This window comes from Melanostigma gelatinosum, assembly GCF_949748355.1.
Source record: "Melanostigma gelatinosum genome assembly, chromosome: 1".
In the NCBI taxonomy this organism is placed as follows: Eukaryota; Metazoa; Chordata; class Actinopteri; order Perciformes; family Zoarcidae; genus Melanostigma; species Melanostigma gelatinosum.
In genome coordinates, this window is record NC_136634.1 from 14396381 (window position 1) to 14511959 (window position 115579).

At 43.2% G+C, this 115579-nt stretch overlaps 13 protein-coding genes across 24 annotated transcripts in view; 8 read left to right on the forward strand and 5 right to left on the reverse strand.

The window, feature by feature from the left end:
- LOC306781931 (ELKS/Rab6-interacting/CAST family member 1-like) overlaps nucleotides 1-20653 on the reverse strand; it is a 21739-nt gene extending 1086 nt beyond the window's left edge. Inside the window, exons 1-20 of one of the 2 annotated variants that reach the window (XM_079275053.1) lie at nucleotides 20513-20653; nucleotides 15694-16457; nucleotides 15360-15548; nucleotides 12411-12702; nucleotides 11920-12047; nucleotides 11720-11794; nucleotides 11464-11619; nucleotides 11132-11299; nucleotides 10757-10924; nucleotides 10503-10640; nucleotides 10239-10379; nucleotides 9883-10023; nucleotides 9518-9711; nucleotides 8108-8237; nucleotides 7840-7971; nucleotides 6736-6896; nucleotides 6377-6524; nucleotides 5552-5647; nucleotides 4411-4596; nucleotides 1-1734 (exon numbers count right to left, since the gene is read on the reverse strand). The exon at nucleotides 1-1734 is cut by the window's left edge and continues 1086 nt beyond it. In XM_079275053.1, coding sequence (XP_079131179.1) covers nucleotides 1597-1734; nucleotides 4411-4596; nucleotides 5552-5647; nucleotides 6377-6524; nucleotides 6736-6896; nucleotides 7840-7971; nucleotides 8108-8237; nucleotides 9518-9711; nucleotides 9883-10023; nucleotides 10239-10379; nucleotides 10503-10640; nucleotides 10757-10924; nucleotides 11132-11299; nucleotides 11464-11619; nucleotides 11720-11794; nucleotides 11920-12047; nucleotides 12411-12702; nucleotides 15360-15548; nucleotides 15694-16236 — 3324 coding nt within the window. In that variant the 5' untranslated portion in view covers nucleotides 16237-16457; nucleotides 20513-20653 and the 3' untranslated portion in view covers nucleotides 1-1596. Of the gene's footprint in view, nucleotides 1735-4410; nucleotides 4597-5551; nucleotides 5648-6376; nucleotides 6525-6735; nucleotides 6897-7839; nucleotides 7972-8101; nucleotides 8238-9517; nucleotides 9712-9882; nucleotides 10024-10238; nucleotides 10380-10502; nucleotides 10641-10756; nucleotides 10925-11131; nucleotides 11300-11463; nucleotides 11620-11719; nucleotides 11795-11919; nucleotides 12048-12410; nucleotides 12703-15359; nucleotides 15549-15693; nucleotides 16458-20512 lie in introns of both variants that reach the window. The other variant, XM_079275052.1, reaches the window with a different exon arrangement.
- Nucleotides 20654-22378: 1725 nt separating this feature from the next.
- Nucleotides 22379-42421, forward strand: LOC306778716 (serine/threonine-protein kinase WNK1-like). Of its 2 annotated transcripts, XM_079270364.1 has the most exons (28): nucleotides 22379-22432; nucleotides 24212-25458; nucleotides 28632-28804; nucleotides 28919-29139; nucleotides 30743-30900; nucleotides 31963-32051; nucleotides 32147-32366; nucleotides 32457-32558; nucleotides 32756-33134; nucleotides 33263-33420; nucleotides 33641-33724; nucleotides 34088-34123; nucleotides 34502-34615; nucleotides 36168-36244; nucleotides 36319-36481; nucleotides 36569-36685; nucleotides 36995-37108; nucleotides 37194-37242; nucleotides 37353-37490; nucleotides 37843-38816; nucleotides 38915-38989; nucleotides 39098-39208; nucleotides 39319-39640; nucleotides 40188-40365; nucleotides 40477-40670; nucleotides 40822-40998; nucleotides 41086-41309; nucleotides 41467-42421. In XM_079270364.1, exons 2-28 carry the CDS (start codon nucleotides 24676-24678, stop codon nucleotides 41833-41835), a joined length of 5799 nt encoding a protein of 1932 aa, XP_079126490.1. In that variant the 5' UTR covers nucleotides 22379-22432; nucleotides 24212-24675; the 3' UTR covers nucleotides 41836-42421. The 2 variants fall into 2 exon arrangements, with proteins under 2 accessions (XP_079126490.1, XP_079126491.1); XM_079270365.1 differs by lacking the exon at nucleotides 34088-34123.
- A 4155-nt stretch (nucleotides 42422-46576) lies between these two features.
- Nucleotides 46577-50149, reverse strand: rad52 (RAD52 homolog, DNA repair protein). Its single transcript, XM_079270790.1, has 11 exons — nucleotides 50050-50149; nucleotides 49767-49844; nucleotides 49003-49104; nucleotides 48723-48816; nucleotides 48559-48626; nucleotides 48325-48443; nucleotides 48133-48208; nucleotides 47809-48038; nucleotides 47350-47540; nucleotides 46857-47090; nucleotides 46577-46779 (listed from the first exon to the last, which is right to left on the reverse strand). Exons 2-11 carry the CDS (start codon nucleotides 49818-49820, stop codon nucleotides 46718-46720), a joined length of 1230 nt encoding a protein of 409 aa, XP_079126916.1. The 5' UTR covers nucleotides 49821-49844; nucleotides 50050-50149; the 3' UTR covers nucleotides 46577-46717.
- Nucleotides 50150-55273: 5124 nt separating this feature from the next.
- On the forward strand, nucleotides 55274-63292 carry prr5a (proline rich 5a (renal)). The gene is made up of 11 exons (XM_079278492.1): nucleotides 55274-55440; nucleotides 56719-56849; nucleotides 59096-59221; nucleotides 59318-59398; nucleotides 59949-59997; nucleotides 60122-60179; nucleotides 60288-60379; nucleotides 60486-60626; nucleotides 60765-60900; nucleotides 60990-61268; nucleotides 61351-63292. Exons 2-11 carry the CDS (start codon nucleotides 56719-56721, stop codon nucleotides 61638-61640), a joined length of 1383 nt encoding a protein of 460 aa, XP_079134618.1. The 5' UTR covers nucleotides 55274-55440; the 3' UTR covers nucleotides 61641-63292.
- Nucleotides 63293-63986: 694 nt separating this feature from the next.
- On the forward strand, nucleotides 63987-64787 carry LOC306785786 (transmembrane protein 60-like). Its single transcript, XM_079280275.1, has 2 exons — nucleotides 63987-64138; nucleotides 64309-64787. Exon 2 carries the CDS (start codon nucleotides 64370-64372, stop codon nucleotides 64772-64774), a length of 405 nt encoding a protein of 134 aa, XP_079136401.1. The 5' UTR covers nucleotides 63987-64138; nucleotides 64309-64369; the 3' UTR covers nucleotides 64775-64787.
- Nucleotides 64788-66267: 1480 nt separating this feature from the next.
- Nucleotides 66268-75323, reverse strand: LOC306785779 (lysine-specific demethylase RSBN1L-like; the record flags this gene model as incomplete). Its single annotated transcript, XM_079280264.1, has 8 exons — nucleotides 66268-67945; nucleotides 68431-68542; nucleotides 68654-68821; nucleotides 69013-69155; nucleotides 69254-69391; nucleotides 73374-74053; nucleotides 74454-74582; nucleotides 74837-75323. The coding sequence occupies 8 exons, from the start codon at nucleotides 75321-75323 to the stop codon at nucleotides 66290-66292; spliced, it is 3513 nt and encodes a 1170-aa protein (XP_079136390.1). The 3' UTR covers nucleotides 66268-66289.
- A 4958-nt stretch (nucleotides 75324-80281) lies between these two features.
- On the forward strand, nucleotides 80282-82395 carry LOC306784267 (uncharacterized protein; the record flags this gene model as incomplete). Its single annotated transcript, XM_079278164.1, has 2 exons — nucleotides 80282-81788; nucleotides 82361-82395. The coding sequence occupies 2 exons, from the start codon at nucleotides 80282-80284 to the stop codon at nucleotides 82393-82395; spliced, it is 1542 nt and encodes a 513-aa protein (XP_079134290.1).
- Nucleotides 82396-82948: 553 nt separating this feature from the next.
- On the forward strand, nucleotides 82949-86604 carry LOC306784348 (uncharacterized protein; the record flags this gene model as incomplete). Its single annotated transcript, XM_079278280.1, has 2 exons — nucleotides 82949-83813; nucleotides 84938-86604. The coding sequence occupies 2 exons, from the start codon at nucleotides 82949-82951 to the stop codon at nucleotides 85642-85644; spliced, it is 1572 nt and encodes a 523-aa protein (XP_079134406.1). The 3' UTR covers nucleotides 85645-86604.
- An 809-nt stretch (nucleotides 86605-87413) lies between these two features.
- Nucleotides 87414-90266, forward strand: fam185a (family with sequence similarity 185 member A). The gene is made up of 8 exons (XM_079277592.1): nucleotides 87414-87965; nucleotides 88093-88202; nucleotides 88285-88377; nucleotides 88520-88658; nucleotides 89440-89481; nucleotides 89573-89668; nucleotides 89760-89894; nucleotides 90027-90266. The coding sequence occupies exons 1-8, from the start codon at nucleotides 87530-87532 to the stop codon at nucleotides 90137-90139; spliced, it is 1164 nt and encodes a 387-aa protein (XP_079133718.1). The 5' UTR covers nucleotides 87414-87529; the 3' UTR covers nucleotides 90140-90266.
- Nucleotides 90267-91457: 1191 nt separating this feature from the next.
- fbxl13 (F-box and leucine-rich repeat protein 13) lies at nucleotides 91458-100359 on the reverse strand (the record flags this gene model as incomplete). Its single annotated transcript, XM_079278301.1, is given in 19 exon segments — nucleotides 91458-91641; nucleotides 91725-91888; nucleotides 91971-92105; nucleotides 92375-92455; nucleotides 92551-92674; nucleotides 92855-92974; nucleotides 93055-93130; nucleotides 93133-93207; nucleotides 93294-93341; nucleotides 93344-93410; nucleotides 93609-93707; nucleotides 94128-94257; nucleotides 94722-94822; nucleotides 95174-95226; nucleotides 98689-98707; nucleotides 98711-98824; nucleotides 98923-99018; nucleotides 99710-99796; nucleotides 100252-100359. Coding segments are annotated over 19 exon segments (1866 nt in total). The 5' UTR covers nucleotides 100345-100359.
- LOC306782440 (leucine-rich repeat-containing protein 17-like) lies at nucleotides 94052-98567 on the forward strand. 6 transcript variants are annotated; one of them, XM_079275793.1, is made up of 7 exons: nucleotides 94052-94182; nucleotides 95590-95752; nucleotides 95825-96301; nucleotides 96409-96632; nucleotides 97292-97447; nucleotides 97898-98039; nucleotides 98124-98567. In XM_079275793.1, the coding sequence occupies exons 2-7, from the start codon at nucleotides 95628-95630 to the stop codon at nucleotides 98404-98406; spliced, it is 1407 nt and encodes a 468-aa protein (XP_079131919.1). In that variant the 5' UTR covers nucleotides 94052-94182; nucleotides 95590-95627; the 3' UTR covers nucleotides 98407-98567. The 6 variants fall into 6 exon arrangements, with proteins under 6 accessions (XP_079131919.1, XP_079131916.1, XP_079131921.1 ...); XM_079275790.1 differs by having other exon boundaries at nucleotides 94054-94187; XM_079275795.1 differs by having other exon boundaries at nucleotides 94085-94182; nucleotides 95476-95752.
- Nucleotides 100360-105442: 5083 nt separating the features above from the next.
- LOC306776051 (uncharacterized protein) lies at nucleotides 105443-108725 on the reverse strand. The gene is made up of 2 exons (XM_079266636.1): nucleotides 108327-108725; nucleotides 105443-106982 (listed from the first exon to the last, which is right to left on the reverse strand). The coding sequence occupies exons 1-2, from the start codon at nucleotides 108529-108531 to the stop codon at nucleotides 105808-105810; spliced, it is 1380 nt and encodes a 459-aa protein (XP_079122762.1). The 5' UTR covers nucleotides 108532-108725; the 3' UTR covers nucleotides 105443-105807.
- A 1457-nt stretch (nucleotides 108726-110182) lies between these two features.
- On the forward strand, nucleotides 110183-114114 carry LOC306784629 (armadillo repeat-containing protein 10-like). 5 transcript variants are annotated; one of them, XR_013772372.1, is made up of 6 exons: nucleotides 110183-110867; nucleotides 111162-111307; nucleotides 111524-111658; nucleotides 111753-111929; nucleotides 112127-112185; nucleotides 112258-114114. XR_013772372.1 is itself a non-coding variant. In XM_079278664.1 (5 exons), the coding sequence occupies exons 1-5, from the start codon at nucleotides 110606-110608 to the stop codon at nucleotides 112133-112135; spliced, it is 729 nt and encodes a 242-aa protein (XP_079134790.1). In that variant the 5' UTR covers nucleotides 110183-110605; the 3' UTR covers nucleotides 112136-114114. The 5 variants fall into 5 exon arrangements, 2 of the variants coding, with proteins under 2 accessions (XP_079134790.1, XP_079134789.1); XR_013772373.1 differs by having other exon boundaries at nucleotides 113216-114114; XR_013772371.1 differs by having other exon boundaries at nucleotides 111753-112185; nucleotides 113216-114114.
- The last annotated feature ends 1465 nt before the right edge of the window (nucleotides 114115-115579 follow it).

Here is a 115579-nt window from a genome sequence, read left to right on the forward strand (position 1 = left end):
GTGTTAAATATCACGTTATTTACAAACTGATCTAAAAAGTCAAAATCTGCTGAAAAGTGACTTGTTTCCTGTAAATGTAGATGCACTTAGTAATTAAAAACCTCAGCCCTGAAGATTTAAAAAAAAAAAATACAATAAAGGGAGGCATCACTTGCATTGGTAAGTGATCGGAAAAACACAAGAAACGGAAGCGCCGCTTGTATTCTCCAGTGATTCAGTCGACAAACTAAAGATCAGGTGGGCTTTCAGTAACATCTACAGAAACTTTGGACGAGACTGAGTGATCAGTGGATCTTACATCATGCCGTAGCACCAATATAACAGAGGAACAAAAATATCCCTGCATTAGGTCCAGTACTGATCTCTGTTCATGCTCCAAGGCCACTAGAACGTTCTCAAAAGAAACATTGCATACCTCATAAACAAGTGGACGTCGTGTGCAAAACCATCTAAAACTGAATCTCAGTGAATAAAAGTATTTTTTTTTAAGTTTCCTCTCTCTCGCTCTCTCTCTCATTTGTATTTGAGAACATTAAGTAAATTAAACCTTTGAGGCGTGTCAAAGATCCCCCTCTCATGCCAGTGACCCAGCCACAGACGACACAGGAAAACGTACCTACATCTTAATCCTCGCTACAATGACAGACCCACGGATCCACGCCGGGAGTAGAAACATTTGGAGAGTATGCTGCATTTATATTTGGTTAAAATGTGGCATTTCCTAAGTGTGCAGATGTTCGGCCACCGGTAGCTGTATTTCTAACTGGCGAGTCCAACCTACTAGTTGGGGAACACCGACTACAATACAAAATAAGCTTCTACATGGCTCCGTTATTTACCCACCGAACTGAGCTCCTCTCGGCTCCCTTCTAGATGTAGCAGCTCCCTAGTTCTCCAAGACAAAAAGTGCTTTCCTGCCCCATGTGAGGAATACATTTATTCCTTTTTACTTGAAAGATATGCAAGGAGAACCGAAGGGGTAAAAGACTGAGATAGTTGCGGGTGAGGTAACTGTGCTTGATCTAGCAGTTCCTGCTGTGAATGAACACGTCTAGGGAGAGGAAGGTTGGCAGTATACTCCAAGACTTTGTGCAGAAGTTTGCTTCTTTCATCTCATATCCTTTGTTTCCCAACGCACCTGTCCCAGACTTACAGGTATTTTATGATACTACAAGCAAAAATCGAATTCCGGGGAGTTCACAAACGCTTACGGGCGAGCTGTTAACTTTTCACGAGCCTCCAGTATTGCTGTCGCATGCCTGATAATGTGATTAGGTGTGTACTTTAGTTCTTCTCTTCCCACTGCGACTCCGCCATCTGCCACAGCTGTCATTAAAATAAAGAGACAGCAAGTGTATAACCTGATATTTGCTCAAAGTGCCATCCTTGAAAGCATTTCGACAGACTTTTGTGAACATCCCTCATTCGATTTTATAGCGAGACACTTGAGACAGGAAAGCACATGGGAGTCGTGAAAGCATGTCCCAGGTTGGAAGAGGGGAGCGAAGAAGAACGGCTCAGCGGGGTGCGACAAGGCCCAAGTTTGCTCTCATCCAGCCAGGAGCCTCATTGAGTGGAGGTGGGAGCACAGAGTTGTCAGCATGACTCCTCCAGGGCATTGACAACCTGCTCCAGGATGTCGGGGCAGTAGTCTGCGATCTGCTGGAGCACAGAGTTGGCGTACTCCTGCAGCTCTCCGCTCTCCTTCTCACACACCTCCAGCTCTCTCTCCAACTGGAGACAAAAAGCAAGAATTAGTTTATTTTACCAGACTTCCAATCAACAAAACTGCATTTTCACCCCAAAAAAATACATATTTAGAGATGATAGACGCTTAAAAAGGAAAATGACATGCAATTGGAATCTAGTGATGATGAGGAAATTCTCCATTTATTCAATCTCCCTTAAAATGCCCTATCCGGGATAGGTCAGGGACGAAGGTACTGCATCACCATGCAAATGAAAAAACAGCATTGGAGCCTGATTTGACTCCCAAATTCACAGTTTTTAAATACAAAGATTCAACAACTTAATCAAAGTTATTTCATCAGCAATGACGAAAAATAGAAATTATCTTTCTGATGATCTCTAACGTGCATCCACTTTCAAATCAAGCTTTCAAAAACAAAACGGGTCTCCTGTGCCTTTGATTGATACGTTCTCCCTGCTGTACTTTCTTTTGCCTTTCTTTTGCCTCGACTTCGCAATTATAATTTGGAACTTAGAAATGCAAGGCAGTCATTCTTCTCTGACATCATAACCAAAAACAAGAACAATACACGCGCCTTATTTGCTACCGTCGACAGGCTAACAAACCCTCCAGTGTCGGTAGCTGCTGAGCTCCAATCCACCTGGGCATGCAATCAATTTGCCTCCTTTTTTTACTGACAAAATTCAGAAAATTAGACAAGCAGTCAGTGCCTCCACATCAACCACAGGATATGTGTTGTCCCGATCTAACATCCATTCAAATATCATGACACAATTTCATTCAATCGACCGTAGAAGCCGAGAAGACATTATACAACATCTGAAGTCATCCTCCTGCTGCTTGGATATTCTACCAACACACTTTTTCAAAAATATTTCAAACTGCATGACCACTGATCTCTTACATATTGTAAACACATCCCTTCTCTCAGGTGTCTTCCCACAAGCCCTAAAAACTGCAGTTATTAAACCACTCCTAAAGAAGGTTAGTTTAGACTCCGCAACGATGAAAAATTATAGGCCAATATCAAACCTCCCATTTTTAAGTAAAATAATTGAAAAAGCGGTTTTCCAACAGCTGACCAACTTCTTGGCCGTAAATAACTGCTTTGATGTTTTCCAGTCAGGCCTTCGACAGCACCACAGCACTGAAACTGCTCTTGTTAAGGTTTTCAACGACATCCACTTAAACATAGACAATGGCAGAAGTTCAGTCTTAGTCTTACTAGATCTCAGTGCTGTATTCGACACGGTCGACCATGCCATACTCCTAGAAAGACTACAAATCTGGGTGGGACTCTCTGGCACAGCACTTAACTGGTTTGAATCCTACTTGAAGGGCCGGGAATACTTTGCGTCTGTAGCTGATTACACATCAGAGCTGACTAAAATGACGTGGTGTTCCCCAAGGTTCAATACTGGGGCCTCTTCTGTTCAACATCTACATGCTTCCACTAGCTCAGATTATGGAAAACAACAAAGTGTGTTATCATAATTATGCAGACGACACACAAATCTACATAACTATGTCACCAGGGGACTATAATCCCATACAAGGGCTGGGTAACTGCATTGAACAAATCAACAACTGGATGTGCCAGAATTGTCTTCAATTAAACAAAGATAAAACAGAAGGAATTGTTTTTGGTACCAAGGATGAACAATTGAAAATCACCGCTCAGCTTCAGTCACTGATGTTAAAACCCACAAACCAAGCCAGAAATCTAGTTGTAGTTATGGATTCAGACCTCAACCTGAACAGCCATATCAAGACAATTACAAAATCAGCCTACTATCACCTGAAGAATATATCAAGGATTAGAGGACTTATGTCTCAACAGGATTTGGAAAAACTTGTCCACGCATTTATCTTCAGCAGACTGGACTACTGTAACGGTGTGTTTACAGGTCTCTGTAAAAAGTCTGTCAGAAAGCTGCAGCTGATTCAGAACGCTGCAGCTCGAGTCCTCACTAAGACCAGGAGGGTGGACCACATCACTCCAGTTCTGAGGTCTTTGCACTGGCTTCCTGTCCAACAAAGAATTGACTTTAAAATCCTGCTGTTGGTTTACAAAGCACTGAATGGTTTAGGGCCAAAATACATCTCCCATCTGCTGCTACCTTATGAACCATCCCGACCCCTCAGGTCGTCTGGGACCGGTCTACTTTCTGTTCCCAGAGTCAGAACTAAACATGGAGAAGCAGCGTTCAGTTTTTCTGGTCCACATATCTGGAACAAAGTCCCAGAAAGCTGCAGGTCTGCTGAGACCCTCAGCTCATTTAAATCAAGATTGAAGACCTTTCTGTTTGCTGCTGCCTTTAATTGAACCACATTCAATTAATATATTCATCAATTTCCTGCATTTCTGCATTTTACTACTGCATTTTATTTCTTACACTGTTTCTTTAATTGTTTTTAAATCTCCTTTTCTTTTGCCTTATGTTTTGATGCTTTTAATGGTTTTATGTGAAGCACTTTGAATTACCTTGTTGTTGAAATGTGCTATACAAATAGCCTTGCCTTGCCTAGATTACATTCATTTCAATTCTGATTAATTCAGAAACAAACCAAATGCTCGATTTAGAAATGTATACGTTGTATTTATGCCAATACACCAGTCATTTCTACTCCCCAAAAGTTCCAAACTGGTGGTCACAAATTACAACGTAGATATGAATTACGGACAGTTCCTCCTCTACCTGTTCCACACTCATCTTCTGGAGCTCCTCCTCCCAGTCTTCGGGGTCGCTGTGGTGGTAGTGAGAGGGCGGCGTGAGCTGGCTGAGGATGCTGGGGTCGCGGTCATGGCAGAGGTCTGTCAGGTGGGCGATGTAGAGCTTGAGTTTACTGCGGTTCTGGGACAGGGCTAGAAGAGGGGGTATCATCTGCAGGGGGGGGGGGGCATAGGGACGAGAGTGAGAGGCAGTTGAGGGAAAGAGACGAAACAAGGGGATGAAAACATATTACTACACATAAGTGTTATGCTCTCGTTGAATTGATTGAACATAATGAAAGACTGAAGCACAAGACCCCACTGGCATGAAAACAAAACATCATCATCATCTGCATGCATGCTTATACAAAGCCATCACCATCTCACATCAGAGCAGGGTGCATTATTCTATGGATTGTTATTGCAAAGTGTCTTACAAAGCTACGGATTACGTGGCGGTTTAAAAACGTTAACGCCCGTTGGTGTGGGTCAAAGTGTGAGGAGCTTATCATCAGTGACATGCAAAGCCAAGATTCTTCAGTTTGAGGCAATGAAACTGAGCCAGGATCAAACACATCTCATCCTCTTCGCTCGTGCATGCAAACACGCACAAACAGGCATCGCTGAACCCGAACCCATGAGCCAATAAGAAGCAATAAATGAAGAGCAGCGTGTAAGGCACGGGATGAGTGGCAAGACGTACACTCACGAAAAAAAAACAAGCAATGATGACCATCAACAAGAACCACAATGAACGGAAGACAAGTGAACATGCCACAGAGCCAAAATGAGGAAAGGTGAGACAGGTCTGGCTTTTCTTTTCATACAAGCTCACCCTTCTGAACAAAGTGTCTGAGAGAGAGAGAGAGAGCGAGAGAGAGAGAGAGGGAGAGGGGGGGAGGGGGGGGGGAGGGGAGGGCAAAAGGTCGGCTAAGCCCAAATACCCTCCTCATCATCCTGTTATCCTCAAGGTAAGCCAACCGCAGCATTACAAAGGAACATTTGGTTAGTGTGAGTAAAGAGAGAAACCTTCTCTACAACAGACATTAAACTGTTAATTCATCAATTGTGGAGAAGCTGTTCAGGGTGAACTGGAAAGATGACTGGCTGGTGGATGGGTAAGCTACCTGATCAGGAGAGGGTTTGTGATTGGTCTGGTCAGGAGCGGTCTTCAGATGGTCATCCTCATAGTTGTCTGCCATCAGTTTCATTCTGTTCTGAGTCTGTGAATCAAACATGGTACGAATAAATACACAAGCAGTCCTGGCCATTGCTTATAATTACATTTCATTCAGAAGCATTATTACTGAGGTTTGTGAGCGTGCGAGTCCAGCAATACCAACAACTGTTAGACAAAAGGCCTTTTTTCAATTTAGACTCGTGGTATAAAAGCACAGGTGTTTCTATTCAAGGGTCCCAGTAAGACATTACAGTGTGACAGAGAGCCGGCATGCACAACACCAGCACCCTGAAACTGAAGCAGCTAAACAGAGTTGAGCTATTTATCATTCAATTTAATATGAACAGCCGAGCTTTTCAGACTGTGAAACATCAATGCACCCGAAGTCCCGAAATCACAGCAGAAGCCGGCAGAACTACAATGTTCTAAGCATGAGGAAACATGTTTGAAGCTACAAATAGATGCCCCCGGTTGTTCAAATGAACTTGAATGTTTCTCCTCTGTTGACTTCCCAAACATTTTCAAATCTGGTATGTGTACGGAATTGAGAAAAAATAGTTTATGGTATCTTCTGAAGTGTGCCTGATGATTACACAAACTATTGTTCCTGAAAAAGCTGGTGTCCAATCTTTCCATTTCTTTTGGACGCCGAGTCTCTGTGTTTCATTCCCTACTGGTGAAGTGTAGGAAAGATAATCCGGGAAAAGAACATGAATGCGTTTTCAATCCCGCCGAGGCTCCCCTCCATGGATACCGGCAGCCCCCTCCTCACCTGCTGTTTGAGCTGTTGCACCAATCTGTCCTTCTCCCTTTTCAGCAGAGCCACCTCATCCTGAGTCTTCTTCTTCTTAGAGGAGGACAACTCCAGCAGGGCAATGTTAGCGTCCTTCTCGCTGATTGCAGCCAGCAGTGCCTCCTGCCTGTTAGGTGGAGATGAAATAACATGGCATTTAACCACACACGTAAATAGCTCAATTATCATTTATTATTTATTGCAGAAAATCATCCTGCCAGCTGGGGAAGGCCAGAATCAGATGGCATTTTACAAGATGAAGGCAGCAATCGATACTCCAGAGTCTACTCCACCCTACGGTGTGTGTGTGTGTGTGTGTGTGTGATACTGTGTCTTACTTCATCTCCAGCACCTCCTCCAAGTGTTTCCTGCGCTCAGCTCGCAGCGTTGAGAGGTGTGCCTCTTTCTCACCCAGAGAGTGCTGGGTGGAGGCCAGCTTGGCCCTCATGGACTCCAGCTCCTGCTTCACTTTCTCCATGGCCCCCAGCAGCTCCTCCATCTGGGAACACACACACACACACACACGATTCAATCATGAATAGAGTTAAACTGATTACCTACATCCAGCAGGGAAAGCAAAGTGCTTTTTCCAAGAAAATAAACTGGGTGTGCTCTAATTAGAGGCAGGGGCAGCAGACTTCATGTGGGCGTTTGGGAAGGACGAGGGATCAACTAGCACAGACACCATTAAACTACAGCACAACATTTCATTTACCCGTTATTCATTCAAAAGGGCACAAGAGTACCATTGTTATCAGTCGATGCTTCAATTACAACGGACTGAATGAAAGAGAAAATAATGAATTCCCATGTGATCAATTCTATTGGCTACTTGATGTTCGAGCCAACCAATTAATCAGCATTGCTGTGTTTCATAAGCAAACAGCAGGTAAACAAAATAACTACACAAGCTGGGAACAGCAACACCTTACAAAATAATGCAATCAAACATCAAACTCCCCAGAAATGATCAAACTTCCCAAACGCATGTATTGCAGGGTCGTTTGTGTCATTGCGTGAATTGTAGCGGTGTTGCCGTTATTGTGTCCACCACTGAAAGTGTTGTTGCTCCCTGATGGGACGGTCACGCATTCTGGGCTCATACCTTAGACCACTGAAAGTGGGCGAGGTGGGACTCATGCATTGGTTTGAGTGAGTGCTTCTGAGAGGCGGTGTGTAGCGGAGAGAAAACAAGAGAAAACGACAAAGCAAAAGATAAAAGGAAAGAGATGGAGACGGCGGCCATAGGAGGCGAGGGAGGTGAAGAGAGGACGAGAAACACCAACAATGACAGCAAAAAGATGAGGGAGAAAGAATCTCAGTATATGAAGGAGTTTCTTTTATTTGTATATACGGTAGAGCTTAGCATTTAGATAATGCATGTACTGTACGTGTGATCCCTTGGATTGATTAATATTGTTTGTTTAGGAGCACTTGCGTACCCGTTTCTCCTGGAGTGACCTGGCAGACTCTTCCTGTGCCAGCACCATCTCTCGCTCCGCAGTGATCTGAACGCTCTCCCTCAGCGCCTCCTCCAGCTCCTCTATGCGCTCAGACTTCTGACGCAGAGTGTCCTACACAGCAGGAGTAGAAAGAGGTCACATTGTGGCTTGTCGGGCGCTGAACTAGTAAGCCAGTGCCAGCAAATGTGAACTTTTGCTCGAATGAAAGGTTCATAAGAGCGAACCACATCCACACACACACCGTCACCTGATGGGAGCTCTCAGACATGTTGTCCTCCCTCTTCCTGGCCTCATCCACGAGTAGAGCGTTCCTACTCTTCTCCACCTGCTCCTTGTGCTTCAGAGACGCCACCTTCTTCGACTGGTCCTTCATCTGCCTGGATCGACACAATGGGATACGTGGAAGAAGAAATGTTACGTACGCGTTAGACTACGGTCCCACGTTACATGTAAAAGGTTATTTATCAGTCAAAATGAAAAGAGATGGAAATATTGTGGGAAAAGTGCAAATAAGTTGTGTTTAGTACAGTTATGCACCAAATAGGAATGTTGATAAGTCAGTCGTGATTTTAGGCAAGTGGAAGATAATAGTGTCAGGTAGCACATCAAATGACTCTTCAAATCAAAGGCGGACAAAAAGAGATGTGATCTGATGAAAAACAACTCCCTTTGTGAAATAGTAAAATAACATTTACAACCATAGCTTTGGCAAGATTTTAGACAGTCGGGGTGAAATACATTAAGAGGGCGAAAGAGGAAAAATGTGCAGGAACAAAAAGTAAGAGGAAAGACAAGGTTAAATATGTCAGCTGCTTGCAGCACCACATGAAGAGGTAGAGAGGTGGAGAGAAACGTGAGAAGAGAACTTAAAGAAAAAGGATGCCGGGGTCGAAGAAGAGAGGAAAAAAGAGCAAATACTAACCTGGAGGACAAACTGGTGGGGTGACAGATTTCCGGTGTAAAGACAAGAAAGCAGTAAAGAGAAAAAAAGACCAGGAAGATGAGTCAATATGAAGAGGAAGAGAAAGGAGGGGGGGGGGGGTGCTCATACACATCATAGGATTATATGGCGACTCTGGTGTCATAAGATCTCATGGTTCACCACATACACATCGACAAAAATTGCAGCAAGATGGACTGCCTATGCAAACAGCTGTGCCTACCAGCTTTATAGCAAGTCCACTCATAACAGTCCCCACATCCGCACAAGCAACACGGCTAAGAAACGAAAATGGCAAATGGCCAAATTACAATTAAAATACGCCATTTAATGTGATGAGGGCAACAATCTCCAGAGTGACATGATGTCATTTGAATGAGTCACTCAGTCATGAGTCCAAGCTAGCAGGAAGCACAATGTAGCCGCTTCACACCACAACAAACAGCACACAAAAGACTCAATCATTCAAAACTTCTGTAACAAAGTCACAAAAATAAATCTGTACACTGCAAACATGTATGACTTATTCCTGGACTAACAACCAAAAAAAACTCAGCTGCACACATAATCCTTAACCACTGTTTGGTGACACGGGCAAAGCTTGAACACGTGGTGCCGAGTCAACGTCCACGTCTCTCGAGTTCACCTACTTGAACACTCGTCCTTACAGAAGAAAAGATGCGTGAGAGTAACTGAAACGTGCGTGTTTCCACCCACCTCTCCAGCTCACTGATCTTTTTGTCCTTGTCATTCTTCTCGTTCTCCATTTCCCGAAGGATCTCCAGCAGGCGGTCCACCTCAGCCTGGGCCTTCCCAGAATCCTCTTTGTGGCGGGCCACTTCCTGTTCGAGGTTCTTAATGCGCTCGGCCACCTCGGTGTTGGCCTGAGCTTCCAGGGCTGCGTTTTGAGCCTGGCAAAAGGACGGGATGCCAGTTAAAAGCTGCTGTATTTACAACAGTTTCCGCAGGTAGGGGGTTCGATTACAGACTATATCGCAATCGTAGGAAGAAAACATTTAGTGGGGTCATGTAGAGCTCAGCCAGCACATGACCTGCCTGATTTCTTTATTTCAGGATCTCACCCTCTTAAGCTGATTCTCCACTTTGAGGCACTCCTCCCTCTTTTGCTCCCAGGCGATCTCCATACTCTTGAGTTTGGAGTCCTTCTTCAAGCCAGAGGAGGCCAGGGATGATGCATGCTCCTTCAGGTCCAACAAAGACGTCTGCACAAACAAACACACACAAAAACAGGAGCATAGATTAACCTTTTCCAGCTGATCAAACTCTAAGAGCATGGGAATGAGGAGACTGAAAACACATTGGATCTAATACAGGCATCCATGACTCATAGCAAAGTAAGTAAGAAAAAAAGAGACAGTAATGTTTCTCTGTATTAATAGAAACACAGTAAACAAGTGCCTGCGCTTGTGTTCCTCACCTCTCTGTCTGACAGGTCTCCCTGCAGTAGGCTCAGTCTCTCCTTCAACTCCTTCAGTTCCTTCTTGTTGCAGTCAATCTCCTCCGTCTTCTCCCGGTCGTCTCTGTCTCGCTGCTCTTTTAGACGCTCGATAATGCGCTCCTAGCAGGAGGCGAAGACAACGATCACACGTGCATAACCAATCAACACGCACACGCCGCAACAAATGAACATACACGCGATTTGTGGTGAGAAGTAACTTGGCGTGTGGAGACATAAACTCACCTTTTCCGCAAGAGACTCCTCCAGTGTGGTGAGAGCAGTGTCAGTGTTGGAGGTGTCTGCCTGCAAAGACTTCACTCTCTCCTTCAGACTGCTCATCTGCTTCTCCTTGTCCCTCAGCTGCTCCTGCAGGTTCTCAATCTGCAGCGCAAACACAAGCAACCATCGGCCACAGGACACGCAGTGCAGCATCACGAACGCATGCGGTCGCTTCAGACAAACACAAGCTCTTTCAAACTGCTCTTTGTCCAAATCACCTTCTTCTGCAGCACATTGACTTTGCGCTCCTTGACGTCCAGCATGTCCTTGAGGTCGTGGATCTCCCCGTTGAGTGTGCCCTTCTCTTCCGACATTTCTTGTATCTGCTTGCTCTTCTTATTCAGAGTTGACTCCTTCTCTTCTAAGCGCAGGCGCAAGGCGTCCACCTGGTCAGGGAAAGGTGGACAACAGTTCACCGACCGTCACTGTGCCATGCTCACAAAACCAAAGAAACCAGTCAAACGTATGGGAACTTCTGCGCTTGTGTTTGCAGTATTACCAGTCAGAAGTAGGAGGAACAAGTCTTTTCGTCTTGTTTTACACCTATTCCAAAGTCAGCTGGGCACGAGTGTATAGAAGTGCATCTGCTGTACCTCTGTCTGTAAGATGGCAGCTCGCTGCTCCTTGGCAGTGAGGGACTCCTTGAGGACTTCAATGTGCTGCTTGCTGTCGGAGAACTGGTTGGTGAGCGTCTCCAGCTTGGTCTGCAAACCAAGCAGCTCAGTGTCCTTCCTGGAAAGGTCTTGCTTCACCTGCTCTATCTGAAAAAAAAAAGAAGATAGATGGCCATGGGGGAAAGAAAGAGGGAGGGATGGAAATTAAACTTTCAAGATGGACCCCTGCCGAGGAAAAGCATCTGATCATGAGAAGTCTTAGTCCTGCTTTACGACAACAGTTCAGTCAAACTGAACTACATCTCCCAGACCTTGTTCTTCATGAATTTCATGTGGCTGCGGTAGACCTCCATCTGCTTCATCTCCTCCTGCCGCTCCTCACAGCTCAGAAGTCCATTGGATTTCATCATGAGCAGCTCCTCCTCCATGTCTCTCAGGCCCCGCTCCATTGAATTGATTTTCGCATCCTGGGGTTGATGGAGAGGAGTTCACGCGCACAGATCGAACACGTGTGACCAAACGTAACACAAGACATACTCGTGTGCACTTCTCTTTTCAAATCCTCACCTTCATGTCGATGACAGTCTGTAGAGCCTTGGTCTTTGTGGACTCGGGGGTTCCCTCGTAGCGACGGTGCAGCTCCTTTTGGGTCAGATGAAGAAGAACATGTTGCATGTATGTGTAAAACATCTATGGGCGGTTTCATATATCGGAGCATAAATGAGAGAAAACAACATAACTAGACCAATTCAATGAGACATGATTACCTCTCTTAGTGCATTAATCTCTCTCTCTCTCTGGTCCAGTAAACTCTCAAGGTGGTGCCTGTGCATCTCTGCATCAGCCAGTCTCCTGGTCCGCTCCTGGTCCTCCTCTGATGCCTTGGCAGATTGCCCTGAGAAGGCGGGAAGACGTTTATTTCGTAACAGCCAACCTGAGCGGCATAAGCCACAAGGTTAACCTGCAGAGGGCAACACAGCAGCTGACACCTTCTGCTTCAAACTAAAGCTCATCTGTTCAGCAGGGAAGGACATCTAAGAGCACAGGATCTCAGCTTTAAGTGATAGCCTGAGACGAAAACCTTCTGGGGCACAACATGTTTGTGGAGAAACATATCGACGTAGTATTTTAAAGAGTTTGCTGCTTTTCCTGTTGACTTAAATACCGTTTTGTTCAATAATCGGAATCTATTGGCCAACAGAAGAACTGCTTGGTAGCACAGTTCTGCATTGGCTTCAACACCGAGGCACAAACCCACCTTTGCTCTGCAGCATCTCCAGAAGTTTCTTGATGGACTCGTCTCTGGCTCCCAGGGTTTGCTTCTGTGTGTCGATCCTTAGCTCCATCTCCTCCAGGGTCTTCCTAAGGAGGAAGAGCTCTTTGGCCTGCCTCTCGTGCTCTGCGTGTAGTCGCCGGTAGTTCTCCTCGGTGGGTTCAGACGCGAGGGCCAGGTCCCGGCCTTGGAGGGCGGGGTCTTGCTGAAGCAGCTGGTTCAGGTCCCGCTGGATCCTCATCTCATCCTGAAGAGCCTGAACAGTCATCTGGAGATGCTAGAAACAAAACGGCGCACATGCATCCGTTAACGTTTATCTGGTCTTCTGTCTGTTTGTTAGACTCTATTACAGAATGACTCACAAAAGGGCATATGAGGTGACGGAATCTAATTGATGAATTCAATAACACAGGGGCTGCTCCAATCCCACTCTATGGGAATGGATCCTGGCAGAATATTGTGTTGCTGCATGTTAAAAATCTGCCTCTAATCATGACTGAAAATGCAGCAGTGCCCTGACAGACGCACCCCCAACAGTTGGGCTTTGTGGACAGTGTTACGTTTCATGGCCAGAGAAATGCAAGTGGTGAAACACAATCAGCCCAGTATAGTATTGCATTGTTTGTGGCATCTGACGCCACGGACACTTGGCAGAGCTGCTGTGAGACAGTGACACGAGGCTGTCTTACACTCTGGTCTGAACCAGCTGTGAGCGTTTTCAGACGACAGAACAAAGAGAGAAGTCAGTGTCTGCCTTCGTTTCTCTCCGTCCTCCTCCGGCCCCCTCCCTTTGTCATTCTCTCCTCCTCCCTCCACCGGCACTCACTATTCTCCTCCTCACACTCTTCATCTACCTCGCCCTATTCTCTTCCCTCCAATACTCTCACCTCTCCTCTCACTAACCCTCCCTTTCCATCACCCTCTCCACCCCGTGACTAAGGCTGACTCACTGCTGTGACTGCACCGCCCCCCCCCACACACACACACACACGCACAGAAACACACCTTCTCCCTTCCTCGGGTCCCATATTCTCACTCTCTCTGCCTGAGGAGAGACAACAGCCCGGTGTTTGAGAGAGCACAAAGAGTACGAGATGTGAAGCACCAACAAAAAGGATCCAAACACGTAAGTCATGACTCATAAGGACACAGAGAGCACAGAGAGCCACACCTCTGCTACAGATCATCCAAAGCACGAGGCAAATTGTAATCAAGCCAAAATGTTAAAGGTGCTCAGTGTGAGATACATACTTGTTGTGATTCTCTCCCTCTTATCTGCTCCCCATACATTATACTACTGTATAACAACATACATTTGAAATTTAACCATGTGCCAAAGAGTATTAAGCAGGACAAAACGGATGATTATTAGGCAAGTACCTGACGTAATTGTTTTGAATTATATTTTAAATGGGAAACATCTCTCACTATTATAGACTAGATAATAGCAGTCACTCATCAGAGAATGAGGGCCATAAATGCTTTGTAGTAGGGATGTTGGAAAAGCCGGGACCAGCACACATACGGCATAGCGAGCACACAATCAGAAATGACACACAAACATATAATTGCAGACCTATCCACGGACAGTTGGACCTCCAATCAATGAGCGCATGCAGCTAAACTGAAGCTGTAATTAGCCAAATGCCTTTCGTGTGTGTGTGTGTGTGTGTGTGTGTGTGTGTGTGTGTGTGTGTGCTTTCCGCTGCATGTGTGCCCGCGTGGGAGGTGGAGGCTGACATATGAAAGCAGACCTCTTTAAATTACAGCACCCACTGATTAGTCCTGCGCTACTCAGGCATTACTGGGAATTAGTCCACAGTGTGACTCTGTGACTTAGCAGGAGCGAAAACAGCAAATTATACACATCTGCCAAGTCATTAAGAATCACAGAGAAACAAAGATGATTTCTCTTTAATAATGAGACTTCATTTGCACAACTCCCAAAACACACTGTAGGGTTTAAAAACAGACCGTGTCTATATCTAATTACTTATTGTTATTAAACATGTGTGCACACAGTGTACATGTGAGCAGGCTGACACAGACTGCTGGACAAGGACTTTATATTTTGCAAAGCCAGTGTCTCCGTTCTTTAGATTCAGAGGAGGAAAACAAGTGAACATTGACACAGACGCATATTCAAATGCTGGGTTTCCACACCTGAAATCAGAAATAAAGCCATTTGGATGAATGGCAACACACATACAACAATACGTCCAGTAAGATAAGAGATAAGATATACTTAAAAGCGCTAAAAATTTGTTCTGAAGTTTTGGTATGGATTTCCTTTGATAGACAAATATACAACATATTTATCTGTTTTTTGATCATTTCAACTAAAGGGTACTACTTTACATGTGCCCAAAACCTACGAGAAATCAAAAGAGAACAATAATAACTAAATGTTCTTGAACGCCACACAATCAAAATACGAAATCAAAAGTGCTATTTACAACAGCTCGTTTATTACTGCTACCGGTGACAATATTCTGGAGTTGGTTTCTTATTTTCTGCAGTGGTTTAACGACGATACATATACACAGTTTTAGATTTGCTCGTTCTCCACGTTTTCACCCTGTAACTTCTCAAACGTATAGAAATGCTAACGCAGCCATTAGACTTGCAGCCTCTTTCATGTATTAAGCACGAGCATATAGCTGCATATAAGAGTGTTAACTAGATGTTAGAAACCGGCTTCTAGCCTACGCAGACAGAGAAAAACGAGAGAAACACACACACACACACACACACACACTCTTACTAAAGCTGACACACTGGATGAAATGCATTTTTTCCAGTCAAACATGTCTGAGCCAAGCTGGTTGATGACTCTATTTAGATTGACAATAATGACTTGATGATATCAGAAACTGGAATTTTTAGGGAAAACATCTATTCTTTCTATTTAAATAAATAGAAGAGGCCACTCACCTGTGCTTCATCTTGAATCACGCGGTATTGCTCCTTCCAGACAGTGATCTTGGAAACCTCATCTTTCCTGAGGGCGCGCTCCTTTTTTAACTCTGGGCTCCAGAAGGTCTTGATAGAATTCATGGAGGAGCTGAGTTTGCTCTCCTTAACTTCCACCTCTCGCCGCAGCATCTCATTCTCACGCAGAATCTGAGACAGCAGGGTAAAGAAATACCACATAAATACTGTACATGTTGTCCGTTGAACCTAGCAAGTCAACCTCTTATCAAACAATTCTCAAATCCTTGATCGAGAACATCTGCAAACATGGAGAGAAAACAAACAAACTAAATACCTCTTTCAGTTGGGCCTGCAGGTCCAGGATGGTGTTATCTCTGGCCTGCCTGAGAGAGTGGGGCACAGTGGAGGCCATGTGGTGGTCCCCAAAAGCTAGAGCATCGCCTGCCATCATGACTGCTTGCAGCACAGAATTGCCAGGCACTGAGGTGGAGATGTTGGGGGTGCTAGCGGCCACAACTCCACTGCTACTGCCCCTGGACCCGTACGTCACCCTCTGTCTCCCCATGGTCGTCATCGTCCCACCGCTTTTGGGAATGTGGTCACCTGCCAAGGTGTCATTGTCGCTCAGGTACATTGGTCCCGAGGTGGCATACGCCGCGTTGAGGGACTGGATGTTCTCCATGGAAAGGGTTTTGCCTCCTCCTCCGCCAGGACCTCCTCCGTTGCCTCCGGTGCTGTTGGTGCGCCGGTGTCCCATTCGAGGAGAGCGGGGGAGGTGAGGAGAACGGCCCGATCCCTGAGTGCCGGGAGCGCCTCCATCTCTACCTCCACTATGGTTGGCATCCCCTCGGCCAACAGAGCGGGCACTACCGTACATCTTCTGCTAAATGGAAGAATGGAGCCGACAGCAAAACTGAAGTGTGACTTAGAGTATCTGTATATATTCTTGGTAAATGTGCTGCTGTGTGACTATGTGGTGGTGGTCCTGCTTCAACTGGAGACGGTGGGCACAATGTTCATGATAACGTAGAGGTCTAATGCTCTCCACTTTCAGGGACGGACGACGCTGACGGACTTTCCTCTTAATTATACACCGATCTGCAAAGAAAACACAGTTGTTCCCTATAAATTGGCTGGCGATAGCATACATAAAGCATCCGTTATAAGTTAATAATAAGACCAAATGTTTGTAAATTTGACAAAGAAGTATCAACGCCAGCTGAGTCAGCATCAAAGGCACCCTATATTCTAACACCCAGTCTACGATCCTCTCTGGGAGTCATTAAAGGGGTCTCTATCCAAATATATATACATGTATGGAGATGTGTACAGATGTGTACAGATGTATGTTTGGAGCCACTGATTTAAGTTGAATGCTATATCGCTATTATATCACACTCAGTCAGCCTTGGCGGACAATTTGAGTCAAACAGCTGGTAATATACAACATTACGAGACTCCAGGAGGCTTTGTGTACGGAAGGATATCTGATTATTCTAGTTCATGGTCCGTTTCATATTTAGTTTTTCACTGAGTCTCCTCCACAGTGTAACAGAGTAACGTCTGCGTGGCCTTGTAGCAGCTAACGTTACCTTAACAAACCGGCTAACTGTACAGGCTGACATATATACCTTCAACTACGAGTTATCCCTTCAATCGTTGTCGTTTGTTTGACACGTACAATTAGTTCCTATATATGTTGTCTGCGAAGCTCCAACTGTTTCCCGTATGTGCTGACGCGATGGATTAAAACTACCGTTAGCAGGGGAGGGAACTGGGGATTGTCCATGGTGGACATTGTGAGGGGAAAATATCTTCCTGCTCGTAAAACTAAATGCAAATAGAAACAATAGTCCGTCAAATACATGTCAAACCGCATTGGATACGGTGTGACGAGAGACAGCGAGATCCTTCTTGTGGCACTGGCACCTATGCGTCACTCAGCGTCAGTCTGTGGCACGCAGCGTCACACAGCGTCCCTCTCTGTCTCTCAGCGTCCCTCTCTGTCACTCAGCGTCCCTCTCTGTCACTCAGCGTCCCTCTCTGTCAGTTCAGCGGAAAGATTCAGCTGTGGCACGCGAGCATAGTTCGGCAATTGTCAAGAAGCTGCGGAGCTGAGGGGGCGGAGCCACATTTCCTGAGACATTTCCTGAGAACACCCGTTGTTGTTACGACAGATCAGCTTCCATAAATCATTTTTATGATTTTAGTTGAGTCACAGGAGCCCCCTGTTCTCTGTATGCATCCTTAGAGTAAGTACGTTGTACTTTTTTGTTTCTCATTCATTTTATTTCAGTATGATTTAGCTGGTTTTGCAACAAAATGGAACATAATACACTTTCTAAATTATTACTTTTATAGTCACTTACAACAATCGGCTACAATAATGAAAATAAATCATCCGTTTTAGAATAATTTAAAAGTATATATTAAAATGAAGACATAAAATGTCCAATCCAAAAATACATGTTTGAAAATATCTTCACTCTTCCTCTGCTTATATGTATATGTATGTCAGTAGGACATATGTTAACTGTTAACAGTTTACAGCATACTTAAATAAATATAAATAAATACAAAACACACGCACACTTTGTACACACACTGCAGCAATTATTTTGCAGGAATATGAGCATATTTTCCCCCTCTGGCAAAATACAACACGTCTCATGCCTTATTTTATTTTACCAGTTGGTGGCGGTAATGCGCCAATTCGTTTGCCAACCGCCAGTACACCAAAAGGGAGGAGAAGAAGAAGCTTTCCCGTGCCTGTGTTGTTGTGCTCATGAGCGACAGCGCTACGTACCCCGTTGTAATAATACTATGAGTGAGGAGCGGAGGACCCAGTCCTGCTGCCAGGACGGAGTCATCAGGGTAGTGTAAAAAAAGTATTTCAATCTGCGCAGGAAGACAGAGGGTTACGCAGAGTGACAGAGCGTGAAGCAGTGTGACGGAGCTTGAAGCAAGGTGACGGAGCGGGACGCAGGGTGACGGGTGACGGAGCGGGACGCAGGGTGACGGAGCGGGACGCAGGGTGACGGGTGACGGAGCGGGACGCAGGGTGACGGAGCGGAACGCAGGGTGACGGGTGACGGAGCGGGACGCAGGGTGACAGATATTTGATGTTGATGGTTAATTTGCAACCAAGTTGTATACATCATGTATTTACTTGTTATTTGTATGTAATAGAAAAGTGAGCATGTGTACTTCATGAAGCAATAAATAATGACAATTGAAAAATATAGAGAGATGTTTGGTTCATTCTTTTCAAACACTAAGCCTAATTTACTTGAGTCATTGATTTAATTGTCACACTTAAATCCTGAATTGACTGGTGAAACAGAAGAAGTTAAAGGCCAAGATGAGAAGATATAATGTTGGTCAAATACTGTGGTCCAAATTCAATTTATTCAGTTGTATTGGCATTGAGATATAGAAAGTTTGACTCTAGAATATTCAAACAATTCCGAATCTCACAAGACAAGAGCAAAAACAAGATGAATGTGTTCTCCTTTCTTCGTTGCTGTCATGTTAACTGTCTTGTGACCGCTAAGATTGATCTCTGGAGCTGTAGGTGGAGGCAGACTGTCAGAAGTCTTACTATTTTGAAAATGTATCACTGATTGTGTTACTATGGTAACTGAAGCAAGGTCCACTGGAGGCTGTTTAATAATAGAGTGCAGTGATGAGATTAACGTGTTATACATTCATAATATCAGCAATTTCCTGCCACGTTTTTAATATTTTGTGATCCTATATTGAACGTAATTTTCTTTTCTTTCTCGGAACTGAATCACGCCGCTCGTAGATGAAAAGCAATACGTGTTTGGGATCGTGTTATAAAACGTGTTAAAGGGAACGATCTACGTGGATAACCTGTGGATACGTATAGTAGGTCGAAGTAATCAGCATACTTTTAGGAGAAAGGAAGTTGATTGACTGACTTGTACGAAGGAAATGGATCAATAAAACACGTATTGCTTCTTCTTCTCCTCCCTTTTGGTGTACTGGCGGTTGGCAAACGAATTGGCGCATTACCGCCACCAACTGGTAAAATAAAATAAGGCATGAGACGTGTTGTATTTTGCCAGAGGGGGAAAATATGCTCATATTCCTGCAAAATAATTGCTGCAGTGTGTGTACAAAGTGTGCGTGTGTTTTGTATTTATTTATATTTATTTAAGTATGCTGTAAACTGTTAACAGTTAACATATGTCCTACTGACATACATATACATATAAGCAGAGGAAGAGTGAAGATATTTTCAAACATGTATTTTTGGATTGGACATTTTATGTCTTCATTTTAATATATACTTTTAAATGATTCTAAAACGGATGATTTATTTTCATTATTGTAGCCGATTGTTGTAAGTGACTATAAAAGTAATAATTTAGAAAGTGTATTATGTTCCATTTTGTTGCAAAACCAGCTAAATCATACTGAAATAAAATGAATGAGAAACAAAAAAGTACAACGTACTTACTCTAAGGATGCATACAGAGAACAGGGGGCTCCTGTGACTCAACTAAAATCATAAAAATGATTTATGGAAGCTGATCTGTCGTAACAACAACGGGTGTTCTCAGGAAATGTCTCAGGAAATGTGGCTCCGCCCCCTCAGCTCCGCAGCTTCTTGACAATTGCCGAACTATGCTCGCGTGCCACAGCTGAATCTTTCCGCTGAACTGACAGAGAGGGACGCTGAGTGACAGAGACGGACGCTGAGTGACAGAGACGGACGCTGAGTGACAGAGACGGACGCTGAGTGACGCTGCGTGCCACAGACTGACGCGTGCCACAAGAAGGATCTCGGCCCTGCTGGGTGTGACACGCTGGATTAAATTAAAGCGTTTTGCACAATCCTACCGACGCGGTACAGGTCTACACCCACATCACACCGTGTTCGACTCAAACTTAACGGAACGGCTTTTCATTTTAAACTGCGATTTTCTTCAATCATAGCGTAACATACCGAGCTGCGAGTCTCGTTAGTATGAAGGAAATATATAGACTATAAAATGCACATACGTTTATCGTTAGCTTGCCCGTAACATAGGCTAGTCCATCCGATCTATGTGGTCAACCCGGGACCTCTATTTGCTCCTCGCTAACACAATAGCCCGTGATGAAAACCTCCCCAAACAAACTACCTCTCTCGTGGTCCGGTGGAGCTCAAATCGGTGTCAATACTGAATCCTCAGTCAGTCAGAAAAGCGGCAGAACAAACCCGTCATTTTATGTTAATCACTCGATTGATGTCTATCTGATTTTCCCATCTTCTTTGCCAGCAGTACGAGCGGCTCTGGAGAGCCAGGGCGCCTCAGTGACGTCAAGCCTTATGTGCGCGTTCACGACCGTCTCCCCTCGCCACGCTTGAATTTTAAAGGCGCGGTCACGAGGTGCATGGTGGGTGAACGTAGAGAGCAGCAGAGAGCAGACCTGTCGATATATACTGTAGCTCTGCATGGATGTGATGAGACACCTCTAGAGTGTTTTAATTCAGTGAACAGGCAGCGATATAAATGTAGTTTACCACTATTTGGAATATCTATATCGGATATTAAAAATAAGATAAGATCAGATAATCCTTTATTCGTCCCGCAGTGGGAACATTTACAGGATTACAGCAGCATAGTGGATAGTGCAAACAAGAGACATAGTAAAAACAAGATCAAAACAAGTGCTATAAATAAGTAAATGAGTAATAAACAGTAAAGAATATTAAATAAGTAAAAAATCCACCATAACTAAAATATTATAAATACAGACAGAATAATTGTTAGAATTGTTACAATACAATATTAATTAGACATTGTGCACAGCAGTGAGCTTTTCATTTGTGTGAAATCACTTAAAAAGAGATACATTATGGCATCTTTGGTCAACAAATACCAACAGGGGGCAGTGCTTACTTTGAGGAAAATTGTATTTCCGAAATGGTTGCTACAAAAAAACATAATGGTCTGTCTGATTGTTTTTTCCCCCACAAAAATCTGAAAAACAAATTCGAGAAATATGTATGTATAACAGTATGCTTATGTAGTATATTAGCCATTCATCATGACATAATAAAATGTCTTGTTTTTTTCCCAGTCAATTGTAATCCGAAAGAAAATTGAACACAAGCAGCAAATGTCTGGGCTTACAAACGTCCTGGTCTGTGTTTTAATATTCATATAATTTATTAACAGGGTTTCAGCTAATAATGTTGTGATCAAAGTAATACGTTTTGTCAAAAACTTGATTCATTAAAATAAGTTACTGTTTTCTCATTTTCACAGCAGAAGTGTTAAACTGTATAAATGGAAGGTGCATTCAAACATAGTAAATAAATACAATACAATAAAACATAATAATATATTGAATAAAACAATAGATTGGTGTTATTTTCAAATGATATGACAACATTTAATTGTATTATGTTGCTGGAAGTAAATGTTTTTTTTAGGGTTAGGGTTATTATTTTTAGGGTTAAGGCATTTTTAAATGATAAAAAAAACATTAAGCGTCTTTATATTCAAAATAACAATTAACAATTAAAATGAACAATGTTGAAATATTTTGTGGTGGGTAGTTTGATTCCAATTTATATCTTAAATGAACACATCCCAAAATGATTTTAATTAATTCATATAAAATAATTGTGAATATGCGTCATGAACTGTAGAATCAGTGTATTGACTTGCGGTTTGATTTCACATAGCTCTTGATTTTAAGTATACATAGCTCTTGAATTTAAGTATGCATAGCTCCATCGTCATAAGGAAGTCAACTACAGAAGCGATACCATGAAGGAGCTTCAGCGTGTGTGTTATGGTTATGAGGTCATTAGTCACCGGCGCAGGCGCTTTCGGAAAAACCCGTTTCTTCGTCAATATGTAGCAACTGCGCCGCTTGAAAGTGAGCACACGAATCTCAACTTTTACATTCACTAAAGAGTAATTTATCTGCCTGACATTTAAGGATAGTGTACACGTGTTCTCCTTTATATATGTGAAGATGGATTAACGCTGTGAGGACGGTTTCATCGCCGATGACCATCAGTTGCGTGTTGTGGATCCGATATTGAGGTAGGTCGCTGTCTGCCCCCCGGCATAGCTAGCTCGTGAAGGGCTAACAGCTATGTTGCTAACTGTTAGCACAGCCAGACAAGCCAACGTACATCAGTGAGCACAACGTTATAAAAGAGGGCACAAATGTCACAAAGAAGGTGTACCACACGGCTTCAAATATTCGCCGTGAACCAGATAATAAGAGTATCATTTATAAAGTGCCTAATAACAACAAACGAAGCGCTGGCGTTATTAACGCGTCGGATAACATTACATTGAATGGAGACAACCAGGAGGTGAGTCTAGCTTGTTAGGCCATCAGCAAGGCCAGCTAGCTAGCTGGGTAGCTAGCTTCGCTGGGTAGCTAACGCTAGCTAGCTAGCTGGGTAATAGTGGCGCTATTTGTCAAAGCCTAGATAGATTTCCAACCGGCGTCACACATATTCGGTGTGCTAGCACGGCTCGTAATGTTTTTCATACGGGGGGAAACTAGGCCTGTAAACGGCACACTTGTAAATATAGAGTAAACGTTAATTGCTAACAGTTACAACGAACTTGCGTTAAAATTAAGTGTAACCTTGCGCTTAATAGCTGACAACTGGGCGGAATACATTTGAGAGAGGCATGACGTGTAAACCGTCCATCGCTGGTTAACATTGGTGAAAGATTAGCTAACTAGCTCTGTGTTAGCTAGGCTTGTTAGCGAGCTAACAAAGAGCCGTCGCTCCTCCTCGCTTTGTGTGCTCGGTGTTGCCATTTCAAATGGATGTGGTATCACTTTTAAGGCGGTGAAGAAATAGGTACGTAAGACAAGGCTTACGTTGAATAATATAATATTTTAATTCAATCGCGCCGTTGATTCTCTCATTCATGGCAATGTTGTTTCTATCATTGATGTTCTGACATTGTGGTTGCCTACCCTGGTAATGGCTGCAACCATGGTAGGTTATAGATGACTAATATGCATTAGTCATTGCGTGACTGCAATTGACAAAAACATGATATAAATATAAAGAAAACAAGAAAGCTGCGTCACACCGATCTTATGCATCCAGAGTTTAACTTTAGATGTTTGTAGGTTTATATCTTTGTGCATCTTTGACGTTGAGTTTAGATTGGCGATTTTAACAATGTACTTAACGTTAATATTAGACATTCAGACAATATTCACTAACCTCATGATTAACTGTATATGTGGTTTCTTGTTGATTGAGAAATAATCGGCTATCAGCTGTGCTTAATTAGTTACTTCTGGTCTTAACTGTGAGGCACTGAGAGGTTAGTGTGTCAATCTAAAGAGCTGTGGAATGCATTTGGAATTTGTGCCACATAACATACTTATAATGTGTTATTTATAATTTAGATAAACACTTAATGCGTACTATACAAATTGAATGCTATACCAATTTGGCACAGCTGTAATATATATAGTAAAATTGCCTGTCAGTACCTGCATTGAAGCCAATGTGAATGCAATCATACATATGCCTACATTGTCTCTCCCTGGGCAAGACAGCAATTCTTATCAGAGGTGGGTAACCTCAATGAAAGACTTCTTAGTTCATCAAAAGTGAATCACAAAATGATCAAATGATTGGTGCTGTACTCTGCACTAGATATGTAGTTTCTGTCAGCTGTGCTTCCAATGAAAGCAATGTTATCTAACTTTATGTATACTGTAAATTCTACTTGTGAACACTTAGGCTTGTCTCTTACTGATCTTGTTGATATTTTACATAATGTTGGTTACTTTTAAAAACGTGTCATGCAGCTTCTTTTCCTTTTTTTGTCTTTCAGTGAAACACGACTGGAGCACATTCCGAGTGTCTGGCCGTCTTGCCTCCGCCTATAGTAGGAAGATTGGTGCCTTTTGTGGGCTGTGCATATTTCTTCCTCACCAGTGATTCCTTATGCTTGATAGAAGCTGCACCCTGTGTCTTACAGGATGGATGGTGTGGACTTAAAGAGACTTGTGTATCAACATCGGCACTCTGTGTTCTGCTCTGGTGTTCTCTCTTTTACCATTTACAAGAGAACACCTCCCATCCTGCACCCCCAATCTCTCCACTACATATATAAAGACCGTCTTTGATTAATACAAAAAGACAGCTGGAGATAGAAGTTGTAAGACTTTCTATCTTTTTTTTCTTTTTCAAGCACAGATCAATACTGCTAATACAAGCCTACATGGCGGACATGGAAGTCTCCTTGTTTTAATTTTTCAGTTAGTGTACCCCCTTACGCTTAGTGTGGGTGGTGGGATGTCGGAAAAGCCAGACGACAAAATGGTGAAGTTCCTGGCTCCCCCTCAGAAGAGCGGAAATGGCCCCAGTTCTGGTTCAGATTCAATGGTCAGTGAGAGCCGGCCGACAGAAGTGAGACGTCGGCATCACACCATGGAGCGTGAACGATGTAACCCTGAACACCGGTTCTTGCGCCGCAGTGTCATCAGTGATTCTAATGCTACTGCATTGGCCCTCCCTTTACCCAGCAAGATCCCCATCCCTGCCCTGCAACGGGTTCAGCAACGAGAAGCCGTCCCCCAGCGGCAACTGGCTGCTCCTGCTGCTCGTTTGCTGCGGGCTGAACCAAGTTTAGCTCAAAATCAAGAGTCTGCTCATATTGGAGGAGAACCAGGAAAAGAAATAGCCACGGTGGATGTAGTGCCTTCAGAGCAGGAGCCTGCCATTGTAAAAGATACCTGTGATGGAGAGGTGATAGCAGCCCTCTCTGCACCAGGCTTAGGAACAGAATTGCCAAGTCGAACAGAACCTGAAAGCACCACTGAAGTAAAAGTACATCATGAAGAAGAGGGGGAGGAAGAAGATAAGGGCTCTGCCAAGGCACGAGCAGAAGCAGAGCAGCGAGAAGCTGAGAAAAAAGTGCAGGACGACATTGAAGAGGCTGAGACCAAAGCAGTGGGAACATCTCCAGATGGGCGTTTCCTGAAGTTTGATATAGAAATTGGACGTGGCTCCTTCAAGACTGTCTACAAAGGCTTGGACACCGAGACCACAGTCGAGGTGGCTTGGTGTGAGCTGCAGGTATGAAATTGGAATAACCATTATTCTTATTACTTACTTTAAAAAGCTGTTACCTGATCTCATTTCTTCTCTGAAAGACATGGCTAGCATTTCCCTTTTGGTTGCTTTGCATTTTTCAGCAAAACATACCAAAGAACTTCCCATTTCCCCGTTGACCTTCTCTTTTTTTGGTGCAGCTCAGTCCATACTAGTTGGCTTGACCACACTTAAGACTGAATGTCTCAAGTAAAAATGGTTAGCTTCACCTTAAGACATTGGCAAATTACCAGAACTTATCAAAGCTTGTACAATTAATGTTTTGGTAATATGGCTAAGTAATGCCCAATGCAGGAAATGACCGTGGACTAGATTCAGGGTACGACTTTGTGTCATTGCACCTCTCGTGTGCAAAGTTGGTAAGAAGTAATCTCCATGTTAGGTTTATAGACATTATATACAATTTATTTCTAACACATTTGAAAGATGTAGCATATATATATAAACTGTCATCAGTAAAAATGCCATTCGAGAATAGATTTTGTTTTTTCCTGTGCTAAATGCAGCAATATTAGTAATAATTGATGTACTTTAAAAAAAAAAAACATGACCAGGTTTCTATCTTGTCTTTAATATTTCTGCCTTAATATAGTTGAGTTAATTATTGAACCCATTTGATTTTTAGTATATCTAAATACAGTGTTTCCTGTACTAAAGAATTTCTCATTTTGCTTTTAATCTGCTGACCAGCAGTTAGTTATTTCCCTACAAATGCTTGACTGTCTGTCCAGCTAAGGCAGCAACATTTGACCTCATTCATGAGTCATGTTTTCACCCCGTCATGAGAGGCCTCGCACTGAAGCACATACGACCATAGAAACACATGCACACTGGTTTCAGAACTATGTGAAGATTACAGACACGCCCCCCTCCCCCCCCCCCCCCCCCCCCCCCCCTCACACAGACCAACTCAGGCGCATGCTCAGTGCGTTCCTGCTCTGGATGCTTGTGTGAATGTAAAATGGGTCACATTCCTGACAGAGGAATCTCCTGTGTAATGTGCAGCAGGCTGGCCTGCCAAGGCCTGCTGCTAAACTATAAGTCCACCCACTGCCCTTTTAACTTCCCCACATTGTTCCATATGTATATTCAAAGATATGTGAGATGAACGCTGCACCTTAATGCAATTGATTGTTTTGTGTTTGGGGCCATAAGTAATGATAAATAAACCTCACAGGTTACCAGAGTCAGGTTACTTAAGAGATTATTGATTGTGTGTTGATTGGGTTATTGATTGAAAGAACATTGGCAGACGAATTAGTTTGTTTTGAGACAAAAAAGATTCTTGGGTTCTGCTGTGACTTCCTGTGAAACCAAAATGTAGCTGTCTTGATCGTGTGATTTTCCCATATTGACGAGGTGTAACTGCCTCTTTTTTGAGGCTCACTTGAACTTGGTGTAGGATCTATTTGGACCAATCCAGTGCAAAGAGGGTATTTGTAGAAATGCTTTACAGTTGATTGAGAAACTGCTTTGTTTTATGCACATGGTCAGTTGTGAAATTTGAACATGTAATCTGATACTCTCATTCCCTTTGGTTCCTCTGTCAACTGGAGTTTCAGTCCTAGAAACTGTTCAGCTTCACATAAGAAGCTGAAATCCCCTCTCACATGGTTGTTAAAGCTGTCCCATGATCACTTAAGTGCTAGTGTTACATTCCCCCGTGTATCCCACGGGTATATTTATTGGAAAGTAATGTGAAAAATATAATATCTGTATTTTCCACCGCTGATTCACCGCTTTGCCCATTTTTAGAATTAGGCTGTGTTGTCACTGCCAAGATGCTCCACCGGTGCCATCCGCTTTCAGCTTCACAACCACTCTTCAGACCCGACCTCCGTGTTTTTACCAGTTCATGATTTGGACTTGTACGTTTGTCTTAAATGAGTCATCCATGGGGCAGTTTGCCTCCAGTGAAATTGCTGGCATTAATACCGTGGTTGGGTTGGTTGCTGCTGACCCTCGGCTAGGAACTCTGAGGCTGTGAAAGCTGCTGTGGGTGTATTGCATGGCACATGAAAGAGGGGGAACCACTGCACCAACAGATAAATACTCTGGAAAGTTGGTCTAAGTGCACAGTGGAGCCTCCAGTGCTCACCTTCTGTTTACTGACATTGCTCCCTGATTCATTGTCCTCCCTTGTTTGTAATTGTTAACATATGTTTCCCCTTTAGCTTCTCATTTTGTCTGCCCTATGTTCCAACCTCCAAAATACCCTTCACAAAGGAGGAGTAATTTCATTTATGTTTTTTTGTGATGTCAGTTTTTTTTCTATCTCTTGCTGACACACAAAGTCAAGTCTTCACTCACAAATGTGCTGAATTTACTGGACCGTCTGGCCTGTGGCCATGTCCTGAGGGGTTTAAAGGGGGAGGGGGTCTTCGGTTGCAGGGTTTCACTGAGCTTGTCTAACATGCATGGGCTTGCTGCTCTATAATCATGCTGTAAAATGTAGGTCATACCAGGAATCACTCATTGAACTTGGGAAGGGCGGTTGTACACATTCCTGAATTCTTTTTTTTTTAACACACAAAGTGACGTGTGTATATATTGTCTTCTGGTTATTGTGATCATTTATTTATTTTTCCACAAACCTACTTAACCCAACTCTAGAGTGTGGTGAGTGTAGCTTGTGTTGAATTGTGAAAAGGTTTAACAGGAAAGATCTGATTTGGTCAAACTCTGTCATGCTGTGGCTCTTTTATTGTTTAGGTTTTCTTGGTATCTAGACAAATTTAATTTGGTTCACAGTAGTTTGCCAGAGAAAAGACGGCCACAGCCTAATGCCCCCAACTGTATGACTTTTGTACAAATTGCATCACCTTTGAGTTAAACTTTGAAAGGCATTTGACTCCGTTTGAATCTTTTCGGTTTCCTGTTTCAAACCTGGAATATCAAGTTGACTGTAGACTTAAAATGGTTTTCTTATGGATTGGCAAAATCAAATGCTAACTGGCATCGGGTTAGAAATACATCTTTACTTGGTATTGACGGTGCCAGATAGTTGCACATTGCTGTTTTTCTCATTAATGCATTGTTAAAAATAGTCATCAATCTATCAATCAATGTGTATTTCTAATAGTGCTGCCCTCTGGGATGTGTGACATCTTTAAGTATTTCCTTTTTGTCTCCTGCAGGATCGTAAGCTGTCCAAAACAGAGCGTCAGCGCTTCAAGGAGGAAGCAGGGATGTTAAAGGGACTACAGCATCCCAACATTGTCCGCTTTTACGACTCCTGGGAGGGACCCTCCAAAGGCAGGAAGTGCATTGTTCTGGTCACTGAACTCATGACTTCTGGCACACTCAAAACGTGAGTCTCCAACGAGCCCGAACTAACACTCATTACTACAGAACTACATACATACCTTAGACATACATCGTTATATCTGTGTTCGTGTGAAAATGATGATCTATTCTCTTGTAGATATCTGAAACGGTTCAAGGTGATGAAAATTAAAGTGCTGCGAAGCTGGTGTAGACAGATCCTCAAAGGGCTCCACTTCCTTCATACTCGGGCTCCCCCCATCATCCACAGGGACCTTAAGTGCGACAATATTTTCATCACAGGCCCAACAGGATCCGTCAAGATCGGAGACTTGGGACTGGCCACGCTCAAGCGAGCGTCGTTTGCAAAGAGTGTTATAGGTACGACTCCGAAGTCATTTCTACCTTCTGGTCCCTCCTGCTGCGGGGCAGTACCTTTTCTAAGGTCGCATCATGTGTGTTTTTAAAATGATTGTGTTTAAAGAGGGTATCTTCCTTTTGGCTTGTTTTTCTGACGATGTGGTTCAAAAACAGACCACAGCGTTTCAGCTGTCTCTCAAACCACAGGAGGCCAAATCCTGTGGTGATCTTATGCAGATAACCACAAGGCTTTCTCTCTTTACACTCGCACAGTTTGGTCATTGTACACAATATTTCTGTTCGATGTTTGTCGAAAAAAACAAAAGAGGTTTTTTTCCAGGCACCTACTGAATGTAAGTAGCGCCTAACATTTCTCTTATTGTTAAATATTAATATCTTTATTATAATAGTTTTCATGCCTTCTTGCAGGCTGACCTGGCCATTGCTTCAGGTATGGCCTTTGCTTCTGTCTTAGACTGGTCTTTGTTCTGTGGTTTGGAAATATGTGGTCTGTTTGCCAGTTATATCTATAATATTTAACATCTCTTTCTATGGGTTTGCCTCAACAGGTTTTTTTCTTTTCTTTCTAGTGTTTGTCTCTTACTGTCTTAAAATATTGCAGGGCCGCAGAATCTTTTTGATCCATCTTTGTCCAGGAAGCTCTGCCCACTTTCTCTCTGTCAGCCCTTTGCCTTTTGTTTTTTGTTTTCTTTTATTTATTTTCTTTTACTTTCACATTCTTGGGTATGTTTTTAAAATGTAGGCTCTAGCCTCAGCTGTGCCCCATTCTGCTGTTTGGAATGAATAGGGTACTGCTGGTCATTGAGTAAGTATGAACTTTTAATGGGCCTGGTAAGTGTGACAGTGTGCTGTAACACACATCAATATCAAAAACAATTACATTCAAATAACCAGTTTTTCTGTGTAAGACCTGAGAATTAAATGTAAAATGATCAACGAATAGAACAAGGCCGATGTGCAAAGACACACTGCTGAGCACAGTAGCTAGCTATGGGATCTGCTTCTCTCAGCCTTGACCGTAACAGTTTCCTGCTGCAGTTTAAGAAGAAATGGTAAGTCACACTTCGAAAGGTGAGTGTTCTCTAAAAGACAATGTGGTTGTACGGTAAGGTCTTGACAAAAGTTGTTTCCATAGCTAGTCCTATTTCTCTTGCAGATATCATTGACGTCCCTTTGAAAAATCCTACTATCCCACTATTCTAAACCTCCCTTGGCAATTGCAAATAACGTTCATTTGGCTAACAAGTGTGTTGTGCACATTGGCTCCCTCAGTCACTTCCTTACATCCCCACATGTGACGGTCTTACACAGACAAACACGTGCTTTCTTCTCTACATTCTAACTGAGCCCAGCCTCTCCCTCCTTTTTTGTTTTCTGTCTCTTTTTTTACTTTCCTCCCCCTTTTTTCTTTTTTTTTTCTTCTCTCTTCCAACTTTCACCTCACAGGTTCTGCTCCGGGAGATGTCAACAGGCTGGTCACTCCTCTCGTCCTCTTCTTCCTCAACCCCTCACGGGTTAGAGGAGCAGAGGGGCAATGGGTTGTGAGAAGCCCACTCGATCAGTAAGGGAGTTCCAGAGTTCTGAATAGTTGTTTTGATTTAAGGTACCCCTGAGTTCATGGCGCCTGAGATGTATGAGGAGAAGTACGACGAGTCAGTGGATGTGTATGCCTTTGGAATGTGCATGCTGGAGATGGCCACCTCAGAGTACCCTTACTCAGAGTGCCAGAACGCTGCACAGATCTACCGCAGAGTTACCAGCGTAAGTCTTTTTTTCAACACTCCATGTCACCCCCTCTGCCTTGCCTTCACCTCTTCCTATGTGCCAAGAAGGCTAGTGTCCCATTCTGGAATGATATTATATTCCTGCTGACACCTCTTTATCAAGCATACATCACATTTCTATCTTCTACTGTTGTATTTCACCTCCTGGGTTTATTGCATTCCTGTATCTACCAGATTGTTTCCTATTGCCCAGTTCAGCTATTTCACTAATGGCTAATGGTTCAGTCTTCTGATGACAGAAAGACAATAGCTGTCATAGGAGAAAAAAACACATATTTTAAGTTGTATTCTTACAGTTAGTGCTCGCTTATTTTTTTAAATAAGTTCAGAAAAAAGTCACTGATATGATGCATGCTCTTGCAATTGTAAAAGTCTCACAGATAAAGAGGTTGAACCTGTTCTCAGTGTTTATGAAATATGCTTTGAAAGCTTTACCGATACCCTTAGTTTATCATCTACTGAAGTTATTGCCACATGACTTAACAGAGGAATTTTCTACTGCCAGGTTATAAGCCACACATGGCTCATACTGCAGAGCATCAAACACCGTTGAATTAGTTGAGAAACAAAGTGTTGTTTGGGTGTTGAGGCTACATTTAGGTAGTGTCGTTCTTCCTGTTCAGCTGTTCAGCCAGCCCTCCATGTCCCAGTGGCACCATGATGTTTCCTGTTGTTGTTGTTATTTTAAGTTATCAACTCTCATCAGCTGTCCTCACCAGACTTATGCCTTGTGGCTTATTTTCCCCCCATCACCTGACATTATGCAAATTCTACCCCCGGTAGAAAGCATGCCATTCCCTACCCATTGTACAACATACTTTCTCAGAAGCAACCCGGTCCTCTTCACACTTTTGAAATATATTCCCAAAAACAATTGAAAGAGGAAGTTAGTTTAAAGATCCCAGTCATCTGGTATATGATGATTGGTTTTGTGGTGCTGATGTCGAGGCTCTGAGTTGAAGAAGAACACAGGGTGATAAACAAACAGGTGGTATGAGAAGTGGAACCATTCTCATTCAGGGTTCTGTGTTTCCTTTAGGGGGTGAAGCCGGGCAGCTTCAACAAGGTGGCCATTCCTGAAGTGAAGGAGATCATCGAGGGATGTATTCGCCAGAACAAGGACGAGAGGTCTCTAACTCAAGAGCACATGTGATGGGTTCAGGGTAGCCTAGGTCTCTCCAAGAAAACGTACATTTGCTCACTACTTGTCTCCCTCTCTTTAGGTACTCGATCAAGGACCTTCTGAACCATGCCTTCTTCCAGGAGGACACAGGGGTGCGTGTGGAGTTGGCAGAAGAAGACGATGGCGAGATGGAGGCTATTAAGCTGTGGCTGCGGATTGAGGATGTCAAGAAACTCAAGGGGAAGTACAAAGACAACGAAGCTATTGAGTTTTCTTTTGACCTCAACAAAGATGTCCCGGAGGACGTGGCTCAGGAAATGGTGAATTTAACTTTTAAGTTTAGTCAGTCTTTTTAACAGTGCAACAAAAAGTAAATGTATTGAATTGTACACCATGTCTTTGTGCTTCAGGTTGAGTCTGGTTATGTGTGCGATGGCGACCACAAGACCATTGCAAAGGCCATAAAGGACAGAGTGTCTTTAATCAGTCGCAAGAGAGCACAGCGGCAGAAGGTGGGTCCACGCTCACCATAGTGCATCTCATGTATTTATCTTTATTATTTGTTTAAGTGCTTTGCGTGAATTCTTATCTTGATGATGATAGTCATGATAGTGTGTCACAGGCTGTATGTACCTGTGCTGTGATGTTTTAGATGTTGTCAGTGCTCTCTTGAGGGATTTTAATACATTTGCTGCCGACTGTCTTGAAGGTCCGAGAAGATCAGGAGAAGAGAAGGCTAGAAGAAGAACAGCCGAGTCAATTACCTCCAGCACAGCAACCAGGCCAACAGCCAATCACGGAGGTGCCTCAGCCCCAGCCGATGGCACAGCCTGGTCCTTATGTCCCTCCACAACCGAGCCAACACGGCACACATATGTCTACCCAACCTGCATCTCAGCAGAGCCTTCAGAGCGCTCTCTATAGCACTCCTCAATCAACCCAACTGGCCGGCATGGCACAAGGCATTCCTTTCATCCCTCAGTCAACTGGGCTAGTCCCGGTCCCAGTTCAGGGTCAGAGTGTGGCCACCATCCAGCCGGAGTCAGAGGAGCCTGAGACCGACCAACAACTACAGCACTCTGGAGGAGGTGTGTGTCAAAGATGACTGTTAGCCAAATACACCTACAGCCCTCTGAATGATAATGGAATGATTTGATTTTTGAAGATGAGCTTTTGAGTATTTTCCTAAATTTAACTTCTTGTCCACTCGATACAGTCATGGGAGACAAACTACCAGGTTCCACCATCCGTCCTGAGGTCCAGCCTCCTCAGTCTGGAATACCCTACAGCTCTCCTCCCAGTCAGCACCTTCAGCCCCAGGGTTCACTCCCACAGGCACAAAATGACCAAATGCAACAGCAGCAGCTGTCAGTGGTGAGTCAAGTGGAAAATAGGACATAATCTTATATGTTGAAGAGAATCAGACGACTTAAGTATATCATGGGATCATGTTTTTAAGCGTACAGACTATATTTCCTTTGATTTACATGTGCCCTTTGACCTATAGTTCTTTGAATGTGATCATCTAAGTGTTTACTTTCTTCTTTGCCTCATTTTCACCACGAGCTGTTGTTCTCTATCTCTGGTGCTTAAGGTTCAGCCCCAGATGCAAGGTGTCCAGCCTCAAGCTGTTCCTGTTGCACCCAGCAGCCAGTCTGTTCCAGTGGCACCTGCACAGGTACACGCTGCACTGCACGTCCTTGTGTCGTCAAGGAGCAACTTCACAACAGTTGGTTAAACCGTGGTTCAAAGTTTCACATCTGTTGCACCTGACAACAAACCTAATGGTGTCAGGTTGTACTGAACACATCTTCAGTACACTTCAGTATCGCTGCAACAAATGTGAACTTCAACCACTCTAGGTCAGCAAAAACGCCATTTTTAGTTAAGGTAGTTGAGGTAACGTGAAGCTTGTATTAACTGCGTCAGGTGGCTGCTTTGAAGGCAGCACAGTTTTGTATATCCCGAGGTTTTCCAGTATCGTTATATTTTCATTCCACGTTTCCTCCTCTTACCCTCTGTTATGTTTTGTTTCTTATAGTACGGAGTTTACTACCAACCAACGCTTCTCCCTCAGGTAGATCCAATGACCCGTTTTCCTTTTAGCACTTGTAAATACACCCACAGCCTTTCTGTGAAACAAAGTAAACATGTCGTCGACAGTTTCGCAGACGTTTGATAAGTTTGGACTTAATCATAGTGAATGGAAAAATGATTGAGTTCCAGACAAAAATATGACAGTTTTCTAAAACTTGCATGTGCAGTGTGGAATGACACACGTTACATGTCTCTAAAATACACCGTAGAGACGCTCACTGACGCGACATGTCAAAAATATGAATGCTCTGAGTAATAGAGCCAAAGTAAAATGTCATAAGTCACCAAGATGCTACCATAACTGTGTGTCATCTTTTATATGTTATATCTGTATTCTTTATCCCTTCTGTTCTCACAGAATCCCACCCAGCAAGTGATGATACCCTCGTCCTCGCAGTCGTCTCCCCCCCAACAGCAGCCTCAGCCAGAGAGCAGCACCGCTCTACCACAGCAGACTGGAGCTCAGCTACAGGTGACACACACACGCACGTTTATTTGATCTTCACCATACTAAAGTAAGCATTTCATGCTTTCTATTTTTAATCTTTGTTTATACTAAATGTTCTTCTTCTTTCCTCTGGACACGCATCTGTCATCATTACCGTGGCTGTCCCTGCTATTCTTCCGCTCCTCCTTTCTGCATGCTGCTCATTCCTGCATGATTCTTAGTCTTGGGCCAATGATCCAAGTCCTCCTATCCTGTCACCTCCACTCAACGCAGAGCACCTATACTTCCTCTATCAGGCCTCATGCCTCTCTGCTCTGCAGGTACTCTACAGAGCACAACACTTGTATTGATTGGTGTTTGTGGGTCAGGTGTCCAGCCTTTGGTTCTCCTTACACAGTTCCTGTCCTTTAAAGTGTGTTTAGCCACACATTTTACATATTATTTTAATGGATTTATGCTGAATAATATAAACACATAATGATTTGTGTAAAATGTATTCTAGCGTTATAAGGAGTGCAGATTTTAGGAACTTTTAGGAACTTTTTTCAGCCATATTTACCAGACCACGGACCAAAATATCTACTAAAATGTGAAAACATGGAACAGTGATTGTTTTTGCAACTGTTGCCATATGAAACTATTTCATATATTTTTGTTCTGATAGAAGAGCTGCCCTCACACTTATATCTATACAGTGTTACACAGAGCATGCACATCCTTCTGTTCTTAAAAACAGCTTATGGGTTTACTCTGAGCTTTAATCCTCCATGAAAACACTTCCCTCAATAGATCTGTGTTTGTAATAATGAGACGGAAGTAAGAAATAAGACATTTTATCACAGATGCGAAAGTCGCAGTATGGTAACAACCCACAAGGCTGGAGCTGGACATGATAAAACAGAAGTTCACTGTATGAACGTAACTACTATCCAAATAAGCACAGCAGAGATAAAGGACCACACTCCATTACACCGCAATGTTTACACTCTGCCTGTGAGCTGAATAACAGCGTCACTTGTTTTACCCAGAGACCAGTTGCACCAGTTTCACCAGGTTACACAGCGCCATCTGCTGGATGCTCTGGTGTATATCATTCCTCTACTGTAGTTGGTCATCTTGAATGAATTGTAAAGGCACATAGATGATCTATAGTGGTTATTTGCATAAAACTAATAATTCAATTGGTTATAAAATAATGTATTGATTATTTATTTAAACACTTAGGAAGTTAAACAGGTTCCCTCTCTAATATCTATTAAGATTGCTGTGAAACGTCTCCTTTCATCAGCTTTACTCATTCCTCTGTTAACATTCGCTCCACGCTGTTCACTGTCGTGACGCTAAATGTTTTTAAGGTTGTTCCTCCGCAGCCTATCATGGGCAATGACGCATGTTTGTGTGGCTTTACGGTCTGCTATGACTGACCTGCAGGTTGATGGTTGGTGACCGGCGACCAACTAGTGCATCGCTAGTGTTCTACCATTTCAAAAGAGTACTGCTCAAACAATGGGACTTTCCATTTGAGATGTTCTTCAGACATTGAGTGCTTGCTTTCTGAAGGTTGTCTGTGTTTCAGGCCCCTGTGAGTGTCCTTCAGTCAGCACCAGCGGAGCTGCCTGGATCGTCTGTGCTGGTGCCGCCGTCTGTAGAAACGTAAGAAGGTTATTTTTAAAAAGCTGCCCCACAGTGTGTCAGATCTCTCTCTCACGGGTCCATTTCTCCTTCAGCTGCCTGTCTGATGCAGCTTCAGGTCTTAGCGACGGCAATGATGGAGGCGCTACATCAGGAGGTCGTCACGAGGGCCGCTCGATGAAACGTCACCAGAGGAGATCTGTGCGCAGCCGCTCCCGCCACGAGAAGACCTCGAAGGCCAAGCTCAATGTTCTCAGTGTGCGTATCGAAGCGATGACTTCATTCACCTTCCGTCTTAAAGCCCTTTGTCTCTGAACCGTTTTAACATGAACGGGTGTTCTGCAGATCTCTAATGTGGGAGACAGAGTTGCAGAATGTCAGCTGGAAACGCATAACAGGAAGATGGTGACCTTCAAATTTGATCTCGATGGTGATAATCCAGAGGAAATTGCACAGATCATGGTAATAGTGCTTCTGCAGCTGTTTGTTACAATAACACACACACTACATATTCAGAGTATAAACTGCTGCATGGATAATATTAACAAAATCCCATTGAGCCGACAACTGACTGACAATCGACTGTAGCCGAAAACGAGCGCAAAGAGCTCATACCGTGTCGATTCCTTTAATAACGACTATTTAACAGTGACAACGATGTGTAATTCAGACACTAGCTTTGTTTTGTACATTTGAAAGAGTTTTGGCCTCAAAAGAAGAAGCGTTTATTGATTTAAACTCGTGTTTCACTTATTTTGCTTCCTGTTTTAGGTTGAGAGTGAATTCATCTTGGAAAGTGAGCGTGAGTCCTTCATCGAGCAGGTCCGTGAAGTCATAGAAATGGCTGATGAGAAAGGAGAGGGCCTGAAGGAAGGCTTTCCTCAGGTATTTATTTACTATCCGCTCATCATACCCATCATGAGCCTGACGACGTTACCACATACCTTTTTGTATGTTCGTCTCGTTGCAGATGAGTGATCACCAACAACAGCCTGTGCTGTCTGTCCCCATGCTGCCAGGTAAACAAACGTTAGCCAGAAATACAGCGCTCCAGTCCACTTATTGAGTTTAATGAAGTCCAACTCCTGTCTCACATCGTTACCTTTCTTCTGCTCTCGCTCTCTCTCAGGCATTTCCCCCAGCACTACAGCGCAGGTGGTGCATTCAGCAGGACGGAGGTTCATAGTCAGCCCAGTGCCAGAGTCTCGTCTTAGAGACCAGTTCTTTGGCGGTTCTTCTGCTAATACCTCCTTTGGAGATGAGCCAGGTGAAAGAAAAGTTTATTTTATTCCCAGTGGAATTAAACTGTTCCCACTGTTGGTTCCTCAAAGTAATACATTTGACACTGCGTGAAAATAAGCTTTCAAGGGGCACTTTTAGAACGAACATTGTCCACAGAAGAATAAGTCAAAGATATCTATGGACTGTGTTGCAGAGATATCAATGAAATTGAGCATGCTAACTAACTAGCCCGGCTGTATTTTCCTGCAATACCACTGTAAGGTTTTTGATGGTCATTTAGTATTATAAACTGTTATTGTGTCTCATATTCTTTGATGATGCTTAAAATAATCATATTTACATTGTAGAATAACTTCCTTTTCCTTACGTTTGTCTAGCTCCTGCTATGCCACTGGGCCTTTCTCTGTCTGCTCCATCTGAGACTCTCCAGCAGGCTTTCAGTAAACTGAAGCAGGCGCGTGTAGAGAGAAGCAGCACCATTGATCACTCTGCGACTGAGCAGGAACCGGGCCCTGTCCTGGCCACGGAGGCTGGACTCGGCCCAAACTCCAACAATATGTTCGCTCCTCCAGAAGCCATAGCTTCCACTGCTAGCATTACTTTTCCCGGTGTTGCATCTCCTGCAGCATCCTCACCACCTCCCTCAACTGGGAGGGTTTCCCCTCCACCTGCATCGACTCAGTCCCAAACTCCAGCTCCTGCCACCAGTGATCCCAGTCCCCCTCCTCGGTCATCCCATGAAGCGGCCCCCTCACAGCTTTCACCAGCTGCCAACATCCCACCCACAGCTTCCAGCATTTCTTCCCCATCAGTGCAGACCTCCGTCCCCGGAGTACCCGGACCTCAGCTGAGCGGTAGTTCTGTCTCTGTCTCTTCTGTTGTTAGTGTTGCAGCCAGTACCACTGGCTCTGCTTCAGAGCAGCAGCCTGTGAATTCGTCCGTCCATCCACCACAGCACACAACCCAGGCTCAGCCTGTCCCCATTTCTGCTCAGACCCCTCTTCCCACCTCGTTACCCAGTCAGAGCCAGGTCCAGCCACAGCCAGTGGAGTCCGAGGGGGCGGAGCTGCCGAACAAGACTGCCGGCAGAGACGATATCAAGGCTCTAGATAAGAAGCTGCGGTCCCTGTTTAAAGATCAGAGCTCTACCTCTGCATCAGTGGATCAGAACACGGGCACTTCTTCTCCTCCCACTGGCACTTCTTCTCCTCCGCCCGGAGCTGCGCTGGTGCCCCCATCTAACCTTCCCCTCACTACCGGGGTGCAGGCAGTCCAGGGCCCCACCACCACCACCCCAGGACAGGGTCTTACCCCAGCAGGACAGACGCCTCCAACTAAGCCCAGGGCAGAGGTTAGTGACAACTGCAGCATGCAAGAAAAAATCCTAAAAAATGCCGTTAATTGCTCTAATCATATTTTGACTTGACTTGATCTTTGTTCTATTTTTAGACTTTACCTACTGGTTTTGAACACGCTGCTACACCTCCCTCTGAGCTTGTGCCTCCGTTTCCTGGACCAAATCAGGTGATACTCCCTGCTTTACTACTTTTTTTCTGGTTTTAACAAATAGTGTCGATATACATATGCACAGCTGTGGATTGTTCCTCATATACCGTTTGTGTGACTCCACAGTCACAGCAACCCCTGGGTAACTTGGACGCCCAGCTGAGGAGAGCTCTGAGCCCAGAGACGGTTCAGGGAGTCCAGCCTCCAGCAGCGGGTTTCACTCTGGGACGATTCCAAGTAAGTTTTAAGTCGCAGCTTAAAATGTATCTGGTTAATTCAGTCTAGAACAGCTGCATCTCTTACGCCCCGTTCTTAGTTCATTAACATGTTCTTCCCCTCTGTTCCAGGTGTCTGTTGCTACCGATGGCGTGTCCAGCAGCGTTCCAGGTCCCTCGAGCATCGTTTCATCTTCTTCAATCACGCCGTCTTCTAACTCTTCCTCCTCCTCCTCTTCCTCCTCCTCCCCCTCAAGTCCAGAGAATACCCTCCACCGTTCATCCTCTCTGTCCAAAGGAGTTTGTGAGACTGGCACTATAAATGGAGCCTCCTCTCTCTCTGCTGGTCCCGCTTGTCAGCCGACCACTATCGGGCGCTTCCAAGTGTCCACGAGCACCAACGCCACATCTGGGCCAACCACTGGCTCTAAAGTGGGCCGCTTTTCCGTCACAGGCACGTACCGGGTTCAAAGTTCAGCAAATGAAGCTAGCTTTGATACATTTGATTATTAACATGCTATACTGAGCACCGTACACAACTGATGCTTCACACTTCAGTGTTTCCACTGCCTTCTCTGTAACTGAGCAGGCTAAGTGTTTTTAAAAATGGATCATCACATTATCACAGCTATCCTTTTGATAAGTGGTCGTGATGTAATCTGTATAATGAGAGTTCTTTATAGAAAGCCATGCTCTGTGTGGAGGCATCGTTGCCTCGTCCAGTATTTTTAAATGATCCTGTTGCCAGAGGCTGCAGTGGAAAATATTATTTAGAGATTTGATAGCTTTTGCAAATTCAGTCGACTTATCAAGCTACTGAGCTTGACGTTATAACCATATCGGAAGATAATCCTTGGAAGTAGTCAGTACATGTGCATAGAACAAAGACTTTCTTCTTCTAATGCAAAGATTATAGATGTTTAGTGTTTTTAAATCACACGGTCCGAAGGCAACCTTGTGTCTCCAACACCTTGTGTGTGTGTGTGTATAATGTCCCTCAGTGACTCCAGCTCCAGCAGCAGGCTCCAGTCCATCACATGGCTCCAGTATGCAGAATGGGCCCTCGTCCTCAGCGTCTGATCCCCATAATGCGCACACCCACTACAGCAGTGACAATGACGACGACTCTGAGACAGAGGACGAGGCTTTGCAGAAAGAAATTAGCCGCCTCAGAGAAAAGTATGCCACGTGCTCACACTCCTACTTCACACTTCATTTCCTCTTTTGAGTGTTACTTCACAGCTCTATGGAAACATTGTAACACGACTGTATGTCTCATCACGCTCGCAGACATATGATGGAGAACCAGACATTGCAGACTCGTCAGAAAGATGAGATAGAGGCCCTGTACACGCGGATGGGAAAACCTCCTTCGTCTACCGTCTTCTCCCCTGCTGTGGCAATGGCCGGAGGTCGACGAAGGCTCAAAAGCAAAAGCCACAAATCTGCCCGCGGCAGTGGACAACCCAGTCCCAAACACTCGGGTAAGGACGGTGAATTGGCTCGTTTTGGCTCTCAAGTTAAAATGAATGCTCTCTTTGATGTCAGTGCTGCAATCCATTGCTGAAGCAGTTAAAGTTATGTGTTCCGAGGTAGATGTTTACACGCCATTGTGTCTTGTGCTCCGATGCTTAGGATCCCCAGTCTCAGCTCAGAGTCTTCATGGTTTAGAGTCTCCTCCAAAGCAAAGTTCCGCCTCATCAACAGAGGCCTCAGAAACCGCATCAGAGGCATCACAAGCGATTAACACGTCCTCCGTAAAGCAGCTTCGATCCTCTCCATCCATGCCCAGCCTCAGTAGTTGCTCCACAGGTATGTGCCGGCACTTCGTTTAGTCACAGTGAGCTCAGTGCACTCATTCCTTGAATTTGTTTTCTCACCTCCATTCTTGTTTACCAGGATCAAGTGGGACCGGCTCCGCAAACGGTTCGGGCCAGAACCACTCTACTTCTTTGACCCAGGCCACTGGACCGCCTCCTCCTCCCTCCCACACACAGAAGGGCAAGGGCACCTTCACTGATGACCTGCACCAGCTGGTGGATAACTGGGCCAGGGACGCCATCAGCCTCTCCCAGTGCAAGAGAGGACCTAAAACTGGAGCAGCAGCGCCGCTGGGACATGATGTAGGCATTCAGTGCTTTCTTTTAAAAACTGCTCATGGACTCCTCGAGGTTGCAGTGATTCACACTTTCTCAAAATGTCCAGTTGCGAGATTGCCACAATAGTTTTGCGAAATCCTGCATATTCGGTAGTAACACCTACTTTTTCCCACTGTTGCAGGTTATCCCTCCAGCCAACATTGGCCGCAAATTCTCAGCGCCAGGCTTCCTCTGCCCGACACTTCCCACGCCTTCTAGCACCGCATCCACCGCGGCGACTCATCTCCCTAACCCAGCCAATCCCTCTGTCCCTTTGGGGCCCCGTAAAGGCTCCCTGGGCCCGGTTGCACAGGGGTTTGGATATTCTGCCCCATACAGTGCTCCTCAGTGGGCAGGCCCCACAGGCACATGCCAGGTCAGCATGCTCAACCCCGCACAGCCAATAACGCAGTACCAGCCGCCTACAACGGCCTCAGGCTACCACATGGGAACCACACCAGCCACCCAGAGTTCAGTCGTCCCCGGAGGGTCCAACCTGAAGCCCACGTAGCCCAGTTGTAGCCCTAGTCCACGCTTAGACGGAGGACCAAACAGGGCAGACAGTTGTTGAACGAGAACCACTAGCTCTCTTTGCAGTCGGCTGGTAAACTGGCTGGATATTGTGCTTTATTTTTATTTCTACTTTTATTATGTGTTGTTTTTTTTTCTTCTTTCTTTCTGTAATAGAGTTGACCGGTGTGGTTCACGTCCTCGAAATCTGTCCGGCAATTGGAGGTAGAGTGCAATACACATCCACAGCACAAGAGTCTCACACTTAGCCGGCCATTGGCTGTGGAATCAAGCTGTGACGAGTCGATCGTGTCTGGTGATGTAATGACCCGAAGGCTTAACCAACAGCAGCCAAAGATGTCTTTTGAGAGCAGACGTTGCAATGTCGTCATTCCTTTTAAAGAGGAGAAGGTAGGAGGGGTTCACATCCTTACTAGTCCTGACTTCAAGCCCTGCTGGGACCGAAGATGGTTGAACTAATACACGCACACACGTGTGTTTGTGTGTGTGTGTGTGCACACGCACTTGAAAAAACATGAACCTGGTTAAGTGACCTGGGATGGTGGTAAAGTGATCTCAGAGAGTGAAGGGAGTGGGGGGTGGGTGAACAGAAAGTGGTAAATAACAGGGACAGTTAGCTTCTCTCAGACGGATTAGCAAAGTGTGACTGGTTGAGTTGGGAGAAGAAAGACGTGGTAAGTTAGGCGGGCGTGTAAAGGATAGGTGTGCAGTATGAATACATCCCAACCGCTACCTATCGAGTCAAATGCAATAATGGCAAAGAGTAGATAAACTGTCCCTTGTACCTGTGGCCTTAATCCCCAAACACATTTAAACATTGACTTTGTACATAGATATTTCTTCACGGGGTTATGATTCCATGTTTTGCATATTTATGTCCCTGTGAGTCTGGTGACATTGTGATTTGAGTTGTCCATCCATACAGAGTTATTCTTCACTTGTGATATGTAAACCGGAGGATCTGCCACATCCAAGAGCATTGTCCTGGTGTTGACCACCATTCACAGTGTGACATTTAAGAGGTGATGCTGCTGTGACTCTTTTCTTTCTTTTTCATTTTATTTTTTCCTCGCAACAATGAAATAAGAAACCCAAATTGACACGTGAAATAACTTGTTCAAAATCTGCTCTATATCGTAGAACATTAACTCTGGTTTATTGCAATAGTATTTATGGAAGGTTTCAGTCCCAGTTGTTTACACGGGTGGTGCACAGTACACGGATGAACAGGTCGTTAGTGAAGTCATGAAGTCCCGTTAAATATCTCCGCTCATGACATCTAGCAGTCACCTCTCAAATCACTAGTGTTTGGGCTTCTTTCTTTCTGTGGTCTGTTTTTGTATGCGTATATTTAATAAAACAAATGTTCTTTATGGACCTGTATTCAGCCATCAGATTTTGATGTTTCACTGTAATTATTATTATTAAAGGTTGTTAAACAACATGTAGTTAAAGGAATATAAAAAGTGCAATTGCAGGGTTGTTGATGGTATCCTACTCACCGCGCAGGAGTAATCCTGTAGTTTATTAAGCTCTTCTCTCTGACTCCCCCCCCCCCCCCCCCCCCCCGACTTCCCCCCCTTCTATTTTATTGTATATATGTTAATGTGAGGTAGATGCTTTCACGTAATGCTCGGTCACTAGCGTGTGCTTGTGGTGACCCACTCTACACGCACTCTAACCTGTAAACATGAGGAACACTTTAGTGCCTTGCATCCTCACTAATGACAAGTTCCAGATCCATCTAGTCCTGTAGCTGTGACCTGAACCTGACGTAGACACGCGACAGGTGGCTGCGTAACTGTTGCACGGCCGGCTCAGCGTACGTCACACTGAAACATTAGAGGCTGCAGAACAAAGAGCACACTGAGTGACGTGGAAGCGTTTCTGTCCTCTCTACAGTTCAATGCTTGTGTAAACAGCTGTGTGTTTATATTTGGCTGTTTTTTATTTGGTTTCTGTAGATTTATCATTAAACTGTTTGGTTATTATGAATCCTCCTGCTTTTCTTGGCAAGTCCCGCCCTGCGTAGCATTCGAGCGCTAGGATTGGCCAGGCGACCATGCTCAGTTACTGGTAACCCAGTTTGTGACTAAATGCTCTCCAGAGCCTCATGCCTCACCTTAACTTCTCGTCTGTGCCTCGAGCAGCTACGCAGGGCGGGTCTCTCCAAAGGAATGCAGTGGGGCTCACAATTAGGCTTCATAGTTCGGGCAGCGAGTGAGCTGTATAAATGTTTAAACGTCGTCATGCTGGCTCATCTTTAGTTTCACCACCTCGTATGAGTGCCACGCTGTCATTGTGACTCTTTCGCCTGCTCGTAGATTTGGATGAATAGTTTAAAAGTTCTCTAGAGAAAAAAAATAAGTTGCTGCAATGCAGAATATGCAATGTTTAAAGGGACTGAGGGGTAATTGAAACATTTGCATGCCGATGAGGGTGTTTACCGACTTCAATGTTTTTGATATTGGAATATTCAAACTCTTATTTTATTTTTTTATTCTTTGCCTTCCTGAGAGTGATCATAACTTGTTGATCTGTTCACTTGTCATTCACCAATATCACAACTTCAATCTCAAACTATCAGCGTATGATTTCTGCATGCCGGCTTCACAGGTGTTTAATCTTACAAATGACAACCAACTCACAACTGGCTGCTGTACAGCACAAGGTCACCATCTCTTTAGGGTCCATATGCTCCTCAGTACTGATCACAGACCTCTGACACGCAGGAGTCTCGGTCTGATCCCTCCTTACTGACCTGTGATTCAGTGTCTGTTTTGTGTATGTTTTTCACATTGTACAAAATGTAAAAACAAATAAAAATAATATCAATTAAAGCACTTGTCATGCTTACTGGAATCATCTTTTTAAATTATAATTTGTCTCTAATGCTGGTCTGGGATGTTTTTTTGTCTTGAAATAAATTTATTTTTCATCTTATTTTTAAGGCCTTGAAAACGTAAATCCTATGATAATTATTCAACACTTAACATTAAATATGATGAAATAAGCAGCGATCAAACTTTAGAAAACATCGTTCTGTATTATTGGCAGTGGTGTATAAAGTACCCAAAAGCCACACTTGAGTAAAAGTAAAGATACCTTACTGGAAAATGACTCGAGTAAAATTCACCTATTAGAATACTACTTGAGTGAAAGTCTTGAAGTATCTGATATTTATTGTACTTAAGTATCAAAAGTAATTTTCTGATATTAAATGTACAAGTAAATGCTGTTCATAAAAAAGCAAAGGTTCAGAATTTTGAGAATTATGAAGTTTGTTCTTTTAAGTTCTGTGGCACCATGACCAAGGACATGGATCATAATTCTCCGAAAAGCAATATGAAGGAGTTGTAACAGTGCGTTTATAAGTCTGCTCATTAGACTAGAGGATGTAGAGGGCAAATGCATCATATTATGTCCAGCAAAACATATCCACTTGATGCATCAGGTCAGTGTTTTGAGAAAGGACGCCTGCCTTGTAAACTCCTATGGGCCTGATTTGAACACAATAGACAAAGGTTTTGCTCAAGCTGAATCTGCAATTGGGCGACTGCTACCATCATAACGCCATCTGATCATCCACAACATGACTCAAATATCAAAACATGATCAATACTAAAGCAGCACCGAAAGTAACAACCCAGTCATTACTTGAAACTGAAAAATGTCCTGTTCATCTTCAAAATACAATTCTAATAGAATGTAAAGAAGCTATAGTGTATAGAATGATTCTATTGAAGTTATTCCCTTTTTAAATGTTTTAGGCGAGTCACTAATCACTTTAAAAGAGTGATTTTAGCTGATTTAACTTAGACATGAGATTGATCTTCTCATGCACTCTTTATACAATGATATAAATTCATCCCCGTTTTATTGATATCTTACAAAAAGTTACTCCATTTTTCCTGCGTTTTTCCTGCAAAAGTCCAGCAACATGAGTGTGTTTTGGCTTGTTACATGCATACTGTCTTTTCAAAATAAACTTCCATCTTCACAGGAAACAACGAAGGTTTAGGCGATGAAACTACTTAGTTCGATTTAGGAAAAGATCGTGGTTTGCGTTAAAATATCTACGGAAGTGGCGTTGCTTAAGTACAGAAGTCACGTCACAAATAAATCAACATTGGCTTCTCGTTTCACACACGGCACAAACTGCGGCCTCCTGGAGGAAACACCAGTGTTTGTTTGACCATCCACCACTCCTCATCCCACCCGTCCTGTGTGGAATGCTACTTATGTAGTCGCTCGCTAGCTTATAGCATGTAGCATCCTGGGCATCACTGGGAATCAACACACCGCGGCTTTGAGAGCACTTGTTTGCAATTGCGCATTAACGTGATTAACCAATGATTTAACTTGCTGCTAGGACCACTGATTCACCAAACCTGCTTGCTTGCAGTCTGTGTTCCACCACAGTCCCCGACGCTGGTCTCATGATTAATTTTGTTTCTAAAGATAGATTTGATTTTGTAGCGAGTAACGAAGGTTTCAGCGGAAATGTATCGGAGTAAAAGTATCAGTGTTCTTTGCAAAATATAGTGAAGTAAAAGTAAAAATCAACAGAAATATAAATAGTAAAGTACAGATATCCAAAAAAACGACTTAAGTACAGTAATGAAGTATTTCTACTTCGTTACTATACACCACTGATTATTGATCACATTTGTTGGTTTCCTCTAAATAAAACCCAGCGGACTGACTTTTGTGGTTTTATTTGTTTTCAAAACCAAACATTTCTCCAAATTCAATTAGCAGCAATTCATTGCAAAGACAACTTAAATGTAAGCACTATAAAAGAAGAAAACAAAGTCAAATACATTTGAAGTGTTGAAGCTGTGCAACAGAAACATAAAATCTCAGGTGTCGAGTCGGCGTTTCTTCATGTACTGTCCTTGTCTGTACGGACTGATGGCTTCACCTGTAAGGTTGAAAAGTAGATAGAAGATCACAAAATCCAGCCGACAGCTCACCAACATCTCTGACATGAAATCTCACCTGGCCTGGCCTGATGCTGGTTCTGATGTTGAGGTCTGTATTGAGCCCGGTCCTGTCCTTCACCGTACGAAGCGGCCTCATCTGGAGGTCTTCCCGGGGACCTCAGAGGGGTCTTACTGCGCGTCTGCATCTTGTGACTCCCAGGCGTGCTCGGTGCGAGCGCTCTGGAGGAAAGGCCGCCTGCATCCAGCAAATCAATCCCATCCAGAGGGAAGTCCCAGAGCTCAGGATCCTCTGCGGAAAGAAGACAAACCAGTCGTGCTGGTGATCAGTGAAGAGAGGCAGGCTTCCTCACCACACAGTCAAAGTACGTAGAGCCTCCTGGCTCAGGTTTCTTCTTCCATCTGCAAACAGAAACCTGCTGTTCTCAGGTAAACAACCTCATAGTGTTTGCAGAGCATCCAAAAAACCTATCCAGTGCCAGGTGATTTGAGTTTGAGGCTGCTGCTCGAGACAGAATGAAATCCATCATGGGGACACATGAAACCCTCACCTCCACCGGGTACTCGTCCAATAGGGGCCTCCGTGTCCTCAGACTTGGCCTGATCCGGTTTCTGCTGCAGCTTCCGGGTCTCCATCTCTCTCCTGAACTTCTGTTGAAGCTGCTGCTGTCTGAGCTTTCTCAGCTGTTTGGGGTCCGTGAGCTCTAATGACTCGCCGACATTCGCCGAGTCCACAACAGGTCTTGGGGGAAAAAACGGAGGAAACAGATTGGAGTTGATGCACGAGAGATGAAGTAGTGTCAGTGTCACTAAAGCCAGACACGACACCCACTGCTGTTAAAAAACCTAACGACTCAAGGTCTAAATGTCTTACTATAAATGCAAATTTGGTGAAAGGCAAGCATGATTCAAAAAGTACATTTGAATCCAGGCACATTCCCAACCTGGAAAATATAAATAAAAGGTTAAAATTAAGCGTTTTCCACACTTTGTACAAACGCTGCGTTTACTTGGAGTCAATGTTGTCGCTCTTCCCGTCAGCAGCGCCGGCAGCATTAGGAGTGTGAACTTCTGAATAGTTCTGGTCGTGGTTGAGGACTCTGGGCTCCAGTGGCTTCCTGCCAGCACCCACAGCAGATCTAAGCTTTTCCTCTCGGAGCAGACTCAAGTACCGGGCCTTCTCCACCAAGGGCTCACCCGCGGAACGCTTCGTCTGGGCCGGGTCTAGAGGAGGAGGAGGCTTTGCGTAGAGGAGAAGACTCAGCACCCAAAAACTTTTTTTGAATGAGAATAAAAACACAAAAATGCTAAGATATTATAACACTGTACCAGACCTTTTTGGGGATCTTGTTAATGGCTATGAGGTATTCTTTATCCAGGATGCAGTTTCCAAGAGCATTACCGAAGCATCTAAACAACACCCAAAAAACATTCTTCTTATAACAAAACACATTTTAGAAAGATTGTGTATGATTTTTCGTCATGTTTCATACTCAGAAGACATATAAAAATGCTAATTCCAGTACTTCAGTGCCCTCTTCATGCCGTCCGTGACAGCTTCCTTTCTCGCCTTTTCCAGCGACAGAGCTTTAGACCTCAGTCCCTCACTGACACCGTAACCTACATCCTCGTGAAATGCGCCGTCCTGGAGGAGAAGTGCACATCACACACAAACTCATGTGGCCAACAAGCAGGGAAGAATACATAAAAAGGTAAAGATTTCAAATCAATACAGTAAAACAAGTATGGCTTCCCCTAACCTTCAGCTGCACTTTGATAAACGCACTGACTCCGACATAAAACTTCCCATTGATGATGTCTATGAAGTCTGAAAAATAGAAGTGTTTTCTGAGTGCGACCGTGTGGAAAGAGCCGGACGTTGACAGCACCCTCTAAGTGAAAAAGACGCTGTACCGAGCCGTACCGACATTCTGCTGAGTGATGGAGTGAGACCAGCCATTGTATCCAAACATCTCATTGGCCAGGCCAATTACACGATGCCCTTCCACGTAGCAAACCTGGAGGAGTCCATTCAAAGAGGCGACATCAAAGAGAGAGGTGACGAAGTAAAACACATCACAATCACATGCACTGTTCATGTTGCAATAATTGTGTGATTATAACCTAGCTGACAGACGGACGTCTAACTTTTCTACAGTTCACTTGAAACTGCTTTTACTGCAGCGAGATGAACTCAGACTTGCCTTCTGTCCTCCTCCAGCCATTCTGCTGCTGATGTACTCTGGTCCCAGCTTCTGTCGCAGAGCTTTGTGCACCGCCTCCTGCTCCTCAGCTGTGTAGGTACACTGACAACACAGTAAAAACTAAGCACACACATACATATACATATATATATATATATATATATATATATATATATATATATATATATACACACATACACATAAATATACATACACATATATATATATATATATATATATATATACACACACATACACATAAATATACATACACATATATATATATATACATACACACATATATATATATATACATATATATACATACACATACACATATATATACATACATATACACTCTTTAATTATATATATATATATAATTAAAGAGTGCATGGTTCTTCAGTTAATGAGTCACACCCTGACCCAATGTTGGAGCACTGCTTTCTGCAATCACAAGGTTTTTTGATTTTCATCTATACAGCTGATACAATATAGTCATATATTGTATGTATGTAACAATAGATTGGAGCAATGTATTGCAAAGATAGTTAGTCTCTTCAGTACCAGTGCAAGCCAATCACCATCGCTCTTTTCCATTGTCATTCTATCCCAGAATGCACTGGGTGACGCAAGTATGCATAAATTACTAACGTTCTCCGAGTGGATTTTCTGCACACCTGAGCCTCATTTGAATGTCCGAAGTAACCCAACTAACGTTACGTGACCTACCTGTCTAAAGTAACCCAACTAACGTGACCTACCTGTCCGAATCGCGTCGGTGCGGTGGCGCTCCTCATCTCGGCGTTATTGGACATGACTGCAGAGATCTCCTGTAGTCACTAGATTAGACAGACACACGTCATCACTTAATGTACTCTACCGTTAGCTCAACGTGGACCTAGCAGCACTGCCTCGGTCGGTTCAGGTCACACCATGGATGTATGAAGAGTAACCAGCTAGCTCGATCCTGGCTTTAGGGCACATATTACATGAGCCACGGCCGAATGTCGTTGTAAGTTACCAGTCCCATTCATACAAACTCACCTGTTAAAATTCCTCAAAAGTGGATTCTTAGGTTAAAAGAGCTAACGGGTTAATTTGCTACATTTTAAACCAGATCGATGAACTTCCCGCTCGGACAAACAAAAAGGAGGAGTCAATGCTGCCTTCACGTGCTGTCGGAATATAAAGATGTCTCTGAAATGTTTACGTTTTCTCCGATTTATGAGAATCGGAATCATACACAAGAGCAAAATCCGTTTAAAAATGAAATATGAGTGGAACAAAAGTGCACTAATTTTCTCAGTAGGAGCTGGTTCAAATCGTGGCAGCGGTAGCTAGTAGAGGCATTTCCTGGAGTAAAAGTCATACATTTCTACCGAGAAAATATCTAATACCCAAATATTTGAAGTGTTATAAAAAGTATTTTCTCAACAATTCCAGACAATGACTAGTATATGTGTTCAGGGCATTGTTGACTGAACACAAATACTGAAAATCTGACATTTTTACTGAACCAATTAAAAGATATTTCGAAGTAAAAGTCATACATCTGTACCGAGAAAATATCTAATAACTGAATATTTGAGGTATACTATAAAAATATTTTTCTCAATAATTCCATACAATGACTGATGTATATGTAATCAGGGCATCGTTGACTCCACCCATACTGAAAATAAGACATTTTTACTGTCACTCAGCGAGAACCAGGACATTCATGAGAAAATTTGTCTAATTTCAGATTCGATTTTAGAGGAAATGGTGCATAGTTACAAACTCAATTCACCAGAAGGTATAGCAGACCACCTCAAGATGTCACTCAGAGAGAACCAGGACATTCTGATGTAGCGTTTTATTAATGAAAGCCCTTCAAAATCTCATTCGTGATCTAACTTCAAATCACATTCATGATTTCACAAATTTCAATTTATTACCTCTTCCCAAGGTCCTAGACACTCAGGACTGATACCAATCGAACCGCAATGACCGCTTTAGTGGGGGGTAGAGCCCACTCCCGAGGATTTCGGACCTTCCTATTCATTCATGTATTACATTACATTACAGTCATTTAGCAGACGCTTTTATCCAAAGTGACTTACAATAAGTGTATTCAACTTAGGTATTCAAGAGAACTACTAGTCACCAGAAGTCATAAGTGCATCTCCTTGTTTACACAGGCATCTAAGAGCAAACACCAGAGCAAAAGTACAGTACAGAAACAAACTTATACGAATACAATAAGTGCAACATACTAATACGGATACAATAAATGCTAATACGTTCTAATACAATACAATAAGTGCTAAGTGGAAGGATCTGGGTACCAGATAGGGCATATTCTGAATGACTCACAAATGCCTTTAGAAATATGTTCATATTGATCTGATGCGCCTATGGGCAGTTCCATCATACAAGCATAAAAATAACTGTCAAATTATAAATTACATGAATAACAGCAATAAAAGCATTTCTTATCAGAAAAAACTAACCTTTGTGCAGTTTGTGTCTGATAGATTATTTAGAGCTTTGCATTAGATTCTGTTAATGGGACAGTTGTGAATGGCTTTCTGTGCAACAGAAACAAAATAATAACAACTCAAACTTTCCTCAGCAATTTATTCTTTAAAAGGTTTCGCCACATCTTTATGTCACATCTTAACCCATAGTCAATATAAACATGTTACAACTGATGAGGCCTCTGTTCAGTAAAGGCCAGGTTCAGGCCATGGTGGCCATTTTTCTTTCAACCATAATGATGCACAATACAAATTTGTGAGACACCACAGCATCTCACTACTAGGAACTCAGTAACGAGCACCCACAGAACACAAGAGAGATTGGATTTTCTTCAGTTCACGCAGATTTATTTGCATCACAAAGTATACAAGTACACCGAGCTGTCCGGAGGCAACTCTCATCACAATAACATTGTACATTATATTATACCTTCATTCTACCCTAAGCCTCCCCCCCTTCGGAGATGTCCTCCTCCTCTGAACTGCCTCTGACTCTCCCAGGATGGACAAGAGTGCAATAGATGTCATGTGTACAAAATGAACAGCATAACAGAGTTACAACACATATGACAGAACCACGGCAGGAGGCAAGACCATAGTCCAGGTGTAACCAGGATCCACGGAAACCTGCGAGGCGAGAAAGCACAGCGACTCCAGGGAAGACGCAAAGTTAGTAATGTGTGTTGAAGGCATCGTGTCAGACAAAGAGTCAGTCAGACAGACTGCGTCAGAAACAGTCAGACAGAATGAGACAGAAAGTCAGTAAGACTCATAGACAGACAGCGTCAGAGAGACAGTCACACAGAAAGTCAGTCAGACAGTAAGTCATTAAGACAGACAGAAAGTCAGACAGAGAGATGGACAGAAAGTCAGACAGACAGAGTCAGAGAGACGGTGTGACAAGGAGCCTCTCCATTGCAGGCATTTGTGGACTGTTCGAGACAATAAGAGACTCACACAGAGTTGAATGTTTATTGTATGATTTCTGATGTGGTCTCAGGAGTAATTATTGAAGGTCGGGCCTGTAGACGCAAACATATTAGTAGTTTAGTTATCTTTAACTAAAATGATTGAATATATTAATAGTGCTGTCAAATAACATGCATGTTCAAAGCACTTACCTCTGCTGTGTCTCCTCTCCAGGGTGCACTCAACTCAAGAAATGTATTTGTCAATATAGTGATTCATTTCTGATTTGAGGAATTATTAATGATATGCTCATTGATATTGATTAAAAAAGTATAAGCACCTTTCATTGATGTCCATCCAAGAGCAGTGCTCGACTACCAAATGGCCACACAGCGCAGACTTAGTCGGCCCTGTTGTTGCCTTTTAAAATAGGTTCATCCGAAATGTTTATGTTTGTAAAACACACTAGAATCAACCAGAAGAGACCAATGCAGCCTGCAATCAATATAGTTTTCATTCGCCAAAATATAAAAATATGTAAAGTAAATATATAAAGTTCAATTTCAAAGAAAAAGGCTCAATAATTACTTGTAGTTTTATCAAACAAACTGGAGAAAGGGGGTTTGTTCAGTGGAAAACAGGCTTAAGAGACGACACAAAATATCGCCCTTAAAATCTGAAAGTAGAAAGGTGCAGTCAGCTGAGAGCAGATCTTCTCCAGGTGTGTCTGCAACAACCGCTGCTGGGTTGTGCGATTGAATGAACACAACCAGCTTAATTTAAAGCCTTTATTTACGCTTTAACTTAGCTTAGTTAGCTGTTTATTATAGTTTAACTTAGCTTAGTTAGCTCAGAACTGTAATGTCATTGCACTGCATCTTTCAGTAATCAATATTGTGTGTGTGTGTGTATATTCAGGTAGTCTATTGGTTTAGACACATACTATGTAGTTCCTCTGGTTCCATTCTATACCATCTACCAAAAAAAAGGCGAAAATGTTGTAAATTGTTCAAAAAAACTAAATTAAGAATCTAAAAAAAGAATCAGTATCAAGTATTGAGGAAACATTTTGCTGCATTATCCAGTTGTGTTTTCCATGTCTTCCTCTCCTCCCCTTGATGCCCTTGTCTCCATACACGTCACAAATGTGCTCCTCAAATAAGCCCCTGAAAGAAAGCCAGAATGCGTTTAGTCCCACTTAGAACATAGTGGTGAACGTCAGCCTCTTCTGGCTAAAATGAGTATTACAACAACAAAACATATTACAAAAATGATCTTTTCTGTGATTATGGCTCTGCGTGAGATCCTGAGTCTCCATGCTGACACTTGCATAGACCTCAAAGGGGGCTTGAGCACCTGATGTTTGGCCTTTTAGGGAGAAAGTGCCCTTTTTCAGTTTTATCCCACATATCCCACAGATATGTGGGATATGTTTTTGAACGTGCAGCGAGATTTGAACATGAGCAGAAATCTTCCTGAAACATGTATGCACAATTACAGTCAGGGTTTTATAAATGTAATTAATGAAAACAATTAATGTATTATTGATGTGAATATAGGTGCCACGTGCACATTTAAAGAGGTATCCTTACTGCATTATATGGATTACATGACATTGTATTTTTAATGGTGAAAATGTAGTGTTTTCCTTCAGATATTTTCACAATAAATGTATGCAAATGTCTCAGAATACACTCATATTTTTCCATGTAAGGACCCCCAAACCCGCTGAACTGAACAAACTAAACCACAGTGGCAGACTTGTACTTGTTTCCAAAGACGCCAGCGAAATGAAGGTTTTCCGTCTTGACTAGAAGTTTGCACACACACGTCACTAACCCACTACTTTTATTAGCAGCATCACAGTTGTTGATTGCTGAAAGATGCAGTGCAATGACATTACATTTATGGCCCAGGAAGATTCAGTTTACATATGCTAATTGTTCTTCTAATTTGGGAGTGGCTGTAAATTTGTGATTTGTTTTTTATTTTAATTATAGAAAGATTGGTTGACTTTGTACTTCCACTATTGGCCTATAAACTATTATCTGTACAGAAATAAAGACTGAATCTTGGGTGAAAGAAACCTCCCCTTACTGTATATTTGGAGTGTGGATATAGTGTAAATGTTCGCCTCTTTGAGCCAACACGAGTTAAGATGATCACAACATAGCAGCCTACATATGAATGTCAAGACGTAAATCCCATGGGTCAACTGAAATGTAGGCCAACTGGATGCCTCCGTTTTAATTGCTTTTTTTTTATGCCAGTGGAATTTCTCACGAGACCCAGATATTTACATCACGGCCCATCTAAAATGGGGATTATAAGCCAAATGCCCGCGCCTGCGTTGACAGATGGCAAGACACCCACTGTGTTAAACGGCATAGATTGGGGTCAGTGTAGGATAATATGGGTTATGTATCATCCACTGTGTCGTACACGTCTTACAACCATGTGCATATAGGAGGCCGGAGCACGTGGCACATGGCGTTTCTCCAATGTCTGCACACCTGCGTGTAGCTCCGGTAGTGCGATGGATCAAGAAGAGTACATAGCTTTCTTTTTGGCGGATTGTTTCACGGGTTTTAGGGTCTATGTGTGCCAGATGGCCATCCAGGTCATGACAAAATGTATGCCATTGTGTTTTTGTCTTGAATCCCAGTGATTCCCCTGTTTTGCATTAAGCTAAAACCACAATGCGCGTCCGTGTGTTGCTCTCGTTCGCGTCCACGCGCCCAGGTTCGCTTTGCATCTCGTCAAAACAAAGCGGGGGCGAGCCATTGAGCGAGGGAGCGAGCGGCGCATGCTTCATGAATGAGTCCCCCTCTGCCGCACAGCAGGTCGGATCCCTCATCCGCCTGCACCCTGATGCCCGTTTGGGTACGCAGACCCACGGGGAACAGTAGAGAAGCCAGCCGCTGATGAGCCCGGACAGTAAACACTTCGCACCAGTGCTGCATCACCGTTTCATCCCATCAGGAACAACACGACAGGACAAGGCACGGTGAGTGCGGGCTACAGTGGGCGGCCAGAGGCACATGACGTACGACAACTTTGTGGCCATTATCATCCAGTTTTTACCCAAAAGGGGGACTTTATGACGCGTCTGTCCCAGTCTGTGCGTGTCCACAAGACAGTCACGTTGTTTACAGTGATACCTTGGCTCATTCTCTCGTCCACACAGGTAGAAAAAATAGAAAACCCTCCACGTACGCACGACTGGCCGTACATTCCTCCCTGTTGGACAAACGTGTGCTGTTGATTCCGTGTCTGGGCGACTGATTGGCTATTTTATATCGAATAAACATGACAGGGATAGTACAGTAGGATATCAACAGGCCAGGAAGGCAACATAGAGACTGACATAAATTCAAAGTGTTATCGAGCTGGCTGAGGTCGCTTCTAAAAGAGAAGGAGGGGTGAACAAAAGCAGAAATGCCCAGACTGGCGTGGCGTGGCATGGCGGGTAGACCGTGTGTCTGTCGTCTGTCGCTTCTCAGGATTTGGCTGAGATGTGATCTTACTCCTCTGAAACTGCACACCTATCCTCCTGAAAACACACCACTCACCAATTGTATCATGCATGCATGGTGGCAGTGAAGAGGGGGCTCGTGTTGTGTCTTTGTCTGTAGTGACAGCCCAGACTGTTGTTCCCCCCTCTGACCAGGGGATGGTGCTTTACTGTGCCCAGTATGGTTCTATGGGGAGACACCCAAATACACTGCAATACTGTCATACTGCCTTTGTGGCTTTTACAGGAATAATTCACACACACACACACATACACACACACTCACACTCTTAGGCTACTGTACATGCACACACATGCATTTCCCCTCTTTCTCTGTTGCAATGTGTGTGTGTGTGTGTTATTGTGTTACGGTTGGGGCGTAGCTTGAGCTCTGATTGCAAAACACACTTCCATGCTGTTGAAATAACAGAAGAGGGAAACAGGAAGCACCCAGCTTATTTCACACTACGTCTCCTTTATGGGGGTCACAAATGTGTGGCTTAATTTTCTCCTGTGTCCCGGTGACCGTAATACTTTAATTAGTTTTGTCTGTGTTTTCGTGCTTCAGTGTTTCTTATTTCATTCATCGTCTCAAAGTGAGTGGTAGCAGGACTACAATGACTGTGTCAGGCCTTCAGACATTTTTTCACTGACACATTCGAGCTGCTTAATCTGCAATCACGCCAGTTCACTTTATGAGCCTTCGATGAGACGTTTACATTCAGTCCAACCGTAATAATCTTTCTCCATCATCTCTCCTCTTCTGTTCAGATGCTCGATGGACTCCGGCGGAGGCACGCCTCCCGGCCCTCCTCCCGACCCCTGTCACTCAACTTCAGCACCTTCTCTGCCCCTCCCCCGAGCCCAGACATGGACAGCAGCAGTGAGCATCCAATCAGGAGGTGAGGATCAGTTCCAGGGATTAAAATTTCACAACGCACAGAATCCTGGGAAATGCATGAAATATTAATTTACATTGCGTACAAATCCCTACGTTTCTTTTCCCAAAAGTCTTAATTAAGGGGCTCAGCTTTGCTTGCAACACATGTTGAACGAATGACAACGATCTCCCGGTGGGATGTTTGCGTGATGTACAACTCATCGGTTTGTACACTTGATTTCCATGTTTTCTGTGTCCGTGTGTATGTGGAAGAGGGTCTGTTGTTTACTGGCCTGCTGTCAGCGGAGAGTTTGTGGACTGCGTGGGTTTGAATTCCTCGTTTCTTTTTCAGAGTGCTACTTTTCATCAGTACCTTCTGAAAATACTCAAACAGTGTTGTTGTGTTTTGCGTCCTGAAGTGAGTTAGGATTTAAGAGGGGAGTTTGTCTCGCATAGAGCTGGTCCGAGAAATTGACCGGCTTTTTTGCAGATGTATTGTATCGGTATATCTTTTATAATATATGTAAAAGTTACTATTATTATATGTTGCTGATTAATGCGAAATATCTGTACTGAAATTGCCAAAAATACGTTTTGATGTAGTTTTGTTTACATTATGGTTTGTCCACCAGAGTGCACTGACAAGTTTATTTTTCAAAATGTCCCGCTCTGTGCATTTATCTGTAAATTATTATTGGCTGATACATTGTTATCACTGAGCTTCACGTTTTGGGTAATACTCTCTTTCGCTTGCTTGACGAGAGTTAGATGGGCAGATGATACGACTCTCATGTCTGTACGCTAAATATGAAGCGTTAAAGCTCACTATGTTTTAAAAAATTTGAATCTATGCAAAGCCTAAAGTGTGGAAGCCACAGACGAGACAGCGGTTATGTGCCAGACTATTTTGTTGTCTGGTGCAGTGACTCCCTGGAGTCTTCACTGGTTTCCTGGGAATTTCACAGGGACATGACGTCACACTAAATAGTCCCGCTGTTCTTAAGCCAAGCAAAACAACTGTTGGATCTAGCTTAAGGAGAGAATGGTATCAATCTTCTCATCTAACTCCCGGCAAACAAAGTGAAATGGATTTTTCCCCAAAATGTCTAAATATTCCCTTCAGACCGAACAGTCAGTCAGTATCTGTGGCCTACCAGCGCAGGCTCGCAGCAGGAAGTACTGGGCTTGAATATGTCATTCGTTACAGTTCAAACTAGGGTTGTTGCGATATACGGGTGATATTTTAAAAGGAAATATTGATATTATGTTAATAATACACATATGATCATATGTAAATAACCTAGCACCTCTTAAATCATGCGTTTGTAAAGTTATGGTTAGACTCTCTTTCCACCTCCCTACACTCGTATTTTGAGTCATTTATTTGCCAAAAAAGAAACTAAAACGCACAAGATGAATTTGACTGACAGCATTATTTTGTTGTTTTTTCTACAAATATCACGACACGATTATTTAAGTTTAAATTCTTCTGGCCATGATCCTGTGGACATCATAGTGAATATTTCAAACAAGCTAATACATAAATGATTTTCCAACCTTAAAAGAGGAGGAACTGGACATTTGCACTCTCAAATATCAATATCAGCATCAACGATCCAGCATCAGTCGGGCTCTATAGTCTCACACACTGCAGCTGTGCTGAAAATGGAAGAGCAGGAAAACCTTCTTTATTGTCCTGCATTGTGTCACTACTTCCTCTCCCTGTAGTTGTTGTTGTTAATAAGCTGAACAACTTCCTCCTCCGCGTCCGCCTCCTCGCCGTACAGTGACAAGCACAACAAAGTCCCAACTGCTTCAGTCTGGTTACCCTGCAGCTCCTCTGGCATCTGTGCTCTGCATAAATATTTGTTTCCATCAATGGTTGTTTTGTATGGATTGTTCCACCCATCAATGCATGCGCTATTGTTTCCTCCTCTTCTGAGACCTCGGGCAGAGCGGTGGCCCACCTCTCGGCTTGGCTCCTCCCATGCTGCTCTGAGCGTGCTGCCGCTCTCTCACCATGCATCATTCTGTCCTACTTCTCTCCTCCTCTGTCACTGGCCGCTCTTTCTATTGTCTTTGTGCTTTTTCCCTCTCGGCGTACTCTATCTCGCTCTCGGATTCACACAGCTTATGTTCTCCCTTGCAGCTATCTCCTCTGGTTCCGTCTCCTGTATGTCAGCGCTTAGGCTGACCTTCTTTCTGTAGTGTCTACTACTTAGTGTATACTCTCGTTTCTCTCCACTTCCTCTATATCGCCCTCATGAGGACTTTGCACCGGCTGAAGTTGATGAGCTCCCCCAGCCTCAGCGAGCTGGGGAAGAGCGAGAAAAGTTCCCCAGAGGACAGAGGAGAGAAGCAGAAGAGGGCAGGAGCCAACGCCACCTGGAACAGGTACGCCAAATACAATCAAAGTCAAAAACATGTCGTGGCTAAAATGCATTTTGAACAATTATGTAGACAAGTTTGTGTGCGTGTGTTGTGTTGCAGTATCCACAACGCTGTCATAGCAGTCTTCCAGAAGAAAGATTTGGCAGATAATGAACTCTACACTCTAAGCGAAGGTGTCCGGTAAGTTTATACAGAAACAGCCACACACATTCACACAGTACAGAGACAACTTCCTCACTTTGCTGTGTATGTCCGCATAATGACTGTCGATGTCATGTTGTGCCATCATTTGTATAATTGCCGTTCGGTCCTACGTTTGCTGACTGAACGTCTTCTTGTGAATACGTTTGTTTGTGTAAGTGTACTGTATGGTGGCCTGGGGAGTCATGTGGTCATGCCAGATATCTCATTAACGTTCTAAACCAGACCTGTCACATCAGCCTCTATCGCAGCCCAGTGAACATATTTCCATGTACAGAAAAGCCACACGGTCGACGCACATTTCTTCAACTACACAGGAAACTCACGATTGTAATGCAGGAAAACAGGATGCTCAGTAGATCCTGTGGTTGTATTTAATGCAATTGCACAGGCGCATTTAATGCAGATTAGTAATTCATTGCAGGTTGTAAATACCTTATTCACACAAAATAATGGTTGAATACTGTCCATCTTCTGATTGTTGTTTAAGTCATAAAGTGACGCAAAAGCCACACGTTTGTTTCCTCAGGCATCTGTTAAAGACCGAGCTGGGGTTTTTCTTCACAGAGTACCTTCAGGTAATACTCTTTTTAAAATTGAAGAAGGATTGTGATTATGGCTGCAAAACACCCTTCAGATAAATGAAAGCAGTGCTGTGTCAGATATTATTATTTAATGCCATCTTTTCACTGTATTTCACAGAACCAGTTGCTGACAAAAGGCATGGTCATCCTTCGGGACAAAATAAGGTTCTACGAAGGTAATGCTGACTGGATACATGGTCTGAATACATTTTGTAGTGGTCTGTGCCTGTGAGTTAAACTTGAATCAACTGTCTTTTCGGCTTGTTCCTGTGTGATTGCTGCAGGTCAGAAGTTACTCGACTCCCTGGCAGAGACCTGGGACTTCTTCTTCTGTGACGTTCTCTCCATGCTGCAGGCAATCTTCCATCCGGTTCAGGTGCACAAACATCTTAAGAGTCAGCTGTTTGTTTTTGGTATTTGCTGCCCAACAACCTCAGTTAATCAACCGTGTCTGTTTTCTGTGTCCTTATTAATGTGTGCAGGGTAAGGAGCCCTCTGTCCGACAGCTAGCTCTGCTTCACTTCAGGAACACCATAGTCCTGAGTGTAAAGCTTGAGGACGCCCTGTCTCGCCCTCGGGCCCGTGTGCCTCCTTCTGTTACACAGATGCTGCTCATTCTACAGGTAGGCCTGCAGGCCAGGCTTAATAACCTGTTTCCTCACTCACTCGTGGTCTTGATTGCACCAAGCGGACAACTTTAGTTCAGACCAACAGAAACAATCTACTGTATGACTCTGATGCCTGTCTCCGTCTGTTGTTAGGGGGTCCATGAGTCGCGCGGTGTGAACGAGGACTACCTGAGGCTCGAGTCCCTGATTCAGAAGGTGGTCTCGCCTTACCTGGGCACGCACGGGCTTTACTCTGAAGATGGTGCTGAGGCCCATTGCTGTGTTCTGGGTGAGACCCGGATCCCAGAAGCAGAGTAATGATGCCATGTGTCTGACGAGTGACATCAATTTAACACCTTCCCTACTTTTTTCTTTCAGAGAAGCGCTTAGCGTGGGGCTGGTCCAAGTCTGCGGATCAACCTTCTAAAAACCCTGTGGTACGATCTAAAAGCTACACTATCCCCCTGCTGCTGACCCCCGTGGCTGAGTATGACCCAGATGCCAGCTCCGTTGGCAGTGGAGGAATTCGGCGCCACTCGGCCTGCGAGATTATAACATGCCTGGAAGAACAAGGACTTGCCTACGCTGACTTGGCCTCGGGGTCTGAACTATCTGGCCCCTCCTCCAACCGGCTGCGTGTGGGCTCTCACTTCAATGGTATGACACAGATTAAGATGTCTGAAAATACTGAAGTCATAACGTCATCATCCATAATAATCCACTACCCTCTCATACACAGGTATTGTACAAGCGGGAGCGAGTGCCGTGGCCTTGCCTCTTTCGTCTCCTTCTATCCTTTCCCTTCATTCCTCAGGAGCTCTGCACGGCACTGAGGCCACAACAACAATGACTGATCTCAGTAAGGGTGCATCCTCCACGCCGCCCAGTGAATCATCCAGCCCTGAAACCATAATTGGACAAGTGCTCGAGTCTGCAGACTCCGACTCAGATGGGATATTTATTGATTTTCCACCTCACTCCTCAGAGGCTATGGGGTACTGCCGCGAGAGCAGACAGAGCACTGTGTAGCTGTGGTTGCCTATTTCAAATATTACAGGGAATGGTACCATCTTCCTTTCTTACGAGTCTATGCCAAGTGCTTTCACTGATGAGTGGAAACCTCGCAGCTCTAAAATGTCAACTTTTTAAGAAAATATATTTGGTCCCACAACATACAAAGCAAATCCTATTGGGATTATTAATAAGTGACTGAATGTTTTACCAGGTTTTCAACTTGAGGAAAATGTAGTTGTCACTTCATCCAAGCTTTTTATCCTGAGCTTTCACATTTTTTCATGAACCCGAATAAGTCCTATTATGTTCGTAAGGGATAAATCTGGTGATGTATTTCTTTTATTGACAAAAGACTCTCAAAATCAACAATGAATTGATCCCAGGAAGTTTTGCCTCCCATTTTTCTTGCCACTGCCACAGACCTCAGTTTGTGTCCTGAATCTAATAACACATCCAACACCTGCCACACGATTCCTTATTTGGAGAAACGTAGCCAGTATATTTTATTCCCACATTCACATTGATGGTACCGTAAATACTCAAATGCACTATTTACTCCTGTTATTGGTGCTACAAACTACAGTACCAAAGAGTTATTCTGCTTTCTTGAATTTGAAACAATTTATTTGTAACCCATTTGTAAAGATGTACCGGTATGTCTTTAGTAGAACTGAACGGGCTTGGGGCTGTGTTTTGTCCCCCGTAAAGGTTTTTTTTTAGGGAGTTTTTCCTGTTCCGATGTGAGGGCCCCGGGACAGAGGATGTTGCATGTGTACAGATTGTAAAGCCCTCTGAGGCAAATTTGTGATTTATGATTTTAGGCTGTATAAGATCAATTGAATTGAGTTTCACAGACACGCTGGGGAAGTCAAAGTATTGAGTTATGGACGAACACATTGGTGGTTTTGGTCTTTTCATGAGATTTGTTGACAATATCAAAAATGTACAATATATTCGATATTATCCTTTAATCCACGAAGGAGCGTGTTAATCCTTCAAAAAAATTAGAGTCATGAGGTTTTCAAACAGCATCAGTTTCTTACCTCTACTGAGGAGATGGCTGTTAACAGCCACCATTCATCTGGAAAAGTGGCAGAAATGTACAATATTTATCATGGATTTGTTTTTGTATTTGTGTATTTTGAACCTCACAACAGTTTTATATTTCGTGTTTGTTTTGTTGTCTGCCTCTTGGCAGTAACACAATGAGGTATTCTGCTCTCTCTGTTGTGTGATATCTTATGAAAATGTGGACTGTTAAATTGTTTTTTTATTGTCAGCGGGTGTCATAGAGGTTTAATGCAAACAGCTCTTCTTAGAGCAAACATCAGTGTGACTGCATTTGCTTTTCAGTGTTGGCTCTGTACAGCAAGACTTTGAGGAATGACTGTTTATTGTTTACATTTGATAAAGACATGAACATTTTTGACTGAATGTCGTCTCACACACTGTATTTTGCACCACCACTACCTTGTAAATAAAAATGCATTGCTGGCTTTTAGGACAGCTAGATGATGTAAAGTGAGCTTTTATCTTTAAATGAATTGAGATTTTAATAAGGGCTTTTTAGCTGAATCTTTTTCAAACGATGTTTCACCTCAAGCGTTTTGTATTTTACTTTTTTGACAATCTATGTCTACGGAGTTGTACTTCATTAATTTGTTATACCAGCCCAGAAAAAACGAAATAAATTTGAATAGTATTTGAAAACATGGGTTATCGCCTTCTATTTTAAACAATTAATTTATTCTGAATATATTTTCCCTGATTGATATTGCGTTGTGTGTGTGTATGAGTAGCAACACAGACTTCTGATGTGGTGGGTTAGAGGGGATCCATAGTCGCAGCTGGATTTATATTTAGCATTTAGTCGAGCTTCATTCAGCTTCCGATAATCGAGGGCTGCAGCCAGGATTTTAGAAATACTGAGGTCATCAGTCCGAATCCCCCCAATGTACCGCCCACCTCCACCTCATCCCTTTGGGACTTTGACCAGACAACACAAAGAATTATGATTAATCACATTTTATTTCTAAAAATACTGTTATCACCCCAAATAACCAGCATGTACATATTTGTAAAACCCCTCAGTTTGAGCTTGAAGATGAATTCTTGACAGTGGCAATAATAATTATTTAACTCTAGTAAACGGACCTGGAGTTCACATGAACTCACTGTCCTCAATAGTAGCCGTCAAAATAAAAGACATCAGCTGATAACTTCGTGCTTTGTTTTTGGAAAGAGGTACCGGAAGCCTGCAGGTACGTATCAAAATAAAACTGTTGACTAAATCCATGCTTTTGTTTTGTAAAGACTGACCGGGAAACTTGGAGTTGTTGCTGTCAAATGCCGTCGGAGCAAAGCTTGAAGTGGCTGAAAGCTCGCAGCTAAGCTAACTACACGTTCTCCTCGCTGGGCTCGAGCTGCTTAAAACTAAAAGATTGAAAGTGTCGACGTTCGTCTCGCTGGTGAAGAGTCGGTCTTCAAACAGGTTGACTGTCCTAGTCGACTTGGTAAGACATCTTTCTTTGAACAATGTATTTCATAAGTTAGCTAACAAACAGTAGCTTCAGGTCTGCACTAAGTACCATTAACAGCTAATGAGCCTGGATGGTGGTGTGTGAGTTCTATTTATCCATCAAAGAAGGAGATTGAGTCTGTGGTGTTGTGTTGTGGTTCTCAGATCACCGTGGTTGTGTCTCTCCGGGTGTGGGTGAGACTGGCTCTGTGCCAGTCCTCTGTAGATGAAGATGTCCCTGGTCCAGCGAGTGCTCCTCTCGTGGAGCTTCGCCCTGATCTTCCTCATCATGCTGGTCCTCAAGCTGGACTCTAAGATCCACTGGAACTGGTTTCTTATCTTCCTCCCCGTCTGGACCTTTGACACCATCCTCATCCTCATGCTGATAGTGAAGATGGCGGGGCGCTGCAAGCCTGACTTTGACCCCCGCGATGGCGAGCAGAGCCTGAAGAGGAGGTTGTGGTACCTGACGGCCCTGCTGCTGAAGCTGGCCTTCTGCCTGACGCTGTGCTCCCGCCTGGAGAGGCTCACTGAGATGTGGGTCAGTGTGGTGTGTGTCCCTCTGTGGGTGCTGCTGGGTGGGGCGCTGGTGGAGCTGGGACACAGTGTTTTCCACTACAGGAGGGAATGAACCAAAGGACCTTTGAAGTACAACACAGGTGACACAACTTTATGCTCAAGTATCCCTCGGTTGGGATGCACCACACCAACCTTCTGATGTGGACCGGGTATCAGACATGACCCATCCACATTTACTGCTGTTTCTTTGTTCATGTGCACTGAACATGTGCTTTAAGTTAGTTAAATCACAGCAGCTGCAGACTTAATGACATGCAGTAGGGGCACAGTTTGGCATCTTTAGAATAATCCCAGCCTTCACATCGCCTTCAGGCTCAACAAGGATAATAAGAGTTTTATTTTACATAAGCTAGACTGGTAAGACTGGGTTTAAGGAGTTAAGCAGACACGCATGATCTGCCATTGTCTTAAATCAGTTACTTGTTACACTAAATGTTGGTCTTCGGTTCACCTTTAACTGTGGGATCCTCAGACACTGAAACTAGAAGTGTATTAACGGTATGAAATGATCCACTAAGCCATATTATGTTTGTGAAATCACGGACAAAGAAACCTCACAACTTCCATGTGTGATGGTACGCACGCGATGCATTAGTTTGTTTAGTCAGTAGTTTCCATCCCTCTGCCACGGGCACGATTTGAATGTAAATCCATAACTTCCTCTTAACTATATATCAACTGTTGTGGCATCATAGTTCATGACAACCAATGCAATAGTTCTCAGTATCGGACCGACATTATCATCTCATGTTGCCGAAAAAAAAGACAAATACTGAAACTTCACTAACATGAAATGCGGTCGAGACATTAAAACTAAGTCAATATGTTTGAACCATTTATTGAGAGGTTCTCAGAGTATAAATCACACTACCAAGTCTTATCTTAGGAAATAAAATGTATTTACAACAAAATTTTCACAAACATTGGTTTCAAATAAAAACAGACAATAAATGATATAAATAAGTTCTATGGAAAATAAAACTTGTCTTACAAAAAATATATGCAATTTCTGTATACATTTTCTCACATTGGTGCTAATAACATCTATACTGTACAGTTTTGGTACATACAGTATCATACAGCCCTGTGTGAGTCAACCAACGTCCAGTCTGAAAACTACTTGTTCCGGTTTTGGAGTGCTTATAAACAACAAACCTCATCTACTAAAGCAACGTATGTATGAACGTATGTAATTCCTACAGCGGGGAGTAAGGATGGTTGTTTTCAGATTGGTTAGTCCAGTACCTAAAATAGGTGCTTTAAGAGCGAAGCTAAGTAGTGCACAGGCACTGACGCATGGGTCACATAACAGTTCATATAGAGCCTACATACATTCGCTAACAAACGTGAAGTGAGCTACTTAGCTTACATTCTTAGGCCCCGATAAAATACTTGGAGAGTGCATCCTTTTTTTCACTACCACACTGGAATAATGTGGCTGCGACATTTGTGACGACGTCAATTACACATTTAGAAAGCCCAGTTTACGTCTGAAGGAAGGATGCATTTTCAAATACTTTAACAAAAGCCTCAGTGTAAGTTGTACAGTTAAAAAAAGTCTAGACTTTCATATTAAGAAGTCTTTCTGTGTTTGGGGGGTGTGTGTTTTTAGGGGCTGTTTTAATGAGTGCTGCTGCGGCCGAGTGTCCTGTAGGGGTGTGTCGGGTTTCCCCTGCACTGTGTCCTTTACTTTTGGACCTTTGGAGGGCACAACTGTCCGATTGTCAGATCCGGGCTTAGAGGAAGAGCCTCTAGAGTCACTGTGGTGGTGGGTCTTAGGCCGACTGTCTGTGAAAGAAAGGGCCAGAGTTCGGTGAGCCTCCATCGGCTTAAAGAGGTCAAAGGTGATGAGTGTCCGTGGTGGTTTGTGTTCTGGTGGCGCAGGACCAGACTTCTTCCTCTCCTCTTTACTGTTGACGTCTTTCTCCTTCTTTCCATCCTTCTTAACCTGAATATTTGCAGGTTTGGGAATGCCCGTTTTCCCGTCCTCTCTGCCCGACTTTGCCTGCACCCCCTGTGTGCTCGATGCGTTGCCCTCTTTGCCCTCCCTGTGACCGCTTTTCTCCTTCTTCCCGTGTGAAGACTTGTGTTTATGCAAACAGGCGTCCCGGGCCTCCTCTCTGTTTGGTCGTAGGAGCGACGCCCCCTGTGCGCCTCCCCTGTCTTTATCGTGCTCCTTCTCTCTCTTGACGTGGGGTTGCGTCTTTAAGTCCCACTCCTTGGCCCACTTCTCGTCTCTCTGTGCAGGCAGGGAGGTTTGAGAGGCTTTGCTGCCCTCTCTTGTCCGCTCCTCATCCTCTTTTTTCCTCACCTGCGTTATTGTACCACCCTCTCTTCCTCCCTCAGCCTTAACTTTCTCCTGCTCTCTCACCCGGTCCTTCCCTCTATCTTTACCCTTCTCCCTTTTCTCTCTTTCCTTCTCTTTACTCCTCTCCTTGTCCTTCTCTTTAAACCGCTCCTTTTCATCTCTCTCTCTTTTTCCTTTATCTTTTTTGATTTGTGGGGAGTTGTAAGTGCTCATTATACTATCTTTAGTTTTCTCCTTCACACCATGACCTGGTACAGTTGTCTTTTGCTGCCTCTCGTCCTCCACGTCACTCTCCCTCCTAATCTGCTGTAGTGACTTTAAGGACGAACTGTCCATTGCACCCTCCTCATGGCCCTTCTGCAGTGTCTGGCATGTGTCTGCACCTCCATCTCCCCCTCCAGTACCTTCCTCTTTCTCATCTTCCTCAGTTTTAGGCTCCATGAGTGTATGAGTGAGAACACCTTCATCTCTCGCCTTCTTGACGAAAGGTCCAGACTGTGTCGTCGACAACCCCTTTATCTCAGCTCTGCTCTCTTGCTCTTCCTCCTTGAAAATCTGTGTCGGAGTTTGTGAGGGCGGCCCTTCCTCTTCCTCGTTGTCCTCATCCTCCAGCTTCATCAGCATCCGTACAGCAGGCCGACACTCCCTCCTCTCAACCTCCTCGTCGTCTTCCTCTTCGATATGAAGCGTTTCTTCTCTAGGTGCACACTTGTCTTCCTCCTTCGCTTCGTGTTGGTGATACTGTTGGAGTCTAATGTGCCAGGCCAGACTGCAGACAGCGGACACGGTTTTGAACTGGTGGACAACTCCTCTGGGAATGAAGTAGATATCATCGTGGTAGAGCTGGATTCGGGCGTATCGGATCCCCTCCCTCCTCAGCTGGTTCAGCTTGGCATCATCGATCCACTGTACACACTGTAGAGGCAGTGAACACGGGAGATTTAGTAATCCCTCAATAAAATGAGCAAATGGTTTAATTCTGTCATGCTAGAACGAAAATAAATAGTGTGATCATGTATTGCACAGGCTGACAGTGAAGAATTCCTCGACTCCAAGTTGATTACCAAGAGACAACGTGGCATGTCAGAGGTAAAGAAACACTTAAAGCTGAATTTCTTTACTTTTTTGTACACTTGGGGACAATGCAACAAACTGTAAACAACTTTGACATGTTGTCACCATATAAAGTTGACATGGTGAGAATGTTTACACATCCAGCAGGTTAAGGGTTTCTTGTAAATCGAATCGTCACCCTCCAAGCTCTGTTTTTGGTCTCCTGGGAGGAATATATCTCTTTAGCGGCTAAATGCTGTTATGTTTGACATTTGATCTCATAAGCAGAAGAAAGAAAAACCCTATTCATACCACCGTATCATACTAGGCATGATTAACTGACCCACCTGAGACAGCGGAGGTTCGTGGAGGTCCAGCTGCAGCCTCATGACCACATCTGGGAAATCTCCAGCGTGGAAACACACAACATCTTTGGTGATCCGTCCGGGAGTATCACTCCTACAAGGCAACATGTAAAGTCTTGTTTACTAATCTGAGGTATTTAATACAAATGTGTGTGTGTGTGTGTACTGTATGCGATAAGGTAAACAGATGTCACTGTGTACTCACTCCTCTCCGCAGCGGACAGCCTTCAGCACACCGACGGCAGCAGTAGTTTGCCTCTCAAACCCCTGACCGATGTGGTCAGCGTGGGCTCTCGTCCGGTCCTCAAACAGCATCTCCCTGGGCTCACTGGCTCTGGGTAGATACTGCAGGTTCTTTATCTCATTGGTGGACCTGAAATTCATTCATTCACAACCGTCAGGATATGGTGAAGTACCTGTCCATGGCACGTTGAGCTGAAAGTACTTCACTCGTTTAGCGTCATGAGCTTTACTTCAAACTAATTCTTTAGAAAACGAAGATGCAAGCGAGACGACAACAGCTGTGCACTGGCTCACATTTACAGACTCAATGTGTCAACCCACCTTTTCCTTTTGAAGGGTGACTTTGGCATGTCTGCCATAGGGATCATCTGTTCTCCCGGTCTGACCCACATTATGGGGCCGTCATCGCTCTCGGTGTGGCTCTGCAGCCGTAGACTGGACAACGTTCCCCAGGGCAGAGTCCGCTGCAGAAACATAGGGCGAGAAAGTTCGCGTTAAATAATGAGTTGTCGCCATTCATGGGGTGTGTGTACACACATGCAGGGATAACAAACACACTCACCTCCAGAAAGGGAGAGTCCTCTAACATGTTGATGAACTCGGGGAAGTAGTCGCCAACCTCTTCGTCCACAGCACCGACCAGACTGACCTGCCGCATGGCCCCGGCACGGTACGTTCCCTGGGAATAAGTCCGCTTCACCTGCAGGAGGGAGCACAGAGAAGACAGATTAGACCCTCGCCCGGCAGGTATCACAATATCCCACTCTGACGTGTACTTTACTGCCAGCTGTGAGACGAGCACTGCCTGTGTGGTCTTAACATAGTTGGTGAGACCTTTCCACTGCACCTGCCTTTGACAAAGCACTCTGCGTGGTAGTTAACAGGAGCTTAAATGCAAAGAGTTCGGTCATCAAGAGAGGCAAATGTCAGCACACGACAAATAAAAAGGCAAGCTATTGTTACTGAGGAATGAAAGACTGCTTTACAGAGACATTTGTGGAAACAAAACTAAAATGTTCAAGCACTGTGGAGTCCACTATCAAATCTAGACAACCAGAACGACTGACTACTAAATCAGGACTCAGGTTCACGAGTCCCTCAGCCGACATTAAGGGAAGAATTTACTGAACAAACGTCAACATCTAAGTGTCCACTTGAACATTGTGAATGAGCTCTCATGAAGCAGAACAATTGATAAACCGTTAATGTGTGTCAATCAGGGGGAATTCAATAGTTCAAAGCTTCATTCATTCGTGATTTTTGTGCATGTCTTTGTGTCATTCTGTTTAAACACCGTATTTCTGCACAGTTGCAGATTAAGATTAAGCTCCACTAATATGAGTACTATACAATGTACAATCACGGGTTTGGGTGATAAAGCGTCGCTCCAAGTGAGTTTTAATTAATTCAGTTAATTAAGATTAATAACTTACGCTAACAGTCCACCTTCGACTCTCTAACACACACAGCGAGTCTGAACCTACGAAACCTACGAAACTTAACGAGTAATATTCATTAAAGACAGTTGATTCAATGAAAAAGACCAACTCATTTCATCTATTGAATCAGTTTATTCAAATTTAGGATTTTTTTTAAGGGTGATGATGTCATCAAATATGATGACAGACATTCGAGGCTTGTTCGAAAAACCAAAATGGAAGCTTTGAATGTAAAAAAAAAAGAAAAAAGGCCAGAGCCCTAACTGTGTGTGTGGGGGAAGTAGACAAGATGTTAATGTAACGATATGCCACTTATTAAATATGACTGTTACTATAAAGACAGGTGCAGCAGTGTCACAATTTTAAACATTTTGGAATTACAAGCAAGAATATAGAGAGTACGAACAGAAACCAAATGACGACCTGTGTTTTAAGGGTGCATCACACAGTGGGAGTAGGAGGATGTGTTGGCCTTTAACGATAGATAACGACACCAGATGCTGACTGAATTAATAGGCCCTGTACGTTTTTATTTAACATCTGCCAATGTGTAAACTGTTCATAAAAAATCTGTTCTTTAGAGCAGAATATACTCATTTCTTGTAAGACCTCCAAGTCTAAATGTTAGCATCGGACAAATAATCCCCAAAAGTGTGGCAGAAAGTCTTTTTTTACAATTGAAAAAAAGTTTGAATTTTAAAACCAATCCATATTTTATCTATTCTGGTGTTGGTGACTTAAAAATAATTGACGAGACCAGCACAGCACAGCACTGTTCAACAGAAGATTTATATTCCTGCAGAGAAATGAGCGGAACTAAACATCAAACCTGTCAGGACCGTAAACAAAGAGAGAGCATGGACACCGAACACATGGCGTTCACTCAGTAACGACCACCAGACCTCCAGTCACACGTTTGCCCGAAATACAGCAAAAGAAACAGTACTTTTTTACCTTTTATTTAACAATATATATAGTACGTTTTGCTATATCCTCTCTCCAAGTGTACTTGACTTTACTCAACATAAAAATGGAAAAACAAAAAAGTAAAAAACAGGCTGCAGCATCACAAGACTTCTAAACTGTGATTCTCAAAGTGAGAAAAGACCCCCGGGGCCTGTGACTCATCGCCCGCAGGAACAAAGCACTTTTAGAAAAATTATGAAATTCGTGCGTATTTTCGGCTCTTGGGCCAAGCTGTGGAATGAATGCATGTAATCGTGCATCCGTTACTGGCACGCGTTGGCTTAGTGAGAGTACAAACTCTCTCGATCGATTGAAGAGCAAACAGTCATGAGTCACTCGCTCACAACTCGAGGGGCGACGAACGCTGCTGCACCAACACTGTCCATGTCATCAAGTGACGCCAAGGACAAAATGGCTAAATTAAGAAAATATGCCGACAGTTCTACCGAGTTAGTTTTTTCCTGATAACAGCAACAGGATGAAACTAATTAAGTCTTCCTGTCCGAAATGAACTCTTCATTTCTAAAAACATGTTCAAAGGATGTGAGATAAAACGGATTAAGGTGTAGGGTGGACATTATTTCACTTGAAATGTAATTCAACTAACTGCTGCCTCAGTGATTAGATTTCTAACATGTCCACACTCCACACCACTACGCTTCCATTTTAAAACGCATACATGTTCCTACGTTTACACTGAGCGTCCACACTAGGCCGAGGACGGGTACGCTTGAAACCCCCGGGGTTACCTCCTAGAGTAGACGCGTGTAAACGCATACGTTTTAAAACGATGACGTAAACACCCGCGTTTGCTACTTGATTGGGTCTTTGCAGTCTTGACGTGTTTGTCCCTGATTCGTCGCGCCCCTATCACGTGACCCTTTTCTTAAAAAAAACAGCAACAGCCTTGTTTATCACTCACTACCAGGTTAATTCAACATGGACAACTGATTACAGGCCTTGTTGTCTTCACTAGCAGCTGCGAAGTTAAATTCTGCATTTTATAATTCTACTGCTGCCGACATGCGGAGGAAGCAGCTGTTACTGGAGCGACGTGTCCAGCGGCGTTATCAATCCTACGGAGCAGACCGTCTGAAGTCACGGTTAGCGGCTTTGAGGAGGACGACAGACAGAAAACGGAGGACTTTCCTTTATTTATTGATGCTTATTTTGTTCTGCACAACTATTGTGAAGTCCACACATTAACTGTAAAGGAACAAAAGCATAAAAGCTCTCCAGTACGACAGACTTCAGCTGCAGAGTGTAAGAACAGAGAGGAAATGAGTGAGAGACATGTGTTGACCACATCTATGGACCCATAATCTAGTCAACTTTGATGTGCAAGTGTTCATTTTAAGTCAATTTGATGTGAGAGAGCAAGACCTGCAGCCATGAAACTAAGACTGAAAAATAAAAACTTCTAAGACTTTCCAAGAAATGTGTCGGTTTGAGTTTATAGAGGAAGATTTTAGAGACGATCTTAATTAAGCACGACCGTTCATCAATAAAGACGACGATAAAACTCTTGTATTTTCTGTAACCAATCAACTTCCTGTTTACAGCGACACCCACGTGCCCAGTGTACGTGAAGAGTCACGTGATATTCGCTTTCAGGCGTGTTAGTCTGGACGGAAAACATTTTGCAAACGATGCTGAAATGCCGCGTGGACGGAGACCGTAGTTAACTGGAGATACAATAGATGTATTAGTTATCACGAATAAAACATTTGAGAAGAAGTTAACGGTACTTCTTTTCAAATGATTTATTTGAAAATAGACAGACAAGAGACACCACGAACCAAACCAGCGCCACCACGAAACATCTGAAATGCAGCTGCTGCTGCCTTTACGAAGCATTCAACCAAAACTTTTTGAACTCGTATACAAGTAAACTTTTTAAGTGCCACTCCAACTGAAGGCGTTGTAATCCCCATCAAGAAACCATTCTGTAAAGCGGCAAACAACGTGACACACACACGAGGGCTTTCTGCTCCAGTAAACAACCTGGACGCTGAAACTCTTTGAGACAAGTGAAGACGACCCGAGGCAGAGAGGAAAGCTCTGTCTGTCAACAGACTGACTTCAACAAACTTCAAAACACACAGAAAAAAGTGTCAGCGTGTTGCTTCAGCCTGCAGCAGTTTAATCTGTGCTGCTCCTTCAGACTACAAACTGAAACACTTCAGTGTGGACAGTTCAGCATCCTCTCACACACAGAGAGCTTTAAACCATGTTGTCTGCTGAAGAGAGGCACAATAACACAAAGAACAATCTTACCTGAGAGTAGAAGTTGATCATGGTCGTCGTCTCTATGTCCTTCTTCCCGAGCACCTCCATCTTTACTGGCGCATTGGGGAAATTGTAGGAGAAGTAGTCCAAGAAGTCTGGGAGGTAGGATGCCGCCCCGTGGATGATTCCCATCACAAAACACGCGGCCTGGGCCTCGTCCTCGCTGAACGACAGGGTCACAAACTCCTGGGCGAACCGCTGCATCTCAGCCGGGGACAGACCGGAGAGCTGCTCGGTGTAGGCGTGCGCCACGGACGCCCCTCCGTTGGCCTGCTGCTCGACGTGGATCAGACGACCGAACTCCAGACCCGACAGGCCCGGGGCGCAGTGGAGAGGGGAGCTATAGCCGAGTCTTTCCCTGACCATGGAGGAGATGGCGGCAGAAATAGCGCCAGTAACAGGAGGGTCCTGGTGGAGGTGTTGTTGTTGTTGTGGTGGTGGTGCTGCGGTGTGGAGTAGACTGCTGCTGTTCCCATTAATTCGACTGAGGAACTCGGGCGGACCCAGAGACACTCCCGAACACACTGTCTGGCAGGAGCGATGGTACATTTTGGGTCGGCCGTGCCTCTCCTTCACTCGCTCTCCATCTTTGTGCTTCTTTTTCTTCTTCTTCTTGAGCTTCTTCAGCAGGTCTTCTTCAGACCCAGATTTGGGCTTCTCCTTAGACTCTGCAATGGTGGAGAAGACATTTATACACTTAGTACAATGTTGAGCATCATGTGAGGCATCTATTTTATATACTTCAGATTAGATGTGAATTTTGACAACTTTGGGTTACGGTGGGTGTAACTGTAATGCATGGTTAGGTGTTGTTATGAGCATGAACTATCAATCAATGCCAAGTTTCCCTCTTAAAATCAAGAGTTCATTCAAACTTCTGACATTCTTATAAATTGGATATTTAACCATATTGGACTCATTTTCTACAATCAGAGATGACTCAAGCAAAGGGCCTCAGCCACAGCTCTAGCATCACCATCTTTAAAGGACTCATTTCATTCAGTTATCCCAAAACAATAAAAACAATGCTTCTCACCCCAACTGATCGACGTCACATGTCACTCCTACCTTTCTGCGGAGACATCACTTCTCCGTTTTCTCTTGCAAAGTCATGTAACGTTACAGGTGTCAGCGTGTGATTCTTCCACTCTTTGCTCTTTTCCTTCTTCTCTGCGTCCTTCTCCTTCACGTGGTGATCTGAGAGGAGCAGAAGAAGAGGCGACGGAGTGAGGTGAACTGCCGCTAAACATCCATGCTGGGCAACATAACAGACAAACAAACATTTCCACGTGTATAAATCACCATCTGGGCCTAATAGATACTGGGGCCTGTGGTAGGGGGCATTATGTAATCATGTACTCAATCGTTTCATTGCAGCATTACTCACGCAGAGTTTTAAATGTGCCCACGAAGTGGTTTGACAGAGCAGCGAGCTGTCTGTGTTGCCCTACCTCTCTGTAGCATTTTCACGTCGCCGTTCTCGGTCTTTGTATGGCAGCTAGCTGGGCTCACTCTCTCCACACCAGCGGCGGAGCTCCGCTGCGCTTCGGTGCTTTTCTCCTTGTGCCGTTTCTCTTTCGCCTTTTTCGTTTTGTGAGGCGACGCGAGGAAGTTGCTGATTTTGAAGATTTTCCGAGCGGGAGTAGCTGGGACCGCGGTGGCGGCGGAGTGGCTCGCCTTGGCCGGGCCGAAACTCCATTTCGCTGGGCTCCCACAACTCTGCTTCCCGTTGTGTTTTTCCCCTGCGCACACCTCTCCGTTCAGTTTCCTGTGCTTCAGGCCCTTCTCCTCCACGCGGACCTTCTTAGGGGGCGGTGGGTAGATGTCGCTGGAAGACTGCGGTCGGCTCTCCGGTGGTCGTTTGGCGATCAGGGGTTTAGGGGAATTTTTTGTTTTGCTGTTTGCTGCGAAATGCATGGAGTCCACGGCCTCGGCCATCTTGGAAGTTTCTATTTTTTACGGTCAGACGTAACTGGTGCGTGAGAGCCAGGCCGGGGGCGGGGCTTACGGGCTGCGTGACGACGCACGCAGCGTCTGTTTACAGCCTGCAGGACAACAAACAGTACTGTACCGCTCACTGTAGAGCTGCTGCACCATCACCAGAGGACAGAGGAGGTCCACCAACACAAGAGGGCATTCATGATCTCACTACAGTCACTTCTGCTCTGTCTGGGCTGGACAATCACTCCCAGTTATCAAATATGCAGGAAAAACACGGAAATGTTGCAGAATTCTAAATAACAATTCTTATTCTTGAAAAAATATTCACGGATTTAAAGTTGAATAATCTAGTTTCATTAGAAAAGTTTTTGGTTTTTGGGAATATTTATTTAAAAAAAATGCTGACGAGACCTAAAATAATTAATTCGTTTTTGTCATAGTGAGCAAGATTGCGCTGAGGTTGGCTGCCATGTATGTACATATTTATTTAGGATGGAGCTTTAGACTTAAGATTTTTATTCCCAACATGCTCCTAAATAACTAAATAATAAATAACTTAAAATAGGCCAAAGAGGGCTTTACAATATGTAGCCTACAACATACTGTATGACAAAACAGAAGTTAAAAGGAAAATATGGATCAGAGAAGAAACTTCCTTGATTGTGTGATAATTGTGTGTGATGGTTACACTGTTGCATCCAATGAATGGTTCTATTTTACTGCCATGAACAAAAATATTAAGTATTTAATACTTTTACAACAAATGCCTCAGTAAGTTCACCATGTTCTAAAAAAAGCCTAAACATATAAACCTAATTTGTAGATGCATATATTGGTATTAATTACTAAAGAGAGTTGGTACATTACAAAAATGTTTGCATATGTTTATAATTTCCTGATGAGCTTTTAAAAAAGTGTCTTTAAATCACAAATCCTCATGAGACCAGTTTAGATATTTATAACATTGGTGCACAGTGTCTTTGAGATAATAGTGTCAAATTTCCATCTGTTACAAGAAAGCATATATCGTATATGTTTTAAAGTTCAAGTCTAAAGTAGTTGAAATAGAATGAATTTGTATTCTGAGATGATTCTTTAAAATGCCACGAGGTGGCAGTATAATGATGAAAATTCAATGTGGGGCGTTTTTTTTATCAGCTCTGTGAAAATCATCACGTCTATTGACCCTCACGGCCGTTATTACAGCTTCTGTAAAAAAACATTCGCAAATGTTGGGAGGGGTCAATTGAAAACATACCAATTTCTGTTGCACAAGACGTGGTCACTACTTTTACTACATCCAAGATTCGAGTACTATTATTCACTTAAAGTCAACATTTTGTGATTAACACTTCAATACAATTCCTAAACATGATGATGAAAGTTATCTTTTTATTGTGGCAGAAAAGAGACACAAGTCCTGCAAAGAAGTGGAAAATTACATTTCTCTCAACCGTTCAGTCAAATGGTCCTCTCTCTCAGTCCACATCTATTCATATGCTCCTCTTGTTTATCTGCCACTAAAGTAGAAGTCTTAATCTGCCAAAGAGATTGTGTACATATCGTTCATCAGCGCTGACATTAGCTTACTCTAAAATGAGATTTGTTTATTTCTTTTGACCCAAATTGTTCGTCGGGTGAATGTTACACTCAGCACTGACACTTAAACAGTTACCACAGAGAAGACGACACAGTTTGCAGAATAATAAAGTCAAGGTTATTAAAAGGCAGTGCAGACAGAATAACCCTTTTTTAGCACCTTCAGACGTGGTGGAAAGTGCATTTATTTAAGTACATATCTGAAGTACTTTTTACAGTGTGGTATTAGTCTCTAAATACCTTCCTCCACCTTGACCTTCAGTATTCTAAAAAGAATAGTCAATGCAAAGTAAATACTTTTATCAGCCTAAAATCTGCTTTAAATAATGATGTAGAATTGGGGCAGGGAAAAGGAAACAAACGATTCACTCAGTCACACATTTCTGTGCATTTACATGTACAGTGTATTATGCATGGTTCCGATTAATCACAGCTGTGAAATACACATCCATTCAGTATGAACATCAGGATAGGATATGATGAAAAATCCAACAGCTTAAATCTAATGCCTGTATGGCAACTGACTATATGAAAAGTTCATGACAATAAAGCTAAAAAATATGAACTAATTCTTGCCTTTTTCTCATGCATGCCAACGTCACAAATACATCAACTTTCATCTCAGAGTCAACTTCCCTCGGGCAGAAGATGACAGCAGCAAATAACCCATTCCCACGTCACCACGCTTTCCATATCCTTCATCTACACAAAGATTCTTTAATATAAATTTTGAAGAAATGAAGTGCAGGCTTTTGGATTAGAGACAAATTGACCTGACGTTATCTGGTGTTGGCTATAGCTGTCGAAAATCCAGCCCAGATGTGAGAGACACTTTGGTCGTTTCATTTTTAACAATCTCTATTGGTCGATTGACAGATGGCAAAATAATGTATCAGTTACTGAAAGAATTAAGATATTGGCAATTTGTGTGTGTGTGTGTGTGTGTATGTGTGTGTGTGTGTGTGTGTCTGTCTGTCTGTGTGTGAGACACATGGAGTACCAAAGAGTCGAGATATTTAATTTCAAGCTGATACACACTGATCTACAGGATTAAGGCAGGTGTTGTATGACATAACTATTTTGCCAAATGAATATATGTTTATTTGTTCTTGGCATGCAAACAGGGAGTCAGCAGAATAATATTGACCAGGTTGGTTTATACCTTCAAGCAGGCAGATTGTGGTATTACAAGGGACTGGCACTGCACTACGACAGTCGTTGGGTTTACTCCAGTTTAGTTGGAAATGGGACACTTATGCACATAACAGACATGACCGATGACACTGCTCCTCTGCCCAAAGTGGAGGGAGATGAAGTGGTCTGCCAGGAAGCCCAGGCAGCTAAGCAGGACTGATGGTCAGATGTTTGTTCTAGTCTGCATGGAAAAAACCACAGTGTTTACACGATCCAGGATCCAAGCCAGCTCAGTGGGGGAATTCAAAAACACTTCATCCCAAGAGGGCACCCTTCGGAGAAAAAAACAGCTGTCCATAAATGGGTAAAGTCAGTCGTGCGGGTATTATTGGGAATAATAGAGTTCCTAGCAGTACTCCGCAGAACGAAATGGATTCATTTAGATTGGCAACTATCAAAATAACTGACCCTCCTAGCCTCAATCAACTGCATTAATCATTATTGTTAGTTTGTTGTGGCTAAGCAACGACTGTCTGAGATGTATGCTCGGCTGTGCTGTAAAATATGTGGCTCTATGATAATAAATCAATACAGCCTAGTGTTCAGACAGAAGTCTCTCGAGAGTGTAAACATTTCTCTCACACTATTTCCCAGTGTAAGTGTTGAAGAACTGAAGTGACTGTGAAAGGTGGAAGGACACTTATTCCTGGCTTATTCCTCTTTTCCAGGTTAAAAAACTGAAATGATTGAATCCTTTTCTTTGACTCTCAAACTGTTGCATTTTAAGTTGTTATGCCGTTTCTCCAGACGCAACTTCCAGGTCATGGGTGTTCTTCATTGAGTTTTCTTCCACCGTCACTTGTTTTTTCATCTCTAACCCGATGCTTCCCACAGTCTAAACAAATGGTTCCCTTTGTCATCATCAGAGAACAGCTGAGAAATCTCTCCAGCTTAGTGCAGTCAGAGCAACCGGCCAATGAAAGAGACGGAGAACAGGAATGTACAAGGGTCACGTTTCATCGCAGTCTAAAAATAAGACAATTTAAGTGGACTAATAACTATTCAAAATGCACACATTTCTGAAACATCAAACACTGGCATTGCATACAATCACTCATATCTCCTATCCTGTGGTAGGACGGACATTTACACCCTGAGTCTGAGAAACTAAAGCCTCATTATCTAAACTCCCTGCCAAGCAGATGCCTCATTTAGTTCATGTGACTGTGTTTTCTCTCTTTCTTTTTTTCTGACTATATGAAGACACAATGAATGAGCAAAGAATCAAAATCTTGGGATAAACGGACAGTCTGCACACAGCGAGCTTAGTCTCCCCACCCAGAGATTCAGAGATTTCCTCACCAATTCTCAAAAATTGTTGCGGATTAGTACTGTCACAATAAAGTCAATAGCACATGAGACATTTCTCTCCCCTGGCATGACATTTGAATCAAATGACCTTCTTGGATAAATCTCACATTCCTGACTTTCATTATTCAGAAGCTCCACTAAACCATGCAGCTTACAGTAAAATTAAATATGTCTCTACAAATCTGAGTAACAAACTCTTGGCTCTGGCCCGGCAGCTAATATTTTGCTTCAGATGCATTTTATTGACCTGTCGCATCTGTCCCTCACATGTTTGTGGAGCCGACAGGAAGTTTGGGAAGTGCCTGCCAAAGCAACTGTGACACGCATGCATATTCATGGCCATGATGCACTTACAATATCAGTGCATCATGGAGTGAGAATGCATTACAAATGGCCTTCATTAAGTGACGTGATTACAGTGAAGATACAATGGAATGTAATAGTAGGATTACAATAAGACATGTTTATAGCTTACACAGTTGAATCTATATTGTGACTGATATACAACTGTTAAAGGCTAATTCTGCTTATATCATGAAGAACAAATAATTGACCACTTCCTCATGCTTCATACTTACCATACACTGTCTCACTGAGACCATCTACTGAGGAGTACATCCACACAATCCTCCTCTCACTGTTGTTTTTTTTCAGCTGTTTCCCTCTCAAAGCTTCCCCCTCCTCATTTCTCTCTCAGACTCACTTTCCACTGAACAGCTCAATCAGTTCCCACTCCCTCCTCTTCTCCCTCCCACCTTACCGCCTCCTCTCACGGTCACTGTCTCAAACTGAGGTGGGTCTTTTTTACACTCTTTCCGTCTTATCCTTTCACTCTTTACTCTCAGGACACGATGAGGTTACCAGCACTGTGCATATGCGGGACCCTGCTGGCCCTCTCGAGCCTGTCTGCGACCATAGCAGACTCTGATGAAGGAGAACTCCTGGGGGATCATGGATTTGGACCTTGTGCTGCAACTCTGAGACCCGAGGGGCCGTGCAGACAGGGGAAGGATGAGAGCATGTGCCCATACCAATTCAGTCTGCCGCCACTGACTCTCCATTTGCCAAAGCAGCTCAGAGAGCTGGAGACGATTGTGAAGGATTTGCAGAAGCTGAAGGACAGTGTGGACCAACTGAGGAAGATGTGTGCAGATTGTACAGTAAGCCAAACTGCGAGAGAGTGTGTAGGGCAAAGAGAAGGAGAGCATGTAAAGCTGAATGAGGGAACAGATAGACAAAAGGATGACATGAACTGGCCGAATGAGAGAAATTCTGATAGGTCAAAAGATTTAAGCCAGGAGTGTGGGACAGACGGTGTTAAAGTGGAAAAGACTGTGGCAGGAAATAGTGACACTGACTCAGAACAAATAACAATATTGGAAGAGAAAGAGAGAAAGATATGGGAAGCAGAGAAAGAGAGCGATAAAGGGGTCGTAAAAGAAACTGAGAGAGAAAACCCACGAAGAGAAGTGACAGAAAAAGATGCAAAAACAAAGACAGAGGGTGCAAAAGGAAAAGACAAACGGGGGCAGGCAAAGGTGCCAACCTCTGCTGGAAATGAGAGAATTGTGGATAGTGTCAGAAAAATGGTTGTTGAAAAAAATAACAGGGAGACGGACAGAAACAAAGACAAAGATGGAAAAGGGAATTCAAAGGGAGATCCAGATGATATAGGGGAGAATGGAAAAAAGAGGAAAAGTACAAGTAATGTAAAAAATGTGGAGAAAACTGAAGAAAGTGACCATCACATATGGCGAGATGAAAGAAAGGAAGCAGAGAAAAAGACCCGAACTGAAGAAGACAGGGGCAGTGATGGAATAAAGATGTCTGAGGGCCATGATAAGAATACAAATAAGCCGAAAGAGCAGGATGGGGAGGAGAGGAAAAAGGAAATGGAAATAAAAGTGGAGCGAAATAATGAGAAACCAAAACAGACTGAAAGCATTGGGCGTGCAGAAAAGACTATTAATGTGGGGGAGGTGGAGGACGGGGAGATAGGAACGGAGATCAAATCAGACGGAGAAAAAAGGGTCCAGAGTGTACAGAGAGACGGTGATGGAGAATTAGCATCCAGCAAAGCAACTGAGAGGACAGGCTTTGTTTCAATCAGCCCGACTCTTTACTCTATCATAAGTTTAGCTCCGAGGCCTGACTCCATGGACTCAAACGAAGCAATAACCTTTACATCATCTTTTCCACCTCCTCCTTTGTCCAGCTCTACTTCAAATTTGATCACAGATGTCAATCAAGGAATGACAAAAGTTGTTGACGGACTACCAACCCAAAGCTCAGGCCCAGGAGCAGCTGGCATTTCTGAGCACCCAATCCTTGTTTCAGAGGAAGGCTTTAGGACCACAAGTAGGCCAACAACAACAGGCACAATAAAGACACTGGGTGGTCCTAAACTACAGATAACCAGTGCCATTAAAAGATTTAACTCTACAACCAGTGCAAGACCTGGGGCGGGCTTCCAGGGTCGGGTTAGCTCAACTACGGCAACAAAAACCACCGCCAAGACTCCTCGTCAGAGTTTATACACAACTACATTTCCAGGAGTTGCAGACCGCAGCCGATGGACGGCTAAAAAGAAGCCCGGTGACAAGCATAAACCTGTAATTATGTCTGAAGCAGACCAAAAGCTTAAAAATCCTAAGAATCATCGTAAACCTGACCGAGCCTCATTGCCTGACAAAAAAACTAAACATGACCAAAAGCAGAGACCTTCTATCCAAATATTGAAACCTGGCAAAGATCCTAAACGAGTCCAGATTCCAAAACCTGAACTAAGACCTCTACCTGATCATTTACCAACTGATCAAGATCTGAACAAAAATCAAACACCTAAATATGACCAAGAACATACAACTGATCAAAGCCAGTTACTTATTCAAAAGCCAAAAACTCATCTAAAACCTATGTCTCCTGTTCAGAACACCACATCTCATCAAAGACCTCAAACTGTTAACGCAACGGGCTCTGACCCTCAAACTGACCGACACCCTGAATCTGTTGAAATCTCCAAAATTAATCAAAACTCAAAACCTAAGAAAAAGCCGGTTCATCCTCTCAAAACCGACAAGCGTGACCGAACAGAAAAACCTCCCAAAAAAACGAAAAGTGAAGAAAAAACTCAACCTGATCAAAGGTCAACAATAAACCAATATTTCACATCTGTTCAAAAGCCCGAAAGAAGAGAAAAAACTATCACCACTCCAAAATCGAACCAAAAGCCTAAAACAGAATCAATGGACAATCCTGATGAAAATCCTTTGCCTGAGCCTAAATCTGTCAAAGACTCAACACCTGGACAAAAGCTTACACCAGATCATGCCCGAATCAAACCTCCTGATCAAAAGCCTAAACCCAGCCAAAAAGTAACGAAAATAAACCAAAAGCCTAAACTTAACCAAAAACATCCAGAGCTTCTAACAGACCAAAAGACCAAACCAAAGGCAAAGCTTAAACCTGAACAAACACCAGAAACCAATCAAGGGCTTGGATCACCTCGGCCTGACCAAATGCCTGATCTTAAGCCCAAATATGTGCCTGACGAAATTCCTGAAGCAGAATCCAACAAAACATCCAAACCGAAGCCTCCACCCAGGCGCAGGCCACCAACCAGGGCTACAGTCAGGCCAGGAGCAGCACCTGTCCAAAGGCCAAAAACAGCAGTGCAACTAAAGCCAAGTCTGAAGACCAAAACTGATTTAGGTCCTCCTCAAATCAGCGGGACAACTTCAGATGACATCCAAAACTCTCAAACTGACGTGCCACCTGCACCTGGCTCTGTAACAAAGACTACTGAAGTCAGTCATTCCCCCGGCGATGCAGAGTTGAGTCCCAGCATGATGAAAACTACCACTCTGGGTCCAAAGACCTCAAACAGCAGGACTACGTCTGATCTGAGGCCACAAACAGCCGGTCGACCACCATCGATCCCAATGACAACAAGACCAAACAAAATCATCCGTGGGAGTATCCCGAGCACCAGTCCAGGATCCACAAAGCCGAGTCAAGCTTCCAATACTGACTCCATCTTACAAGCTATGATACTTCACAATGTGGAGGAAATAGCACCGAGTAAATTTGAAGACCCAGACGAAATTATGATTCCAGTCCCTACCCCCAGTACCCAAACTACCTCCACAATCAGCCCTAACAGCAGGTCAACAACCCCTGCCACCTCTGGCCCCGAGACCCCAGCTGCTGAGTCTTCCACTCCCAGTGCACGCGAGCTGCGTGTTAAAATCAACCAGGTGGATGCTTTCGTCAACAACAGTCCAAATGGAAGACCACCGGACAGGCTTCCAAAAGACCACCCTGAGGACAGCCAAGGAGGCAGCAGGCCTGACAGCAAACAATCCACACTTAAACCATCTAAAGGCAAGATATATTATGAACGCTATTGAAGCGTTTTATCAAGTTTTGTTTTTGTATGCATGCTCTATTCTGAATTTCCACATAACGTAGGTAACTTTATGGAGGTATTGTGGTTGTTATTGACAAAGCTTGCATATAATTAGCATTTATAGCAGCACCAATACTGTAATGGTTACTTTTTCAGTCACGGAATGTATTAACAAAGAGAGAGGAGAGGAGGCAGATGCAACTTCACAATTAAAGTCTCTGAAATTTACAACCAATGAAAATTGATTGAGTTTTGTTGACATTACAGCACAAAAATTTGGCTGAGAGTCTACTGCAGTTTAAATAGTATTTAGCAGCTTATAATTGTATCACTCACTCAGCAGATTGGTATGCCATGAGCTGAAAGGATCTTAAGAAAGAGGACCACACAGTAAGCACTAAAGAACCACTTATAAATAAATGCCTGAGATCTGTTCTGTACCACACATCATGGCCCAAGGAGGATTTTACATATGTGCGCAAAATGTGTATGACTGCGTGGGTGTCGTGATTGGGAGTAAAACCACAACTGTGTGTAGACCAACAGCTTTAAAACACCCTTCAGTGAAGCATGGCTTAGAGCAAGCGAGTCATTTGGCGTGAAATCAATCGAATGATACTTCAGTTTAACACTTGAATTCTTACGCTGCATATGAACACTACAATCAGATTAGTTGCTTGTCTCAGTAAACATACTGTAAAGTTGTGTTGTATTTGTGTTTAATTTATCAAACAATCACTTAGAAAATACTGGTGTTATTTTTACCCATTTTACTTTTATCTCTAAAAAAACCCCCCCCCCATGGGTTTAGATAATGTCTGTTTGTATACTTTGGAGGTCCACCTTGAAATTCTTTGAAAACATTCAATCTTTTTATGGTGGAAAAGTAGCTTGCCCTGACCTTTTGCCCTGTGACCTCACTCAATACATATCAGGATAGATCAAAGCTGCAAGATATTTTCACCTGAAAGAAATTAGTGAAAGCAGGACATTTGTTAGATCACTTTCTAACCGAGGAACGGCAAGATGTATTTCGGAAGATTTGAGAAAAGACTGTTCATAATCTTTTGTAATTTATTTCTATTGTCCTTATCTGCAGTTACCGTGCCAAGAGACTGCTCCGACCGCCTGCTCAGAGGGGGCACAAAAAGCGGAGTGTACCTGGTGACCCCTGACCTCCGCAGTAGAAGCTTCTCGGTCCTGTGTGACATGGAGCTGGATGCAGGAGGGTGGACGCTCCTGCAACGCAGGCAGGACGGTAGCGTGAGTTTTAACCGGACCTGGGCCGAATACCGATCAGGCTTCGGGGAGCTGGATGGAGGGGAGTTTTGGCTGGGCAACAACATGATCCACCTGCTGACCCGGGACAGGGACATGGTGCTGCGGGTGGAGCTGGAGGACTTTGGCGGTGTGATGGAGTACGCAGAGTACCAGCAGTTCAGGGTGGCAAGTGAAAGGATGCGCTACAGACTGACGGTAGGCGCTTACTCGGGTACTGCAGGTGATTCTCTCCGCTTCAGCAAAAGTTATGATCACAACAACAGGGCGTTTACCACACCGGACAGAGACCACGACCGCTATCCATCCGGAAACTGTGGGGCCTACTACAGCTCCGGCTGGTGGTTTGATTCCTGCATGGCTGCAAATCTCAACGGGAGATACTATGTCGGGAGCTACAAGGGAGTCCGGGATGGGATTTTCTGGGGGACTTGGCATAACATATCTACAGAGTATTACCCCACCAATGAGAGACAGTCTTTTAAAAGTGTCAGGATGATGATCCGACCAATGAGCTTTGCACCATGAACCTTGACTTTCTGCCATGGCATGTTAAAAAACAAAAAACAAAAAAAAACTTCTAACTTCAACCATGAATTCCTAACATGCCCTTTACAATTGAGTAAACCCCAGTATACCCTCCACATGGTTATTGTTCACTGCTAACACAATGCTGCCACCTTGTGGTGTTTGATTCTACAATAATGATTTGTTTACAGGATAACATGACAATAACTGAGGATGTACATAGTTACAAAGGTAATAATCCTAATTACATTGTAACTTTTTAACAACATTTTAATATTAATGTATTTGTGTTTTTGTCAGTGCATCTGACGGTTCGTAGCAACGGAAAATGATATTTGTATTATTATTGAAGTACTGGAAAGCCAGTTGATGGTTGATTGAAGTGTGGGATGTTTTGTAATTAAGATTCTTTTGTTAAAATGAATAATATTGATGAAAATATGAATATAGTTTTGCCTTTGTTTCGCCTTCTTTCTGTGGAAATTACCTTCAAACTAAAGTGAGCCAAGAAATAACCAATAAATCCAATAACAAGTAGAGTTAAGTCCACATTTTGAAGCATCAAGGTTTAAATCTGACCCATGCAGTAGGTCTGCAACTTTGGACGCGAGGAATGAAATATTTCAAGACTCAAGTTCCCTACAGCCTTTGCGGAGAGAATGACGTCACCTGCGACGGTGCTCACATAGGCCTACTGATTGGACAAGACTTAAAGAGGGGCGGTGCTGAATTTATACAAGATTGTACATCCGGCTTGTCAAGATAATTAAATTGTCTCGAACTAAGACCGGAAGTAAAATATTATGTCGTCAACTTAAAAGAACACAACAATCTGAGGGTGAGGCTGTTGGTATTTTGGCCAATTATTCCATCTAAAAGGGATGAAAATGAGTACTTGCCATGAGTAGTGTCAGTAAAAGGCTGCAATGCCAACTGGATGAAGCGGGCAACTGCCTTTGCGGCCCCAAAAAGGTCCAGGCTTAATGTGTGCAAAATGTTGCCAAATTATTTGTTTGTTATTGTTTAATGTTATGCACTACCTGCCATGACAAATTCTTTGTATGTGCAACATTCATTGGCAATAAACGGTTTCTGATTCTCTGATTCTGTCGAAAAGAAGATCACTTTGTCAAAGAAGTCTAGATTTGAGTCTCATATTTCTGTGCGGTGTTTACATGTTGCAAGATTCTAAATGATTCATTTGTGTTGAAATGACCACACAGCAAACCAGGGACCAGGTAGTATTTTAACACACAGTTTTTTGCCACTTCAGGGCCCTCTAGCAGGTAAATCTGTTCATGGCGATGGAAATTAATATTTTTAAACCTATATAATTTATACAATAAGGACTATATGAGTGTAGTGTAAAAAGTACACGTTACAACAAATCCTGCTTAGATATATACTTAAGCTTCAACACATAAATTTACCAAAATCTCAACTTTTATCATTCTGACTACAACTCACATTTTTATTGCTGTCTGTTTCACTTTGATTGTGTGTTGCTCATCATTTTTCTTTTATCGAGTAATATTGTAGTGTAATTTTATTATAGTTACACATTCAAATGTATTGTTCTTTTTCTAAGACCAATTACTAATACCAACGCAGAATATATTTAGTTTTAGTTTTATATTGAATTAAACCGTATTAGTGTTTTTTATTATTATTAAAGTTTACTAAGTTGCAGGAGACGCTTTTACGCTGAAAACTCGTACCGGAAGTGCTAGTGTTGTGCTACCAGTCGAACCAGAGCCGTATGAAGCACGCAGACTGACGGTCCATGCTGAGTGAATGGCAGTTTGTAAGCCAGTGTGTTGTTGTTTATCAGCTGAAAACAGCAGCGTGAGGTGTAGATGAGCTGGTTTCCCGGAAGGTGGTCGAGATGTTTTGGAGCTCAGCAGGTCGGCCGAGATGTGTCGGACTTCTACGCTGCTGGTCCCTCACAGTCGGTCCCAGGACACCCACGACCCCTCGATGCCCTCTCGATACCTCACGGTCCTTCTCCATCTCTGCCCCCACAAAGTCCCCAACGCACGAGGAGGTAAACCCGCCTCTGAAGCAGTGGGCTCTGGCGGTGAGCCCCTTCAGCACGGTGCGGGCACAGCTGGGCTGCAGCATCTCCGTCCGCCCGCTGGACCTGCACACATACCCCGAGGCTGACCGAGCCTTCATCACAGTTCACGGAACAGACACCGAGCAGGAGGTCGGCCTGGATCACTTACACGTCCACTATGACCACCAGAGCAAAGAGTTGCTCATCTCAGCCGAGAAGGTTAAGAGCAGCGTGTCGATCGATCTGACTGCACCTATCAAAAGCAGTGAGTGTCTCCTGTTGTTGACACAATTACAATGATGGCGACATTAGGGCCGATCATTGATTGTCATGATTTCATGCATCAAGCAGGTTTCGTGATACTGATGTCTTTTGGCGTCTTCTTTCATCAGATCTCTTCATTACTACTCAAGGAGAAGGAAACGTGCAAGTGAAGAACATGGAGTGTGATATCTGCAAGGTGCAGACAGAGAAGGGCAACTGTTTGCTGCACTCTGTCAAGGTATGTGGTTTTGATTCATCAATGTTGTTATTGTAGATATTTGACTGATTGTGCAACTAGAATTGTGTGATATTTTCTTCAGGCTCATCAGGTTGAGGTCCAGTCCCACGGAGGACATGTTACAGGTGTGGGCACTATCCACGGCAATGTGGACATCAGCACATGTGGAGACAGTGTAAGAACAGTACACTCAGCAGTCATTAGAGGGCAGCAGCAGGCTCTATCTGAACGTTTACGGTACACCTCTGATTTGGAGACTAAAATAAGTTGGATCACTCGGCTACAGTCCTGTGCAGTGATTAGTTGTTTGTTTGCAGGGAGTTGATGTCAAAAAGCTGCAGGGTACCAAAATGAACATTTCAACAGAACGTGGCCCTCTGAGGGTCAAAGCCGTGTATGCTGAATCCAGCTGCGTCTCCTCCTGCTCTGGGAGAGTAGAACTGGGGAATGTACACGGTGAGCAAACAGCAGCATCTATTCCTCATCTATGTTGTTTTATGTGGTTATGATGGCTGCAGACAAAACTCAAATGTATTGAAGGAAAAAACAAAAGTAAAATGTTGCGTTAAATTCATTACACTTTTGTCCAAAACAATTAATCGGCGATCCACTCTACCATCTGAGCTACTGCGGCACTTCAAACGAATTGAAACTATTATTTGTAATGAATCTGCTACCTGTATCTAGTAGTTCACTCTGTCAGTTGGTCCGTATTTTAAAATAACCTCCACTACCCATAAGCCATTGCGACACACAGCTGCACTGCGTTAACTTGGTTTGTAAAGCAGGGCTTGTGGTATGTCAGGAATCCTGGGCTCCAATCCAAATGGACTCTATTGGAATGTAATGTGGTTGGAATTCATCACAAATTCTGTCCTTGTTGTTTTGAAGTAGCTATGAATCAGGTTCGTTTGATGAAGACTTGGAGGCAGAGATTATATCACACAGACAAACAGTTCTTTGATGTGAAGTGAAGAAAATGCATCATCCACATGAAATTGTAATTTCTTCCTGATCCAGTCGAGCCTCTCGTCGTAGAATACATGGAATCAATTATCTTGTTAACTTCAGTGATGCAGGTTTATGACTGGTTCAGTCTGTGACGAGGCTTTTATTTGCTAAATTTTCCCGTCTTGAACAGTTATTAATGTTGTAATGTACCCACTAGTGACTGTAAATAACCTGACAGCTAGTTATGTCAATTAAAACTGACCTCGTGCTTTAATCTATTAAAAAGGTACCGCCACTGTGAAGAACGTGTCTGGAGATACAGTTATTGGTGAGCAAGCTGACCCAGTGATTGCGCAATCCACTACGTATGGCATCTATCAGTGGCTGTTAAAACCAAAAACACTCTTCTACTTCTGCAGATGGTTCGAATAGTTTCCTTAAGGTTTCCTCTCACAGCGGAGGCATTGACGTGTACGTGGGAGACGGCGGCAGTGCCGAACTCCACAGTCGGGAAGGTAAACGTGCAGCATGAGAAGAATATTCACCGGTTTTCTTTCCCGTTGAGTGTTTTTCTTTGTTTATCCCTCATTCTTCTGTTGTACGTAGGAGCGGTGTGTGTGCGTGTCCCCTCCTCTTTGAAAGCTGCGATGGAGCTCTGTGGAACATCGGTGGATATCAGCCCAGAGGTTGTTCTGCATGGAGTGGTAAACAACACAGCTGAAGGCCAAACCACAGTTACCGGTCAGCCTTTGTTTTTCATTACATCCCACTCCATGGCACAGCTACTTAACTAAACACTCCTACAAGTAAATCAACACAGAATGTTCCGTTTTCTGTATTTCTCTCATTCCCCCTGGTCTGTTTGTCTCTCAGGTTATATGAATGGAAAGTCCCCCGTTGACCAGTGGGTTAAAGCTCAGGCAGACAGAAACTCCGTCAGACTGAAAACACAAAGCTGGTTTGAATCCCTGAAGCTGGGGAGCTGAGATATGAGGTTTACACTCGCAGAGCCAGATACTGTCGCTGCTCAAGACTGGATGTAACTTTACCTCAGTATATACAACTCTGTGCTCAGGATATACTGTACTTTAAATAAAGACTTTATATATCATCTGTAGTATTTAACAGATATTCTGTTCATACAATGCGTTTTGAAAGCATAATATTTGACTGCACACCAGTGTTGGTTTGTGATGAACTGTTAATGGTTTGAATGGGAAATATTGCCGGTGATTAAATGTCCTCTGTATGGTATGTAAATACAAAAACAATTGTCAGTCCCAAACATCAGAAAAAAATTAAATCAAGTGAAATGCAACTACAAAGTGTTACATAAACAACGGATAAACCAAGATTGTAGTGTAAAATAATACAGCCTTTTAATTTAAAGAGCATAAATGAACAAAGATATTTCTAGAGGGGAAAAGACGCAACAGTGCACAGACACCGCATAGACGTATAAACAAATACATAGTCAATTTCAACAAGTTTGGAATTTAAAGTGCTTTGTACTTCCATATATATATATATATATGTGTATATATATATATGTGTATAAATATACATATAGATATATATATACATATACATATATATATACACATATATATATATGTGTATATATATATGTGTATAAATATACATATATATATATATATATATATACATATATAACATAACATTTCTTAAATAAATATAAATCAATGTTGCTTATGTCACAGTGCTAAAGATGCCAACTTTCCATCCACAGAGTGATCTGTGTCGTCGCCCTCTCTAAATAATTAGTAGTAGACACATCTAATGACAGTGAGTTGTGGAAACAGCTCAGCCAGTGTCCGAAATAATCTCGGACAAAAACCCTGATTTATTTATTTTCTACCTTAATGTGTGTACGGTATATAATTCAATAATCACAAATGTTCATGCACCGGTTATCTAACATGGAGTTATTAAACCACTGGAGCCTAGCAGGGTCAAAGACAGTGTGTACCAATTTATGTAGAAGCATAGAGTGATCTATACTGCATCAAACTCAAAACAGAAGAGCACGGGACATTGCATTGTTAGGAGCTGATACAATACAATGTGTCCTTAAAGGGGTTGACAGTGCTATCCACACAGGTGAGACTTGATCTGATTACTAACCAGTGATTTGGCATTTTTTTAACCATATAATTCATCTCTGTGGCTATCATGCAAAATGGTTTGTTGAAAATACTATTATTTTGAAATAATCTCCCAAAAATGATGGTCACTGTGATAAGATGGGCTGGATTTTTACAATAGTATTACTTATTGAGATGTTTATGTCCTCTCTGTACTTGCTGCTCTCGTCTTCACTGACTGCTGTTCCGCCACCTCCTCGGTCTTGATGGGTCTTCTGACTGGAGACACTATTGGGCCCGTGTTGTATCCAAGCCAGTTTGGAGGGTTGTCATTGCTGTGCTCCCAGTGCTTCACATGTGGCTGAAGCTTTAAAGCGGCCACCCTACAGGAAGAAATGCTCTCTGGTCATTAAAAGCTGCCGTGCAGGATTCTAACTTTGCAGGGCTCTTCTAAACTTTGCCTTACCTGGAGATGCTGCTGCAGCAGACCATCGCCATGGAGCAGAGCGGAGGACAGACCCTCCTTATGTGTCGGGGACTGCGGTCTGTGAGAAGAACACAGCCACTCGCATCAAGTTCTCGCAGGTACTGAGATCCACTTGTCAGATAATGCACTGCCATATCTGTCATCTGACGTTTGACATGAAAAAACGTTTGGCATGAAATGAACATTTAAAGGTAAAGAAGTGTGCGTGTAACCATGTGTGGATACCTTGGGACACCCCAACATCCGCAGTGTGACTAGACCTCTGCAGTAAAATGACACCGCTCTGATGGCTGAGTCTGACAGAGCTACACAGTGAGACACATCAACATACTCCAGATCTCTCACAGTCTTGCACAGCTTCTGCCCTCGGGAAGAACAAAGGAGACGAGAGAGAAAGATGTTGGGTGAAAGTGAATGCGGAGAAGAACCATGTCTTCAAGAAGACACACCTTCCTCTGTTCACGTCTTTTAGCAGTCAGCAAATGAAAGAACTGTGAACATGATTGACTTTTTTTTGGAATTTCTTTTCGAAGAATTTCCTTTCTAAGAATAGAAGGAAGTAAACTTGTGAACTGTTCTATAAAAATCACACATCTGACCATGTGTTGAAATTCTAGCTAGATTTGTACCTGCATGCCAACATCTGTGACGGAGACACATTCGGCAAGAACTAACTTCTTCAAGCGAATTCCCTCAAGAGACGCCAGGCCCTATAAATACAAATACAAAGTTACAGACTAGTCTCCACTAGGGCAGTTGTATTTCTTATTTTTTTTAAGGAACTTGTGAGAGTAAAAAACGACACCTGATCCTGGATTTTGCAACCGCTGATGTCAAGAGAGCAGATAGAGCTGCCACTCACCCACCCCAGACTCATATCAGTCAGTCTCTCACAATAACTCAAGTCGAGATGGTACAGTTTACACAACCTGATGAATTGTGCACGCACACACACACACACACACACACACACACACACACACACACACACACACACACACACACACACACACACACACACACACACACACACACACACAAAAAGCTGTTGAGAGACTATCAAACCACAATGAGATATGTCTGTGTTGTTGTGAGGTCATACTATATACCTTTGTGAAATCCTCATTACAGATGTGTCTGTGATGAGACTGCAGTAACTGACATTCAGCTCTCTCAGTTTGGCAGATGAGGAACCTTCTGTCAGATACCGGATCCCAGTATCACTCACCCTGAAATACACACAGTCTACCCATTAGGTCATGCAATATCATAAGAAGGCATAGAATATAAAACTACAGCAGCAACACACTTGTTACAAAGTGAGATGTCCAGGTTGTGCAGGTTCTTGAGGTTGGCCACAGATTTGAGGCTGGCATCAGTCATTCTGCAGCGTGGAGTCTGCGGAGGCCGTGTGAGCTGCTGCACAGGGCCTTCCAGCCTGCGTCTGTTAGTTGGTTGTTACCTAAAGTGCACATGGGGTGTAGAACAGACAGAATAACTGGAACAGAAGTATGTCTGATGTGGAAATAATATAATAATAGATCTTACCCTCTGTCCTAAAAGTCTTCAGTGTGGCGACTTCAGCGATTTTAAGGCAACATCGGAAAGATGAGGAGCATCCAGCAGAGAAATGGCAGACAGACAGTGACATCTGGCAATTAGCGCCTGTTAGAAAAGAGTACGACTCAACACCTCTTTCTGTTGCCAGGGGTAAAGGGTGTGCTGACAAAATAAATATGCATGAGTTGACGAAAAATTCTTTCCTAATTTATTCCTTGTCCGTGTCTTTGTTCGACATTCCAGGGCTAGGATGTTGACCCCGTATGAAACCAGTGATGTGTTAGAAATGGAAAACAAACGTACCAAGACGCAGCTATCTGAAAGCGTGGGCATGTCATTGATCACAATCTCCCTGAGTGAAGGGCATCCGGCAGAAATGTATCTGAACCCATTTGCAGTCATCTGGGAGGAGAGAGAGGAAAATATGTGTGAGTTGGAATCTGAATCATTCTCCTGGAAGCCATTTTCCTTGCTGCTCACGTTGTCAGGGCCCCATAAAGTGAAACATCTGGAACCAAACGAATGTTTTTTGTTGCAGTGCATGTGTGTTATGTTATAGTGTGTGCACATGGTGAATTGGATAAACCCAGCCCTCCTTTTGGCCACGGCTGCCTTCTACTCTCCCTCCCCTTCAGATCTTTCTTCTGAGTGCAAACAGTCACGAGAATACAGCTAGAAACTCCAACACGTGGAAACAGAGAGGAGTGACTGGATTTATCCGAGGTGGACTGAACGCTCAACTTACAAAAGGCAAAAGCGGTGTCCTTTCTACAGCAGAGTGGAGTGACTACATACCAAACTGAGGGGAGCATACCAACTGACCTGAGTGCACCCGGACAAGTTGAGGTGGACGAGATTGCGGCAGCTCTTCCCTGTGGTCAGGTACATAAACCCTTCATCTGTGAATCTGTTGCAGTACGCCAGACTCAGGTATTGAAGGTTGAGACAATTCCTGTTCAAAAGCAATAGTTTGATTAGTTTATATGCAAAACGGAGGGAAACTTATTTGTGTTTAATCTTTTGTCGATTATAGTTGGTTGTTTTGTTGTTGTTGTTTAAGGAAAGTTTAAATTTGAATACATGCATGGTATTTTGCATAATACTAGAGGGAGAGTGCAAATGACTGAAATCTGTTTAACCTGCAAATCTATCGTCAATGTAATCAAACAGTCCAGACGTTATGTTATGAGTGCCACATCTGTTCCTCTAAATCACTAAACTGGCACGAGCCAAGCTGCTCACAAGCCAGCAGCACATTGGACAAATAAAGATATTTCTGGGAGCCAAGGGGCAGGGGGCCAGAAAGGAGTATCATATCGGGATTTGTTTGTTCAACTTGGAGATGTGAGTGAGCTGGACCACAGTTTAAAGCACAAATGTTAGTGACATGGCAGTTTACCATAACTGGAGGTTTACCTGGACAGCTCTCTTAGAGTTGTGTTTGTTGTAAGTGTGCAAGAAAGGTTCAAGTAGAGCAAACAGGGACAGCCCTCGACAATTCTCTGAACCATCGTATCCTGTTAAAGAGCGGAGATTTAAATGTTACTTTAAGTTCTCTCAGCAAGGCCCCTGTTCTTAGAGTGCATGTCTAATGCCACACTCATGCACATGCATTAACAAACATTTAAACGACTTGACAGTTTTATGTAAAAATGATAATGACTGAAACAGGGTGAAACTTCAAAGGACATTTTCACTGATTCATTCAGGGGCCAATATTAATCAACTGCAACAATCTAGTTGTCATTCTACACGACTACAGACATTATTGTAACAGTAAAGTGGTACATGTGATATGAAGATGATGCATTTTTGTAGATTTTTTCTTCCGTACAGTATCGTCATATTCTTAACAATGTTTTACTTACTGTAACATTAAAACACTCTGACAAATTGAGGTCCTGAATATTTCTGCATTCACCTAAGAAAACACAATGTACAGCAAGTAAAGAGCAGAAGAAACAACTGGTCCAACTACTATGATGTCCACCTTTAGTGGAAATACTTTGCTATAAATATTATATTCAAATTGTGATAAAGTAAAGTAATATACGACAGTATGTAAGGAACAACTTCTGTCATAGTAGTCTGCCTTCTTTCAAAGCCGTATACACATTCCTGGACAGCTCCCATCTCTTACATAACGTCCTACTTCTCTCTTCTTCCTCAGGCTCAGCAGCAGCTGTGTTCCATCAACAGCAACACTGTTCACCTTTGACCCATTGCTTCTGTGTCCAAGCCTGTTTTCTTAAGATTTGTATCCCAAAATCCTACTTCTCTCCAGCTCTTCTTACTGAAAAGACAATCCGTGCAGGGCACAGGATGCAAGTGACCTCCTCTCTCGTCTTAGCCTCCCTGCTCCTCCTCCTGCTCCCGTCCATCGAGATGAAAAGACCAGCGAAGGGCAGAGGTCTCAGAGGAGCCAGACATAAACTCACACGGGACAGGTATGAATTTACTCCTTTTATCACCTCCTCTAATAATGTACACTGTGACAAGCCATGAATTATTTTTGTCAGGATGAGAGGTGTTGGGCGTCACAGCAGATCGGGCCCCTCCAGGCTTGTGTCACCTGACTGCTTAGAGTTGACAGAATCTGGAGATGTCTACGTAGACTGTCAGGACCGGCGCCTCACCTCCATTCCCACCTCGCAGACCTGGTCCGCACAACCAAAGCACCTCCTTCTGGCCCGTAATAGGCTCAAAGTCCTTCGTGAAGATGCCTTCTCTGGATTTGAGAGTTTAACTAGTCTGGACCTGCAGCAGAATCAGATCTTTTTAGTGGAGGAAGGGGCCTTCCAGGGCCTGACACGCCTTAGAACCCTGCTGCTGCAGCACAACCGTCTGGGAACACTTAGCGAGGAGGCCCTCATCCCCATGCCAAACCTTCGCTACCTACGTCTATATGATAATCCCTGGAATTGTCTCTGCCTGATGGACAGTCTCATACGCACCCTTCAGGTCCCAAGCAACCGTAATCTAGGAAATTATGCCAGGTAAGGGATTCCACAAAAATAGTTTGACATCGTGTGATTCAACAGGTACGCAAGCCATAACTGATTCTCAGAATAACAAAGTGCCTGAACGGCGTTTCTTCATTTAGGTGTGCAGGGCCCACCAGGCTAAAAAGCATGAAGTTGAAGCAGATTGACCCCAAGCTACTCTGTAAGGAGACAGACCTAACCGGCAACCAACAGGGCGACCAAACAGATCCCGTAGACCCTGTGGACCATGTGGACCCCATTCCGTTCCGCTCAAAACCAGACGCAACCACATCTTGCCATACCTATCTTTTCCCACAAATACGGATGGACTGCAGGAACCGAGGCAAGTTCACGATCAGCTTTTCCCCAAATGTGTTTCTTATTCAACAAGGGCTCGAAAAAAAATTACGCTTCATGTTACAGAGCTCGTATGTTCATGATTAAATGTTGCATGACTGGAATGACTAAACTTCCAGTTCTCAAAATATTTTTAGGGCCAGACTCCTAAGAACTATCAAAGAGACACATCTGGTTTGGCAGGTGTTTTCTATTTGCTTTCTTAAACTGTGGCTGACTCTACTTTATAGTCATTGGTCACCTTGTAAACAACTTGGAAAGCATGAACTGAACAAAGTTTGGCTAACACATCAGAATAAGTCTGTTGCAAAACCTGCAAAAGCATTTTAAATTTACATAAAAATACTGTAAATCAAATAATGTGTTACATCTATCTGCCTCATACCGGCAGGAGGAAATTCAGATTATGGATAGAGGTGGAGCATAAATCTGTCTCTGTGTGTGTTTTCCTTTGCGGTACTAAGAGTGGAAACACAAGATGATTTATTTTCTCAGTTTTTGGTTTCACAAATGTGGATGGTAAAGATGAAAAATCTATAGTTCTAATCAATAAAAAAACAAACACCCATGCAATGTTTTGGCTAAGGCAAAGTAATGAAATGTATTTGAGAACCATTTAAGTAACCCGTCCTCCTCTATGTTTAGGTCTAACTGAGGTGCCTACAGGTATTCCAGAGGATGTTGTTCATATCGATCTGTCCCATAATTCAATCCGTCATCTCAAAGCCAGAAATTTCCACGGAGCAAGGGGCCTCAGAACCCTTAACATCAGTCATAACAACATGGAGCACATTGACACAGGTATGTGTGCTATTATTTCTGTATACCAATTTATCATCATCACCAGTAAATATGTGCTAAATATTTCTGGTAATATCCAGCATGAGAAACGACACAAACAAGGTTTTTCTTTGGCTGATAGAAAACATATATTGATGGCCAAAGGTTAAGACCCCGTTACACAACTGCTGCTGACTTCTGTTTCCCATATTTCCTTTTTAGTGACATCTTTGTTGATACAGTATTGGCTTTATTTACAGTATAGAGGGTAACGGACATAATGTGATCACTCTTGCTTCAGTGATTGACAAACTGAACGCCAGCTTGCACATCAGAGTTTGATTGCACCACTGGCTTTTACTTTTGTTGGTAAATAATGAACAGCAACAGGTCTCTCTTAATAGAACTAAACTGAGAGAAGCAAGAAGTAAATGAATGCTATGCTCATGCTCTTTCTTTTCGCTCTCCCAGCTTCCCTGTCTGGGCTGCTGCATCTACGCGAGCTGGACCTGTCCAACAACAGCCTGCATTTTGTCAAGTACGGTGTTCTTGAAGACCTTTACTTCCTGTCACAGCTACAACTGGGAGGAAACCCCTGGGTGTGTGACTATAGGTGGGTTTTCAGGCTCGGATGTCGGCAATACTTTTATTTAGACAAATGCAAATAATTATTAAAAAGTGATTGCATTTTTTTCAGCATCCACTATATGGTGTACTGGCTGCGCCTGCACCCAGGGGTGAGGCACTCTGGCCTCTTGTGTCGATCTCCTCCTGAACATACTGGGGAGAGTGTGGCGCAGTATGTGCATTCCTACAACAGAGAGTGTCCAAAGGACAGGCAGCACAGCAGAACGGATGAAGACCAAACGGACCCTGAACTATGGAACATACCAATGGAAGTGCAGGGAGAACTGGATGAGGAGCTGGAGCCGAGCCACTTGAGAGCGCCGCAGAAATACCAGATCATCAGGCTGTCCTGATTCGAGTGAAACTTTGTCCTACAATTTGACTCCTTGTTTTCCCTTCATTCATTTCCTTTCATTGTCATGAAACTGTCTGTATCAGATGGAGAAACTACATTTTTCCGTGTTGTTTTCATATTTGTTGTCCTTTTAATCAGAATATAAGAGTTAACAACTTATTGACTGTCTTGACAAATTATTACAATAATCTGTATGTGTCAATGCACACCTAAGTGAAACACGGGTACAGCACATGACACAAAAACAAAACAATATGGCGACAGAATATGAAATACTCACTTATACATTTCAAGCAGGGTCATTTTAGAGACACGCAGCCTCGCAGATTGAGATGGATGACAAATGGGCGATAGTTCTGCAGAATCTGCTTCATTGTGCTGTCTGTTATCCAGTCTTTCTCCACAGAGAAGTTGATCTAACAGGGACACACATTAGGGAACATTTATACTCCTGTTTAAAGTATAACTTTAGACAGCACTGTGTGAATAGAAGAACCCATCTCCCAGTACAGACCTGACTCCACAGTGCGCCCGACTGGATGATAGCTTTCCACGTGCAACATACCTCAGCACAATTGAGCAAGTCTCGCAACTCTAAATATTGGAAGATCTGAAGAAAAAACAATCATATGGCATTATTGTGGAAACATATGAATTTCCTATTCCTTCTTATTTCACCGATACCCGAGTAAGCAGCTTTCGCTTTGGAAATGTTTGTGCAATGTCAAGGGGACAGTTTGATGTAATTGTACAAGAAGCCTCTTTCTTACTCCAAACATAGTCATGCTGAAGCACTAAGTATTTATGAGGAGAAGTGTTTGGACAGCAACACCAGAGCAGACAAAGCCAGAACTGCAATCCCTTTGCCAGCGAATGTCAATCCAAAACAAACAGGGGCTATGACGGGTAAGTGCAAGCAGACTCAAAAAGATGTTTACTTGATGTATTTATAAACTATAGAGCCACTAGTACGAACGTGCTCTCATAATTATATAATACCGACAAAAATAACATCATAATGCAAAACAACATAACAGCAATAGATGAGAGTTTTTCCACTCTGTGGAAATGGGTAATAGGTATACTAGACCATAATGAGCTTCAACCGACATTAATCAACTGGCCTCAGAGAGACTGGAGGCATGTTTACAGTGGAGTCCACTTTAAGTCTTATGTAACAGATTTGATCTCATCACTGCTTAGAAAACAGAGAGGTGAAGCTGCTCCAGCTTTAAATCCAGAGCCATCACAGCTCTGTGTGGCGGAATGAGACACGGATGCTGCGTGGTGTAGAATTCTACCGTCATCGAGAGGCTAGTAGGGAGCACGGAGAGTCCGTCACATCCTTGGACTTTGTTGCCCATTTCTACAAACCCGATTTCCCACCTCTGCAAGATTCACACAAAATAAAGAAATGTAGAAAATTGGTACAATTCATAATTTTTTACAATACTTCCAAATCAGTGTTTACCTTAAAGTACTCTTTTGCCCGCTTTGAGTCATCACTTCTGAACAGCACACGTATTTGGATTTAGGCATCTTTTTTAACAGAGGATAACATGTGGGACTTTATGCTCATGAAGTTGGATTGTTCTGAACTTCAAGACAACATTTAGCAAAGAAAATATAAAGTCACGTCTCAGAGTAAAAAGAGCAGCGGACAAAATGAGTCACGAGAGTGGGTGTATGCAGTGGGGAAGAAATGATTGTTCAGCTTGGACACATTTCTTAACCACGCTGCATGTTTTCTCTGGCTACAAAATATACAACATAGTCACAGCTTGCAAGAACAGACACAAAAATACTTTTTCATTCAGAAATAATTGAGTAACCACCTACCGGCCTGTGTCTTCTTGTGTAATTTTACACAGTTTGACCATTTGGTGAGTGCAACCCGCTGGCATTTCCTCTCATAATGTTTCTTTGCAATGTCCATCTTCAGAGCCGTCTCTATTGTACCTCCCCTTTACTCTGTGTAGTGAACCTCTTCCCCTTCCTGTCCCCAAAAGCAAACACAGCTCATCATTAATTCAGGGGAAAGGTACACAGGCAGACTTTCAGAAACCTGCATTAACTCAACAGGACAGGAGTCAGTAGCACAGAAATTGTATCATTGTATCTCTTTTTCTTTTTCTAACGATGATCTCAACTGAAGCTGGTTTGGACATTCAGACAGGACGGAGTGACTGACTGGACAAAAGGTCAGTGATGTAGAGGTCTGTACTGACAATAGACAGGTGAAATAGAATATCCTGAACTCAGCCACTTGTTAACAATGATCCAGAGAAAACATTCAGGACTTTCATTCACATGGGTCAAATTTCTGAGTGACATCTGAGTCGCTCTCTCTTGGCATTATCAATATCTTATGGATATTTTGTGGATTCATTTCAGAAGTTTTAACGTTTTGAGTGAAAGGTTGTATGTTATCGTCTTCCTATCAATCATGTACAATTTACATATAATGTGTATATTCAAGACACGGGGATTCACAAAAGGACATGAAGAAAGGTAACGGATGTTTTAAAGCTTGCTTTTAGTGATATTTGAGCCTTCACTATGCAGCCCTTTGAACAATGTCTCCACCTGTGCTTGCCTAATGTGGTTGCTTTTCACACAGCACCAGCTGTCTACAATCACCTAATTGCAATCAGTGTAAGCAGAATCTGCAAAAGGTTTTAGCGACCTTCCTTGCGCGTTTCCTATCGTTCCTTGCTCCCAAACTTTCAGGGGGAAAACAGGACGAAGCACGACTGATTGTTCTCTGGGCTGGTCATTTGAGCAGTCTGCTGCTGTTGCACGTGGATGAACTCACTGCCATGGCTCTTCAATTTGGGTAAATAAAATGCAAGTGCATTTTTGAATACATTTGGCTTGTATTACTTTTATCTTTCTGACATTATTGTTTTTCAGGGTCTCTAGGCTTTGCACTCTGTTGTTGTGGGGCTGTATTTGTTTTCCTCCTCAAAAAGGTAAGAACTTCTGTATTCCTGACCATGTTCAACCATATGAAATGAACTTAATGCCTGTTTGTTCCCTGTTAGGTTACAATATTGCACAAGGCTACTCTCTCAATGATGATGACTTTAGTAGCCACGCAGGAGTGCTTGGTCCACAAACATCAAACCAGTTTCATTCTGGAGCATCTTTAAACCCAAACCAAGACTCTGTTAGTCCAAGGGATGAGATGCAAGCTATGATACACCAAAGCTTTCAGAGAGAACCAGTCCAACATGAAAACAATAAGGATGCTAGCTTTGTTAGTCTCAGTGAAGAGATGATAAAAAGCAAACCAGAGTCAGAACACGCTGTCCCCTCCTCTCCCCCTGTATTGAAATATGACAATGAAGGGTCTGGTTATCAACACCCCTTTGGCCTTTTAGTGAAGGCGCACACACAAGAGAAAAATACGGCGGGCACCAGTTTCTCATCTATCAAAGATTTTAAACGGTTTGTAGAATCACTGAAGACATCTTTCTTAATCCCAGGAAGTGATGTGGGAAGACATTTTCAAACTGCACGGGAAACTATTGAAAACGAGATGGCTTCTAATGCCCAACATGTAAATAATAATGGGCAGCATGACAAGGGCTATAGGTCGTCTTCTGCAAAAGAAGGCACTGCCCATGATGACCCCAGTGGAAATGAAGACTGGAGTGACGCTATGAATACAGCAATTGAACAAGGTGAACAGGGCGCCAACTACCAAAAGCCAAGTGAAAGCCTCTCTGTCTCTGATCCTGTGGACTCCACTGCAAGTCTCATTTCTCCCAGAGTTTATGACGGCCGAGGCTTTGCTCTCTATCCACTCCATAATTTAGCAGCCACAGAGCATGTTTCACGTAATTATGGAGGTTTTGACAGTGGTGGCGTTTCTGGGGGAAACCCTGATATTTTCACAAGTGCTCCTCATGTGAGACACAAAGCTGTTCAGTCAACAAGCTCCAAGTTCCCTGAACAAATACCCTCTGGTTCATTCTTTGGAGATGATTTGTCTTTCAGTGGCCATGTGACTGCATCTCCTGTCGACCCTCGAAACAGCCTATCTCAAGATTTCAGCCACTATTCAGGAAAGGATCTAACCTCTAAGAAGAATATCCCGCATCGACCAAAATATACATTTTACAGTAAAGACCCTTTGACACGGGATCAAAAACGATCTGGTGGTTTAGAACTTGGTAAAGATGTCCACAGTCGGGAACTAAGCAGAGTGACTCCAGACAATATCCTGTCTACACCAATGCCCTCATCTTTGAATTCCTTTCACGTTTTATATGACCGTGCACCAAGAGAACAACTCTACATCCCAGATTATCAACCAGAACACAACCAAAGACAAGTCAAATCATCTCCGGCCTATCAACCCACTGTTGGCAGGCAATCAAATGATATAAACCACATGCCCACCGCCCACCTGCCTGTATCTACTGCTTCTGTTTCTTCAAGCTCTAATAACCCTTCACCACAGAGAATCAGTGTTCTTGTTGGACTTCAAACCAGCAGCCCGCATGATGCTCAGAACGTAGCTTTCAATAGAAAGAAGCCAGTCGGATTCTTCACGAGGTTTACTGGGCAACCTTCCAGCTCTCCTGACGGCTCAAGCAGACACGGTGGGTATCTCCAAGACAAGACAGTAAGTGCGAGTCCTCCATCTGTATACACACACAGTGTGAAATCCAGAAACGGCTACGTAAGGAGCAAAGTATCTCTAACAAAGAACAGTTATGAACCTTTACCCGCTGGATGTATACAAGAACACTAGATCCCACAATGGAACAGGATTTGAACATTAAAAAGTGAATCAAAACTTTTCGAGAGATAACATGGTATGGAAAACTTTCAGATATTTTATTTGTCAATATAACTGTGCTTATGATTGAGAATAAAAACATTTAAATTTTCTCAAATGCAGGTCAAATTGCTGACAGTCAGTCCTTTGTAAATATGGGTAAGTATTCACATTGTGAATGCTAATGCTCACACAACTGAAAACTGAAGTTTAAAGTAATTTCTTTTTCTTTTTGATCTCTTTCCATCAACTGGGAGGAAAATCAAGTTTCTGCATTTCTGTTGTACCTTTTTGACCTCCTTGTCTTGATTGTGTCACATGGGATCAACTATGTCAGTGTTTTTAGGTTGACTAGCTTTATTTTCAGTCACAAATGACAAGTATGTCAATATTTGAGAAGTGAAAATCTATTGAGTCATGCATCCCAATTTGATAACTGTAAAAACTATGTAAGATGATTAAGAAAAAAAATCAATCTTGTTTAGCTAAATCTTCAGTGTGTGTGTGCTTGTAGGTATACTTAAGTAAATACCTGAATCGTGATTGCACATGTGTCTAATGGTCATTTCCTTGCGTTTCCCTCAAAAAATCCTTAATCATTCAAACCCTCATGTGTTGATCTTGGCTGCAATACTATAGTAGGCCTACCTGAAGCAAGAGCGTGTTAAACTATTCCTATAACGGCAGTAGGCCTTCTCGAACAGACAATAGGACATTGGAGAGGAATACAGAACAGCAATTATTATTAAAAACAATCTTGAGATTCAATCAGACATTTATTTAAAGGTATGTACCAGCTAAACCATACTGTACCATGGTGTCATCTGGGTCCATATAGACTGTGTCCACAGTCCTGTCTGTCAGAGGGGTTGTTCCACGACGCTGTTCTGCATCAGCAACAAACTTTTGCCTCAAAAAAGATTTAACAGATTAAATTATTAAAAAATGTGTATGACCTGTAATGACCACTGCCCATTTAATCCTGAAAAAGCATTCTCCAAAAAAAAATACAAGTTGACACTAGAGGTATATTATTCTTCATCAAATATGAACTAATGCTAAGCCTGTATGTTGTCATTATGTACTGAGGACATAATGATGGTTAAGATCCCCAGAAGTCTCGCTCTAAGTATAAACATAACGGTGAGGGTATATGTATGACAGCACCGCCTACAGGCGAAAAGGGTTTCAAACATGTGGAACTATGATTGCGCACACAAACACACAGCATGACAAGGATAGAGTGATTAACCCCCGCTGGATCATCGTCCTCGGTGTGGGCACCCATCTGGGTTGTGTGCCCATCGCCAACGCCGGAGACTTCGGAGGCTACTACTGTCCGTGCCATGGCTCCCACTACGATGCTTCAGGAAGGATAAGAAAGGGACCTGCTCCTCTAAACCTGGCGGTTCCCTTCTATGAGTTCACTGAGGACGTAGTCATAGTGGGATAAATACTGGAGCTCTGTCTCAGTTCCTCCCTGTAACATGTATTTTTTAGATGGCTCCGTGTGAGAGTGACATAAAACGTGTGTATTTACTATTAAAGACATATTTCCAACTATGATTGAGCTATTGTCTTTTCCCTCGTAAAAAAGTGAGTTTTTCTTTGATTGATCTGCATCACTTAGCTTGATGTCTTTTGATTCACTGACATTTTATTTATTGTTTTAATCTCTATAGATTTCTTTCATTCCGCACTATTTTTAGTATTTTCCAAACAGCATTATGTAACACAATGTATGAGGGCCGGGTGTGATCAGGTCCAACCCCTTTGCTGCCGCACCAATCCTGATATATTGTGTTGGAGATGTGATGAAGTCAAAGGTGGGGCCTGTTTCATGGTTACCTAAAGTTGAGCTGGTAAAAGTGCTCATACACATGAACAAGAGGCCTGGGGAGCACAATGATTAGGATAAGATGGTACGATCAAGAAAAACCACCGGCAATCTAAAAAAGTATCGACAAGTTGTGAACACATTCAGGAATGTGTCGGCCTGTTGATCAACTGGAAGCAACAATAGATCGAGATTAGGATGTTGTTGGTTTGTGACTCCAAAGAATGTGTAGATTGCTTTTTCTAAGGACCTTTTTATGAGTTTGTGTCAGACAAGATGACAATTGTATACCAGTAATGGCAGCAGCAGAGAGTGCAAACTGCCAAGTAAGATAAAGAACTATTGAGTCACACTCCAGTCACTGATGGATTTAATGCTGACGAACAAAGTGTGCTATGTACAACTATGAACCAGTGAAATACACAAACCTTTTTATTGATGAAATCATTTGAATACAACATACTGTGCACAGATGCAGGTAAAACCATTGTCTTAAACTTACATTACCATCAAATCAATCATCAATATAATCATCAAAACTATTTCAAACTGTACAGTTGGCGCTCATTCAGTGAATAACTTTTTGAATTGAAATCAGTGGAGTTGAACCGCGGTTAATCATGTGTAACTTTAGAGGTGACTCGTGCTCAAAGCTTTTATCACAAACGGAAACTTTACTGCAACCAGAACAGCTAAAGGGGATTGTTTCCTGTGTGGGTTCTCATGTGTACCTTCAGATCTCTGTTGCGGACAAATCTATTACAGCAAACTGATCAGCTGAAAGGTTTTTCTCCTGTGTGGGTTCTCATGTGGTTCTGTAAAGTTGAACGCCGGTTAAAAGATTTCTTACAGACTGAGCAGCTGAAAGGCTTTTCTCCTGTGTGGGTTGTCATGTGGCTCTGTAAAGTTGAACGCTGATTAAAAGATTTCTTACAGACTGAGCAGCTGAAAGGCTTTTCTCCTGTGTGGGTTCTCATGTGTATCTGTAAATGTGAACGCCGGTTAAAAGATTTCTGACAGACTGAGCAGCTGAAAGGTTTTTCTCCTGTGTGGGTTCTCATGTGGCACTGCAAAGTTGAACGCTTGTTAAAAGATTTCTTACAGACTGAGCAGCTGAAAGGTTTTTCTCCTGTGTGGGTTCTCATGTGGCTCTGTAAAGTTGAACGCTGGTTAAAAGATTTCTTACAGACTGAGCAGCTGAAAGGCTTTTCTCCTGTGTGGGTTCTCATGTGGCACTGCAAAGTTGAACGCTTGTTAAAAGATTTCTCACACTCAGAGCATCTAAAATGTTTTTCACCAGCGCTACATCTTGAATCACTGACCTGGACTTCATCAGGTTTCACATAGTTTAAACCTGACTGAGGTTCTCTGGTCTTCTTCCCATCACCACCCTCATCAGTGTCAGAAGAGTATCCAGTCTTCTCATCAGTATCTGGTTCTGGATGTCTATCAGGATCCAAGTTCCGGTCTGGTTCTGGTCCTCCACAGTCTTCTCCATCAGCTTCTGTTCCCATCTGTTCAGTTTGTCTTTGATGAAGCTGTGAGGACTGAGCTTCCTCTTCTTCATCTTCACTCTTCACAGGAGTGAATGAGAACTTGACTTCAGCCTCCTCCAGACCTTGAAGCTGCTCTCCTTCCTGACTGGTGCAGAGTTCCTCCTGTTCTTCTTTAATATGTGAGGGCTCTGGGTCCTCCTGTTCTTCTTTAATGTGTGAGGGCTCTGGGTCCTCCTGTTCTTCTTTAATGTGTGAGGGCTCTGGGTCCTCCTGTTCTTCTTTAATGTGTGAGGGCTCTGGGTCCTCCTGTTCTTCTTTAATGTGTGAGGGCTCTGGGTCCTCCTGTTCTTCTTTAATGTGTGAGGCCTCTGGGTCCTCCTGGTCCAGACTGGAGCTCCACTCCTGCTGCTCAGAGGGAACCTCTTCTTTAACCAACAACAGCTGCTGGACGTCTGCAGGAAAACAGTAAACACACACAGAGGGGTTACAAAGACATTTTAGAATTGAGCAAATAGTCTCCTGGACATACACTTCCAGAGTATCACTAGAACCAGATAATACAATAATGTAATCAACTTATGTGACCATGAACATATGAACCATTTTAAGCTGCCAAATCCATGTGGTGTTATCAAAGAACAAACTTGTACTTTAAGTTCAACTATTTCCTGTCATCTAGAAGCTGAGAGAACAAATCAGCATACCTGCAAACTCATAAGAGGTGAAAGAGGGGCTCCGTATACACATCTCTCCTCAGTGTTTTGTGAGCCCTGTATCTTTACACTTTATTTGAACTTGTCCAGCACAGGGACGCATTCTCTTCACCCACACACAAGCCAGGGTTGGGCCACATTGTGTGTGAGAGTCCTGGAGTCTCAGGGATGGGGAAGGTGCTGTTCCTGCAGGTTGCTACACAATATCCCACCGACTAACCCGATTCACAACACAACTAGTTATAAGTTTTAAGCTACCACCTGCGTGTCAGAGCTCCCTCTTCGTACGGGGAGCGCGTGAGTGCCTCACCCGGAGATTCAAACCTTTGCTCTATGACACACGCAACACGATTACAAATGAACACACACGTGTTCACAAATTTCTCAAACAAAAGGTAAAGGAAAAAGCCCCCCTCCTTGTTCCAGAGGAGAAGAAGCATGCAGAGGAGAAGAGGCACCCCAACCCCCCCCCCCCCCTCTCTCTTTCTTCCATCATTAATTAAGCAGGGCCGAATCAGCTGGTTGAAGTTTAAATCAAAAGGAATTTAATATACTAACAAAAGAAAATGCAGTTAAACTGAATTACACTATCAGGAGTAATATTTCATGAAATAGAGGCCCCATCCGCACCACAAGACAGACTGGTGTGTCCGCCTCATGGTCCAGATGAGGTCTGATTATCTCCGGGGATTCAGTTTCTTTGTCTCTCCAAAGTCTCTGAAATGTCTCATATTACACATTCCTTAGCCCATCGATCAGCTCAGTGATTGGCTGAACCCGTCGGACTTCAGTCGGCCACTTCCTTGACCAATTCACCACCCTTCTTGAAGGTATAGAAGAAAATCATCATATAACTTTGAATTGAACTTGAATTGAACTCAACACAAGTTACATTACGTGTTATTCTGGTTCTCAGCATCGTTTTTGGGAAATGACTATCAGGGCCAGACAAAAAAGTAATTAATCTCTCAAGTGTACCAAAAAGTGTACGACGAATTGCAACGGAGTCTCACTCCAAACTACATTAAAAGTTATCAGCCGGAGCATGAACAGTGTTTGAGAGAAGAAATAAAGTGAACCCACATGCTCTTTGTATCCGGATTTCCGGGTTGTGAACAGCGTCCAGAAGTTCCCGTTGTCGCTTATTCTCCTCTTTTGAACGAGAGAGTTCCTCCTCGTACCCTGCTATCGTTCTTTCAAACAGACCAAATATCTCTTCATGAGCCGCAGTTAGTCGCTGGTTGACTAAAGATCTCAACATTTCTACTTGACATTTTCTACTCGACATTTTCACTAAACCACAGAAAGTTTTCCTCCAGACGAACTCCGTTAAAAACACCGTTTACTCTCATTAAACTCTGACTAGCGCTGTGTTGGTCACTTCCGTCCCCGTCCGTCTGTTTCCAGGTAGCATGCTAAGCTAACTTCAATAGCTTTATAGGCTACCATGAGATTAGTTCTTCTTCTTCTTCTTCTTCTTCTTCTTCTTCTTCTTCTCCTTCTTCTTCTTTCACTTTAATGGCGGACTAAAAACCAATGATTAAGGCGCCACCTACTGGACCGGAGTGTGTAACATCATGACTTTATGTCAGTTATCATTTAAACACAATAATAATGTTATTTATAAATAGAATGTATTATATACATTATATTATATAATAATATAAAGGTGGGGCCTGTTTCATGGTTACCTAAAGTTGAGCTGGTAAAAGTGCTCATACACATGATAAGAGGCCTGGGGAGCACAATGATTAGGGTAAGATGATGGTACGATCAAGAAAAGCCACCGGCAATCTAAAAAAGTACAGACAAGTTGTGAACACATTCATGAATGTGTCGGCCTGTTGATCAACTGGAAGCAACTATAGATCGAGATAAGGATGTTGTTGGTTTGTGACTCCAAAGAATGTGTAGATTGCTTTATCTCAGGACCTTTTTCATCCTTTTTATGAGTTTGTGTCAGACAAGATGACACTTTTATACCAGTAATGGCAGCAGCAAAGAGTGCAAACTGCCAAGTAAGATAAAGAACTATTGAGTCACACTCCAGTCACTGATGGATTTAATCCTGACGAACAAATGAATGTGGTACAGCCCTACCTAGAACATTTTCCACCAGCCGCCACTGCGTATAACCATGTGATACTAGCCCAGAGTTAAGCATATTCATCTAGCAAACTATACCTACCTTGGAGTGTTACAATAGCGAGTCTTATTTTATTCAATGTGTCCATCAGGCAAATTGGTGCATCCAAATGTTGTAAAAAACAACAACCCATATAAGATATCATTTCTTTGTAATCATCCAAAATAATGTTAAGTGCATGGGTATTTTTCCAAGTAGGCCACTGACTGGTCGATACGTGCGATGCATTGAGTGGGCAACGCGCCGTGTAATGAGTGGGCAACGCGTACGGGCCGGTCTGACAGTAAACTCCCGGGCCACTTTTCCCCCCCAGTCCGCCCCTGTCCTGATGTACTGTACATCCATATTGAATACTTGTAGCTAATATGAACGTAAAGGGGCACTTGAAGATCTGTTAAATTTAGGAAATAGACAATGATGGGAAAGTTAACCAGAAGAGAACAGACTTTCACTCCAAGCAGTAACTTTGAAAGAGAACTTGAGCAAGTGAGCCACCAAGTGTCCGTCTCAAGGAGAGTCCATAGACTGTAACGTTACGTGTTGGACAACTAATGCGCTGCAACAACAGTGTGATGGGCAGTGAACACAACCAAGGATGTGACGCACACGCCTGTTCAGTCAACACATTGCTGATAACTGCGTTTAATGCATATTCCAACTTTATAATTAAAGCTTTTCTTCAAGTTAGCTCTTTGTTAATCACCCAGCGAAACATTTTGTCGGCCACTCTGAGCTGCCCGGACGCGTTGCCAGATTGGGAGGTTTTCATTTATGTGAACGGGTAAACATTGATTTGGGTGGATTGGGGGTGATTCAGGCTATGCTTGTACCGTCCGGGTAGTTTGTTACAAATAAATTGAAACTAAAATCATATTCCAGTTATAATTCCGTCATAGCTCTATGATAAAATAAGGCGAAGGCTCTAAACTTTGATTGGGCTTCTTTTTGCCAAACCTGGCAACACTAGCTGCCCCGGAACAGCTGTAGCTTTTCAGCAAACTTCTCCAGGTTTCACAACAATGACTCCGGCAACATTAGTCTGGGTGGATTTATTTGACGTCAGTGGTGGGTTGTCGTCAGCGCTAGCTAGCTGAGGAGCGGGTCAGTTAGCTGAACAGTCGACCGATTAGACTCGCAACGTTTCAGAGCATCTGCAGCTTAACGTTAGCTAACAGCTTAGCTAACCTAGAGACGCAGCAGCAGCAGCAGCAGCAGCATGGGCGATGGAAGTGTTACTCCCAGGTTCGACAACATGAAAGCGTTGCTTGGACTAGTTGCCGGAGCTGGAGCTTCTTACGGGTTATACAAACTCATCAGCGGGGGGAGCTTCAAGAGAAACAAGAAAAGTACTGCCAATGAAAGTCCTGGTGTCAGGAGGAGCAGTCAGCCCAGTGAAGTCACCCTTCAGCCGGGCAGCCTGCTGGCCAGAGTGTCTGGACTGGATGTTGTCTGTCCCCGACCTGTGGACGTTGCATCAGGTAATGTAAGAACCACAGAGCTCGTAAAGCGTGCACAGTAACTACATCTAAACCTGATTGTTCCAGCAAAGTCAATCTCCCAAGATCTCAAACTGCCCTGTGTGTAAACTCAAAGCACCCACAGTCAATCTCAAAATATGGTCACATTTTGATATGAAGTCAGAGATAATCTGGAGAGCTTTTGACTTGAAACAATAACTTCAGCTGGGTGGTAAGCGTATCCCTGTCTCTTCCAGTGCAAACACTTATTGAATATCCAAACACGTTTGTGAAATGGTCTATCCTGCTCTGTAGGTGAAATCATCCACCAGTCCCCTGGCAACCTGGAGCCACAGCACCTGAAGGTGCTGCTGTCATGTCTGCAGACCAGCAATAATCCACCCGACCGATGTCGGATACTACTCACGTTAGGGAATTCTGCTGCCTTTACTGTGAACCAGGTACAGTAGAAGTGCACTTTCTTAAAACCATTCTGCGAGCGAGGTTCGTTCCGATTGCTTCATGTAAAGTTGTACGCTATCGAATTAGAAGGTTATGTCGCTGATGTACTTTGTCAGTGGTGCCATTCAAAGTTCTGTATACTCTGTGACATTATGTGTCTCTTTTCAGTCATGTATTGTTCATTTTCGTGTTTCTGTTTGTTACTGATCCTCCAGAATCTTATAGGGGAATTTGAAGGGATTGATATCATAGCTGGTTTCCTCTCTGATCCGGTGGCAGAGGTTCGAGTGCAGACTCTGAATGCTTTAAATAATCTGTGTATGAACATCCAAAACCAGGAACAAATAAAGGTATGTTGCCTTCTACTGTACAGCAAGTATCATGCAATCTGCTGCTGAACATGATATATTTTTGCTTACATATTCATGTCCATGCCTTTTATAGGTTTATGTCCCACAAGTGCTGGAGCTGATTGAGATGTCACCAGTGAACTCTGACCTTCAGCTTGGTGCGCTCAGGCTGCTGACAAACCTTTCAGTCACAGATGAACACCAACACCTGCTGAATCAATCCATTACGCTCTTACTCTCTCTACTTGTCGTGAGCAGTGAACTGTTACAGGTTGGTGTCTTTTCCCGGTTACGCCTGGTTGATCGTCTTCACATTTTTGAATACCCTTTGAAACATTTGAAACGTGGCTGAACACGTGGCTGAACTCACTGCAATGGCTCTTCAATTTGGGTAAATAAAATGCAAGTGCATTTTTGAATACATTTGGCTTGTATTACTTTTATCTTTCTGACATTATTGTTTTTCAGGGTCTCTAGGCTTTGCACTCTGTTGTTGTGGGGCTGTATTTGTTTTCCTCCTCAAAAAGGTAAGAACTTCTGTATTCCTGACCATGTTCAACCATATGAAATGAACTTAATGCCTGTTTGTTCCCTGTTAGGTTACAATATTGCACAAGGCTACTCTCTCAATGATGATGACTTTAGTAGCCACGCAGGAGTGCTTGGTCCACAAACATCAAACCAGTTTCATTCTGGAGCATCTTTAAACCCAAACCAAGACTCTGTTAGTCCAAGGGATGAGATGCAAGCTATGATACACCAAAGCTTTCAGAGAGAACCAGTCCAACATGAAAACAATAAGGATGCTAGCTTTGTTAGTCTCAGTGAAGAGATGATAAAAAGCAAACCAGAGTCAGAACACGCTGTCCCCTCCTCTCCCCCTGTATTGAAATATGACAATGAAGGGTCTGGTTATCAACACCCCTTTGGCCTTTTAGTGAAGGCGCACACACAAGAGAAAAATACGGCGGGCACCAGTTTCTCATCTATCAAAGATTTTAAACGGTTTGTAGAATCACTGAAGACATCTTTCTTAATCCCAGGAAGTGATGTGGGAAGACATTTTCAAACTGCACGGGAAACTATTGAAAACGAGATGGCTTCTAATGCCCAACATGTAAATAATAATGGGCAGCATGACAAGGGCTATAGGTCGTCTTCTGCAAAAGAAGGCACTGCCCATGATGACGCCAGTGGAAATGAAGACTGGAGTGACGCTATGAATACAGCAATTGAACAAGGTGAACAGGGCGCCAACTACCAAAAGCCAAGTGAAAGCCTCTCTGTCTCTGATCCTGTGGACTCCACTGCAAGTCTCATTTCTCCCAGAGTTTATGACGGCCGAGGCTTTGCTCTCTATCCACTCCATAATTTAGCAGCCACAGAGCATGTTTCACGTAATTATGGAGGTTTTGACAGTGGTGGCGTTTCTGGGGGAAACCCTGATATTTTCACAAGTGCTCCTCATGTGAGACACAAAGCTGTTCAGTCAACAAGCTCCAAGTTCCCTGAACAAATACCCTCTGGTTCATTCTTTGGAGATGATTTGTCTTTCAGTGGCCATGTGACTGCATCTCCTGTCGACCCTCGAAACAGCCCATCTCAAGATTTCAGCCACTATTCAGGAAAGGATCTAACCTCTAAGAAGAATATCCCGCATCGACCAAAATATACATTTTACAGTAAAGACCCTTTGACACGGGATCAAAAACGATCTGGTGGTTTAGAACTTGGTAAAGATGTCCACAGTCGGGAACTAAGCAGAGTGACTCCAGACAATATCCTGTCTACACCAATGCCCTCATCTTTGAATTCCTTTCACGTTTTATATGACCGTGCACCAAGAGAACAACTCTACATCCCAGATTATCAACCAGAACACAACCAAAGACAAGTCAAATCATCTCCGGCCTATCAACCCACTGTTGGCAGGCAATCAAATGATATAAACCACATGCCCACCGCCCACCTGCCTGTATCTACTGCTTCTGTTTCTTCAAGCTCTAATAACCCTTCACCACAGAGAATCAGTGTTCTTGTTGGACTTCAAACCAGCAGCCCGCATGATGCTCAGAACGTAGCTTTCAATAGAAAGAAGCCAGTCGGATTCTTCACGAGGTTTACTGGGCAACCTTCCAGCTCTCCTGACGGCTCAAGCAGACACGGTGGGTATCTCCAAGACAAGACAGTAAGTGCGAGTCCTCCATCTGTATACACACACAGTGTGAAATCCAGAAACGGCTACGTAAGGAGCAAAGTATCTCTAACAAAGAACAGTTATGAACCTTTACCTGCTGGATGTATACAATAACACTAGATCCCACAATGGAACAGGATTTGAACATTAAAAAGTGAATCAAAACTTTTCGAGAGATAACATGGTATGGAAAACTTTCAGATATTTTATTTGTCAATATAACTGTGCTTATGATTGAGAATAAAAACATTTAAATTTTCTCAAATGCAGGTCAAATTGCTGACAGTCAGTCCTTTGTAAATATGGGTAAGTATTCACATTGTGAATGCTAATGCTCACACAACTGAAAACTGAAGTTTAAAGTAATTTCTTTTTCTTTTTGATCTCTTTCCATCAACTGGGAGGAAAATCAAGTTTCTGCATTTCTGTTGTACCTTTTTGACATCCTTGTCTTGATTGTGTCACATGGGATCAACTATGTCAGTGTTTTTAGGTTGACTAGCTTTATTTTCAGTCACAAATGACAAGTATGTCAATATTTGAGAAGTGAAAATCTATTGAGTCATGCATCCCAATTTGATAACTGTAAAAACTATGTAAGATGATTAAGAAAAAAAATCAATCTTGTTTAGCTAAATCTTCAGTGTGTGAGTGCTTGTAGGTATACTTAAGTAAATACCTGAATCGTGATTGCACATGTGTCTAATGGTCATTTCCTTGCGTTTCCCTCAAAAAATCCTTAATCAATCATTCAAACCCTCATGTGTTGATCTTGGCTGCAATACTATAGTAGGCCTACCTGAAGCAAGAGCGTGTTAAACTATTCCTATAACGGCAGTAGGCCTTCTCGAACAGACAATAGGACATTGGAGAGGAATACAGAACAGCAATTATTATTAAAAACAATCTTGAGATTCAATCAGACATTTATTTAAAGGTATGTACCAGCTAAACCATACTGTACCATGGTGTCATCTGGGTCCATATAGACTGTGTCCACAGTCCTGTCTGTCAGAGGGGTTGTTCCACGACGCTGTTCTGCATCAGCAACAAACTTTTGCCTCAAAAAAGATTTAACAGATTAAATTATTAAAAAATGTGTATGACCTGTAATGACCACTGCCCATTTAAGCCTGAAAAAGCATTCTCCAAAAAAAAATACAAGTTGACACTAGAGGTATATTATTCTTCATCAAATATGAACTAATGCTAAGCCTGTATGTTGTCATTATGTACTGAGGACATACTGATGGTTAAGATCCCCAGAAGTCTCGCTCTAAGTATAAACATAACGGTGAGGGTATATGTATGACAGCACCGCCTACAGGCGAAAAGGGTTTCAAACATGTGGAACTATGATTGCGCACACAAACACACAGCATGACAAGGATAGAGTGATTAACCCCCGCTGGATCATCGTCCTCGGTGTGGGCACCCATCTGGGTTGTGTGCCCATCGCCAACGCCGGAGACTTCGGAGGCTACTACTGTCCGTGCCATGGCTCCCACTACGATGCTTCAGGAAGGATAAGAAAGGGACCTGCTCCTCTAAACCTGGAGGTTCCCTTCTATGAGTTCACTGAGGACGTAGTCATAGTGGGATAAATACTGGAGCTCTGTCTCAGTTCCTCCCTGTAACATGTATTTTTTAGATGGCTCCGTGTGAGAGTGACATAAAACGTGTGTATTTACTATTAAAGACATATTTCCAACTCTATGATTGAG

Bases quoted from the DNA above. Each gene is read 5' to 3' on its own strand.
- LOC306778716 (XM_079270364.1), top strand. From the start codon at position 24,676: ATGTCGGAAAAGCCAGACGACAAAATGGTGAAGTTCCTGGCTCCCCCT. The intron at 32,367-32,456 runs GTGAATTTAACT...TTTGTGCTTCAG, and splicing joins AGGACGTGGCTCAGGAAATG to GTTGAGTCTGGTTATGTGTG. The intron at 36,686-36,994 runs GTAATAGTGCTT...TTCCTGTTTTAG, and splicing joins AGGAAATTGCACAGATCATG to GTTGAGAGTGAATTCATCTT.
- rad52 (XM_079270790.1), bottom strand. From the start codon at position 49,820: ATGTCCAATAACGCCGAGATGAGGAGCGCCACCGCACCGACGCGATTC. The intron at 49,105-49,766 runs GTAGGTCACGTT...CTGTGTTGTCAG, and splicing joins CACCGACGCGATTCGGACAG to TGTACCTACACAGCTGAGGA. The intron at 48,444-48,558 runs GTTAGGGGAAGC...CTTCTCCTCCAG, and splicing joins TTATCAAAGTGCAGCTGAAG to GACGGCGCATTTCACGAGGA.
- prr5a (XM_079278492.1), top strand. From the start codon at position 56,719: ATGCTCGATGGACTCCGGCGGAGGCACGCCTCCCGGCCCTCCTCCCGA. The intron at 59,399-59,948 runs GTAAGTTTATAC...TTGTTTCCTCAG, and splicing joins ACTCTAAGCGAAGGTGTCCG to GCATCTGTTAAAGACCGAGC. The intron at 59,998-60,121 runs GTAATACTCTTT...TGTATTTCACAG, and splicing joins TCTTCACAGAGTACCTTCAG to AACCAGTTGCTGACAAAAGG.
- LOC306785786 (XM_079280275.1), top strand. From the start codon at position 64,370: ATGAAGATGTCCCTGGTCCAGCGAGTGCTCCTCTCGTGGAGCTTCGCC.
- fam185a (XM_079277592.1), top strand. From the start codon at position 87,530: ATGTTTTGGAGCTCAGCAGGTCGGCCGAGATGTGTCGGACTTCTACGC. The intron at 87,966-88,092 runs GTGAGTGTCTCC...TTCTTTCATCAG, and splicing joins GACTGCACCTATCAAAAGCA to ATCTCTTCATTACTACTCAA. The intron at 88,203-88,284 runs GTATGTGGTTTT...TATTTTCTTCAG, and splicing joins GTTTGCTGCACTCTGTCAAG to GCTCATCAGGTTGAGGTCCA.
- LOC306782440 (XM_079275793.1), top strand. From the start codon at position 95,628: ATGCAAGTGACCTCCTCTCTCGTCTTAGCCTCCCTGCTCCTCCTCCTG. The intron at 96,302-96,408 runs GTAAGGGATTCC...TTCTTCATTTAG, and splicing joins AATCTAGGAAATTATGCCAG to GTGTGCAGGGCCCACCAGGC. The intron at 96,633-97,291 runs GCAAGTTCACGA...CTCTATGTTTAG, and splicing joins GATGGACTGCAGGAACCGAG to GTCTAACTGAGGTGCCTACA.
- LOC306776051 (XM_079266636.1), bottom strand. From the start codon at position 108,531: ATGTCGAGTAGAAAATGTCAAGTAGAAATGTTGAGATCTTTAGTCAAC. The intron at 106,983-108,326 runs GTGGGTTCACTT...GTTTTCCTGCAG, and splicing joins AATCCGGATACAAAGAGCAT to ACGTCCAGCAGCTGTTGTTG.
- LOC306784629 (XM_079278663.1), top strand. From the start codon at position 110,606: ATGGGCGATGGAAGTGTTACTCCCAGGTTCGACAACATGAAAGCGTTG. The intron at 110,868-111,161 runs GTAATGTAAGAA...CCTGCTCTGTAG, and splicing joins ACCTGTGGACGTTGCATCAG to GTGAAATCATCCACCAGTCC. The intron at 111,308-111,523 runs GTACAGTAGAAG...CTGATCCTCCAG, and splicing joins CTGCCTTTACTGTGAACCAG to AATCTTATAGGGGAATTTGA.